Source organism: Semicossyphus pulcher, unplaced genomic scaffold (assembly GCF_022749685.1).
Source record: "Semicossyphus pulcher isolate SPU_LCO1_2020_fin unplaced genomic scaffold, fSemPul1.0.p SCAF_21, whole genome shotgun sequence".
Classification (NCBI taxonomy): Eukaryota; Metazoa; Chordata; class Actinopteri; order Labriformes; family Labridae; genus Semicossyphus; species Semicossyphus pulcher.
The window spans coordinates 240,529-384,707 of record NW_027211695.1 but is presented as its reverse complement, the minus strand read 5'-3'; the positions used below and the strand labels follow the sequence as shown (position 1 = coordinate 384,707).

Sequence of the window (144,179 nt, the reverse complement as noted above, 5' to 3'; positions counted from 1 at the left end):
GTTGACTCACTGTGGCGTCTCAGATCTTTAAATGAGCTTTGAGATCTTCTAAACGATCTCTGATTTCCACAGAGAATCAACCCTGGATTTCTCTGTGACTGTGTTAAAGTGCAGTTTAATATCACTTTGAGAACAAAAACAATCAGTGGCTGTGTTTGAGATTTCAATCATATCCCACAATCCTCAGCCGCAGATGGAGCTGTCAAGTTGTCAAGGAGACGTTTACATTTTTATTCCTTTGAGCACTTCAGGGACTTTTCATCCATGTTGGTTTGAAGTTTGACTTTGGAAGTTAAAAAAGAAGGAAAAACTATTTCAGATGGTAAAATTAAGAAAGAGTTCCAGCCTGTAACGTCTACGATCATATATGTGTTTCATCATGCAATGCATTGTGGGAGCTGTAACCTCTGGTGCAGAATCTGTAGGTGCAGGATTTGACTTGAGTACAGGAAGTGTTCTGGTTTCTGTTTGTAGTCTGTTTGTAGTCTGTTTGTAGTCCGAGTTATATTGACCAATCACGTATCAGCAGGCTGCAGTGTATGCAGGACAAACAGTCCGTGTGGAGAGCAGAGGCAGGAGGAACGTGATCCTCCGTCACGACATCCCGCCTCCATCAGCTTCATCTGACAACCATTCAGCTTCTTATTCATCTCTATAAACAGACTCTGCATGCTAACAGCTAACAGCTAACAATCTGTTCTAGAACAAACATTTAACTTCGGACACAAAAGCTGCTCAGCATTTAGATTTCCCGACTTCCCTGAATGCATCATAACTGATGGCTCCGCCCTCCGTCTCATGTCACAGTAGTGTTCTGCTCCTCGTGAGGACAGACCTGACAAAGCTTCATGTTGAATCTGTTTCTGTTTGGGCTTCATCCCGCTGCAGTCAGCCAGAGTGCAGCCTCTGTGTAACTTCCTGTTTACAGTGAGACTGAGACTCAGCACAGACAGATGAACGGGCGCTCCTCCGGGGGATGGGACGAACCGAGAGAGGACAGCGTTTATTTAGCAGACACATCTGCATTGCATTGATCCTCCGTCCTTGTGTGGGAAACACTGACGGATGGAAACTGTGATGTAATTCTACTTTGAAAACAGCAGCACTTCCTATTTGCATCAGCAAAGCATGATGGGAGCAGTGGTACCAGAGCCCGGTCTATCTTTATCACAAAAAGGAACTTAAATTAGAAAGTGGAGTTCTTTCATGGAATATAAAGACTCAGTAAAAATAATCCTTTTAGTTCGTTTGTCGGATGTGTGATGGGAGACGCTGCTCCTCCCTCAGGTGTTATCTCGGTCTCTGCAGCGTCCCCACTGCCTCATCACAGATGCTCTCTGCGTTGCGTTTGTGCGACAAAGCTGAACGGATGCTGAAAGTTTTCCTCAAATCGAGATGAAGTGTTTGCGCTCAATAAACCCGGAGGTTAAGTAAACCTTCTCTGGTTCAAGCAGCAGAGCAAATTGAAAACAGAGGAAGCAAATTGGTATCTGACAGGCGCGGCGTCGCTGACGGGCTGTTTGTTATGAACCGGCTCGGAGCCGAGCTGACAGCGGAGCTCAGGCTGCTGACAGCACACCTGTTCTTAGCAATGCAAATGAGACGAGCTGCACAATGCTGTTAATGCTGCAGCCTGGTGATTTCCTTCAGCACAGACAGAATGAAGCACATGAAACAGTATGACGGTAAAATACATGAAATCCTCTTTGTTCTTTCCAAGAAGGGAAGTAGAATCCTTTCAAAACAAGACCTTACAAGCTCTAATATTTGACATTAAAATGAGAGGGCTTTATTTTGAAATCTAATCAGAGGATGTACAGAAGCTGTGTGTGAGTCTTAGTGTTTCTGTCTTCGCTCCTTCCTGACAGAATAATTGGCTTTGACAGACGTTTGTTTGGAGCCAGGGTTCGGTGCCGGGCGTCGGAGATGTTGTCTTTGCTGCAGCTCTTGTGTCGTACCAAAGTCACTCCACTGGATTAGTTCTGTCCTCCGTCTGTTCAACGTCTGCTGAAGTCGTGATTTGTCATCGTTGTCAATCATCTGTCAGAGCTGCTCAGAAGCATCCGATGAGTGTGTGTCTCTGCGATGATGGGAACCAGTTTGTGTTTGTTTCCTGATGGTGTTTCGATGGTTTGTCTTTAAGACGTCTGTCGTCTGGATGCTGCAGGGCCGTCGGAGACATGGATTTGTTTACAACTTCATACTTGTAAATAAGGCTGCATGATGACGGCCAAAGTGCTGCTCATGATTATTTCTGATCAATATTAAGATCACGATTACTAATCATAATTGTTTATTAATTTTAGGGACATTTCTTATCGTACTTTCACATTTAAATCAACAGAGCAACACGTTCAGGCTCATGTGCAGATGTTGCATCAAACTAAGACTTAAAGTCAGGTTCTTTACCTGCATGTGGTGCATCATGGGTAATGTCAGTGTGTCTGTGGGAGCTGAGTGGATAGGGTGGAAGACAAAAGTCGTGATGGGGATAAATATGTGATTAATCGTGCAGCTCCAGCTCATGGTCACCTGGTTGTTTAAGCTCAGCACTAAGCAACATGTTACCTGGATGCTGACGTGTTGATGACATCTGACTGGAAATGGAGCGAGAGCTCTGAGGGGGGAATGAAAATGTTTTTGCTTGTGTGAGATCGGACTCAGCTCCACACAGTTGTTCCCCAGGTGGCCGTGTTGTAGAGCTCCCTTATACAATCATTAAAGCGAAGTATAAATGAGATGAAACTTTGCCGTTAAACTGTTTGTGAACGTGTGCAGATCTGTTGACAGACCTGCTGTTATAGAAACACAACGATCGCTGGCTTGTGCATCTAGCTCGCTAGCTTTAGCTATGGGCAGACTCCTCCCACGCTGAAATAGGTGCACAGACCGACTGTAGACAGGTCGGCAAGCAGTGGAGCACTGGGGAGGACTGCGACGCCCCTTGTGCACTGCTACGTCCCTAATTATGCAAATATGTAGAGAAGAAAGGAGAGATGAGCTTCAGAGTGAACGACATCTGGAATTCTCTGTTGACTCAGTGTGTGTGTGTGTTTGTGTGTTAACAGGAGTGCACCAACGACTGCTGCAATGCCAATAACTGCACGCTGAAGGAGGAGGCTCAGTGTGCACATGGAGTGTGCTGCGAGGGCTGCAAGGTGAGACACACACGCATACACACACGTGTCACAGGAGGGAGCTTAGTATCTGAGTATCATTAGCTGGCTGTCAGTCATCATGTCAGCGTGTTGACATACTGTACCCCCAGCGTGTGCCAGCCCCCGTCACAGCACGGCTCCTCGTCTTCACACCTCCGCTCTTCATCACCGCTCTCATCCCTCTGTTTATGCTCACGTCCTGACACCTCATTGTGATACCAACAACTGTTGACTCAAACTGTATGAAGCTTAAACCTGTAAGTAAGGTGTGCACAACCTGCAGAAGAAGAGCTCCTCTTCCTCTCTGTGTTCTTCTCCCTGCAGTTTTATGTCTCTGTTGACATTTCACGTTGTATGATACACTGAATAATGTATGGAATATCATATTTTATTGCACATGTTATATTTTTCATTCTTTGTTCATAACTTGCTCTATTATTATAACTCTTTTTTCATCTCTCACAGTCTGTTTTACATTCAAAGTGTCCCTTTAAGCTTCATTAAAGCCACTCTTATAAATAAAAAATAATGGATTCAATCACTGCAGCCGCTTTAAACAGCTTGTTCAAGGTCACATTGTTGTGCCTTTGTTCCACTCTGTATAAAAGCTACGAGCAAATAATGGGAAAGGTAATGTTTTTACACCTTTGAAATGGCAGCAGCAGGTGATGTTTGTGACCCAGCAGAAGTTTTTAAGTTTAGAAGAACAGGTTAGCAGCCAAGAAGGTGTAGGCTAAGAAGAAATTAGCAGCTAATTCGAAGACAAAGTAGTCAGCTAGTCTGACCTTTGACTCATTGAAGAAGAATAAGTCAACGGCTAATTTGAATGATTAGAAGAGCAAGGAGAAGTTAGCAGCTAAAGAAGAAGAAGAAGGTCTGCAGGTAAGTTAGAAGAAGAAGAAGAAGGAAGAAGTTGAAGCAACTAGTTCATAAAAGAATTAAGCAGCAAACTCGAGAAGTTATTAGCTAAGTCGAAGAAGAAGAAGAAGTTATTAGCTAAGTCAAAGAAGAAGTTATTAGCTAAGTCAAAGAAGAAGAAGAAGAAGTTATTAGCTAAGTCAAAGAAGAAGAAGTTATTAGCTAAGTCAAAGAAGAAGAAGTTATTAGCTAAGTCAAAGAAGAAGAAGAAGTTATTAGCTAAGTCAAAGAAGAAGAAGAAGTTATTAGCTAAGTCAAAGAAGAAGTTATTAGCTAAGTCAAAGAAGAAGAAGAAGTTATTAGCTAAGTCAAAGAAGAAGAAGAAGTTATTAGCTAAGTCAAAGAAGAAGAAGTTATTAGCTAAGTCAAAGAAGAAGTTATTAGCTAAGTCAAAGAAGAAGTTATTAGCTAAGTCAAAGAAGAAGAAGAAGTTATTAGCTAAGTCAAAGAAGAAGAAGAAGAAGAAGTTATTAGCTAAGTCAAAGAAGAAGAAGTTATTAGCTAAGTCAAAGAAGAAGTTATTAGCTAAGTCAAAGAAGAAGAAGAAGTTATTAGCTAAGTCAAAGAAGAAGTTATTAGCTAAGTCAAAGAAGAAGAAGTTATTAGCTAAGTCAAAGAAGAAGAAGAAGTTATTAGCTAAGTCAAAGAAGAAGTTATTAGCTAAGTCAAAGAAGAAGAAGAAGTTATTAGCTAAGTCAAAGAAGAAGTTATTAGCTGAGTCAAAGAAGAAGAAGAAGTTATTAGCTAAGTCAAAGAAGAAGTTATTAGCTAAGTCAAAGAAGAAGAAGTTATTAGCTAAGTCAAAGAAGAAGAAGTTATTAGCTAAGTCAAAGAAGAAGTTATTAGCTAAGTCGAAGAAGAAGAAGAAGTTATTAGCTAAGTCAAAGAAGAAGTTATTAGCTAAGTCGAAGAAGAAGAAGAAGTTATTAGCTAAGTCAAAGAAGAATTTATTAGCTAAGTCAAAGAAGAAGAAGAAGAAGTTATTAGCTAAGTCAAAGAAGAAGAAGTTATTAGCTAAGTCAAAGAAGAAGAAGAAGTTATTAGCTAAGTCAAAGAAGAAGAAGAAGTTATTAGCTAAGTCAAAGAAGAAGAAGAAGTTATTAGCTAAGTCAAAGAAGAAGTTATTAGCTAAGTCAAAGAAGAAGAAGAAGTTATTAGCTAAGTCAAAGAAGAAGAAGAAGTTATTAGCTAAGTCAAAGAAGAAGAAGTTATTAGCTAAGTCAAAGAAGAAGTTATTAGCTAAGTCAAAGAAGAAGTTATTAGCTAAGTCAAAGAAGAAGAAGAAGTTATTAGCTAAGTCAAAGAAGAAGTTATTAGCTAAGTCAAAGAAGAAGAAGAAGAAGTTATTAGCTAAGTCAAAGAAGAAGAAGAAGTTATTAGCTAAGTCAAAGAAGAAGAAGAAGTTATTAGCTAAGTCAAAGAAGAAGTTATTAGCTAAGTCAAAGAAGAAGAAGTTATTAGCTAAGTCAAAGAAGAAGAAGAAGTTATTAGCTAAGTCAAAGAAGAAGTTATTAGCTAAGTCAAAGAAGAAGAAGAAGTTATTAGCTAAGTCAAAGAAGAAGTTATTAGCTGAGTCAAAGAAGAAGTTATTAGCTGAGTCAAAGAAGAAGAAGAAGTTATTAGCTAAGTCAAAGAAGAAGTTATTAGCTAAGTCAAAGAAGAAGAAGAAGTTATTAGCTAAGTCAAAGAAGAAGTTATTAGCTAAGTCAAAGAAGAAGAAGAAGTTATTAGCTAAGTCAAAGAAGAAGTTATTAGCTAAGTCAAAGAAGAAGTTATTAGCTAAGTCAAAGAAGAAGAAGTTATTAGCTAAGTCGAAGAAGAAGAAGTTATTAGCTAAGTCAAAGAAGAAGTTATTAGCTAAGTCAAAGAAGAAGAAGAAGTTATTAGCTAAGTCAAAGAAGAAGTTATTAGCTAAGTCAAAGAAGAAGAAGAAGTTATTAGCTAAGTCAAAGAAGAAGTTATTAGCTAAGTCAAAGAAGAAGAAGAAGAAGTTATTAGCTAAGTCAAAGAAGAAGAAGAAGTTATTAGCTAAGTCAAAGAAGAAGAAGAAGTTATTAGCTAAGTCAAAGAAGAAGTTATTAGCTAAGTCAAAGAAGAAGAAGTTATTAGCTGAGTCAAAGAAGAAGAAGAAGTTATTAGCTAAGTCGAAGGAAATTAATTTTGCAGCTAACTTAAGGAGGAAAAAGAAGTAATAAGCCAACTTCAAAGGAAGTTGGCATCTAGCTGGAGGAAGAAAATAGCAGCTAACTCAGAGAAGAAGAAACAGAAAGTTAGCTAACTCAAGGAGAAATAAGAAGCTAGCAGCTAACTCAAATGAGGAAGAAGTTAGCAGCTCACTCATATGAGGAAGAAGCTAGCAGCTCGCTCATATGAGGAAGAAGCTAGCAGCTCGCTCATATGAGGAAGAAGCTAGCAGCTCGCTCATATGAGGAAGAAGCTAGCAGCTCACTCAAATGAGGAAGAAGCTAGCAGCTCACTCATATGAGGAAGAAGTTAGCAGCTCACTCATATGAGGAAGAAGTTAGCAGCTCACTCAAATGAGGAAGAAGCTAGCAGCTCACTCAAATGAGGAAGAAGCTAGCAGCTCACTCATATGAGGAAGAAGCTAGCAGCTCGCTCAAAGAAAAGTAGGTAACTTAAAGAAGAAGAGAAAAAGATGATGTTGGCAGCTTACTCAAAATAGAGGTAGAGGTGAACATCTCACTGAGGAAGAAGAATATTTTAGCTGCTAACTCGAAGAAGAGGTGGAAGAAGTAAGCAGCTAATTTAAAATAGGCAAAGAAGAAGTTAGCAGCGAGCCGTAAAAAAACAACCAGGTTTGGTAGCTGCTTAGCTTTGAAGCAGAGGCTCAGATCAGCTGCCGTATAACGGACTGTAAACGATCATTAAGAAAGCAACGTCTCTGCTTGGACTGTTACACACAAGACTCTGATGCTTTGTTGTCTCCGTCACACATCAAACCTGTTTTGCTCACAGAATACACAAATTGATCACACACTCAGGGAGCAATTTGCCACCATTGTTTTGTTCAAAGGAAAGCCAGCATAATGACAGGCATCTTTAGGGCATTATTACTGAACCTCTGTATGAAAGGGGCTCGTGTTTACTGTGGGAAGTGCAGCTAAGAGTGAAAATGAATCATCTATAAACAAGAGATGTAGGTGCTTCTACTTGAAGCATCCACTCTGAGATCTCCATGTAGTTTGGGATGTCCTCAGCTCCCCTCTCACTGCTTGTTTTCTGTCTCTGCCAGTTGAAGCAGGCGGGGACCATGTGTCGGGGCCCGGCGGGGGCATGTGACCTGCCAGAATACTGCACCGGGGCCTCTCCTTACTGTCCTGCCAACGTCTACCTGCTGGACGGCTCCTCCTGTCAGTACGGCCTGGCCTACTGCTACAACGGCATGTGCCTCACCCACGAGCAGCAGTGCCTGCAGCTCTGGGGCTACGGTGAGGCAGACAACCACCGCACAGTACAGAGCACTTTATATTCAGTCAATATCACAGGGATACACAGAGAGCAGCTTTAAGCCTTTCTTTAAAGACTCTAAAATGAGGGATTAACCAGTGCAGATTTTAAAGGTCAGTGCTTTTATGAAGGGATTTAAACACGGTTTGTGGTTTAAAACTGCTTTAAACTGCTCACAGATTCTCTGTTGTACGTCAGAGCTGATTGACACAATGAATAACACGAGTCTGTAACAATAGACATGAAAGCAGCATGTATTTGTTCGTTTTACCCTTCAGATGTGAAAGCTGCATTCAGAAGTGTGACAGTGTTTTCGCAGGTGCACAATAGATAATAGGTAATACACAATGCTTTCCTCTGACAGCTTTAGTGTTAGGAGAAAACAGAGTAGATCTCCTCCAATGTTCTGGGACTTTAAGAAAAATAATCAGATTAAATATTGTAAAATATTTCAGTTCTTCTCTTCAGACCTCAGATTTCGTTTCACCACAGTTTCCCTCACACCTAAGACGCTCATTTGGGACAGGCAGTGAGATGTGAATACCACAACGAGAGTCACACATATTTGCTTAATTAAGCAAATTAAATTATGAGCCAGGAATGTGTCCCCAAGTCTATCAGCGCTGAGAATCTCCTGACGTCCTTACTTGGAGAACTGGTCAAACCAAACTCCATTCAAAAAACAAGCGTTTTAAGAGTTGTTTCTTGTCGTCTTGCAGATACACCTGACAGAACATGAATTCAGACTTTTTACAAACCTGCATCATCATGTAGTTATTTCAGCATCCTTTTAAACATGTTTATTGCAATTTATTCTGCAGAACCTGTTTGTTGTGGCTTCATAGCGCTGTAGTGAGACAGATCTCAGCCCACCTGTGACTTGCTAGATACAGTAAAACTGCCACTCAGCGGAGACAGATGGACAGGCGCTCCACAGCTGAAACAGAGCGCCATCAGAGAAATCCTGGTACTGATCCGAGCTAACAGCTCAGCACACTGGGCACTGGTCAGCCTGAAGGAGCTGGAAGCAGCAGGAGAGTTCATCAGACACAGCTCAGGAGGAGGAGGGAGGTTAACCAGCTGTGTGCACATCAGGAGAATGTTATGAAGCCAGACAGGAAGGCGTTTCCTTTTCCGACATACCTGGACGTGCGGATGTTCTTTCATTAAGCTGTTGTAGAGAGATGGAGATTCAACGGTCTGGTCACTTTTAAGAGCTGTTGTCTGAATCTGCAACATTTTTAGCTAGGTTTAGCTCGACACTACAGATGACAATTAGCATTCTTGCTAACTCCAGCATGTTTACACCCTGTATTTTTGTTCTGATGTTAATTTATGGACTTAATAATGTTGATTACAAACATGCAGCTAGGAGTGAAGTATGTGTAAAGCCTTGCTTAGCAGAAATACTCCAGGTAGCATGCTGAAACTGACACAAGTCCGTCCTCCGACAGCTCCAAAACTATCTTATAAACATTTAGTGTGTATTTTTTTGTAACCTGTGGAGATATAAATCCTAAAGTGTGACTTTGTTGCTCTAGAAGAAGTTAGCTTTGGAGCTATACTTCAGAAACAGCGGGGTGCACTGACTCCACCCTGCATCTGAGCGCTCTGTCCTCATGGTGGGGTTGCCATGTTTCAGCTCTGTTGTGAATCCACTGTGAGCTGAACCCATCTGACTCCATGAAACTGATATTGATCTTTTCATCTGCTTTGACACCAAACGAGCACAAATCCCACACGGTCTGTCTGTTCTCAGAATCTCATATTGGAGACACGTTTCTGGTTGTAGCTGAAGGAGGGTTGCACTGTGTGTGTGTGTGTGTGTGTGTGTGTGTGTGTGTATGGTGCACTTTGATCTTCATCATCACGTCTGCTGTAGAGTCGCAGCTCTGTGAGTGAGTCAGCACTTAGTGGAGGAAAACATGTTGTAACTGCTGCATGAGTCCAGAGGGCTGATGGGATTGGATGTGTTTCCAGGAGCTCGACCGGCCCACGACGCCTGCTTTGAAGACGTGAACGCAGCGGGGAACGCTTTCGGGAACTGTGGGAAGGACGAACACGGAAACTACATGAAGTGTGAGAAAAGGTGAGAGATTCTTCTGATACATGTGTTATTTATTTAGTGGTCAGGCTGTTAAGGATTCTTAGCCAATGAGGGTGTGTCAAATACCCTGCAGTTCCTCTGGTGTCCACTAGAGGCTGCCTCCAGCAGTGAGTCAGTCCCCATAGAGCCCCATGTTAAACTTTACAGCAGAAATAAACATGTTTACAGCCTGGTACAAAAAACAGTTTGGGTCTCTATAGCTCATTTCTCTCTTCATGACAACTGTACGGGGAGAATCTTTATACAGCTCACCTGTTTACATTATATTAAGGCTTAAAGTGAAGAAGACGCATGTTGAGCGAGCAAGCGTTTAGGAAAAAAGCAGTCAGCCAACCATTTTGTTGTTTTTCCGTGGGCACTTCGACCTCTGGTGAGCTGCGACAAGGAAATAAATCTGGGCTCTGTTGAGCTAGCAGCGCACATCACCTCATCCTTGTTCTTCCTCCATCTGTCACGAGTTTGAGGATGAGCAAAAAAAAAGGGGAAAGGACCCAGATGCAGACAAACAGGAAACAAGGCAAAAACAGAAAGCTCACTTGTATAATCCAAAGAAAGAAAAGTCCAACCAAACGTCACAAAGAGTCCAGGTATCTCAGACAAAGACAAACGACATACGACGAACCGACAAAGAAACAGGCCAAGACAAAGACGATATACACTGAGGGGAACCAGGGACAGGTCAGCAGACATTTTTTACAGTGTAAATAAAATTAAATGTGTAAGTAGGCAACTTAAAACAACTTAAAACAACTTAAAACAACCTTAAACTTCGAATCTCTCAGATTTTTGTTTTGAGCTTGTGTCTCCCCCTAGTGGTCAAAAAAGAACAAGTGCAGCTTTAATGAAACAAAAATGAAGCCCCTGATTTCATTCTGTCACACTTGTCTTCTACAGTCATGCTGTCATCATATGAACACATAGATGAACACATAGTTTTCATGCTGTGCTGTTACACACACTCGCTCACCCTGCCCTCTGTAACTGTCAGCATGCGTCTGAGAGACAGCCGCCGTGGCGCAGTGCCAGACCTAATTAATGGAGCCAAATTAGCGACTAAGCTGTGTAAATGAGGCTCTGGATGAAGGTGGTTGACAGCTGCCTCGAATGATCCACCGCTGCCCAGATCCATTACGGCGTCCCAGAGGGGCCATTAAAGTGTTTCTGGCCGCAGCGAGTCACAGAGCTGATTAGAGGAGATGTAAATCTGTCGTTATGAAGACGTGTGAATAATGTTCACACAGCTGCTGTCTCTAAACCTCCTCATTTGTTTCGCTCCTGTTTGGCTGTCTGTGTGTTTGTTTACTTCTCTGGATCTCCGTATCCGTCAGGATGATGACGACAATAACAATAAGGGCTGTTTCCTTCCTCACAGAGTGATGAAGAGGACGATGAAGAGACTAAAAGCTTTACAGTTAAGGATGTAATGGTAACGACGTCTCTTCAGTAAAGATATATACATTTAGATTTCACTGAAGCTCTGCTGACGTTTATTGTTTTTATTTGTCAGTTCTGAGAAAAGATGTTCGACATCAATAAAAAAGAGTAATAAAGAGTGTTTGATGAACTTCATTAAATTTATAGTCTCATAGTTAATAAAAAAATGCTTCAATTAGAATATTACAAATTATACGACCCAGAGCTCAGGCGTCCTCCTCTGGTGTGTTCTGTTATAACACAGGTGTGTGCGTGGTCATGCAGGCCACCGTTCCTTCACATATACACACATGAACCAGTCCCTCCAGGATTTACAGCCTTGGCTGGGATTGTTGCGGCCTAAAATCTCGCTTTGTTAGTGGATTAAAAGTTTGTTTCGTGGCTTCTTTCTCTGTGGAACACATTCAAGAGATCCCTGATCGCCCTCACCAGGTCTGCGCTCCGTCCCGCCCGCTCCGCTCTGCCGATGAGAGGCGCCTGTTTTATTCTGTTATTTAGTTTGGTGCCAGGTTTCTCTCCTGGCATTTAAGGTCAGTCAGTCAGTTAGGTGTGTTTAAATGAAACCTCACAATGGATCAACACATGATGACAAAGCTCCATCCAGCAAGAACAACACAAACTCAAAATCCTCAGTTTCAAATCAGTTTATTAAAAATATTAAAGCACAAGACAACAAATCCCACAATCCACAGAGCATATAAACAGTCCAACTCAAAAGTCCACTTCGGGTTTTCTTTTTTTTTCTTTACTCTTCTGTTAAAGTCCAAAAATCTAAATATATAAAAATATATATTTATATATATAAAAATATATATTTCCAAACAAAAAATGAGTTCAGTCAAAAGAAAACAAGAAAATCCTTCAGCCAAAAAAAACGTGTGCTTCCTCCAGTCAGTCCGGCTCAGTCGATGGTAAATCAAGTTCCGGTTCCGGTTGTGACTTTGGCCGGTTCTGCTGAGCGACAGCGTGACAGAGTGATCCAGAGTTTTGTTGCAGACGGAGGATGTCCTCAAAGAAGTGTTTGTCAGGGACTATTTCCAGCAGCGGATGAATCCACATTTGTTGTTGGACAGAGTCACAATAAACTACATGTAATAAAGGAACAACGTGTGTGCTGGAGCTCGACAGCACAAAGAGGAGGACGATGTTTTCAGCCTCTGCACCTGAGATTTGTTGATAATTAGAAAAATATGAACCAGAAAGATAATTTATATTTTGGCTCTTTTCTACAAATCACATAAATATCAACATCATTAGTAGAGATAATGACCCCCCGCTGCTCCACTGGAGCCGCTAACAAGTGTTTCAAATTAACATGAAGGAAATCGTGTCTCTCTCCTCGCAGTGATGCAAAGTGTGGAAAGATCCAGTGCCACAGCGCCGCCAAGAAGCCCAAAGGCACCAACGCCGTGTCCATCGACACCACCATCAAGACGGGCGGCATCGAGGTGAAGTGTCGCGGCACCTACGTCTACAGCACCCAGGACGGCCAGGGAGACCTGCCCGACCCCGGCCTCGTCATGACCGGCACCAAATGTGGAGAGGGCAAGGTGGGTGCGCGTCTCCTGACTGAGTGTTGAAACAGTGTGTGTGTTCCTCTGACTCCACACAGACAACGAGCAGGACCCTCACCTGGGCCCGAACATGAGGTCAGGCCAGGGTGTCTGATCAATCGCAGCACTTGACTCAATGATTACTGTGACTGGCCCCCTGCTGGGAACATGAACACCTGCCTGCCGCTCTGACACGGCCTGTTATTGAAGAGGCTGCAGCTGGCAGCTCGTGGCTTCTCGCTCACAGAGGATTTAAAGCTGTGTTCTCCAGCCAGAAACAACACAACGGTTTCAGCCTCCTGGCCGAGGTCCTCTGTGCTGTTTGTTGGCTGCCACGGCTCCGGGCTGACAGAAGCAAACACACGAGACAGTGATGAAGTGATGGATGAAGTGTGTTTACATGTGTGGTTCTCACACAGTCTGAACGCTGCATAATGTTAAATGCAGCGAACACTAGGGTTGGAGTTAGAGCTGCCCCCGTAAACTCATCCATTCATGTGATCAGTGTAGAAGAAGAACAGGTCTCCCTTGCTAATATGGCGAATGTAAATGAGCATATTTGAAAGGACTTAAATCTCCTACTGTAGCCTGTGACAATAACAGTAGACCTTTCATACTTTATTGGAGCTACTTTAAAGATTAGCTCAGGCATGCTCGCAGGTTCCTTTCCTGTGCACGCTTCGTCCTTATCTCCTCTCCCTCAGCGGATTTACCTGAGAGTTCGTATTTATTCCACATAAATAGTTAAACGTGTTCTCATTGATAGTTCTCACTTGTACTCGTCTTCTGACAACTTTTGAATGTCACAGTGACCCGGGAGGTGTGTGCTGCGCTCCGTGTTTGTTTAAGGAACATTTGGTTGCATGTCAGAGGCTCAATGGAAGATTAACTTGCAGGTAAACCCGCCTACAAACCTGCACAGAACTCATAAAATCCGAGCTGAATTATGCATGTGAGATACATAAACATGAAAACACACTCTCTGTGTTTATCCTGCCTTCCCTCTGCAGCACATTCAGACACTTGAATTCCATTTCAGCCATTGTGCCGGCCGCGCTGAAAGCACTGAATGCTGCTGCATGAGTAATATATTATAAATAGGCAGCTGAGAATATTGTGTGCCATCCAGCGTGATGGATTTTGAGTCATCGTATTGAGCGGGCCATAAATGCACATATAGCACAAAGCTGCTGCTTCTAATCACACGGTCACACATTCACCAGCACTAAATTGATTCCCCCGCTAACAATAGCTCTGCCAACAACAGGCTGAGCAGCTGATACAGTACTAATGCAGATACTAATGTAAGTGCTAATACAGCTCAGTGATGGAGCGCTGCATAAAAATGTGATGAATTATGACCTTCAGTTTGCAAGAGAGGCCTCAGGCGAGCAACTGCAGCAGCTTCTTACATTATGTTAAAGGGAGCTCCACTTCTGTCTCATCCTGGGACACAGTTTAAATTACTTATAGGAACAACAAGCTTTGTGATTGAGCTGTAGATTCATCCTGCAGCAGTGAAACAGGCTGTAGTGGCTGCAACATAATCCTTAATGGGTCAAAGGTCGTCCACTAAAAGTTCTTGTTTTAACCACCGACAGGCTGCTTGAGAGGTCGGCGCTCATCACATGACCTGCCAGCTCCCCCAAAAGTGAAGCCCAGACCTCTCCATCGCCCCCTGGGGGAGGGGCTGTTAGTTTAGGGAGCGCTTGATTTGATCTGCAGCAGAGTTTTCTACGGGCGGAGCATTTTAAACGTCAACATCACCGTCAGTCATGTTTATTTAAAGGGCCTGCAGAGAAACGGTCGTATTTCACTCCAGCGTCTCTCGCTGGGCCGTTCCTTTCAGAGGGAGGGGCGCAATGCATGCTGGGTGTTGTAGGAAGTAGAATGGGCGAAACCACGAGCCGTTTGTACGACTTTCTCCACAGCTGTGGCGCCAATTTCAAATATTATTGCTTATATTGATCACAGAGAACACCAGCTTTAACTGACAGGAGCTTCTTCCAGGGGCGGACTGCTCCTTTAATAAGACAAAATTGTGATTAATATTCGATTCATTGTGCAGCCGTAGTGCCCCACCTGTAGCACCCACCTCTCCCTCCTTTTCACCTCCTTTTATTTGAAGGTTTTTTGTTGGTCTGGTTTTTCATTTTTATTTGGATGTTTAAGAGATTTTTTTATAGAAGTCTCTAATGTGTTTTAAACTGTTCCAGCTCCTCTTCAAAGGTGAAGCACAAGAACAAGGAGCTTCAGGCTGTTACAACCTTTCAGAGCCTCTGACCTCAGATCAGTTCGATTCATCTGTCTTCTTCTACCTGCTCTCCAACGTAACATAGACGTAACAAAGTCTTTAGCGGGAATGCAGCGTGAATGTAAGTGGTATTAAAATCAGTGTCAGAGCAGCGCTGGAGTCAGAATGTGTTCAGTGAAAGCAGCTCAGCATTTTAGAGAAGATATAAAACAGGATGCTGCTGCTGCTCCCCCAATCTCCTCCGGCAGTCAGGTTGCTCCAAAGCCCAAGGGCACTGGCATAAGGCCGATCAGAGCGTGTGTGTGTGTGTGTGTGTGTGTGTGTGCACTGTAAGCTCTAACACAGTGTGTGATCACTCTGCTTGTGTTACCACAGGTGTGCAGAGACCGTCGATGCCAAAATGCTTCTTTCACCGAGCTGGAGACCTGCCTCACACGCTGCCACAGCAACGGGGTACGCACACACACACACACACACACACACACACACACACACACATACAGAGACATGCAACTCACTGTGCTCCCGGGCACAGCTCCCTAATCTTATTGTCACACTGTGTCCTTGGGCAAAGGTAGTGTTTTGCAGCGCTGTCACCTGGTCTGTCGTAAAGGCGGGAAAATAGATGTCTGCAATGCAACAGCAAGTGAAGTGATGAACTATTTATCGGAGCGGTACAAGCAGGCCCGAGGCAGAGAAGGAGGAATCATACATAGTTTATGAGAAAGTAACTGAGCTCGGGGTCGGAGTGTTCGGGACTGAAACACTTGTTACTCTAAGAGAAGATGGAGACGGAGATAGGAGCTGTTTATCAGGGAGATGTGACCTCTGAAATCATCGTTACAAAGAAAAGTTTATTGAATATCTGTTGATTTTAAGAGCGAACAGTTCATGGAAACTCAAGAGAGCTGTGTGTACGAACCACTGGGCTCTATTTCTAAATGTTTTGGGTCCAAATGGATTGTCCAATCAAAGGTCGTCCACTAAAAGTTCTTGTTGTTTCCACTGACAGGCTCAGATTGTTCTTCTAAGTGTGTGACAACATGACAGAAAGGATCCCTGCAGAGATAGACCTTTGTGTTACAGAGGAAGATGATTGTTTTAACCACACACAGACGTTACATCGCTCTCTGCACACACACCAGACTCCATTCAGAAAAACAGCAATTTAAGCTCACAGAAAATAGGAGTTTCTGGTCTGCCGCAGCCGTTCGGTTAGTGTGTTTGTGTTACTGTGTGTTACATTGGGTCCAAATTTAACAATTCAAAACACCTATAACACAAACAAGCTAACCAGACCTGGCAGAGGTAGACCAGCAACTCCTGTACTAAGAAGTAAAATCAGTGTTTTTCTGAATGGAGTCTGGTGTGTGTGCAGAGAGCGATGTAACGTGTGTTTGTGGTTAAAACAATCATCTTCCTCTGTAACACAAAGGTCTATCTCTGCTCGTGTTGTTCTGTTAGTTCAAACGCTGTAGATTAAATTGCTGCCAGTCAAAAGGGTTGAAAGATTTGAGTTGCTTATTTGGAGTGATCTTTGTTTCTCAGCTCCCTCCTCACTGCAGAGCTTTCTATTCTGAGTCTGCTGTTGTCCTGGGGCTCCAAAACATGGCGAGGGAGAATATAAAGGTGTGGGAGGTTTACTCTGATAGTGTCAGCATCATTCGTTCGTCCCTCTCTGACCTCCCACTCACAAACAGTCATTAGTGTTTATTTAAGTTCACTTCCAAGCCGAGGGAACCGCTACAGGTCATTAAGATTTTCTACAGTTTCAGAAAACATGTATATTTATGTCTCATGGCTATGTGCACGAGAGAGTCTGCTTCCAGCGCCCTTTTCATCGAGAAAAAATACTGTTGAAAAAAAGAGCAGATAGAAATTCTGAACTAAAACAAATTGACTCGACAATCTTTAATATCAAGATGCCACTTACAGCTGTGCACGTTGACATCATTCATGTAAGCCACCACTTCTTTAATCAAAGCAGACAGTAATCTGTAATACAGTAATTAACCTGATACATTTTCTCTTATGTGCGGTGGCAGACAAGGGCAGTCCCAGTTTCCATTAGAGGGAACCGGCTGCAACTTTCAGACACGATGCAAAAGTCCAAAACAAATGCACTGATGGAAACTTGCTTCAAAAAGCCCAACAGATGCATTAACATCAGACACGCTGAAAACACAGAGACGATGCAAACACAGAGACGATGCAAACACAGAGACGATGCAGACACAGAGACGATGCAAACACAGAGACGATGCAGACACAGAGACGATGCAAACACAGAGACGATGCACACACAGAGACGATGCAAACACAGAGACGATGCAGACACAGAGACGATGCAGACACAGGGACGATGCAAACACAGAGACGATGCAAACACAGAGACGATGCAGACACAGAGACGATGCAGACACAGAGACGATGCAGACACAGAGACGATGCAAACACAGAGACGATGCAAACACAGAGACGATGCACACACAGGGACGATGCAAACACAGAGACGATGCAGACACAGGGACGATGCAAACACAGAGACGATGCAAACACAGAGACGATGCAAACACAGAGACGATGCAAACACAGAGACGATGCAAACACAGAGACGATGCACACACAGGGACGATGCAAACACAGAGACGATGCAGACACAGGGACGATGCAAACACAGAGACGATGCAAACACAGGGACGATGCAGAGTCAGAAACACACAAACCCAGAAAACACACGCAAAAGAAAAACACTGCAAATCCAGTCAACACAATGGAAGTGCTCCAGGCCTGTAGGGGGCGCTCAGTGTAAGGCTTATATGTATAAATGATCATGATATATGTATATATATAAATACAGCGTTAGAGGTCAAAGGTCAAATTCTGTCGTCCTCAGCGTCATGGAAATGCGACTGGTAGATAGAATATAGTCTAAGCTTTACAATGATATATGACACTCTGTGTATGTCAACCTCTGTTATACTGGCTCTATGTGTCCGGAGTGATAGCACATAGAAAGCTACCAGTGCTGCAATGCTATCGTACATTTTCCAACACCAGAGACAGACCTTTATAAAATGAGACATGGTCCCTCCAAATTGGCACGACGGCCAAGTTCTGCGGGTCTGGCTCACGGACTGTTGTCGGGAGAGAGAGGGAACTCCCGGGGGTCTGAAGCTCCTGCGAGGAGTGAACACTAACACACCTCAGTGCTCAGAGCCCGACACCAGGTAGAGTCAGCTACACAGCTAACTGAGATCTAACAGAAGCTACTTTAGCAAAGCTATCCGTCGACCAGGAGCAGTCAGAGGTACATGGACAACAGAGACAGCAGCGTCTAACGTCTAAAGTCTGATAATAAAGTCTCTGTCTCGTCTGTCTGTCCCGTCTATAATAAACCTGATACACTGAGCGCCCCCTGCAGGCCTGGAGCACTTCTGTTGTGTTGACTGGATTTGCAGCGTTTTTCTTTTGCATGTATTCTGGGTTCGCTTGATGTTTATGTATGTTTCGGTTCTTTGCAGTGTTTTGGACTTTTGCATGAATTCTGGATTTGCAGCCCGTTTCTTCTTATGTGAATCATTTTGGCCGTTGCAGCACGATTGCCCTTGTCGGCCTCCGTACTTATTTCTTTCAAACATAAAATAATAATGGCTGTCATGAAACCTTTGCAGGTTAGACACAAAGTTATATAGACTGAATTTGATGCTGTAAACTGTTTGGTCAATAGATCTGCACTCGTTAAACGTAATGATCTCAGCGATGCCACGGTGAAAAGACGAGCCAGATTCTTCACTAGATTGTTTTGTCAGTTTTCTGTCCGGGCTCCGCCGGGCTCAGGAAACAGCACAGCAGTGTAATGCAATATGGCAGCAGTACAGCTGCTGGTAGCTGAGGGCTTTCAGAGGAAAGCTGCTGACATGCTTTTGTCTGCGCTGTAATATTTGTAAAGCCAAAGGAAAATTAAATCTGTAGTGTTTGTTTTCCCTTCAGTCGCTCGTCGTGTTTTTCTGCCCTCCGTCTCTCCAGAGTAAACACGGCGAGCCGGGCCGAGACACTGATGGAAACGGTTGGATTTCAAGGTTGGACTTTTTATTACAAAGAACAAACTTCAGGACACAACTTTGTTATGTTGGCGAGAAGGTGAAATATACAGCTACAGTGTCTTTACTGAAAAGTCTGTCATCTTAACCTGTCAACAGCGCAGGCTGCTGATACGTGATTGGTCAATACTATTTGGACTACAAATGTACTACAAACAGAAACCAGGACAATTCCTGAACTAAAATCCAGTCCCACGCCTGCACATGTAGAATATGTGAATAAAGATATCCAAGATGGTGACCGGAAAGTTTCAACCCTGGAGGCTTCAGTGGGTGACGACGTCTGTGGGGCCCACGAGGCACGTCTCTGGTCCAGGGTTAACTGGACTCTCAGAGATGTGGACTTGAGACTTGGTGACTTGGAGTCGAGTCGACTCGAGTCACTGTTTTGATGACTTGGGACTCGACTTGGACTTGAGGCCTGATGACTCGGATGACTTGTGTGTTCATAAGTTTGAATGTTAGCTGTTAAATATAAAATGATCAAATTCAGTGTCGTCAAGTTTCTGTCTAACCATCAGGCCGTACGCAGCACAAACCGGGAGTCATGATTGGACGACTCAAAAAGCTCCCTGGTCTGTGGCTGTCATGATTGGATGGCTGGCTGTCAGTCAAACTCCTCGCTATGGCAACAGGCAACATCAAAGCCCCCAAAGAGAAGCCTCATCAGTCGTACTCGTTACTCCTCAGCACGCTCTCAGAGCAGACCGTCGTCATGGCTGCGTCTGAGATAACACAGATACAATCCACTGTCAGACTCTTTGAACAGGTTATAAACTGACCAATAACATCATTATTAGACGGGCTGCTAACACCTGGTGTTTTCTCTTTATAAAGACGGGATACACCATATACATATACACCATGAGACCAAAGATGTGTGTGGTGCTGGAGAGTGTCTGAGCTTTGTTCCATTTAAAAAGTGAAACATAAGGTCACCCCCCCCCGACCCGATTATACTTTCCAACAGTCTGTAAGAATCAAAACGACTGCGAGCCGTTCCACCACGACGCCCTCTGAATAATGACCTGTAATCACCTCTGAGTGTTGGATAAAGAGGGCAAATGTGGCGTGAACAGTAAAAAACTTCACTACATTTGGCAGTAAATTACCTCTAAAGTGTTTTTAATTAACTTGTTTTAAACTTGAGCAAAAGAAACTTTTTTATCTGGACATAAAACTTGATTAATATCTGCATACGTCTTGTGTAACTCACCGGCCCTAACTGAGGGAGAAAATACGGCTACGCTCCAATTACACCGAGATGTAATTATGCTATCGGTGATTAACATGCCTATTTAGCCCATTAGCATTCAGGCGACATGAAGGGCGGGCTGTTGTTAGCTGATTCTTATCAGACTCCAGAAACCTGCTGCACTTTCTCTGGGAATGTTTCAGCATCAGCATCAGTGTGCAGCGAAGCCACGACCTGGATTTAAACACTCCTCGGCTGATGTGTGAGATGTCCCTCAGCCCTCTGAGTCTGCAGGACTGTTAAGAAGCTCCTGTAATGAAAATGTCCTGTATGACTTCTTTAAAAGATGCAAAGCAGCCGTTCTCTCAGAGCGAGCTGCTCTTCCTCTGCTCATTATTCCTGTTTATTTGCATTAAAATCCAGCGCGCTCTAAAAGCCGCGGGATCACTGTGAATCAAATGATAATGTTGAATTAAAAAACACATCAGAGCCACCCTAAGCTGGGAGGAAGGCAGAGCTGTCGAGCTGTGTGGAATAATCCTGACTCTAAGCCACTTCCATTATCCATCCACTGTTACTGTGAGAGACGGGAACAAAGGAGGGACAAACGGCATAAAACAACAGAGAGAAGAAGAAGAAGGGGATTAAAGGAGGAGAGGATGTGTTGGCTGGGTTTCTCCTCACTCATAATACGTCACATCCTAATTAAATAACAGCCAGGCGAACGGGAGAGCCGCTGCCCGAACAGTCACCCGAAGCTGAGCTGTCAGGCTCATTTCTAACGTCAACAGGGAAGGTCGAAAGACACACCATGTCAACCCGGGTCGCTCGGGTAGATGTGTTCATCCTGCAGCAGTGAAACAGGCTGTAATGGCTGCAACATAATCCTTGATGGGTCAAAGGTCGTCCACTAACAGTTCTTGTTGTTTCCACTGACAGGCTCAGATTGTTCTTCTAAGTGTGTGACAACATGACAGAAAGGATCCCTACAGAGATAGACCTTTTTGTTACAGAGGAAGATGATTGTTTTAACCACACACAGACGTTACATCGCTCTCTGCACACACACCAGACTCCATTCAGAAAAACACTGATTTAAGCTCTCAGGAGCTGCTGCTCTGCTGCTGGCTCGATACATACAGATACATTTTTGAATGATAACTGAGTGTAAAGTCATCAATTAAAACGCCAAAGAAACACAATACTAACAATAAAATGATGGTTTTTAAGGCAGCAGCAGACAGCGACCCCGATGTACCACAAAGTAAAACAGCCTACAGAGTCTGGTGGCTTTAAACAGAGCGATGAAACAGCCACTGAAAACTACGGAGGCCCTAAGTTGACACACATCCGTACATTTTATTTACTCCGTTATTCGGAGCCTGCAGGTGGATGCTGGGTGGTGGTGGGGCTGAAAGTTAGAGCGCAGTACTGGTGCAGCGATGGCAATGACAGAGCAGACGGAGAGAGCGGACATCTTGCAGCTTAAATAGACGCCACATTGCGAGGAAGTGTTTGTCAGGTGATGTGGAAGTGACGTATATCAATTATTAAATCGCAGGCGTCGCCCCATTTGTAACTGAACCGTTACTAACTGACATGACGTACAGCCTGGCTTAAGGTAAACCTAACGTTACCTGATGCATCCAGTCCTGCGCTGATGCTCTGCCATGCTGAGGCCCTCCTGGTCATGTCCTGGTAACTGTTTACAAAGTGGCTCTAGAGTAACGATCAGTCTCTCATCCGTTGTTGTTTCGGTTACTTCAGTGCGTCGCGTAAAAAACAGTTCAACAACTTTAAACTCTGGCAGCAGACGGGCGTGTCTGTGAGACGAGCACGACCCGCTTGTCGCTCCGCCTGCCTGCCCGCTCACCTCTCATTGAAAGTGACCCCCCGTCTGAAAAGCCCTTTGGTGTGGGCGATGGCAGCATGGCGTGTCCTGCTCTGTGACAGCACAGCGACCAGCCTGTTGGACAGAAAATGATCCCGTTATCTCGAGAACACCAGCTCTGTTATCTCCAGACAAACAAGTCGAGATCTCCAGAAAATGACTGAACATGTATGGATGCACGTCCGCTCAGGGCTTCTGTGGTGAAGTATGCACCATGTACTCATCCTACTGACTCAAAATAATAATTACACTCTGGTGGAAACACTTTCATGTCCGTGTTCTGCACTAAAGATAGAGAGACGAGTGAATCTCTGCAGTAAACAACAAATGAGTGCTATAATGTGGCTGCTACTGTCCTCCTGCAGGCACACAGGTACAGGGTTACACTGAGACAGAGTGATAATCACATTGCGTGTGTGTGTGTGTGTGTGTGTGTGTGTGTGTGTGTGTGTGTCTGCAGGTGTGTAACAGTAATGGGAACTGCCACTGTAGTCGCGGCTGGGCTCCACCTTTCTGTGAGAAACCAGGACTGGGAGGCAGCGTGGACAGCGGACCTGTGCAGTACGACAGTGAGTTCACACACACACACGCGCACACACACACACACACACACACACACACACACACACACACACATTTAGAGTGTGTCATGCTTTAGTGCTAAGCTTCCATGTGCTAATAAGATCAATTATAAAACAGGTTACTGTGTCTCGTGCTGCAGCTTTCATCAGACTCAGACTCAGATTTTATTTCTGCGTTACAGGAAATGTTCTCGTCCCGATCCTGCTCGCAGTAAACAAAGAGAAAAACAAAGAAGTCAGGGCGCATGAATATAAACAAAAAGAATTCCCAGAACAGAGAATGAGCAACAGTCTCTCTCAGCTGTGCAGGAATGTGGAATAAATCTGATTGAGAGTGCAAAGGTTCAAGTGTGAAGTAAAGGGAACGTGTTCGCTGTCCAGGGAAACACACAGAAACGTACTCGTCTCTGACACGCTTTAAAAGCAGCGTCGTGTTTAAAGCTCATCTGTTGAGGATGCACAGGTCACCGGAGCCTGCAGCTTTTTACCTGTCCTCACAAACAGCAGCAACATTCAGCTGGATTCATCACATGCAGCTCTTTTCTTCTAAATCACCGTCCACATTAAAACAGTGGTTCTCCGAAGCACCACCTGCTGTCTCATTGGTTACAAACACCGTGTTGCTGAGTGCATCGTGGTTGTGTGTTTACTGTCACCCTGGGGCAAAGACGGCCGGGCCCAGCAGGACCCCCGGCCGCTGTGAGGGCAGCTGGAGCTGACAGGTCATAAAAAAAGAGAAAGTAAAAAGAGATGCAGTCGGCCCACTTCAGGACAGTCTCGCCCAGATTTGAGGGATTTACATCGTTCCACTTTTAAGGTGCTTCTCAGTTGGCCCACTTTAATTCTGAACCGGCGCCCACCACGCCACTAGAGACGTAAAAATAGCGGAGGGCTTTTATTTTGAAGGGCCCCTAGAAAGCCACTCGACACCCCAGCTGTGCGCTGATGACAGCCGTGGAGGAGGCAGAGGCGAACATGAGGAGGAGGAAGAGTCCAGCGTTTCTCTAAAATAAAGTCTGACAACTCAGAAAGTTGTGACACAGCTAACGAGCTAATAGATCATGTTACAGTTAGCTTGTAGCAGTGTTTGCTAACTAAAGCTAGCAGCAGACTTAGCTTAGAGTTAAGCATTAATTATGACTAAAGTAGTGTTACTTCAGTATTTCTTTATTGTTATCCTCTAACGCACGTCTCACAGGAACATGTCGACCTTTGACTCCACTACGTGACAGCTTGAACACAGCTACCTGTGTTACATGTACCTGAGTGCTGAACACACACGTAGGATATGTTTTGTTTTAATGAGCAGACATGTTGCTGAAACACGCGAGCCTGTAAAGTCCAGCCGTTAGTTATCACTGTTATCATTGATCTGTATCAGAGCCACATGTTTAAAGAGGTTTGTCCACAGATAAAGCTGCACAGAGAGTAAACATGTGTTTCAACATTTAATGAGAAAGTTGATCTACTGCAGAATAAATATCTGACAGCAGCTCGGACCAAAGCTGCCAGGTGTGACTGCACCCTCGGTTGTTTTACTGAAGTAAAGGTGTGAAAGCAGAATCATAATAACTTTATTTATACAGCAAGAGTTTACAAAGTGCAAAGACAAAAGAAGCAAGAACCCAAACAACATGGCTGACACGGCAAGACAATGCACAGCTGCATTAAATATGGAGTTAAACCAAGAGGACAAGAGAGAGAGAGAGGAGGCGGAGTCAAAGCACTGAAGAGAAATAAAAGGAAGAAGATGAATGAAAATAAATATGAATAAAAATGATTGCTGTCCTTGTTTTTAGCTTGTCCTTGTGTTAAGGCTGAGAGTCTGATATGTTAGAGTCAAAGGCACACCACACAGACTGTATGTATATGTAAACATGCTCTGTGTGTGTGTGTGTGTGTGTGTGTGTGTGTGTGTGTGTGCGTGTCCACAGGTCAGGTGGGGCTGGTGGTGGGGCTGCTGTTTGCCTTCCTGGTGCTGCTGCCTGCAGTGCTGCTGCTCTTCTACTGCTACAGGATCAAGACGTCCTACTTCCACAAGTGGCTTTCTCAGAGGGAGAAGAACAAGAACAACAAGTACAGTGGCCTGTCTGTCTGTCTGCCTGTCTGTCTGTCTGTCTGTCTGCCTGTCTGCCTGTCTGTCTGTCTGTCTGTCTGTCTGTCTGCCTGTCTGTCTGTCTGTCTGTCTGACTGATTGTCTGTCTGTCTGTCTGTCTGTCTGTCTGATTGTCTGTCTGTCTGTCTGTCTGCCTGCCTGTCTGTCTGTCTGTCTGTCTGTCTGTCTTTCTGCCTGTCTGTCTGTTAAACTCACTACACAAGCATAACTGGAACGTCATCCAGAACAGAGAGGAATCATAGACCTAGATTGACGGCACAAAGAGAATTATGGTTTATTGTTTCATTGTGTTCTTTTTGATATTTAATTAATCAGACAGTAATTCCTTTATTTCTTTACCTGACTATTTTGGGTAAGATATAAAAGTTTTGGAGTTTCTGCAGTGAATAGCTTCAGCCCGGAGGCAGGCTTTAATGGCTGCAACATAACACAACTTATCCACTAACAGTTCTTGTTGTTTCCACTGACAGGCTCAGATTGTTCTTCTAAGTGTGTGACAACATGACAGAAAGGATCCCTACAGAGATAGACCTTTTTGTTACAGAGGAAGATGATTGTTTTAACCACACACAGACGTTACATCGCTCTCTGCACACACACCAGACTCCATTCAGAAAAACAGCAATTTAACCTCACAGGACACAACAGCTGCTGATCTACCTCTGCCTCCTTTTCTTTTGTTTATTTGTGTTATTGTGTGACTTTGGTGTTTTAAATTGTTAGTTTGAATCCAACACAGTATTTTGGTAACACGTAACAAACTTCAGGCTGATGCAGAGGTAGATCAGCAGCTCCTGTGTTCTGTGAGGTAAAATCAGTGTTTTTATGAATGGAGTCTGGTGTGTGTGCAGAGAGCGATGTAACGTCTGTGTGTGGTTAAAACAATCATCTTCCTCTGTAACAAAAAGGTCTATCTCTGGAGGGATCCTTTCTGTCATGTTGTCACACACTTAGAATAACAATCTGAGCCTGTCAGTGGAAACAACAAGAACTTTTAGTGGACCACCTTTGATCGGGAGCCTTTTCCACAAAGCAATCTGCTGGAGCAATTCCAAAACTTTTTATACCTATTTGTCATTTAGACCCTAAAATATGTAAAAGGAGCGCCAAGGTATGAGAATAATGGAACCCCCCGTAAAGTAAAAAAGAAATCACAGAGATAAAGCAAGAAAAAATCCCATTTCTGCTGCCTGATCCTCCTCTCTGACTTCCTCTTTCTTGGAACGTATTTGTTTGCTGAAAAACAGCAGTGTATTACTATGCAGCACAGCCGTCACATATCACACTGTCTGCATGAGAAGGGAAAGAAACAAAATGTGAAAGGAGGAGGAAATGAATCATGCATGCAAAGAGGACGATACATCACGGATATGAAGGAAAGGTTGTAAAAGGAGGAGGTAGGGGAGAGGCTTCGTGGAGGGAGGACGAGGGTGCATCACCATGTCTGCCAGCACATCGATTCACACACCAGAACTTTCCGTCTCTACATCAGCATTAACGGCAGCTTTTTGTGCCGCAGCTCCTCTCCATCAAAACCAAACAAAATCCATGTCCTCATAAAGCCTGAAGCTTCCTTTATGAGCGCGGCCGTATACCTCAGCCAGCGAGACAGCCTCGTCATAACAGCGGCTGAGTCAGTGCCTCCGGTCCTCCTCGGTGATTTACAGAACAGAAATGTGTTTGGAGCTGCTCCAGCGTTACAGCAGCCTTTTAAAGAGCCTGACCTTCCAAATGAAGACAGAGGGAAAGGCTAAACGCTGCTGATGTTTGGCCTCAGCAGGATTTTACGCTAACTGCAGCAAAGACAACTGAATGAACGGCTAACGATACGGAAAATTGAGACACTACGATGATTAAAAAGAGTCTTTACAGAACCGGCAGCGATGCAAACGCTCTGCTTCTTTTGGTTTTGTTCCACGGCCAGAAGTTTGGGTTCATTCACAGTTCAACAGCAGGACAGCAGGCGGCTCCAACTGATTAAAGGCCTTTCTAAGCATATAGACATCCAGTGCCTGGAAAGCCTTCTAATCAGCTAAGAGCCTGCAGTGTGTACATACACAGACTTACCAGCTTTTTAAGCACAGTCTGATTCAACCCAACGTCACCGCCCTGCAGTGAATCCTCTCTCTGTGGAGCCGCTAATATTTAGTTAAGTTGATTTTCACTCAGCCGTGGCGTTGTGCTGGACTGCATGTGTCTGTAAACGTGTGGTGGGGTTATCACAAGATTAAACACAGGTTACAAAGTGCTTAACGTCAGACAGCAGGACACAAACACCAGAAACAGTCAGAGAGCATTAAAATACAGACTTACAAGATAAACAAACATGCAAACACAAAGAGCAGCCGACAGACCGAACAGTTTAGTTCCTGTCGCGTGGAGAGCAGCGATATGACCGGAGCAGCACACCGCACACGAGCTGTGCCTTCACACCGAACGCTCCGCGAACGTTCGCCTCGTGTCACTCGCACGAGTTTGACCGCCGGATCAAAACTTGCGTTTAGATATCAGGCGAGTGCTCGCCCTTCGCTTCCGGAATGGAGGAGAGGAAGCGGTGCTTATCTCCATGGTTACCAACAGCATCAGGAGAATCGCATCATTGCATTGACTTTATATGAAATCTCACCGCAGATTTGCGTCTATTCGCGTTCGGTGTGAACGCACACACACACATTCACTCACCAACAACCAGAGTCGGACTCTCACAGCTCTCTCAGTGGTCACACCTGCAGCTCTGTATACATGTTCCAGCACCACACACGTATCTAAAGCGATGGATGATCTCTCCAGAAGTTGGCAGAGACTAAAAGAAATTCTGCTCGTACATCCGTCACCTCTCACAAACATGAATCCAATTAAATGCTGACGTCGTCCTGTGTCTACAGCTGTAAGGAGATAATATGTCAGTGTTGTGTTCCCAGCTTCATCCTTGCCTCATTATCCCCTCTCTCATCACGCTGCATGAGAAACATCATGTCTCCTCCTCCGTCTCCTCTCCCACCTGGGGAACTCAGATCAATGCCAGGCTCAGTGCAGTGATGCAGCAGCTTGATTTTCTGCCTGTCCTCGTCTCTCTGCTCAGGTTGGAGGCCTCGCTGGAGAAAGGGAAGAACGGACATCTGAATCCTGCCTTTCACCTGAAGGTGGTCGGACCAATCAACAAGGCCGGCGGCCACAAGGGGGTGAGTGGAGGGAGTGGAGTGCTGTGTTTTAGTGAGTAATGGAGCGTCCATGAGGTTGACCTTCATATTAAACAGCCTCATTTTATAGCAGCTTGTTATTCTGTGTGACCACTTAGAGCCTGCCTCCTCCCACGTCCCCCACGCTCCTCTCCTCCAGCTCACACTGCCTTCAGCACAGTTTCATCATGTCATTACTTCCTTGTTTTTATAGCATTTATTTAATTGGATCGGTGAGGGGGCATTGGTCATTGGCGGGGAGGGAGAAAGGAGCGAGACAAAGACAGGAAAGAGGATCATTGAGTCTTAAACGGGGTTTTATTACCTGGGTTAATTTTTTTGTATGTTGGCGTCTAGACGAGTAATGGAACAAAACATTTATGAATTGCTCCTGTAGATAGTTTCAACCCGCCACCTAAAAACAGGCTGGAATGGCTGCAAAATAATCCTTATAATCCTTTCAGCCGGTCAAAGGTCGTCCACTAAAAGTTCTTGTTGTTTCCACTGACAGGCTCAGATTGTTTCTCTGACTGTGTGACAACATGACAGAAAGGATCCCGACAGAGATACATGTTTTACAGCTGTCCATCATCTATCCAAAGCCACCAGACTCCATCGACAAAATGGTCCTTTTTCCTGGTGAAACTCGAGAGTTACAGGTCTCCTGTTTCCTCGATCAGTTCGTTTCGTGTGTTTGCCAGAATGAGGCTTTTTAAATCCTTCGTCCTGATCTGACACGACATGTGTTCAACATACAATAACAATAATAAGAACGTATCAATAAAGATATAAGATACCGAGGGCGCCCGTTTAGCTCAGAGGCTAAATGTGCAGAGGCCACAGTCCTCGATGCGGCGTCCTCAGGTTCAGGTTCTGAGGGTTGCACGGTGGTGCAGTGGTTAGTAGTGCGCCCCACAGCTCCTTACAGCCTGTGTCACAGCTGCTGACTGAAGCAATCTTTTAGAGGGAATAAAGGTCACTGAAAGTCATCAGCATCAAACGCTATAAAGCTGTACAAGGTGTCACCTGTATAGAGACGACGATCAGTACTGCACCTTTTGATGACAACATCTAATGATAATGTGTGACAACTATAAAGTGGAGCAATAACAGCTGTTTCGGTCCCACATCTTGAAACCTGGACCTTTCACACTGACCGGTGTTTCCAGGATTCTGTGAAGGTTCCAAAGTGGTTTCAGGTTATTCTCTCTGTTATTGACTTGCTTCGTTGTCTTTGTTCTGCGTTCAGGTACCTCACACCAGCAAAGAGGTGCTGCCTCTCAGACCGGGCCCTGTTTCCAACGGCACCCAGCCGGTGAACATTGTGCGACCTCTGAGACCTGCCCCGTCTCCCCAGGGCGGTTCCAAGGGAATCAAGGTCGTTCGCCCGCCTCTGCCTGCTGGCAAGCCCCCATCGGCCCCGCCTAAATCTCCGGCGACCCAACAGAGACTCAGCCCGCCCAAGAAACCTCTGCCACTCAACCCGACAAGATCGCCACTGGTAACACATCGCCAAACTGAAAAGCTGTTTAGAATCAAAATATAAAACTGACTTGGTAAATGTGGAGCAACATTCAGGCAGGCAGCCACAAAGGCTCTGAGCTTTGTGAAAGCAGAAACACATAATTACATCTTTTCACATTAAGAGGGACAGCTGCCTTTGATAACGAGTCAGCGAGTCAGCTCCAGCTGTCGGCCAAAGAACTCTGAATTCATCCTCGTCTTAACCGCTCTTTGTAAAAGCTTCATAAAGAAGACGACATTGATCTTTCATGTTCCGCCACAAGCGCGACAAAAGAGAAAACATGGCCTCGCTCTTCAGACAGTCTCTCTGAAACTGATCAAGTAAGGTCCAGTCCCACCTGTCACTCAAACAGGTGAGCTGTATAAAGATTCTCCCCGTACAGTTGTCATGAAGAGAGAAATGAGCTACAGAGACCCAAAGTGTTTTTTGTACCAGGCTGTAAACATGTTTATTTCTGCTGTAAAGTTTAACATGGGGCTCTGTGGGGACTGACTCACTGCTGGAGACAGCCTCAAGTGGACACCAGAGGAACTGCAGTTCAGTGTTGGACTCTGACAGCACAGCTCTACGAGGACTTCTTGTTTGTCCTGACAGCAGCTGAATGCAGAGAACATATTGTGAGCTGTTTCCAAACACACGGAGCTAATGAGGAAAGTGTTGGACGCTGTCTGTGTGTACGAGGACTCCAGATCAGTTACAGTTAGAGATGTGTTTCTCATTGATCCATCCTCCAACATTTCGTTTTGAAGTGTAAAACACCTTCAGATTAGTTTGTAATGAGATGTAGCTTCTTCTTATTGGAGTCAAATATCCAAACGTTTCATGGGTTGATTATTTGATCTGATCTCAGGTCTGTTCTGTGGTGCTAACTTTAATCTGCTGCTTCTGTTTAACGGGACACCAGCTCCTCTTATCAGCCAGCTGAACTCATTCTGGAGACGACCTGGATCCAGTCCAGGACACAAACTGGAACTGGGTTCTGCTCCCTGCTGTGTACATGTGCCAGGGATTTAGTGGCGGTGGTCCCACTTGTTGATGACTGTCTGTTTGCACTGTTTGGTTTTTAAACATTTCTCTGCTTTCGTTCTTCTTTCCTTAAATCTAAAACTGAATCTAAATCAATAATCAATATTTTTGTTTGTTCTGTTTCAGTTAGTGTCCGAGCTGCAGCCCAGGCCGTCCCCGTTCCCTCCTCAGAGGCCACTCCCCCTCAGCCCGGCCCGAGGAGCCTCCCCCACAGTGAGTCCAGCCCGGACCACGGCCTCCAAACCCTCCTCGGGCCTGTTGGTGATGATGCCCCCGGCAACAGGACCCAAACCTGTGGGCAAAGTGTCAGCCATCCCCCCTCTCAGAGCTCTCAGGTGGGCTAACACGCAGACACAGTGTAATGCTTTTTAAACCTGGGCTCTACATTTACATGTTTTGCAGTCTGAACAAACACAGAATGTTTTTCTTTGCTCCAGTAGATTGCTTCAGTCTGCAGCAGTGACTCAGGCTGCAACGTAACTGCTGTGGGCAAGTGTCCTCACTCAAAGTCCTCTAAGTGCTTGTTTTTGTCACGGACATGTAAAGAAGTGTGTGACAACATGACAGAAAGGATCCCTACAGAGATAGACCTTTTTGTTACAGAGGAAGATGATTGTTTTAACCACACACAGACGTTACATCGCTCTCTGCACACACACCAGACTCCATTCAGAAAAACACTGATTTAACCTTACAGAACTAAAGACTTGCTATTTTACTGCTGGCTTGTTTGTTTGATTTGTTTGTGTTATTTTGTGTTGCACATAAATTGTGTAGGATCATAAATAACAATTTAAAACACCAAAGTCGGACATTAAAGCCGCAGCAGACTAAAGAAGGTCCTGTTTTCTGCAAAGTTAAATTAGTGTTTTTTCCAATGGAGTCTGGTGGCTTTAATGAGAAAGATGCATCAGATTTTTTTTTCGATAAAAATAGTTTTTTTTATTAACCAAAACTAGCTATTTAATCGCTTTCTTCAAAGCCACCAGACTCCTTTGCCAAAAACGTGAATTTAACTTCACAGAACGTCGAAGTGTTCGTTCTACTGCTGAATTTAAGTGTTGTGTGTTTTTGTGTTGTTGTGTGTCGTACAAATATCTTGTATTGTATCCCAACTTACAATTTAAAACACAAGTGTCACACAATAAGAAAACCAGACAGATTCAGGCAGCAGTCGACCAGCAGCTCCTTTGTTCTACGAGCTTAAATCAGTGTTTTTATGAATGGAGTCTGGTGTGTGTGCAGAGAGCGATGTAACGTCTGTGTGTGGTTAAAACAATCATCTTCCTCTGTAACAAAAAGGTCTATCTCTGTAGGGATCCTTTCTGTCATGTTGTCACACACTTAGAAGAACAATCTGAACCTGTCAGTGGAAACAACGAGAACTTTTAGTGGACGACCTTTGACCCATCAAGGATTATGTTGCAGCCATTACAGCCTGTTTTGTGGCTGTTGGCTGAAGTGATTCCAAAACATAATTTCCCCTTAAAGCAGCGTGTTGCTTGTTGTTTGTTCTGACTTTGAACCTTTTATGACCTATAAAAAGTTTAACCTGTGAGAGAAACTCCCACACATATTCCTAACTTTATATCGCATGCTGTCCTCTGTTAATGGAGGCCGTGAGCACATAAACACTCCAAGTTTACAAACCGAGCAGCCCTGAATCGTCTCCTCCTCCTCAGCAATCACTTCTCATAGTTTATACAGTGACAGAGCTGCGGTCTAAAGGCTGGTACTTAAACTGTGTTCAGATGCAGAGTCATGCTTTTAGCTCGGTGCAGTTTATCTGTACATGCTGTAAAAGTCAGGCAGGAAACCTCCAGGGGACTGTTCTCCAGGTTTTATGGATCCTCTCCTCCTGTAATCGAGCAGATGGATCAAAATGTCTCTGCAGTACATCTGTTTCTCTCTGCTAAGATCCCTCATCAGATTTCATGCTTAAAAGCCTGCTGCTGATGTAACTCAGGTGTAAATTCAGACACCTGATGAGGAGGGAGAAGCAACAGCAACTAGGCTTTAACTGTACATGGAAAGCAACAGAAGAGGTTCAAATGATATAAGAATATACCTACAATATAACTGGTAGAGAGAAAAGGTGGTACAGGTGTGTCTCCCCACTCCTACACAAACAGCATGGCCACTAAAACCCAGTGGAACACGATCAATGCTGGAGCTGGGGCGCTGGTCGCTCTGAGGTTAGACCGACGGCCCATCCACTGTCCTCTGTGTGAATGAAGGCACACAGTTGTTACAGCGTTGTGGTGTTGCAGAAGCAAAACGTGCGAGAGGTGTCAACAAACAGTTCATCTTTCACACACACACACACACACCGATGTTCTGCCCTGCCAGCTCCACCGTTTCACCTGGGTCTCACCTCCTCTGTCTGTGAAGGTCCTCTGTCATTCAGGTGTTAATCTAAGCTTAGTCCAAAAGGCAGCTGGGCTGAAGTTTTAGTTTTAAGTTCTTGAAACTTCAGCTGAGCCCAGCTGCCTTTTGGACTGAGCTTAGAATTTCGCCTCTGTTGCTACCTCCTCTGCCGGCTCAGAGGAGGAACGACTTCGGCCCACCTCTCAACCTCTGAGCGTTTTACATAGAAGACGGAACGTAACAGAAACAGGCCCAATGTGACACACTGGAGACATGGCAGAGGTTTCTTAGAAGGATGTTAGGAGGCATTTGCATAATTCTTTTTATTTATTCAACCTAAACTATCCACAGAGACTGACTGACTGACTGACTGACTGAGTGAGTGAGTGTTTTCTCAGTATGTCGTCCCTCTGCATCTAAAAGAGAGCCTGTCATCCGTCCAAAGACCCGAATACTTAAAGGATTGTTCTCTTGTAACTGAGTGTCCTCCTAACGTTTCACAGTTCAGAAGACATCAGGCTGATGCAGACAGAACACTTGTTAGGGAAACATGGACTCCTGGTTCTGGGCTGTGCTGACAGAACAGTACAGTATATTCAGCCTCATTGTTAACCCAGAATCTCGTCTTGTTTTTTCTGTCTCCTTGCAGACCGGTCCCAGGTGCCAAACCAAACACAGCCTCGCCTCCGCCACGAAAATGACCTTCTCCTCCCCCCTCCTCCCCCCTCCTCCCCCCTCCTCCCCCCGCCGAGGAGGCAGCCGCTGACAGCTTATTTGCACTAAAGAGACTTTGGCTGGAAAACCACAGAGCTGTCGCACCGACCAGAGGAGGACAAACACAAAGTTAAAACCAGAGACACAAAGTTCAGACTTCAAAATACAACGTCTCCCTCCTCCTCCTCCGCCTCCTCCTCCTCCACCTCCTCCTCCTCCGCCTCCTCCTCCTCCTCCCAGCGTGCTCACATTAACCACAACGACGCGGTTTTGCACGGAGGCCTTGCAGACTGAGACAAGTGTCATCGCTGGGGGGCGGTCACATTTGCCAAAAGAGTTTTTTTTAGGATTACTGTTTGTTTTTTTAACCTGTTAACTTTGTGTTTAAAAACTGCGTTTTGTAACGACTCGTCCTGTTTACAGTTTGTGTCGCGTCTCGTTTTATGATTTGTGTTACGTGCCAAAGAGGTCTCTTCACACCCGGGGTGTGTCCTGAACGCGTGAGTCCGTCACATCGAGTTTACCACAACTCCTCCATCTTTCTTTGGGTTTTATAATTTATTGTATTGTTTGAGTTTCAAAATACAAATGGAGTAACAGAGGCCTATCAGCAGGGAGGAGAGCCAATCACACAGCAGCTTCTTTTCTACACTGTTTACATGGTGGAGGACTTGCAGGACACACCCCGGCCGCTCATGTTGATTTGAATGTCTTTTGCTGAGTGTTATGACTTTTAAATTGTTACATAAAATATTTTTACAAAACTATCATCGACTTTCTTTAATTATGTCCTTTTTAATTCTAATTAGAACAATATTATAAGTATAATAAGTTCCTAATCAGAGTTCAGCCTGATGAAACAGTTCATTAAGTTTCATTTGTCACATGAAATCAGATAAAATACAACAACAGTGAAACTTAATCCTGTCACTTCCTTTGATTGATGCTCGGGGAAAAATGAATCATCCTTATGAGCGGCCTGTGAGCGGTCGACAAGGCAGGAAACTTCAGCAGATATGTAATGTGTATGGCACAAAATAAAATGGCTGCCACGACCACCACGAGCTGTTTTAGCCATTACTCTGTTTCTAAACACGTGTAACCTGACCGAGCCTTACTGTCCACACATGCCCCCGCTTCCTTCTTAAGGGGGGGTGCAGGTGTTGTTGCTTTAACATGTAGAGAACTCAACACAATTGTCAGTGTGAAAAAAGCAAGCCTGTTCTCTGCACCATCGGCAGGAGGTCTGAGTGTCCTGCTAAAGGTGAACAATAGAAAAGAAGGTTTGATCCCAGATCCTGTAGATGAAGAACAGCCTCTCCTTACCCCGGCCTAAACCTGCTCACAAGTTAAACAACTGTAGAATAAAATACGAAATAAGAAAGTGGGATTTAAAAGAAGATTGACGGCTCTTAAGTCAGTCCTCCTCATCATCTGAGAACCAGCATGCCTTTTAAAAACAAAGCCTCATTTGTTCTCACAGTGGAGTCCGGATGATCTTATAGTTCCTGTGTGATGAGCGAGGATGAAGGCTGTACATCACAGGGAGCCTCCTCTCTCACCTGCTCTTAATGGATTCCACTCTGTTGGAAATGAGATATCTGCGAGAGGCAGCTCTCTCCTCCCTGGAGACTAATGCTTTCAGAGAGTCCGCGGTTCGAGTGGAGAGCTAACGGACAGCGAGAAGGAATGGCCTCTTGGGGTGATATATTGATGTAGACGTTTTCCTAGCCCATTACCGGGACGCACGGAGCCCAAACAAACCTGTGGGGTGGACTCTGAGCCAGACGGCAGACGTGATCAAAATGAAAAAGAGCTTAATTTTTCCAAGATGGCTGTCTATAAATCACGTTGTGTGCAGCTGCAGGCCTCAAGGAGCTGAAAGAATAAGCTAATGTGCTCCTTGGGCTAGCATTCATTGTGCGAGCCATATAAATGAAGTGACGGGTTTTAAAAACAGCAGCATGTCAGATTATGCTGTCACCTAAGCTGCAGTATAACATCAATACGTTATGTTCCCATGACTGCCATTTTCCTCTGACGTAACACTGATTCAGGTTTGATGCTACAAGAATGTTATTTCACTGCTCCCAGACTGAAAAGACAATGCAAAGACAAAACAATAGAGAGTGAGTATTCATTGTACAAGTTTGATAGCTCATCAGGTAGCCTACTGACAGCTAAGTCACAATCACTAACCTTAGCTAGCTTACATGACCATTAGCTAGCTAACTTTATGTTTAGCTAGCAAACGTAATGCTTAGCTAGCTAACTTTATTGTTAGCTAAGTGCCTTTCCTAGAGTTGTATAACACAGCAAACAAACAGTTAGCTAGGAACTGGTACCATGCTAACATTAGCTTAGGCTTCCTAATGTACATTAGAAAATATATTGTTTTAACTTGAAGTACGGACCAATGGCCTTCCAGATTTTCACTATCAATTATTTTTTAATTACTTATCAATCAGGAAGTGATTTGATAACAAGTGTCAGACTGTCTACCTTTTATACCTCTACTATCAGGTTAGGTTGTAGAACAAATGTACCCAAAGGTCGTCCACTAAAAGTTGTTGTTTCCACTGACAGGCTCAGATTGTTATTCTAAGTGTGTGACAACATGACAGAAAGGATCCCTACAGAGATAGACCTTTTTGTTACAGAGGAAGATGATTGTTTTAACCACACACAGACGTTACATCGCTCTCTGCACACACACCAGACTCCATTCAGAAAAACACTGATTTTAACTAACAAGAACTGCTGGTCTGACGCTGCCTTGATTGGGTTGTTTGTTTGTGTTTGTGTGTCAGATATTGTGTTTGACTGTTTGTTTTGTGTTACACAGACACAGTTGAAAGTGAATGAAGTTTAAACTGTGGCTTTAAATTACAGCATGAGAATGCAATATCTTGCAAGTTGTATCTGTTGACCTGATGGTGACACTAGAGAGGTTTATAGAGAGTCCAAACTGAAAAGTTTCTTCCTTCCTCGTCTTCTTCCTCGGTAAATGTCAAGAAAAAGCAGAGCGACCTTTTGTCATCCACAGGCAGTCGAGTATGTTTTAAAGGAAGACCAGCTGCCTGTTTAAACTTGTGTTTCTCCACAGTAACTTTTACATTATTCTGTCTCTGCTCGAACTCACACAGCTGCAGCCTGCACTCAGAGAACAGCCAGCAAGTTAGCTAAACTAGCAGGACCTGCAAATGCTTTCTGGAAGCACAAGACAATATAAAGAATCATCACCTATAGAAACAGAAAATTATAATAACAATAATAATAATAATAAAAGTATATATGGGTAAGTCATAATACTGACAAGTCAGCTGAAAAAAGGGTAACAGGTGTTAGATGAAATATACCAAACTGAGGGAAAATCATGTGAGTGGATCAGAAGGGGAGCAAACATTTAATTAAATTAAACAAATCATTTTATGCTCAAAACCATCCTTAATGCTGTCAGTGAGTCCAAATATCTGCTGTCAAAAAGGATTATTAGTGAGGGGGAAAGTTCAAAGCAGAAAACGGTCAACATGAAAATGATATTGGCCTCTGATTAACTCAGATGTATTCAGATATCAGGCTGGTTATGAATACAGTTTTTTTTTTGTACGTTTAATCAAATTTAGTAAGGGAGGTGGGGCTGCAGGACTTTTCCTGATTCAGGTCTTAGAGTGAGAAGAGCTGTGTTAGAGCATCTACTGAGGCCCAATGGACTCAGAGGTCAGGCCTAGAGGTCAGGCCTAGAGGGATAGTGTTGGACAGGTTCTGGATGACCCCGTAACAGTATCAATTGTAAATCCTACGCTGGAGAAGATACGCACCGTTTGCTGCGTGGCCTTCGAGTTATCTGTTGTTGTGGACTGAGTGGCTCCATGCCCATATTTCCCCTCCCTACACTTATTCTTGTCTCTCTGCCTCTTGAGGCTGCCCGTCTTATTGGTCTATATGTAAGATTGCTCATTCTGTACTTCTGAGATTAAACTGTTAACTTTAGGGGAGAAAGTACGTAGAAGCCGAATCGTCTGAAAAGCTTAAACACTGAGCTCAAGGACGGTCTGTTAGAACTGACTCGGACTTACACTGATGCTCCGAGTGTTTTGCTCTGTCACTCTTCAGCTGAAGACATCTGAGTCTCCTGAGTCTTCTTCATCTTCTGGTTCACCGAGTTTCAGAATCTCTCTATTCTTTGCCATGACCATGTCTGAGTCTGACGAGATCAAAAGAAAACTGTGTGATTCGGCTGTAAGTCCTTCTAAAGCTGGATTAAAATAAGAACATTTGTTGTGATGCAGTTGTGCATCTATTAAGTTGCTATTTGAGTGGCTAGTTTGTATCCTGGCATGTGGATGCTGCTGTTGTGTCATTGTCTGTTGCTGAAATGGGTAACGAACAAACAAACAGTCCACAACAGGGGATGAGGTAGTTCATAAAAGTAATACTCACACACATGTTGACACACAGAGAGCTAAAGAGTACATCACTCAAACGCACCACATTCACCTCAACCCAAACCTGAGAGCAGTGCACCGTACGTACCGGTAACAATGATTCGTGCTCGTCAGATCCGATTGCACGGTATGAAGTAATGTTCCCTGCAGATACACCTGCTGCACCTGCTGGCACAGAAGGAAGAAAGAAAGGTTGGGGTGCTGTAGTCCCTTTTTCGTCACTCCTGAGTGAGTGGACAAAGAGAGAGTGGCCACTGGACGGATCGTTTGCAGCTGAAACGCTCCTGAGAGAGAGAAGCTGTTACTGAACACGACACCTCCAAGAACTAAGAAACGGCTCCTCTCGTTCCTGGGCACGACTAATTACTGTCGTCACTGGACTCTGAGAATGCTGCTATGGACTCTGTTTTACGTGCAGCTACAGTACAAACGGCCCTTCCCATTGTGCAATGTACACAGAGCATGCATGATGCTTTCAAGGCCTTGAAGAGCGCTCTTCTCTCTGCTCCAGCCTTGGGGCTGCTGGATTACTTCCAGACGTTTCATCTACACGTCTGTGAAAAGGATGGCTTTGCTTCAGGAATGCTGGTGCAGAAACACGGCTCTCACTGCCGTCCGGTTGCATCCTACTCCTCAAAACTGTCTCCAGTGGTGCTTGGTATGCCAGGTTGTCTCAGGGCTGTAGCCGCTGTTGCTATTTTGATTGAGAAATCTGCTCATGTTGTGCTGGCCAATGACTGTTTAGTGCATGTTCCACATTCAGTGTTACACATTCTCTGCAACCTACACAACCCACCGCATTGCTTTCCTTTAATGATGTCGCGGATTCGCAAAACCGTGCTGATGATAGGGAGAAAGGTGTGTGGTTCCGTGAAGGTTGTACTCAAATCCTGGAGCCTGGCTTGTGGCTCCCCCCCGATGGTCGTCCTGTCTGTCCTCGTTCTCTCCTCCATGTTTTGCCCCATGTTGCACACGGTCTGACACATGTAGGAAAAGCAGGGATAAATGAAGTGATTCGTTCCCAATGGTTTGCTCCAGGTATCACACAGGTCTCACAAACGTTGACAGACAGATGCCTAACATGTCAACAAACCAGAAAAAAGGACAGTTCCATAAAACATTCTTACAACCGCCATCGGGGCCTTTTGTAAATATGCAGATTAATTTTGTACATATGCCAAGCTGTCAAGGCTACAAGTCTGATCTGTTGGTGATTACAGATATGTTTTCCAAATGGGTTGAAGCGATATCCAACCAGAGAGAAAGATGCTAAAACTGAAAACTGAAATGTTTAATCAAAGAAATCATCCCACGATTCGGATTGCCTCTGGGGATCAACAGTGACCGAGGCCCGGCGTTTAACTTTATTTATTTTCTCTCTTACTTCTGTGTTGCAAGAGTCTTGCTGCGTTTCAGAAGCACCTGCATGTCCCCTACCACCCGCAGAGCTCAGGTCAGGCGGAGAGAATGAACTCCACTATCAAAGGAAAATTCTACCACAGTCCTGAATTCGGTTTACAGTAACTTAAATCAGTAGCTCCCCTAGCGGCCATGTAAAGCATTACCATAACGTAACCCTGACGTTTGCGGCAGACGGCATTACTGCGGGAAACGCAAACACTTCTACAAAACACCTGCGTGCAGAGAAGTAAGTACATTTCTGCTGTTCCTGTTAGTTTTTAAGGCAACACACGGTTAGGTGACATGCAGTCAATGGAGAGGTTAGCTAACTACTGACCAATCTGTAACCAAGCTAATTTCATCAGGTGTACCTCATTTGGGCACGAGCTGCAGTCACAGGAGAGTGCTATACCTCCTGTCGGTTACTACGGTGAGATTAATATGTTTATAACATCTGCTCTTTATGTGCATTGGAAAAAAACAACTAGTTATTGAATTCGGCTGACTTAAATAAAAAATGGTGCACTTATTTCGGAGTGATTTAAACAGCGGGTTCCGTTGTCCCGCCCATACGCTCTCAGTGTGTCTATTCCTCAATTTACATATTTTTGAACGGAGTTTGGCTGCTGTTGTCCATCACAAAAACGTCATGAAAATACCGTGTGTTTAAGTTGTAATCGAGTGGCATTAAGTCATGTAGGAGTACGCAAAGTTTATATTTTAAGTTCTTGTGCTAGCTAGCTAATAACGATCTCATGACGCCATGACGCAATACGTTTTTACGTTACTTTTAGTCGACAATTTTAACGTTTGGTGTCGCTCACAAACTCACAAAAACAGTAAGTTACTCTTGACAAGATTGAAAAAATGAGTGGCAGTTTAGCATTTCAAGAAGTTGATATTCCTTAATATATGTACTACTTGGTAAATTCTGAATTGTTTATAATTTGAATGTCCTTTTCGAACAATTAGCGTTCTGAGACGGACGTTAAATTACTCTGTTTGACAGTTGGTGTTACAAAATACTCCCTTGATTTGACCCACCTCAGCGAAAACATCGTTTATTAGCTGAACATTCAGATATGTATGAAAAGCAAAAATACAACCCCAACACATGGTATTCCAAGTACGGTAGTTAGCTAATTCTCTAAGTAGGAAACATCACTGAGAATAAAGTACTACTTCTATGATTGCTGTTATAAGTAGGGTAGCTCATTCTGTCAGGTTGGAAATATCTATCAGACTGTATTAATACTTTTATATATCTAGTTAAAAACAGGAAATATCGATCACAGTGGATAACTATAAATATGTTTAAAAACAGAGTAGCTCATACACACACACATTTATGTCTTATCTTTATTATTGTTTTTCTCACAAACGCACATAATTTAAAAAAGAATAAACTCAGAACAGGACACCAGAAGAATTTATTTACATTTTAACATGAATAAATGTTGCTTTTAGAGAGGCAGCAATCATGTTACGGCATCAAAGTGACTATTAACTCAATATCTCACTGGAAACAAATCTAAAATGTCAATAAAATATTCAGTTTAACTGACATTAAAGTGCAGAGTTTAGAAACAGTGAAGAACACAGGCATCAGTCAGAACCCTTTCCCCTCTGCTGATGTCCTTCACCACCTGCAGGTACGACTTGTGGAGAGGACATGCTGCATGATAATACATTACACCACAACACAAAACAGAACAGTTTAAAAGAACCTTTTTCTGTGAGAACAGTTAACGTACTTTAATGGGACAAATATTCACTTTAGATGGAAATCATCTGTAGACAAAGACTGACTCACAAAACGTATTTCTTATTTCCATGCACTTAATCGCTTGTTTGATTGTCATAAACTGCTTTACACCTTAGAAATAAAAAACACATTTTTTTCCTTGTTTGTTTTATAGATAACATCAGAGTGTAATGTAAAATCATATTATTTCCCTGTTTAAACTGCTCTGTGCATGAGGATACCTGTGCGTTTCCTCTGGTATATTTTTTAAGCCTCTTTATTAACTCACTGCACGTGCACAAACTATGTTGGAAGTTTGTTTTTGAGCAGTAGCTCTATGTTCCATGACACCGCTCTGATGCAGTGTGAACTTTTCACTGACTCGTAAACTTTAAAAAAGGTTGTAAAATGAGCTGCAGCGGGCAGTGTAGATCAGTGTCAGATTATCTAACAAACAGTCGGTCAACAACCGGTAACACCATGTCAGCCTCCTTTCTGCTGTCTTTAAATGGCATATTTTTGAATGGAGTTTGGTGCTAACTGTTGCCAGACACTATAGCCATAAGACCACATTTTTGCCACATTATTCATGTGAGATGAAACAAAACGAAAGAAGGGTTTGAAACTGTAAATTGTCTCCTTTCTCCTGAACAGCCTTCTTGTAAACAAACAGCTGTGCCGCCATGAGGACCCGAGTGATGCGGACTCAAGCCAGGCAGCTCCTGCACAACAAGTTTGTGGTGATTCTTGGTGACTCAGGTGAGAGAAAGAAACTTTGATTAAAGATGTTTTTGTGAGCATTTAAGGCTAACACATTGTAAACAGATTGATTTTTTTAAATCTGTAAAGCTGTTAATTATTCGAGTCTTTGCTTTTTAAAAAACCTACATCTTATTCTCGGTGCTAACGTGTCCCACGTCACCTCTCAGCAGCCATCAACACACTCAACATTCCCTCTGGCTCTGTTCCTTTTCAAGCTCTTATTTTTCTCCGTAATTGATTTACATATGTGAGATTTTTCTTCCTCTTGACGTGGGTTAACCCTGCTGCATTTGTTCTGTGATTTCAGTGCAGCGCACCATCTACAAAGACCTGGTTCTGCTGCTTCACAGGGATCAGTACTTGACTATTTCTCAGCTGAAGTCCAAGGTAACAGCTTTTCATTCACGTCAGACAACCACGACAAAACTGCCTACATGCAGGGCAAGTCTCTGATGACTTCGAGACCTTGGATCAGTCTGAATGACATTCCTCATTTCAATACATTGGCCTTTAAATCCATTAAAGTTAGCAGACCCGGCTCTGATAATGTTTGCCTTTAAAACTGCTAATATGTGTTTTCTACCCTTGAAATGCAGAATTAGTTCAGGTTGAATAGCAGCAGCGGTTGAGGGAGGCGGAGAGTCAACAGAGAGCTGGATTAGAGTTTGTGAGGAAAAAATCAATACATCTAAGAGACAAAACATTATGTGTGATCGTTTCAAGGCAGACACACAAATATACACGCCGGGCACGTGCCGCATTTTGTTAGAATCCACCTGAAGCATCAGCGCTGCTCAGGCCTGCCCTTGATCAAACATTTACACACCTTTAGGTTTGATGGTATCGAAAAATACTAAAGCATTAAAAAATCAGATATTCAACCCAAAGCTGCCGCGAGCAACACAGAGAGCAACGCAGAGAGCAACGCAGAGAGCAACGCAGAGAGCAACGCAGAGAGCAACACAGAGAGCAATGATGCTGGAGCAACTGCGAGAGGGAGTAAAGAGAGGCAGTGATGTTAACAAGAAAGCTGCGAATCACAGAAATCAAACAGTGTTCACAGCGGTTTGTTAAAAAGAACAAATAACTGCCCCATTATTTACGCCCATAAATGCCCTAAACAAAGCAACATAATGATGATGATGAATAGATGCCGGTTCGGACACCACCACAAACCTTCAGTGGGTCATCATTACAGATTGGTGTCTGAAACATCTTCAGGTCTGCAGTCGACATTTCAAACCCGACGATTGTGAACGAGACACGACATCGGAGGCGGCGTCCGAGATTGAGGAAGTGTAGTTCAGCGAGCTCCCTGGCCTCCGCCTGATGACACGTTTTACGTAGTCTGACGGAGGTTTTCCAGGGAGGTTTTTTTTCTACCCTAATGGCGTTAGCTCCTCATGATAGCATGATAGCACTGAGGTTGAAAATCTGTGAACTGGCCCTTTAACTATGTCCTCTTTCTATTTGCTCAGGATTTCTCTCCAGTGTTTTGTGACATGTTCTCTCGGGCGCTGTGTTTCAAACGTAGGGCTGTCACGGTAACCGCATGACCACAGTACCACCAGCCGCGGGGTGGACCCAGTGATGTTGCTAGGTGCACGTCCTGCATCTCTTAGGCATTAACATCTAAAGGGATGCTTAAAACTCACTACGCATGTGTCACCTGATCTTTAACAGAACGAAACATCACGAACAACAAAGTTTTAAAAATCACAGTAATCAGCTGAAGAAACTGGCTGTCAGAGCACCGCTGGTTCAACCCTCAGCGTATCTAATGGGCGCAGCCCGTGTGCGGTCTCGTGACATGCTGGTTTAGCCGCTGACACAACAACTCGCCCGTCACCATGGATTTCATTTCAACAAATAAGGACACAAACTTCGTGGTGGTTAATGAGCTCTCGCTGTGTTCACTCATGTCGAGGATGTTTCACCGTCTGGGGGACGCGCTGTAGTTAAATATACAAAACATACTCCGGCAGCAGTTAACCACCAAACCGCAAGGGGGCGCTAGTGTTTCACTGCGGTTAGAAAACTTCAGTACCGTGACAGCCCTTAAAAAGTCTAATGAGGAAACCCTAAACTAGGATCTTATATTGCCTTTCACTGGTTGGATCAGATCCTCTTGGGCCTCTAAAAATCACTGAAATGCATCTGAAAGTCAGGGAGCGATCAAAGTGCTTAAAATGAGACACTTATTTTAAGAGATCCGATCAGAACCACTGAGTTACTGTAGCTTTAAATATGCAAAGGAAGAAGAAACACTGATCTTTCCTACGCTCTAACAGTCCTTAAACGTCTCCCTGTTTGTGCTCCAGGGGGAGCATTCCTTCGAGCAGGACAGGCTGGTGGAGGGGGGTCGATTTGGTCCCATGAATAACGGCACCGAGTACAGAGAGGTCCGACAGTACCGCTCAGACCACCACCTGCTGCGCTTCTACTTCCTGACCCGGATCTTCTCCCCGTACGTGGAGAGCGTCCTGGAAGACTTCAGGCGAGGACCCAAGCCTGACGTCCTCATCGTCAGCTCCTGCGTCTGGGACATCAGCAGGTAAGGGAGCGGCAGTCCAGGCAGCTAAACACAGACAGGGGCATCATGGGTAAGGAGAAGTTTGGTTACATGTGAGCTGTTCTGATACTGAGACAGAACAAGCCTCAGATACCACCACAAATGCAAGATCAGGTATCAGCATGTACAGTGTTAGCCCAGATTAAAGGCCAATATTAGAGCGTGATGACACAAACAACCAATAAAACAGCTTCACGTTATAATTCAGTGTTTCTCCAACGCTCTTAAACAGACCTAGGTGAGAGAGATGTGAATATTTAAAGATGGCCGACACGTCTCCTCCTCCTCTCACTGAACACAAAGTGAATCCTAAACCCCCCGGAGCGAGCGCTGCCATCTCGCTCATCTGTATCCAGAGTGAGTGTAGAGATCAGCTGGTGGAGCCGCAGTATGGACGCCCCGCCCCTTCCTCTACCCGACACACACCTTTACCTTGTGTCCTTGGCGTGTTGGAGCCCTCAGGTGTCCTTGGCGTGTCGGAGCCCTCAGGTGTCCTTGGCGTGTAGGAGCCCTCAGGTGTCCTTGGCGTGTCGGAGCCCTCAGGTGTCCTTGGCGTGTCGGAGCCCTCAGGTGTCCTTGGCGTGTAGGAGCCCTCAGGTGTCCTTGGCGTTTGGCTTCACTTTTAGGGAGCTGTCATGTCGGCCATCTTTTTATACAGTCTTTAGGCTAAGCATTGATTGCTGCGTTCTAGTTGTGATCCCACCAGAAGACCAACTTAAAACGACGATAACATAAAAAGCTAAAAAAGCAGAAGAAGAATATTTGAACTAATTATTTCTTTAAAGAGAGACAAACATCTGTGCTCATGATTGTGCCCCATCACTCCACAAAGTGCTGTTTAATAACAGTTTCATGCAGCTTGTGTCACTCCCTCTGCTGTTAAAGGCTCTTCACAGAGGTCTCATTTGATTATTCATTATCTGTCTTCTCCGTTTCCTGACAGGCTCTTTAAAAACACCATGAGCTGTCACAGTCTGCCTTCCTCTGCCTCCACACACGCCTCACTCTGCAGAATGAGAATGATCACCTGAACAGTGTCTGCATTGAAATGACAGTGATCTCTTGAGAGGAATGTTTCATAAGTTACTGTGATGAAAGTCGATCTTTCCCCTCTCGCCCGTCTGTCTCTGCACACCCTGCTCCTCCACTCGTTTGTTTGGTTTGAATTTCATTAAAGCTGAGTCTTGTTCGGGCTCAGTCGGAGTGAGCGGGACACGAGTGTGTGATTAATTATGCACAGAGAACATGGAGCAGCCGCCACCAGAGAACATCAGAAAGCGGCTCATCCTGCTCTTCTCCTCTTCTGTCTCAGAGGAGGAAATATTGAACTCTGTCAGCCGTTAGAGCTGAGCTGTGATGATCGGCTGAAGATGAATGAATCTCAGCTCTCTCTCTTCATTCACTGCCTCATGTGATCTCTTTAATGCCTCATTGATTTCATTCTGGAGTTACTGTGAGTGCCTGATCGTTTGCGTTCATGTCAACACACAAGTTTTAATTCTTACCGGCAGAGTCTGTGAGATATGTGTCACAGATGAAAGAAATATTGATTCCTCCCATCAGCCACGGCTCACACTGCCATGTTGAACTTATGGCCCTGTGGTCGACACCAAGTAGTTTCTTATATTTTGAAACTGATCAAAAAATGTTTCTGCAAAATAAACATATCTATTAGCTTCTTTTGTAATCCTATCCAGATACATGGGTCACATGTTGAAAGTAACAATTAAATCAGGTGTAATTCATGTACTTTAATGTCGCCCACTAATCCAGCCTGGAAGTACGACCAGGTGTCGAGCCTTCAGGCTTTGCTTTGTGTTCTGCCCCAGCTTTGAAATCCGGTTTATGTAAATGATTTCTGCCACACGTCCTCAGACCGCTGTGTCTTTGTAAACTGCTAGTTGTGTAACGGATCGCAGTTCATCCGTACGGATCACCCCCCATGGTTCGGCATGCAGGACCGACGTGAAGTTTAACATCATGATGTGAAATACAGTTTTAATTGTGTTAAATCCCTTTGCAGAGTTACAACATGATGTGTTGTACTCTGATGTACAGAAGTGTGGACTTGGTGTAGCATGATGCAGAAGTTGATGATCATGTATCCGTGCAGTGAGAGAACATAAAGTATGGGGAGTTTAGCAGCGGCAGCAGCGCAAGCGGCAGCAGCGCAAGCGGCAGCAGCGCTAGCGGCAGCAGCGCTAGCGGCAGCAGCGCTAGCGGCAGCAGCGCTAGCATTGGCTGCCCTAGCATCAGCAGCACTAGCTGCAGCAGCGCTAGCATTGGCTGCCCTAGCATCAGCAGCACTAGCTGCAGCAGCGCTAGCATTGGCTGCCCTAGCATCAGCAGCACTAGCTGCAGCAGCGCGGTGCTTCACACAGACCGCAGAGATCCACTCTGTAACTGTAAAACATGCCTGGCTTGTTTTGATATTTCCACACCAGGTGTGCGTATTCCACTGCAGCGTCTGCTTTGTATCAAACAGCGCTTCCTGTGTTGGCTTTTATTTTGAAAGTACCAGCTGGTGGATGCTTGTGATAACAACCGGTCACTATTTGTTAGTAACTGCTGTGTGTGATTGCATTTGTTAACTCACTGGTAATACACAATCCCTGTTGATTACTCATCAAGTGTTTTAGCCTGATTCCAGCTCCTTCAGTGTGTGTGTTCATTTCTCAGCCAAACTGTATTTTGTAGTGACCTAAAACTACCACAAGGTGGCAGTAGCTACAATCAAAGGTCTGTTTAGGTGAGCTGTTTTAGCCTGAAATACACTTTGTTTCCCAAACCCCCTCCTGCTAATGTTTCTCAACCACAGCTTTGTTAAGAAATGAAAGCCTGCTCTGCACTGAAGCCTCAGAGGGCTTTTAATTTGAAAGCGCTACAGGATGTGTTCAGGTATGTTCGTTTGAAGTGATCTGTTTTTCCTCACTGTTCTCTGTCAGATACGGCAACAGGGGTCTTGAACAGTACAAGGAGAACCTGCACTTGTTCTTCAGCCAGATTAAATCCATCGTTCCTGATGACTGTCTCATGCTGTGGAATATGGCCATGCCGCTTGGCAGGAAGATAAAGGGCGGCTTCCTGGTGCCTGAAGTGAGTTTCCTCAGCATCCAGAAACACTACAGCAGCTGGTTTCACTTAGAAGCAGCTTCATCCAGAGAACACAGAAATGACATCACAGTTAGAAGAGCTGCAGAGAGGATGCAGAAGAAATGATTGGCCCCTCAAAGTATTTCTATCTGTCATCTTCTCTCAGTGAATTGGTCCTTTTGATCTCTTTTTTTAGAGACCATGGCAACGGTGTCAGAATGTTGTGGTAGATTTTGGGCGTCTAAATGATGCATGAAGTTTTGGAATAGCTCCAGTAGATAGATTTGGCCAGCAGCTGCAAAGCAGGCTGTAAAACACTGTCAAAAAGCTCCTCATTGAAAACAATGACAAAAGAGCCCCCAGCTGCTAAACCGCGTTGTGTCTGACCGGGCCTGAGGCTCCGAGGGTTGTTCTTAGTGTGTGACAGCGTTACAGAAAGGATCCCTACAGAGATAGACATTTATGTTACAGAGGGAGAGCCTTCTTTCCAAACAAACAGCCGTTACATCGCTCCTTAAAAGCACCAGACTCCATTGACAAAAATGGTCATTTTACCCAGTAGAACATGTGTTAGGACTGTAAGATCTGGAATATAAGACGCAGTCTGTTTTTGGGGGCATCCCAGAGGGAAAAAGGTTGACTATAGCTATTTAATACAAACGTGTATACAAGTTATTTCAACAGTATTTAATGTTATTTTCATTAAAACACATTCAAAACAACTTACAGCCTACCATGTGTTCTCACCATGTCGAGTTTACAATCCTGCTAGCCACCGTTGCTCCAGCTAATGGTAGCTGGCAGCCTACGTTAATGTTGATGGTTGTGAGGGTGGCAGCTGCCATGGCGATCATCTGTGACGACGCGTTAGCAACGATCAAGTGAGCTTAAAACAGCGAGGAAAACACAAAACAGCACTGCGGCACATTGTGAATAAGACGCGTTGGAGTGGCTCGGACCCGCTTTAATGCAGAGATGTGACATCACCATGACAACCAGATAGTGCCGTCGTCTGGGTACAGTACTGTAACATATTAAAACACCTCTCTGCATTTGATACTGGTTTATTGGTCACACCGGACGCACCCCTTTTTAGATTCAACATTTTCTGAATGGAGTCTGGTGTGTGTGCAGAGAGCGATGTAACGTCTGTGTGTGGTTAAAACAATCATCTTCCTCTGTAACAAAAAGGTCTATCTCTGTAGGGATCCTTTCTGTCATGTTGTCACACACTTAGAATAACAATCTGAGCCTGTCAGTGGAAACAACAAGAACTTTTAGTGGACGACCTTTGACCCATCAAGGATTATGTTGCAGCCATTACAGCCTGTTTCACTGCTGCAGGATGAACACATCCACTCGAGACATCCAAACATTTTTTAGTACCTATGAGGTCTTTACAATATGTACAAAATACGGCCCAGCTTTAAAAAACAGATGTACCCTTTAAATTGTATTGAAAAACATCATAGTCAGTGAGGTTATAATGTTTGCTTTGCTCCTCAGGAAACCAAAAGCAGGCTGAAGTCAGTGTTGTTGTCAGGGTCAGGGTCAGGGTCAGGGTCGGGGTCACTGCTTCTGCTGCTGAGTGAGAGTTTTATTCCAGGCGATCAAAGACCAACGAGTCACTCTCCACATCAGAACTGTGCCTGTCATATAGAGGGAGAATACATTCAAATATTGACCAGAGTAACTACCAGCCACTGTGATCAACAGTCATCATAAAGTCCTTCATGAAGGGGTCATAGGTTAATTTATGTTACACTCACTGAATCACAACAGGTGAGTCATTTGGGCCCTTCGCTGCGCCATGACGTCATTGAAGCCAACTTCTACAGCTGTCTGACTGCGGAGGCCTACGGCTTGGACGTCCTCGACCTGCACTTCCACTTCCGCCTCAGGCTGCAGCACCGCATGCCAGACGGCGTCCACTGGGACGCCCTGGCCCATCGAAGCATCAGCAGTCTGCTGCTGCAGCACGTCGCTGACGCCTGGGGAGTCGACCTGCATGACCCCTCCTCTCCTCCAGGACAAGGTCAGTGCTCACAAACGGCTGCTCGACTGATGTTCTGAGTGCTTACATGTTATTGACCAGTGAGTGCTTCATCTCGCTTATAGTTTATTGACTCCATATTCACTGCGCTACACAACTGATCAATACTACACTGGTCACCAGCTGGATATACAAGCATATACAAGCACACAGTAAGTGTTTAAACTAATATGGAAGGGATCCCTACAGAGCATGCTGTTTCGTCCCTCTCTTCAAGGCCACCAGACTCCACTGACAAAAACATTTAACTTTGCCGAACACAGGTTGTTGTTCCACCAGTGCCTCGGTTGGTTAGTTTGTGTGTGTGACAGTATGTTTGGATCCAAGACAATATTTGTGTAACACACAAGAACACACAAAAATAACTACACCAGCAGTTCCCGTGTTCTGCAAGACAAAACAAGCCTAGGTCTAATCCTCGTGTGTGGCTGACCGCGTCCGGTCAGTGTGCGCTTTAGTGGGCAACACTGGAAGTGTGGCGTGTGTGTGACGGCTGCGGGACGTCTTCATATTCATTTGAAATGCATGAAAACAGATGAGAGTCTTCACGCTGCTGGTGTGATGCACGTGAGAAGGAGGCTCGCCTCTTTTTACCGCGAGCCACGTGCGGTTCTCGACCAAAACATGCGGTGAAAATGAATTGTGATGAGTCCTGTTGATCTCTGACGGCAACATTAACATCTCTTCCTGTAGTGAAAGTGACAGGCATGGAGAGGAAAGTAGCAACACTTCCGGTATGCTTTTTCAAAGTAAAAGCCCGGTCTGGAAGTCTGACTCCCCTTGTTTGTACACAATGCTTTTATTTTGAAGTGTTTCCTGGGCCGTTGTTGTTTTTTTAACTCTATTTGGCTCTGAAAGTACCGTCACTCACTCACTCACTCGCTCACTCACTCACTCACTCACTCACTCGCTCACTGAGTCTCATACTACAGACCCATGAGTGGGGCTGACCCCGGCGATCAGCCAAAAATACTGTTTTTGTGAATGGAGTCTGGTGTCCTTGAAGAGAGCGATGTGACGTCTGTTTCTGTTATAAAAAGGGATGTCCTCTTTGACAACATTACAGAAAGGACCCCGGCAGAGACGGAGCTCTCCGTCAGACACAGAATAACAACCTGAGCCTGTTTTACGGCTTCCATCTGAAGCAGTCTACTGTAGAATATAAAAACCTTTTGTATCTCTAAATCATTGGGACCATAAAATATGTAAAAATAGTCCCTAGAATTACAAGCACAGGAAATCCCCTCTTACAGTAACACGTGGAGAAGCTTTTGAATCCATCAAACTGGGGAAACTTTGGTTTCTGCAAACTGCTCTGCTCTTTGTTTTTTGGTTCCTTTCATGTGACAGAACGGGTCAGGGTGTCCTCTAATCCTGAAACACATGAAAACTGTTTGACTGGCACGAGGAAATTTATTTTATAAAGAAGACAAACAGATCATCAGCACATCATGAACAACAAGCAGCCTTAAAGTGACAGTATAGCACATTCGGGTGTCCCGGGCACACCTGCTCAGCTCACTTACCTTTAAATATTTCATCTATATAAAGTAACACAACATCCTTTCTCAAGGTTGGAGTAGATCACAGTCTGAGACACCCTCACCTGTCTGCAGTACATCTTCTGTTCTGCTCATTAATATGTGTGCAAAGATTAACGCCATGACCGAAGGGTTAATCACGTCTGATGGTTCAGTGTTACAGTGTGACAGAGACTTCGGACGGGACAGAATCAGACATGAGAGACATCATCCGAGACCGCTGCTGGACTTGGGTTGGTAAACTCTAACTTTATATCACTCAGATGTGTTCAGGTCCAGTTTCAATAAGTGAAGAATAGAGTATAAAACCAGCAGGTAACGTCAGCGGGTAGAACTCGGGAAGCAGGACCGGTTACTCATCCCATCGCCTGAAGGATTACTCGAGTACTCGCTTCGGTCCAGTTTACTAAAGTTGTGTGATGTAATCAGTGCGGCATAGGGATGTTGATAATTAACCGTTTAGCCGCTAACTGACCATGAGAGTGTTGACTGATTAATACTGTCAGTTAAACAATTAAAAAAAAGCTTTGTTGCACATCTCTGCTCCTGGGACGTCGGGACGTCTGAGCTCTGCGGCGGGTCAACAGACTGACCCCACAGCACGTCCACATGTTGCTGTTCCTTCACCACAACCAGCAGACAAACTTACATGATAAGGACTGGTGTAGTTTAAGTTTCCACAGCCTGTTTATGAGCAATAACCAAACTTACACATGTCCACACGAGGCACTGCAGGTCACTCATTGATGATTTCAACTTCCAGACACGCCGTGGTCGGGATTGGACAGGATCTAATGTTTGTTAAAGTTACTGTCAAAGAACGGTGGGCTGTAAATGTTGATTTACTTCTTGTTGCTGCTGGATCACACGGCTGTGTTCTCCTGTGCGTGAGTGATGGACGAGTGATGGAGAGCTGTGTGTCTGGCTGTTTTTTCTAAACATGATCTTTAATTCTTTAAAGGTTAACGATTAATGATTGTTAGCGTCCCTGATGCAGATACAGTCTGCCTTCCCATTGCTTACCTGGTGGTGTGTGGCAACGTTGCCATGGGGATCATTGTGAAAACACAGGAAGCAACAAGCATGATCGCTTTTTAAATAACAATCATCGGCCTGCATGACACGGGGAACTTACTGGGATGAAATGTTGAGAAAATATAGGACAATACGATTATGGGTTCGATTTGTTTGTTTAGCGAGTACTTGTTTGCACCCCTGGTGGTAACTGTTTAGTGTTCACATGTAGGTATTCATATTTACATGTGGTTGTTGTGCTGTGTTTCTCTCAGGACCACGGCAGAGGTGTGACCCGGTCCAGTACCAGCACAATCACTTCAGATCAGACAGACTCCCGCCGCCTCCTCGACACCCAGGTACCAAACCTCCTCCGTCCTCCTGTTTGTCTCATCGTGTGTTTCACTGTGTAGATGATAAGAAGGAACGTCATCATTTAAAGCTCCACTGTGTGCATTCATTAGATATCAAGCTGTGGTGCTCTTGATCACTTTTAGAGATCTGTTGATCGATGTTTTAAAACTGCCAAGAAGGGCTGAGTCCGAGAGGAGCCCTGATGAATGAGGAAAATCGATGAGTTTAATTGTCGATAATTAGTCGGTTACGTCATCACGTTTTTCATGCTGTGCGCGGACATAACATCGTTTTCTGAGTCGCTGAGGGGTGAGCCGTCTCACATCCTTACTGTCTCTGCAGAGACTTGTTGCTGCAGAAGAAGGAGCGATACTTTATTAATCCCAGAGGAGAAATTCACTCTGATTTTACGAACGTGCTACACACAAAGGCCAGAAATACACACATACACAGACAGGACTCCATGGACATGAGAGACAGATGTCAGAGTGAGGAGGCTGCACATGGACGTGCTCCCCGAGCCCCCCGGTGCCTTGCTCAAGGACACCTTGACAGAGCCCAGGGGCTTGGGGCTTATCTCTTACGACTGATTTACACCGAGTGCACCAAGTCTGACCGACACCGGTCGTAGCTGCGCCCGGTCTCATGAAGCGCGTCCACGTGACCCTTCGTAAAGCAGTGACTGTTACCAAGCAACACACGTCTCCACTCGCTAACTCCCTCATCAAATGATCCACAGAAGATTTGGATAACAAGAGTAAAGAAAAAATAATTTTACGGATCGTGAAAATAACCAAGCATGCCATTTATCACGTCTGCCTCTGTGTCCTTCTGAGCTCCATCAGCACCTGCAGGGCGTGGACAGCTCCACCTTTCTGTCTGACACATGCTGCAGCTGAGGGGAGAGCTCTTTGATTCAAACTGGAACAAAATCAAACCTTTCGATCAATTTACTGTCCGATTACGGATGACTCTAAACTCACGCCAGCTCCACCCGGGTGCAACACAAACGGGGCGTAAGTCTACCTGGTGCACGGGGCGTAGTTTAAAGTCCGTTGTAACTATCAGCTCTAAATCGGACGTAAGGTTGCGACCAGGCGTGCGACCAGGCGTGCGACCAGGCGTGCGACCAGGCGTGCGACCAGCTGGTGCACTCGGCTCCAGGAAAGGAACTGGCACCTCTCCAGCTACCAGCCCCACGCTTGGTCCGGGACTTGGACCTACAGACTGAGCATTTCATCGGTTACCCTCCAACGTTCTGCTCATCACACAAAGGTGTCACCAGTTTCTCTGTTTGCTCCTCCTGGTTGTTCACGCCAGAGATGATCAAAGGTAAGACTAAAGCCGTTGTTTGTCTTTGCTCTCTGCAGCCGGTTGGTATTTGCTTTGATGCATTCAGTTCTAATGTCCACGGCCGAATGATCTCGTATCTCAGCTTTCAATAATCTCTCTTTGTCTTCTCCAGCAGTTTTCTTCTTCGTCTTCATGCACAGAGCCCTCCACTCTCACAGAACGCTGCTGTTTGAGGGTCTTTCAGTCTGTTAACTTGTTTGAGTGCAAGTCAAGGGTATAAAAATGTGACAGAGATAAATTACAGTTTTAATCTAACAACTTGAACTCCTACAAAACACATTTCCCTTTCACTAACCCTTCTCTAAGTGCTTATTCATTAGTTTATCTCTCGTAACATCTTAAATATGGAAAAAGAGATCAATCTTTTTGTCGTTTTTTGGACTAAAGCACCTCTCTCTCTTTTCCTGTTAAGTGTAAAAATATTTTTTCGGCTGATCTTGAACTTATTAAAATGTATTTTGGGGTGGCACGCTAAACAGGCCCTTCAAATAAAACAGCACTTCACCGTCAGCGTGTGTGTAGCTCGCAGCAGCATTTAAAAGGAGGATGTGTGTTTGGATTTCTCGTGCCAAAAACTTGAGAACGTCCTTTTGAGGTTTGATTTCTTATTTTCATCTTTATCCTCCTCCTGTGTGCGTGTGTGTGTATGTGCGTGTGTGTGTGTATTGTATCTCTCCATTGATCCATATTGCACTTTATTGGCCAAGCCCCCAAAATTCATTAGATTCTGTAGGATTTGATTTTGCTTCCTCTGATAATTGAACAGTTTTACTCTTAGATGTTGTCACATTGCTGAAGGTTAAGACTCCTCGGGCAGCCGTCTTCCTCCCACTAAAATCCCACAGGTAGGAAATGTCTTCGTCTCACAGGTGTATTCAGGTCAATGAAAAAGGTGCAAAGAAATCCCCCATAAACGCTTTAACTTGGTCTCAGAACAAACGTTAACGTGGTGTTTCTCTATCTTTGCTTCCGTCTGGTCCGTGTAGTCAGGAAGGTTGGGAACCCCTGCAGTTTAGTTCTTGACTATCTTACGCAGGACTATGGTGCATTGAATTCTGGGTAAATTTAAAAAAAAATTAAAAACAAAAAAAATGGCTGACCGCATCTAACCGCTTAAGTCCGTTAACCCCGGCAGAAAAAGTTTGTCTGTTGGAGGAACTCAACAGTTTGAAGGGCATTTCGTTTTGAAAATTCAGCCACTACTACTACTACTACTACTACAACAACTACAACTACAACTACAACAACAACAACAACAACAACAACAACAACAGCAACAACAACACAGTTGAAAGGACCATCAACAACGTTAAAAATCTGGTACTACTGGTCAGCAGGTGTCACTGATTGTTACCATGGTAACATGGCTCTTGGAGCTGAGTTAGCCTGGAGGTAATCTGTATGTACAGATTCTGCATAGAAATGTAGAGTCTGTACGCAGGCGCATGGATTTCTGGGAAGGCAAGTGTTCTGGTTTCCGTTTAAACTACGCTTGTAGTCCGAGTAACATTGACCAATCACGTATCAACAGGCTGATTTGGGCAAAGGGAGGCGTTAATAACAAGTACATCACGAGAGTAGGTTTCTGTAACGATGACAACAGACAACAGATAAACTGTACGAAGAGATAAACACTGTGGATGTGAAGTGAAGCAAAGAAACACAGTTTGTGTCGTTTTCTGTGAGATGATGATGATGGAGGTTTGATGGTCTGCTGTTTGGTGAGCAGGCTCAGTCTCTAAGTGTTCATAACAGAATCAAAGAGTTGTTTCTGAAGAGCTTTGTGGAACATTTGTTTTTGGACTTAATGAAGAAGCCTTTAAAGCCCACTGTTGATAGTCTGCTCATGAGACTGTTATTATGTGAATGTTATCAATGAAACAGTTTTATTATTTATGTAAAGTGAGCAGTGCTGCATTAGAGATGACTGGAGTGAAAAGGCTGATTTCTTTTGTCTGTTGTTAGTTTGTGCTGGTGTTTGTTCGTTTGCTTTCTCACCCCGTGTTTGTGTGTCGACCAGCTTCTGAATAATAGATGTGTTTTTAAAAGCTTGTCAATCAACCTGCTCAGTTTGCTGGTCACTGTGGAGGTAAAGCTGCTCACCTGCAGAGAGAGATTCTGCCTCTAATGAACACGTTTCACACCTTTTCTGTTGCTCAGTACATATTCGAGCTCTGCCTCCACAAACCTGCAGCTGCAGCTGAGGTGATGTGCTGACGTGTTTAAAAATGGTGCCACTGTGCAGAGTAAGCACAATAAAAGTTGAGGTGTGTTATTAACACCGGCACATAGAAATAAATACTTAACTTTCCAGGTGTCTCGTCTGTGTAAGCTGCCACAAGTTTACTATTAAATTGAGTATTTAAATGTATTTATTTGTTGTTGTTCTCTCCACGTTTCTCCTCCTTACAATATAAGATTTCATGTTTCTAACATTAAATTTGACTGATTGCTCTTTATGCCTCTCAATGATTTTTCCCTGATCCTGGTGTCGAGTTCATTCAGTTTGTGTTGCTCTTGAACGACAGGTAATAACTAAGCAGAGTGACACTTCACTTATTTTGCTTTGACAGAGTTTTTATTCTCTTGATGACCTGTCAGTAATTATCAGCACACTTCTTAACTCATGAAAACACTTGTCTTGTTGTCTGTCAGACCTTTTGTGAGCTCCTGCTTCTCTAGTAGATCTAGTGATCTGTTTTCAGCTCTGATGATCTCCTCCTTCTCCAAACTGTGAACTTCTCCCCCTGGGGGGAGTTCATGATGGTCTCTCAGCTCGGGCTGCGTATTTATTCATTTCCATCCATTATCTTCCGTTTATCTGGGGCCGGGTCGCGGTGGCAGCAGGCTCAGCAAGGTGACCCAGGCATCCCTCTCCCCTGCAACATGTTCCAGCTCCTCCTGGAGGTGTTCCCAGGCCAGACGGGATATATAATCCCTCCAGCGAGCTCTGGGTCTGCCCCGGGGTCTCCTCCCAGTTGGACATGCCCAGAAAACCTCCACAGGGAGGCGCCCAGGAGGCTCCTGATCAGGTGCCCGAACCACCTCAACTAGCTCCTTTCGATGGGAAGGAGTAGTGGCTCTACTCCGAGCTCCACCCAGATCTCCGAGCTCCTTACCCTCTCTCTCAAGCTGAGCCCAGACACCCTCTGAAGGAAACTCATTTCGGCCGCTTGTATCTGCGATCTCATTCTTTCAGTCACTACCCAGAGCTCGCGACCACAGGTGAGGGCTGGAGCATAGATCACAGATCAGGCTCAGTCACCATGTGTTACCTCGTTCAGAGAGAGAGAGAGACTTAGACATTTATCTACATGAACATCTTCATGATTAAATCTTTAACATCACTCGCCCTAAACCTGAAACTCCCCCAAACAAGTGCTGACGAGCCGTTTCAGGGGAGCAGACATTTGACTTTAGTTCCTCCGACCGTCTCTGTTGTTGACTCTAACGTGCCGCTGCGAGGTCGGCGCTCAGGATTATGATTGGTGGTATTTTTAGCCCATCCTGTTTGAACTCTCAACTCAGTGTCTCTTCACTCAGTCGAGGGGACACCACGTGGAAGATGGAGGTTCAGAGTCCACCTTTTTTTCTGTCCCTCAACTTTAGTTTTGTCGCTACTAAAAACAGACACATGATTTTGTTTACTGAGTGAGTCCAGAAGGCCTCACCAACGGGCTGACACCATGAGGACAGGTTCTGGACATGTTCATGATCTCCAAACATTCCTGAAACAGGAGGCATTTTTAACAACAACGACACCAATGAAAAATCCCACCGGCCGTGTTTCTGCTGTTTCCCCTCCAGCGTTTTATCGCTTTCATAGCTGCACTCGGCACCCAGACGTGTGTGCCCACTCTGCAGAGCCCATTGATTGCATCAGAGCAGTAATCAGGCCTCATTCACAGGAGAGCCTTCACCCAGTAGCTGGCTCACAATGGCTAATAAAGAGGTTTGAGGTTTTAAAAGCCCCCTGCCCACCTTCAATCAGCCAGAGAGAATAATCACAGAGTCAGCCTGAAGTTTGTCTGCTGCTGTTCCTGCTTCAGCTAACTCAACACTTTAACACGCAGAGGTTCATTTTACTGCTGTTTCTTCCAATTCATATAATGCACATACTGCTGTGGACACAGGTCACCTGATGACCCTTCCACCTCTGCACACGTTGTGTTTTGCTGGATACTGTTACTATTTTTGTGGTTTCCCCGCTGCAACAATAAAGTTCACGGCACATTCACAGCCTCACTCATGAAAAGCTTAATGAGCTTCAGTGAGATCGTTCTCTAACTGATCCTTCCAATATTAAAGAAGAAGAAGCTAAAGTTGAAAGCTGTGCTGGGCTGCGTTCATGTGCGACTAGCCTTACATGTCAGCTTGTTCCCTTGATTGATGGAGGACTTCAGTGCACGTATAATGCAGTGCATTTGAGGGTCATTCCCCATGAAAAAGAAAAGTATTTTTCACTATGAGGACATGCAGCTTTGGGGCGCTGGTTTAGCTCAGCAGTTAAAGTGTGCGGCCATGTTTAGAGGCACAGTGGTCCTGTGTCATCCCCACTCTCTTCCCGTATCTCTGACTCTAACCACTGTCCTGTCACACCTAAATTCATCTTGGGGGGGCGCTGGTGTAGCTCAGTTGGTCGAACAGGCGCCCAGTCCGGGACGCACTGATCGCAGTGGGTCATTTGGTGCATGCCCAACATTTCCTGTCTCTCTTCAGCTGTTTTATGTAATAAAGGCAAAAAGCCCCAAAAAATAACAATACATCTTGAGATGCACATGAACACATCTTCAGTGGTGTATGCTGGGGTCTTAGGCTGTCATGGGGTCTTTCGAACATCGGACGTGCTCACCCAGGCGACCTAGCTGTGGTTGATCAGGCCACGGCTTGTGTTCTTCTGGCGCTTGCTGACCCCCATGGGCCCGCTCTCCGATTCCAGTGCCACCTAGAGGTTTTTTCCGGCTGCTTCTGTGGTGCTCTTGATGTCTCTGCTCCTTGCGAGTTCTCTGATGCCCAGCTGGATTAAGGAGTCGTGGAGTGAGTACCCCACAAAACCTCTGCAGCCCACCTCGATGGACGTACATTTAGATTTCCAGCCCTGTGTGCAACGATTAGCGACCAGCTGATCAACTGGGTCGTCTTCCTTTCGTGGGCCTCCTCCATCGCCATCGGTCCTCCCACTGTCAGCTCTATGATGGTAATGTACTTGGCACTATGGGGGAACCTCAGCTGTTTCTCGAGGTCCACTGAAAGCTGCCAGTCCTGGGCGGTGTCTCTTCCGCCCCGCCCTGCCCCGTCTCTTCTGCCCCGCCCTGCCCCGTCTCTTCCGCCCCGCCCTGCCCCGTCTCTTCTGCCCCGCCCTGCCCCGTCTCTTCTGCCCCGTCTCTTCTGCCCCGCCCTGCCCCGTCTCTTCCGCCCCGCCCTGCCCCGTCTCTTCTGCCCCGTCTCTTCTGCCCCGCCCTGCCCCGTCTCTTCCGCCCCGCCCTGCCCCGTCTCTTCCGCCCCGCCCTGCCCCGTCTCTTCTGCCCCGCCCTGCCCCGTCTCTTCTGCCCCGCCCTCGGAGCATTCTTATGATTTCTGCCATATCTACGTTCCGACATAAAAAGGCTTCTGTAGAAGTCAACAATAAAAAGGAATATAAAAGGTAATGTAATAAATAAATCAAAGAACAGTGCTAGTGCTACAGGAGCAGCTAGCCAGATGTAGCGCTAACATTTGTCTCTTATGAATGAGTGAAAACCATTCCAGGTCGTTGTTGCATCCGTTAATGCCACCACAGGTTCAAGCTTTCTGTCTGTGTTTACATGTGCATGTATCAAAATCATTATCAGTAAATCTGATCAATGATTGTGTGACACATGAGCAGCAGGCTGGTAACTTTGCACTGCTGCAGAAACACAGTAGATAAAAACTGCGGCTCGGCTCAGAGCTGGATTTGAGTTTCAGTGTTATACTTGAGAAATGAGACGATGAGGGAGAAACGTGACGGAGATGTATTATATTATATTTATTATTATTAGCTGCTAGTGAAAAAGAAATAACCAGGAAGTGGTTGAATAAGGAATCTCCAACAGAACTCGATCTGGAACAAATGGATGAAAAACAAAAGGCGAAAATAATGTAAAAACGGGAAATGTTATTTAACCTGAGCTGATGCAGTTGTTATGTCTTCGTCCCTCATGGACGCTCTCACAGACGGAAGCACAGACTTTATACTGCTGTTAGCCAACTGCCTGTATCTTTAGTTTCCTCTGGAAGCTGTATATAATGTCATATATGTCTTTTATGTAAAGTGCCTTTGAGTACCTTTTTAAAGCGCTATATAAATAAAATGTATTATTATTATTATTATTATTATTATTATTATTATATAATGTCAAGCCTTTGACCTCACCCATGATGACCCCGTCTTGTTTTTTTTAAACAAACACAAAAGACAAAGTTCCACGGAGGAATCGAGCAGTTGACTTTCCTGTTGAACCTTCTCTTTTTAAGCTTTCTTCCCGTCTGATCACTCCGATCCTGAACTGGCTTTATTGTTGTTTTGAACTCTGACCTTTTTTTAACAAGCTCTGACCCTTTGAAATCAGGAACTACGTCATCTGCATCTGCGGCGTAACCAAAGAACCTACCCAACTGTTTTATGGTCCGTCAGGATGATTTCTTTAAGCCCCAACGTCAGACTGAAGACTGCTGTCTTTACACAGTACGACGTCATCGCTGCTCAGACATGGACGCCATGATGAGCACGACCTACGCCTGGATAGAGCAGCCAGTGAAGTTTGAGAAGTCTCATGCGTTAATATCAGCCTGGATACTGAGATCGTCCTAAAGTCTGACAGCAAAGAGGAGGAGGATACTCACATCGTTATCGTTGAGGGCTTTCTGCTTCACACCTACAGACCTTTGATCGACTTGCTTGTATGAAGAATGTAAAGAGAGGAGATGCTCGAGGAACTACACGGTGCCAGATCCCCGGGCCTGTTCGAGGTCCACGTCTGTCTTTCAAACACAAGAACATCGGGGACTCTTCTCGACCCGTGATTAAAATCCTCATCGTTTAGAGACCACCTTTTTGTGACGGAGCCCCCCCGACGTGAAACCAGTGAGAGGAGCTCAAAGACAAATGCTGGTGTCTCAATAGAAGACTCCATGGTTGGTAGTCAGGGACTTAACGAGGAAATAAACTTTCAGCACCTTAAATAACTTTGATGATCTGAACTTCCTGGTTCTGACAGTGGAGCTGAAAACATTTTGATGGCGTTTCATCTCTCAGTGAAAAAGGTCTTCCCTCAGTGTCCTCTTTAATGTCACAGTCATTAGTTAAATTGATTCTGACACCAGAAGAAGAAAGTGGAACGCCGCAGGACGATGACGGGAAACATTTGGCTGATTTAATGTTTCACCTCTCTGGAGGTTATTCCAAATGACCAGGATGGAGGAAATAACCGGGCACAAAAACAAACTGCACTGCTAATCTGTGTGCTATAAAATACGATACACTCGGGAACGGTTCATATTTTTCAAACTGAGTGTGCAGGTAAATTGTCTCCTCTGCTGCTGACAGATTATCGCCCTCTGGGCCCTGCTAACTGGTGGCTCGGGCCGAGAGGTCACCCCGAGTTCAGAGGCGCCTGCCCACCGATGGACCCGTGGTTCTCTGCAGGTACGAAGCTTCCTCTCTGTTATCGAAGGATGAAGCACTGCGGGTTATAGAAGGAGATCTTTGCATTATTCACAAAGACTTTTGACTGCACATTATATTTAATAAAATCACTTCACTGGAAACCTACAGAGTAACTTCACTTTGCAGCCACTTTACATTATGAACTAAACCAAGTTAAAGTGCTAATCTCAAAGATCTCAGTTTCCTTCTCTTTGGTGGCACCTGTGGTGATAAACGGTAACTGCACACGTCCCAGATATCCACACAGTGCTGCATGTGTGACGTCCACGGTCGGCTCCGGTTGTAACTCTTGATTTTCCTGGCCGACGGTCGCTTTCCTTTTCAGACTGTTTGCTTCATCTGAGCGTCGAGTTTGTTTCTTCTTCTTTGGATTTTCACTTCTTGTTGAAGTTGTATCTGTAGTCATCCATCTTTTCTTTGTTTGTTCAGCCATAGTAGATTACTGTTTACTCGCAACACTTGCAGAGAGCGGAAAAGCAGCCGCTTAGCTCCGCCTACCCTCTCTGGCAGACCAACCACTGCTGGCTGATGGAAAACGCGTCACTAACTGGGCGCCACCACAGACACACAGCCCATAATAATACTATATACTGCAGATGAAAGGCTTTCATCAGTGGGCCACAGGCTCAGTCATTGTGTTACCTCATTCAGAGAGAGAGAGAGACTTACAGACATTTATTTACATGAACATCTTTCAGATTAAATCTTTAAGGTGCAACAAACTCCCACTGGAAGGTAACTTCCCTTCAGCACAACATTTTAAAGAGTCCAGAAGTCCTCGGTGTTTGTTTTAGTTTGGTTTCACGGTGTGTCTGAGTTTGACGTCATATTTAGTAAATTTCAGGACTAACTTTCAGAAGTACCATCGATTGGCATTTCAGTGGGACCACACACGCCGTAGGACTTTGTCCTAACTGAACACAAAAGAAGCCAGCATCAGAAACAATATCAAGGCGACTGCGTAACTTTTCTGTTTGAATGTTCTGGTCAGAAGTGATGGAGCACTTGGAGCGCCCTGTTTCTGGTTGTTCTTGTTGCTTGTTTTGAACTTGTTAGCGTTTGGAAAGCTAAATGTGGCAGCTTGCTGCAGAAGGCTTGCAAGAGAGCTGGAGGTTTGAAGTTCTGGTCCTGGCAAGAGTGATTACTCGTGGCTGACTATAACCCACTTCCTGTTGGCTATCAGTACAACAGTGCCATAACAAAGCTCTGGCGTTTGATGCAGTCCGTGTGGACACAGAGCGTCTGATGTTTTGGGATGTGACGCGATAGTTTGACGCTCACTCTCTCATGAGTGGAGGAGCCACGGATCACAGTTGAGCTCTTATTTGTTCTGGACATGCTCTGACCCAGCCGTCCAGCCGTCACAAAGTGGTCCTCGTCAAAGTCGCTCACGTCCTGACGTTTGTCCATTTTGCATAAAGTTATTATAAAAATCCTTTTTTTTGCTGATCCTGAACAATCTGATCTGAAGCGTGAGTTTGGTGATCTGTTGGGCCCCTCCTCATGAGTCAAGGCCTGTGACTGTCTGAGGCGGTTTTTTGGTTTTGGTAGCCTCATTAGCTTGTGTGCTAATACTGTACAATCTTTGCCTGCATCCAACATTTCACTTTGTACGTTTCACGTCCGTCTCTTCTATTAAACTAAAGATAAAAGACTTCTCCCTTCATGTAAAAGTCTGACTCTCAACAGAACACGTCCAGCAGCTAACGGCATGTTCAGTAGTGGAGCTCTCCTGACGTGTGAGCTCTGTTAAGTGATCAGTCTAATAATAGCTGCATGATGTCAGCAGATTAGACGGTAGCTGTAGTGCTGGCTCAGCTACAAACGGCAGCCATGTGACCCTCGCTTCGCAGACTCCGTCGAGAGTCTCCTGGCTCAGCGAAAGTTTGAGCTCCTGCACATGAAAGAGGTTATTTTTCAACAAACAGCGACTGTAAGATTTGAATTATTGATCTCTGCTGGGAACAACACATGCATGGAAGCAGTAAGTCCTGACTCAGTTAGTGAGAGTTAGTCAAACTCAGCACAGCAGTTGAGCTGTGAAAACAGTGCAAACAGTGCAGCTCAGCAGCAACAAGTTCAGAGAAGAAGAATAAAAGCTTTTAAAAATAGATTTCATTAATATTTAATCACTTATTGACAATAATTTCCAGTGAAAATCGGAGAGACTTGTATCGACACCCATTCTTTGAGCCATTACTCAGAACAGCAGAGTTTATGGCCTTCCTCTGCCTCCATTGGTTAGTGTGTGTTATTGTGTGTTGTGTTGGATCAACACTTACCCTTTCAAAGGGGTCACGGCAATGGGACGAAGCAGCTCCTGTGCTCTGAGGTTAACAACAACTTTTAGTGGACGTATTGATTGGGCAGAGAATTGCCTGCAGCTGCAAAACAAATGCGCTCGATCAAAGTGTGTGTACTTTGAGAGTTTGTTGTTTCCACTGACAGGCTCAGGTTGTTCTTCTAAGTGTGTGACAACATGACAGAAAGGATCCCTACAGAGATAGACCTTTTTGTTACAGAGGAAGATGATTGTTTTAACCACACACAGACGTTACATCGCTCTCTGCACACACACCAGACTCCATTCAGAAAAACACTGATTTTAGCTCACAGAAAAGGGGAGTTTCTGGTGCACTGCAGCCTTGTTCGGTTAGTTTGTTTGTGTTACTGTGTGTTATACAAGTTTTGTGTTAAGTCCAAACTCACAATTGAAAACACCAAAGTCACACAACAACACAAACAGACCAACCAGTCCCTGCAGCAGTAGAGCAGCAGCTCCTGTGTCCTGAAGCCCAGTTCAGATCAATGAATCGCAACGAGACTGGATGCAACCGCCAAAAGAATCCCCTGACATGGGCCGTTCACTTCAAAGCAACGCAACGCAGCTGACCGTCTCCATAGCAACGACGCACTGACAGATCCCACTACTTCTGCGTTAATACTATAACGTTAGAGTGAGGCCCGGGGTGGGGGGGTGCTAATCAATTAATCGCAATTACTCGCATATGTCAAAGATTTCTGTGAGAAGCACATCACATGTAGACTTCCACTCTCCAGTTGTTCTCTTTTCTTCAGTGTTAAGTTTTAATTCACAACTTCTTTAATCTGATCACTTTGCTTTGCTTCAGTCCCCCAACACACCTGCACCTGTGCTCTCTGCAGCGCTGCTGGCCCCGCCCCCTCTGTCTCTCTGTCTGTCTGTCTGTCTGCTGTGTTGACTGTCCTCATCAGCCGTCTGTTTCATTAAGCTACAAAAGTTAAATATTTTCTCTCGCGATTCAAAACAGGACGTTATTAATGACCGCTCGATCGTTACCACGACATCGGCGAACGACTGTTTATTTGGAGCAGACATCTCGTTTAATTGCAACTTCAGGACACGTTCTAGAAATCTGAAGCAGCGACCGCCGCTGCAAAATGTGTGTAGCGGAAACACTGCACAGTGTTGGCTGTAACACTGATTAAAGGGTGAAGACAGAGAGTTTGGAAAGAGGGTATCTGGAGCCGTCTTTGGCTGCTGCAGCGCCAGAGACAGGGTGCCTACGCCTATGCTGTTTCCTGATTGGCTGAAGTGAAATAGTGACATCATTCAGTTCTTAAACTGCATTTGGAGATTTTGGAGAAGTCAAATCTTCTGCAACTCCAGGCAGCGGCTTCAGACGCTCTGCAACTAACCAGCTCACAGCGCTGCGAGTTTCTCTGCAACGTTCTGAAACTGTTTTGTTGCGTTGCCAATCGTTGATCTGAGCTGGGCTCAAAATACTGATCTTATCAATGGAGTCTGGTGTCTTTGAACAGAGCCATGTGACGTCTGTTTCTGGTTTAAAAAATCGCTTTTACCTGGTTGAACACAGGACCTGCTGGTCCACCGCTGTGTCAGTTGGTTTATCGATGTGCAAACATTGTGTCGGTCCCAAACCTGCCATTTAACGAGTTGTGTTGACAGAAGCAACCTGATGGACGTACCTTGGTTTACGTTGCAGCCTTACAGCCCGTTTACAGCTGAAGCAATCTATTGGAGCAATTCCAGAACCTTTTGTTGAACCTCAAGTTGTGTAGAAAAACCAGAATGTCCCCTTTAAGCTTGTTGCATTGCCCGTTAGTGACCAGAAAGTACAGCTTACAAATATCAGAGCTGTAGTGATCTGCTGTTTTAAACACGTTCAGGTGCATGAAATGATCCGCTCCAGATGCTTGGGACTCTGCCTCACAGCGAGAGGTGCATTTTTATACTTTATTCTATACGTTAGGATGTGTTTTTGAGTTTTTGGAGACCAGTGCAATAACAACAGAATAAACTGAGATCTGTCTGAGCTGGAGGTTTTTCTGTCCAGGTGGAGGTTACCCTGCAGACGATCTGTGCATGAGGAGGAGGAGGAGGCCTAACAGGACCTACCCGTACCCCCCGCTCCCTCCCTATGTGAGACCCAGACGCCCTGCGTACGGCTGGTGAGCTGCAGACACAGAAAGCCATTACAGCAGGAACACAGGGACTCCTGACTCCACATTAAAGCAGTGATTTACCAGGAAGCAATAATTCCCCGATGATGAGTCACTGTCGCTATCGAGGAAACTTGTTAGGAAATAAAGCGGACACGGGGGAAGGAGGTTAAGTGAATCTGAAGTCCCGGCTGTTCCTGGTGTGTGGATGAGATTAGTAATTAGTCTGCTGGGCGCACGCTGCTGCTTACGATGTCTGCATTATAATCCAGCGTTCAGTGTTTCAACATGTTCGACAATGTAATCACATTTAAACGATGTTTCCTGTTGATAATAAAGATGTTCTGCTTCCTGTCTGTGCTCCGTACGTACACTCGCCTCTGTTCTTCATCCCCCTCCACTTTGACTCCACTCTGAGGTTCATGTCTATCACATCTAATCCTCTGCTCGCCTCCTCTGATGCCTTGATCTGTAGCCTCAGGCAGCCGACCGCCCACAGGTACACGGTGTTCACACTGCGAGCAGCACAATCCGCCTGCCAGCATTTGACCCAGAAACGAGGACTATAACCTGATAGAGGTTTTCAAGAGAGCGGTCAGATCAGGCCTGTGTTAAAATATGACTTCTTTATGAGCAGAGGGGAGGAGTGTAAAACGTGTACAACCTGGAAAACAAGCTACAAGCTGCAGAAGAACCGTCTGACATGAGTTCCTCTTTAAAGTCTAAATGTAGGATTCAAGTTGCAGCTCGAGCCGTTATCCGTGATCTGCAGGATCGAGCCACGCGGTCCGGCTCGTGTGTAGCTAGCTATGAAACGGGCTGAAATGATTCCAGGTGCTTCTCTATGAGGTGGGTGCGGCCTTTCACACAGAAGTGTGTAAGAACAGTGTTCCCTTAGCAACAGCATCATGCTGGATGAACCTCCCAAAGTTTAGCCTGCTGAACAAACAGAGACTCAGATGCAGATGCAGATGAACAAGTGGACCTTGTTTGAACGGAAAATCAATTCCTTTTCCTGAAGGCATGTGAATCTTTTGTTCTATGAATGCTCTACAGTCTGAGCTACTGTTTCTAACTCGCTCTAGTTATCCAAACTAGTTTTGTCCCCGGGGTGTCTCCGCTGTGGTTCTCTGTCTTCCTCTGTGAAGTAATTGGAAGCTTGCAAAGCTCTGCCTTTAAAGTTTCCTCTCAAACACTGATTATTACTCGGCATCAAAGCAGAGAGCCGGTGTTAGCGGCAGACGTCCGATGGTTCATTCAGAGGAACGTTAAAACATTTGGACCACCGCACCAGGACCACCGCAGAGGTCACAGCTGTGGGGGAGACAGCACCAGTGAGACGGCACGAACCCTGGACCGGAGGCTGAAACCACACAGCATCCACTTGGGAGAGGTCAAAGGTCACCAACAAGAAGAAAGATCCAGATTCACTTCTTACACCACAGAGCGTCTTGGCTCCTTCCACACAGAAGTTCACACTGACCCTCCTGAGCTCCGGTCGAAAGCCGGGACAAAGCGAGACGTTCCGTTTTAGTTTTTAGGAGCCATTAAAAACAAAGTGAATCACCTGAACAGGTGGAGCCAACGGAACGATCAGTAGAGTTTCAATCATTAAAAAGAGAGCCCGGCCAAGTGTAAACCCCCCTGCCCTTCAGTTCAGCCTTCGTTCACTCCTTCTGTCCTGTTTGTAGTTAAACCTGCACGTTTAACGAACGGCCACAAGGCCATGATGAGCTCAGAGGGAACAGGCCATGAAGACACCGCCACCAGGTGTTCACTGATTTAACACAGATCTCAACCTGGGCAACCATTCATCACTTCGCACGCCTTTTTGTTTCTGGCTTTGAGAGATAGCGATTAACAAACGTAGATTGCCGATGGGCGCTCGAGTTGCTTCTTGGCCTGTTTTCCACGTCTTTAGTTCCCTACACAAACTCTCTCTGCGTCCGAGCAGTGCTCTGTCGTACATGATTGGTCAACACTATTAGTTGACAACATGAGCTGAAAGCCTTCAGACACCTGTCCCTGGCCGGCTCTGTGTTACCTGTGCATAGAGTTTACAGCAGACTGACTCACAGAGCAGCAGCACAGTGTAAAACCTGAGTCCCAGCTCGTTTCTGAGCTGCTGTTTTATCAGCCTCTCCCTCCTTTAACAGTCACCTTCTTCACCTCCTCTCCGGCTGATGAAGCAGGACGGCAGATCTGCTGCTCTCTGATATCCATCTACGTCTGAGCGTGGGGGTTCATACCCATCTTCAATTACCTCCCATAAATGTCAGGCTGCTGCAGACGCTGCCTCCGCGAGGCCTCACGGGAGCAACGCGCTCGGACGTGAGAGGAATCGTACAGACGTCGTTTCCATACACGAGCGTGAGCTTTCATTAGGCGCGTGTCTTATCGAGGAGAGCGGCGATAAGCTGGCAGCAGACGGTCCTCCAGGGCGGAGCGTGATAGAGCAATTAAGATGATAGTCAATTAGGCCGCGCTGCTAATTGACTCGTGATTAAAGCCCGCGCTGATTAATACAGTGAAGGCAGCGCTCCTCTGTGACAGGAGGAGGTGTGATGGAGGGGCTGCATGTGGTGATGCATGGAAATAAACAGATAAGCAGCGTCCTCGTGTCAAGCTGTTTGCCTCATAGCTTAGCATTTAGCTTAGCGTTCAAGTGCGGCTCTTCTTTGTCTCTGTGTTCAGCTTTCTGACTTTGAAGTTGAAGATGAATCGAGCTCGATCTTTCCTGTCAGCACAGAAGTGAACGTAGTTAATATTCAGCCTCTCAGCTGGATGAAAGATTCGCTGCCATTGAAAGATGTTGTGACTCTGTTTGCTTGAATCGTCGGCTGGTCTCCTGCAGGGTGAAAATAAAAACATGTTGTGTTTTTATGCAGAGGGTTTCGTGCCTCAGCTCGAACACGCCGGAGATCAGTGGAATTTAATTAGCATGTTAGGTCAAGTAATATTTAAAAAGCATTAACAGCTACATTTCTTAGTTTCTTACTCTCCAGCCCGGGGCAGAAATCTGAAGACGGAATTTTAAAAGGATTATTAAAAGTTTGAAGGTCAAAGCAGCTTTTGTGCAGAATACTTCCTCTTTGTTAGAAGAATAAAAACCAAGTTAAAACAAAGAGAGTGGGGGAGTTTGAAAAGCTTCGAAGTCACTGATCAGACTGACGCTTGGGAGTGAAGAAACTCGATGTTGATTTCTTCACAGTTTGCTCTAAAGGTGAGACCTGCTTGTCTTCAGACGTCATGAAACGTACTGTTCATGTGCTCATGTGTCCTCACTTTTACATCCTGGATAAAGTTTTATTTTCTCTGGGAGGAAAAATTATAAAATTATTGCAAACATGTGAACAATCTCTGCTTTAAAACTCAGAGGGACCGCGGGCCTGGTCGGCACGAACAGATGAAGGCCGGGACGAGGAGTCACATCAAATCATTTCTAAAAGTATTCTGTTCGTTTTATTTACAAATACGAGCCGATAATCTTTCAGTCATGTTACTTTTAACAACACTGTGTTAGTGTTGGTGCCGGAGCGGCGATGAGCGACGTCGAGACTTCCTGTTCCGCGTGCTGCGTTGTTACAGAACAAGAACCCGTTTGTTCTCGTGATCGACTTTAATTAACGGCTCTTCAGTTTGAAAGAACAACATCATGATGTACACCACTGTAACATGAGACGGAGGGCGGAGCCATCATTTATGATGCATTCAAGGAAGTCGGGAAATCTAACCTCTGAATGGCTTTCGGGACACAGCGTCAGGGAATTTATCTCAAGTTGATTTTTAGATCTACCTCAGAGCTTCAACATTGTAAAGAATCAGGGACAAACACAGAACAATGAGGCTTCATGCTGATATATGAGCACATGTACAGAGGGAGTTAGAAAGAACAGCCTGTCTCCAACATGAGCCTGCTTCATACAGTAAATGTGTTTTTTCACCAGATTTATGTCCCTGCATATTTTAAACTGATGTCATGTTTTAATAATTTAATCTCTAGTCTGAGTAGCATTGGTCGTTGTCACGTACCAGCAGGCTGCGGCGTATGCAGGACAAACGGTCAGTGAGCAGAGGCAGACGTAATCCTTCATGACGACATCTCGGCTCCATCAGCTTCATCTGATGACGAGTTATCTTCTTTTAATCTCTATAAACAGACATCTGCATGCTAACAGCTAACAGCTAACAATCTGTTCTGACTCCACGCTGTGTCGTGAAAGCCGTTCAGCGTTTAGATTTCCCGACTTCCCTGAATGCATCATGATGTTGTTCTTTCAGCAAACTGAAGAGCCGTTAATTAAAGTCGATCACAAGAAACTCTGTTTCTGTTTGGGCTTCATCCCGCTGCAGTCAGCCAGAGTGCAGCCTCTGTGTAACTTCCTGTTTACAGTGAGACTGAGACTCAGCACAGACAGATGAACGGGCGCTCATCCGGGGGATGGGACGAACCGAGAGATGACAGCGTTTACTTAGCAGACACATCTGGAGGGAGAGTTAACCTTTGACCTGAACACACGGTCGCTGCTCGAGCTGCTGACTGGACTGTAAACGACGCAGCGCACGGAGAAGCTAAACCGGACACGCCCGAAATACTTTGCTGTCACTCTCGGAGGATATACGATCGTCAGCTGATCGCTGATTGTACTAATTTATAGTCAATAATAATGATGATAATAATTTATACGCACATTATGTTGGACACAACATAAAGATGGAGGGTCTTCAGAGCCGTAGCGGCTCGCTCTACATTATTGTGCTTCTTACTAAAGGAAATTCATAACTGCCAAAAACATTTGATTTAAAATGATTTTATAGATTTTAAAATATATTTTAATGTTTTATTTTAATTTATGGTGGAAGGAGACAGACTGGGTCAGTTCTCTCACATAATCCAACAATAAATACAATAAATTAAAAAGGGAGACACATGAAACTGTCTATAGGTGCATCAAAAAAATACGTTGATGAATTCAGAAATAAATGTGACTGTTCTTAGAAATCTAGATGTAATTCAGGCATTCACAGGGAGCTGTCCTTTCCCTTCTGCATTTCCAAACTGCTCTGTATGCGCTCAGAAGAATCAGATTTGCTTTAAATTATGAACTAATAAATAAAAGTGTCCAAACCCAGTCAGACTGTACCGAATCTGCACAGCTGGAGAACATTAGTGGTGAAATATATTCTGTATTTCCGGTGAACTCACCGTTGGAGACACGTTGAAAGGCTTCATTGTGTTTGACAAGACTTGGGCGTATAAAGAGACTCGGGAGCGGGAGTCTCCTGGTTCACAGCATGCTTCCTGTGCTGCGTTCAGACGTGTAAAGAATGAAACAGAAATGTTTGCAGCTCGAGCCGTACGTCTCCCCGTCGAACACTGTGTAACACTTTGCTACAGCCTCGTAACACCAATGACTCATGGGTGCAGAAAGTGTTTCTCACAGACACCAGTGCACCTTCTCCCGGATCGGAGCGTTTGGAAACATGAATTTAACCTTCACTTTCAGTGTTGTGCTAAACGTGGTGACTCACAGAGGTATCCATTCAGGGCTGAAGCAGCATGTTGCTGTAGACTCTGGATGTGTTTGCTCCATCAGCTCTGAACAGGAAGCTGACATGTTTGTACGTCCACAATGATTGCAGCCTCTCGTTTGCCTTTCTCCGCTGCTGATAGCTGCTCTTATTTTACATGCTGTTAAAGTAGAGTACACTTATTTCTTCTCTTTCCATTGATAGTCCAGGTGATGTGTTCAGCTTCTCATAAAAGCAGGGAAATTGGGACACTTTTACAGTTTGGTGCCCTGAACGATTTTAGAAATTGAGCCATGTCTGAAACACTTTCTGCCCTCCATGGTGGAGTTAGGGTTAGCTTAGCAGCTCAAACCCTCTCTGTCGCCCCCTGCTGGCTGGCTGCAGTATAGCTCATAAAGCTCCTCCATGTTAACAGATGGGACATGAGTCAAACTATAAAATCAAAATACACTTCAAATACATTTTTCTCAAACATGGTTTCTGTCATTATAGTTAGTTCTTATCCTGCTGATTTATGTCACAGTGTTCATTTTTCTGACAAGTTTACTTTTAATTAGTTTTTTGATGCTGTGAAAAGGGGGCGTGGCCTCATGATTGACAGCTCTGTGGACAAATGGGGCTCCTGCAGCATTCTGTTCCCGAGTAGCAGAGTAGAGGAGGAACGGCGAGAGGAGACGTAACTAACACTAACACTACAGTCATTGAACTTTCCATCAGCGTGAATATCTGCTTCAGACCGACACAAGAAGCTGTTCTGCTGCAGACTGAGCCCACCTGAGGGCTCCGACACGCCAAGGACACCTGAGGGCTCCGACACGCCAAGGGCACCTGAGGGCTCCAACACGCCAAGGACACTAGGTAAAGGTGGAAGAAGGAGGGGCAGGACGTCGATAGCGCGGCTCCACCAGCTGATCTCTGCTGCACACACTCTGGATACAGGTGAGCAGGACAGCGCTCGCTCCGGGGGGGTTTAGGTTTCACCTTGTGTTCAATGAGAGGAGGAGACGCGTCATTCATCTTTATATACAGTCGTTGTATAAAGTCGCCCCCTGCTGGCCGTTACAGAACGGCAGGTTTACGTCACTTCTGCGCGACCTGAAGGCTGCGTCCACTTCTTCTCTACAGTCTGTGATCATAATTGATGTAACATCTTTTTATCCCACATATTGCTTTCTTGTCAAAACGTTTCACCCTCATTACCCACGATGCAACACCAACAGCCTGTTGATGTGTAGTTGTCACAGTGAGCATGCCCAGTCGGAGCCGTTGTCCTGGAAACAAGACCAAACCTAAAACCTGGGTCCAAGTGTTCCGTGCAGTGTCTGCGGTTATACCGAGTCAGGCTAGCAGTTTCCCCCCACTTCCAGTCTTTATGCTAAGCTAGGCTAACTACATCCTGACTCCAGCATTAAACTCCGATTTCATCTCGACTCCCGGATGTGAAAAAGAAAGAGCAGGACTTTGAGGTGATTTGCACAAGAGTTTTTATTGTTCCATGTTTGTGAAGTTTCGAGGTCACATGTGATGTTAAAAACAAAGAGTGGTCCGGAGAGCGCTCAGTGTGACGCTGGTAAATCTCTACAGTTACTAACATTGTGTTGAGCCAGCAGCCCCTGACGTCTCCTGTTTGGCGCCCCGCTGGGAGCTGTCGCTCAGGTCGACCAGCACCTGGACGGTGTTAGCGAGTCGGCACAGCCCCTCGTCCTCCGCGATGAGCTGAGGAGAACACAGGGAATCCTGGAGAGGGAGGAAGGATGGAGTGAGCAGATGTAGGTCATGTCTTTGCAGTAATAAGACACTGGGCTGACGTCAACGTGAAACAGGTTTGTTTATATGTAGGACAGATGTACTCCTGAGCCGTCAGCTTAGCTTAGCTTAGCTTCTGTGTTGGAACTCCTGCCAGCTTCTCCTAACAGAGGCCGTGCTGACTCTTACCTCATACAACAGTTCAAAGCGAACCATCCCTTTAAGCAACAATCTGTCTGTGAAACTTTATACGTGTTGTCTTATGTGTGACTATAAAGGCCAACCTGGTGCTGAAAGAGTTAACACATTTATAAGACAAGCTCGACGGCATTCTGTAGCAAATTTCAGTCTCATATAAAGTGGATATCAGTGACATCCACACTCGGTGCCAAATGTTGGAGTGTTTATTGCCTCGGGGCCTGAAATGAAAAGCCATTATGTCAGACCGACTTCCTCTTCCAGGAAAGCAGACGCTTGAGAATAAAAACAAGTACATACTTAAGTAGTAAAATATAAAGATGGGATGTTTAATGGAGACGACTGAATTATAGTGAAGTGTTTCTGTCACTCACATCATGATCGCCCTGTGTTCTGTCTCTCTATAAGATCGTTTCTTTGGGGAAAATGCAGCAAACAGAACGAACTGTTGAATTTAAACTTGGGCCCAAAACAGGCTGTAATGGCTGCAATCCTTAGTGCTAGGTCAAAGTGCGTCCACTAACCCAGAAACAGCCGTTACATCGCTCTCTTTGAAGCCACCAGACTCCATCGACAAATACGGTCATTTAAACTGGCAGAGTTTCTGGTCTTCTGCTGCCTCCATCGGTTACTTTGTGTGCAGCACAAATGTTGTGTTTGCTCTGAGCTCGGCATTTATCACCTGAAAGTCAGACGACATACAAAGTAACAGATCAAGGCAGAGGAAGACCAGCAGCTCCTGTTCTGTGAGGTAAAATCACTGTTTTTCTGAATGGAGTCTGGTGTGTTTGCAGAGAGCGATGTAACGTCTGTGTGTGGTTAAAACAATCATCTTCCTCTGTAACAAAAAGGTCTATCTCTGTAGGGATCCTTTCTGTCATGTTGTCACACACTTAGAAGAACAATCTGAGCCTGTCAGTGGAAACAACAAGAAGTTCTTGTTTCCACTGACAGTGGACAGTCCTGACAGTCCTCTCAAAGTTCTTGTCAAGAACGCACTTTGAAAGCGTACAATTTATGGTGGCCATCAAGGGTAATCCTGCTCGCTCCTGTTTCCATCAGAAGAAACAGGCTGCTAATTCAAAACCACTTGCAAAACTGCAAAATGACAGAGAAGCGCTGCGAATGAAGAAACAGGCTGCAAATAGCCGAAGCTTCAAACGTGCTGCAAAGTCAAAAACACACGCAAAAGAAAAACGCTGCAAATCCAGTCAACACTACAGAAGTGCTCCAGGCCTGTAGGGGGCGCCCAGAGCTAAGTGTTGCTTCCGCATGGATCTCAGTTAGCCATGCAGCTAGAGGTACTATCAGCTGATTCTGCCTGGTGTCGAGCTCTGAGCGCAGGGGTGTGTTAGTGTTCACTCCTCAAACTCCCAAAGCCGAGGAGTGAGAGAGGAGTGAACACCAACACTTCACCGGGCTCAGAGCCCGACTCCAGGCAGAGTCATCTCAAAGTACTGCTAGCTGCATGGCTAGGTGAGGTCTGTAGCTAACAGAAGCTACACTTAGCAGTGCTAACTTAGCTGTGATTTGTTAGCTCATGTTATAAAGTTGTTTTTGCAGCAGTCAGAGGGACATGAACAACAGACACGCGGCTCCAGAGGCGTCTAACGTCACAAAGTATGATCATTAATAACTTCAGTCTCTCAGTCTCTCAGTCTCTCAGTCTCTCTCTCTCTCTCTCTCTCTCTCTCTCTCTCTCTCTCTCTCTCTCTCTCTCTCTCTCTCTCTCTCTCTCTCTCTCTCTCTCTCTCTCTCTCTCTCTCTCTCTCTCTCTCTCTCTCTCATATATCAATAATAAAGCTGTTTCACTGAGCGCCCCCTACAGGCCTGGAGCACTAACGTTGTGTTTTCTGGGTTTGCAGCATGTTTCTGTTTTTGTTGTTGAATTTGTTTTGAACAGTTATTTGTGTTTATGAATTTGCTTCCTGTTTCTTCTCATGGAAACCATTTGGGCCGCTGCGGCGCGATTGCCCTCGTCGGCCACCGGTGCAATTTCCGCCAGCCCGTTTCGCAGCCTCGGGGTGAATCAGTCTACGGGTGCAATACAGCCCAAAATATGTAAACAGGGACCCGGTTTCAAAGAACCAGAATCCTCTTTCATGATTTTTACTGAATAAATATGATGTGAGTGAGAACAGCAGCATCTTCTCAGTTCGAGCATCTAAAAGCTGATCGCTGTGTGCCAGCTCGCTGACCACTTTAGTGTTTTCATTGTCTGAACTCTGAGAAGGAAACGAGCCGACCTCGGAGCTCAAGCAGATTCGTTCGTCTGTCTGAGATGATGATTTGTTCTACTCGTTTGAAAGACGATGCTCTGTGTGTTTCTCCTGCCAGAAAATCTCACTTTTAACTGAATCTGGATCGTTTGTGCTCCTTTCTGCACAGATGACTTCTGCTGCTGTGATTTTACCGCCTTTTCATCCCAGATGACCCTCCAGATCGTCCTCAGTGACCCCTCAAATCTCCCACAGGAACTCAATCACCCACAAAAAGTGACATTTCCTGGTACGTCTGAGAAATGATCTGCATAATCTGTGCTGCAGACTGTAGTGATTACTTTATTAACTGCTGGACCTTAAAGTCTGACGATTTGAAGCTTTACAGATCTGTGTGCGTGCGTGCATGCGTGCGTCTGTGTGTGTGTGTGTGTGTGTGTGTGTGTACATGTCTGTGTGCGTGTGCGTGCGTGTGTCTGTGTGTGTGCGTGTCTGTCTGTGCGTGCGTGCGTGCGTGTCTGTCTGTGTGCGTGCGAGTGTGTGTGTGTGTGTGTGCGTGTGTGACTGCAGGCTGAAGTGATGCAGAGACGGAGAATCAGAGAGCCGACCGTCTGTTTATCGAGTCTCCTCCTGGTGAACGGTGCCGCACAAACCTCATGAACGATTTCTGCCTTTCTCTCTGACCTTGACTGAACACACTCACCTGCTCCCACACGGGCCGGCTGGAATTTATGAAGGTAAACCTGCTGTTTGGAGAGCACACACAGGCTGTTGGACAGGTTAAAGCACAGAGCACAAAAGATTCATATCAGGGTATCTGCACGCCTGCAAACACGTTTCTGAGCGTGGACGTGCATCATTTTCTGTCTTCTTTCCCGAGCCGAGAAATGCTGCAGGAGAAGTCTGATGGTATTCTATATTTTCCTTATTGTCAGCAAAACATCTTTTAATACTGTGAGCTCTCTGAACACAGACGTGTAACCCACTGGAGAATAGAACAGTTACATATTTGCCAAGAAAACCCCGCAGGCCTCGTCCTTGTTCTCTTTTCGGTTTTATAAGTGACGCATACTTTTTTAAAAAACACGTTCCCAAACAGTCGCATCCTTTGCATGACTTTTCAGTACAAACGAAAGGAACCGAGTTGTACTTGAAGCATCTGCTGCCCAAATCTGACAGCCTGCCCTTAAACAAGTCTCCTTCATGCCACTCCAGTCCTAGAAACCTTGTGCAAGCTACACAAAGAGGACTTTAACGTCCGTTTAAACAGTTTTTATTAAGACAAAAGGCTGAATTGAAGAGATCCTGGAGTTTGCTTTGACAGATGATTGACAGGTTACAATCAAAAGAACTAAAAAAACGCCTCATAAATAAAACATTTGTTGTTGGTTTGTCTGCACAAACCGATAACTTGATTTGTTGAGCAGAAGAAAAGCAGAATATCACCAGACTTCTCCTTTGATTCTAATGAAATCAAAGTGATAAACTCAATTTTAAAGACTTAAATGTTGACGGATAATTTCCTTTTTATGTCACATAATAACTCCATCCTCTGATGACCATGGACGCTGCTGAAGGGCCCGTACAAACCAGTCGGTGGACCTTGAGTGTGCAGATACCCTGATTACACACAGTACTGGCTTATTAAGCAGAAGCTCGACAGGTAAGCAGACAAACATGTTCAAAGTTCCTTTTTAATAATTTCTTTACAGCAGGCGGAAAAAAACTTTACATATAGCTTTATATAAACTCAAAGAGATTCTTAATAATACAAGGGTATCATATAAATATAAAGTACAAACGGTCTGTCTGTCCGCTAACATATAAAGAATATAGCTCGGTCTAAGCCAGTGAGTGAGTTACTGTGTGCTGCTCCTCCAGTTTCACTTATAAAATATACATTTGAATTGAAACAGTATAAATCCATCTTAACAGCAGGCGAATACAAAACTTCAGACACGGGAGGGAACTTTGTACAGTGGACAGTCTGACCCGGAGACAGCAGAGGGGTGGACGGTAAATAAAGTGTGCTGTACAACGTGTGAGAAAAGTAAATTATAGAACAATATTCAAAGTGGCTGCTTTGATACGGGGCCCAGAAGAGATCAATATTAAACAAACAAGACATTAAATAATCCTGAATACGTTCTGTGAGACGAAACGGTTTCACTGGAGTTCATTTCTGTTGTCTTTAATTATTCAGCATCTTTCTCAGTCATACTATTCATGACACTATTTAATGTCCCTTTAGCTAGCTTTGGTTAGCTATTAGCAACAGCTAACGCTAACATAAACAATAGCCAACATCTAGCCAGCTAGCTAGAGCAGTAACGTATGCTTCGCTCAACAACTGCTCCCATGTTTAGCTAGTTAGCTTCCTTTAGCTGCAGCAACAAAGGATGCTAAACTCAACAACTGCACTCCTGCCAGTTAGCGTCTGTTAGCTGGAGCCATCATATGCTTAGATCAACAACTGTTCCATCATTTTGCCAGCTAGCTTCTGTAAGCTAATGCAACAACAAATGCTCTCACATTAAGCTAGTTTCTTCTGTTACAGCTGCGTTTAGCCAGTTAGCTTCTAACAGCTAGGGTAACTACAATGTAAAGTAATTATGAATCAACCACTTACAGGCTAGGCTACAACCTGTCGCAAAGTTAGCTAACTAGTAAGCTTGGGATAATCTGGGCATCAAAGTAAATGTCATGTCCCTTTAGCTAGCTTTTGTTAGCTATTATCAACAGCGTAGGCTAATAAAAACTTTCACCAACATCTAGCCAGCAAGCTATTGTTGGCTAAAGCAACATGTAATGCTAAACTTAGCAACTGCTCTCATATTAAACCAGTTGTATGGTAGAACAGCATTTAGCCAGTTAGCTTCTAATAACTATGGTAATAAGAAATCATCCAACTACAAGCTAGGCTACACCTGCCACTAACTTAGCCAGCTAACCAGCCAGCGTGGGTTATGAAAATGACATCACAGTGAAGACCTGTTGCGGATGAAAGGCTCAGCTACCTCAGCAGTATTTAGTTTGAGGTCAGTTAGCTCTTAGCTAATCACTGTCACAGAGAAGACAAACCATGCTAATTCTCTCGCCTCACTTTGATGCTGAGAATTTATCCAAACGTACCAGGACGCTAGTTAGCATGTTTAGCTTTGCTTTGCTAATTAAAAGGAGGTGTTAGCCTCTGTGACTAAGTGTAGCAGCTTGATGGTTGATTTAGAATCACTTTGACATTGTTGTTGCTCAAGCTAACAGGAGCTAACTGGCTAAATTCAGCTACTGAAAATTGTTTATGAACTCCAATGAAAGAATCTTGAAAAGTAGAATGAAAAACTTAATTTTTATGACTTTATGGGTTCATTTTACCAAAAGTCTTCATGACATTATTGTCTTCATATTGACCACTTTGGGACTTTATAGTTGTAAAGACTCAGTCCTGCTAAAAGGTGACACCTGTACAGTTTGCTGATACGGGGAAACATCAGCCATGTTAAAGGAACAAAGTCCTAAAAATGTTACTGTCCTCGACATTTAGAAGCTGACGTTATGTTGTCTCTGTTTGTAGTTGATTAGTGTTATTCGATAGTTTAGAGTCATGAAGGGTTAAACGTAGTTTCAGAGGCCTCCATAAGAGCAGAAACAGGAAATGATGTTTAACGCTTCAGCAGCAGAACCTCAGGTTTGATGTTCAGCTCCAGCATCAGTCAAATAATCAGTTTGTAATCTGTGTTTCGTCGCAGACGTTGACCTTCTGTGAGCAACGAGCCCGACGCAGCGTGTGGTCCAAACAGCAGAGGCCGCTTGACGTGTAGCCTCCAGGAAATCAATTATTAACCAATCAAATGAAAGGGGAACGTTTTACACAATCAATGTTATTTTAACTCTGAATAATTGAGTATTGATTTCATCTAATTCACCTGCGAGTGTGATTTCAAACACTGATCCCACAGACTAACTGAGGGAGTGAAGCCTCTGCTGTTTCACCTCAAACAGAAATATGTAAATAAATAAGAAGAATAATTTAATAACCTGTTTACATTTATACAAACATGGAGTCAGCAGGTCAGAGCGACCAGTGACACGACAAACACACACACGACCTCCTGGAGGAGTTTGTACCGTCAGTTTGGAGCCTGCAGGGGCATTAATGCAGCGACGTCGCCCCCTGCTGCTCACAGCTAGCATAGCAGACATTAAAATAAGAGCTCAGTGAGAGGAGGCACTGTATCATTGTCTCACTGAAGGGAAATCACATCCACTTTTACCCAAGCTGCATCCGTCTCAAGGCTAAAAATCACATTCACAGTTCAGTGGAACAGCGTCGCTCTCAAACACAAACCCTGGAGTCTGGATGTGTCTGAGGTCGAGCCGCTCCGAGCGCAGAAACAATCTCAGGGCGGGGCAAAGAACCACAGTCTGTGAGGCTCAGTGATGCTCGGACACGGGCAGGAGGAATGACTCCATGCTACAAAATAAAAGTGTAGTATGGGTCATCACTGTGTGCTTTCTGTTCTCTTCCAGACGTTTGACTAACTCTGAGTGATGTTGCCACCTTCCAGGATTTCAGCCATTTACAAGGTGAGTGTTCAGCGTTACTGTAACCACAGCTTGTGTGTGTGTGCTTTTTAGTAACAGCAGGACAGTCTGGGTTAAAGGTGTGATGTGCCTGCAGTCTGAACAAATCCTTTAATGCGGTTAAAAACAGCATGTTTATGTTCTCCTGACAGATATCTAAGTATCCTGCCCACAGTCAAATAGAAGCGTCTAATGACCTTAAACTAGTGCTCATTATTCTTATTGATATCAACAGGACTAGATTCAGGTGAAGGTGAAGTGCTGAGCGTCTGACGAGCCACATGTGGGGACGATCGAGAGAAGAAGATGACATTGTGGACTTAAACTCATCAGCTGGACCAAACACAAGCGCAGCTGCTTCAGACTGACTGCAGAGTGTACGGGGAGGTCAGAGGGTGCCAAACTGAACCCCTTCAGGACGAGTGAGGAACCGTTTCGTTTTCCTTTACTCGACATGACTCGATTTATTGGCCCGCTTAAAGGCAACGTTCAAGAAGGATTTAGGACTGAGGGTGTGGTTCCTTTGCTCCGCCCATTCATGTCTCAACCAATGAGATTGTTTGTGCTTGTTGAGCAGCTCTCCGTCAAACGAAGTCCATGTGCTCCAAAGCTGCTGTGTGTTAGAGTGAAGGCTGAACTAGGCTAAGGCATGTGTCTGTCCTCTCCTCAGTGCTTCTGTCCCTCTGAGTGTGTGAGTGAACAGCTGCTCTGTGCTGTAGTGTTTCCTCTCTGTTTCTTAAAGGTGCTTTACAGCCATGAAACACACACTGCAGAGTCTGTGTGTGTGTGTAAGTGTGTATTTATACGAGTGCTGTGGTCGTGTGTGTCCTCTAGGTGAGCAGGTAGCAGTAGAGGACGTAGAGCAGGGCCATGGCGGCGCAGTAGAAGAACAGGAAATCTGTGGACAGCAGCGCAGAGGAGGACGATGAAGGTGAGGGGTGGCGGGGGGACCGGTCCTCCGCCGTCTCCCCCCCCTCCACGGCCAGCAGGGCGGCCACACAGCGCGACACAGCGGGCAGCTTACACAGAAGCACATCAGAGCACACACACACGTCCGTCTGGACACACAGGAGGAAAATACACAGTTATGTTAAAAGTCAGACAGACAGCAGAGGACTGAAGCAGAGGGAGGGTTGGACCGATTGGAGACGTTCTCTTCAGGGCGCCTTGAATCAGTCCAAGCCTGACAGGAACAAAGTGGCAACACAACTGAGCTAAAAGCAGGAAACTCTTCAGCTACTTGTGTTTCAGGGAAACGAGTCATTGAAATGTGGATGTGAATCAGAAGTGTGAACGTGTGACTGACAGGAGAGTGAGAGTCATACAGACTTACCTCGGGGACGCCCAGCTTACGACAGGCAGTGATGAAGTTCTCCACGTTGAGTCGGCACTTTGCTGAGCTCAGCTTTGGCTGAAAGAACATTTAGGGAACGTAAAGTTAGAGTGAAATCACGGTTTGACTTTCTGTCAGCAAGAGGAAGAGAACACTGAGTTGTTCCGCACCGCGGCCTTCAGAGTCCTTTTATCTAACTAGTCGTTTATGTGAAGTCAAACTGTGACCTCAGCAGACAGTCTGTCTGTAGACACACAGTGTGACAGCTGTCGCTGCTAACACAGGTGCTTGTGGTGGGCTGTAAATGTGAAAGGTGTCTTGTGAAGGGCTGCAAAGAACTGTGACTGTATTGGTTGGAATGTAAGACGACCATCATGTGAAGGCTAATTGTAAATTATAATTATAACTAACTAACAAACAAACAAACAAACAAACATGCTAACTTGTTGCATCTAACACCTGATGAAATCAAACCTGTTTACGATGGATTGTAGGATAAATGTTCACATTCAATTAAATGAAAGGTGATCTTAATGTGGAAGATCTCAGTGTCGTTGTGTTTGGCGACACCTGTGGTGATCAATGGTAACTGCGGGAGCACACAGATATGCAGAGCTGTGCGGCTGTCAGCGAAGAATGTGAATGTGAATATGTCAGCGAATGATATGAGAAAATTAGTCTGTGATTGTAAAAATATCTGATGTGATAATAATGTGCACTACTGCTGCTAATGTCTGGTATGTCCTCACGTGCACGCTCCTGATATGTTGATAGTTAACTTTAGTCACAACCAGTATTAGCACAGCTGAGGTGTGTGTGTGTGTGTGTGTGTGTGTGTGTGTGAGTGAATGATGGTGGAGTCAGCCCGGCTGGCCTGAGAGGGATCGCCTCCCGCAGAGTAACAGACAGGTGTACGGATGTGCAGGTGTAGCTGTAGTGTATTAGAAGGCATGTCTATGTTTAAACAGATGTACCTGTGTGCAGCACAGCTCCCTCAGAGCGCTGAAGGTGTGTTTAACTGTAACCTAAGTATTTTATGTGTTCATTATGCAGGCTGTAGGAAGCCTGTGTTGATCTGTCAAAGGAATCTTTATGCTTACATGAATGTGTTGTTTGTGTGTGTCATTGTGTTGGTCTGAGCTTTGTGGAGTAAAGAAAGATGTAGTAATAGTTGTAACCTCTGTGTCTCTTTAGAGGGAATGATCAGACGACCACGCTGCGATGTTCTCTGTTAGCTCACAGCGTTGGCAATGGTAAGACCCTGTGTTTGGGCTGGCTGTCCTCAGACATGACCCTCTGTGACACCGTGTGTGTTGGCTGCTCGACAGATGTGTAATGACTGTGCTGCACTGATAACCATTGTCTTCTAATCATCATCATCATAGCTCCGCCTCAGCTGCTGTTTGACGTGGATGACCACCGTGTCTCTCCCCCCCCTCGTCACCCCCTGGCTCTGTAGCTGTGAGTGACGGCTGGTGTCAGCCATGAGGGGTACACTGGCCTTACAGGTAAGTGGTGCTGTTTACTGCTGTGGACATGTATTGGCTTTTAAAGGTGTAGAGTCTGAGTATAAGAAGTTGACAAACCAGAAACAAGAGGTACGAATGTAGTTTATTGTTGTGAACGACCCAAAGGCACTTGTTATTGTTGTATAAGTTTGTGTGACTCACCACTGCTGGGGAGGGAATGTGGATGATCGACACGGAGCGCGGTCGGATGTGGTTGACCAGCTGGCAGAGGATGGTGCCGTTGGCCAGCGCCTCGCCCAGATCGTCCGACAGAGTGATCTTCAGCCGCGCCTCCAGAGTCTGAGGAGGTGATACAACGTCAGGTGTGTGTTGCCGTCAGCATGAAAGAGCTTCTTACAGTTTGCTCCACAGGACGCTCAGTGTTCACAGCACGGATTAGCATGAGAGCGGAGAAGTCACAGACATGTAAGTTGTAAGCATCTTATATCTTCAGTGAAGTAGGCAGAGCAGTGCTCTTCAGGACTGCAGTCAGCACAGGTAAGAGTGTCACTGTGTGAGCATCATTAGGTGAGGTCAGCTGACGCGCGTGACACCCTGTCCTGCAATCAGGCAGGATTGGGTTCAGCTGTGGTGTGTCACAGGTATTTGAGCGCACAAGGTGTGCTGGAGCGTCAGCGGAAGCGTCAGCCTCGAGTTCAGCCTCATCGGGTGAAGACTGAATTGGTAAAGACCAGCGAGTCTACCTGCGCGAGTCCACCGAGCAGGGACACCGGTGTCACCCTCTAACTCCGTCCTTCATTTCTCCTGCAGCCCTGAACAACACTTCCTGCCCTTCCTGTCAAACACCTGAGCACACGTCTGTGCAGGTTGGCCGCCATCCAGGCCATGGTCACTCTGCGCTTCATCCAGAAGGCAGCTGCACCTGGTTGAACTACCTGAACAGTGAGTCGTGAAGGTGGTGACCCAGTATCAGGGACAGTCCTGCGTACCCACTGCTGTTGGTGGGTCGTCACGCTCACGTGATCCTCAGTGTCGATGTGAACACCTTCAGCCAAGTCCAGTTGCCTCTTGGATTAAGCTTAGACTCACCTGAGCACACAGTTTGTAATCAAGTCTCTGACTTCCTGTCCAACAACAATGTGTTGGACCCAAATCAGTCCAGCTTTCAGCGGGGCCACTCTACAGGAAGAGCACTACTGTGGGTAAGAGAACCACTGCATGTGGCTGAAGCTCACACCTTGACACAGTGAACCTGCTCGTCACGCTCTCTGAGCTCGGTGTTGTTCTCAGGGAGATCTTTCACAGCAGGGCTGGCCACCAAAGCTGCTGCTGGAGAGCCTTCCTGCATGTTTTACGTTTACTCCAACACGCCATTTGACTGTTTGCTGCCTTACCAATCCCCCGAGAAGCTTCAGCTGGTTGATCACGAGCAGATCATTTAGATCAGGTGTGTCACAGTACGGACACACCTCAAACATGCAGGTTGGTCGCTCTCCAGGAGCACGGCTGGAGACCTCAGTTAGTATTGGAAGACAGAAGTGTTCAAACTACAGCTGACCCGAATGTTTGAAAGCTTCGAGCGTTGCCATGGTGATCAACAGGAACAATGACGTTCTGATCCTTTACAACTTTCCACAATAACAATTACCTTATTGAAATAAGAACCCAACTCTAATCATTGTAGTGACTTGTACACACATGTTCTGGGATGACAATAAATCAATGTCCATGCTCACCTGTCGACTCTGTGACTCATTTATTCACCTCTCTCTGTCAGCACGCAAACAAAGGATCAAGGCACATTTCACTGTCCACTTTATTGTACCGACGTTTCCATTCATCAAACACAGAGCAGGCTGAACCACACAGGCACCACACACTGGCTGCTTCACAAGTCTCTTACATTGCATCCATGTTTCCTTCACTTGCGTCTTAGTCCCTCCCACCAGAGGTGCATGGTGAGACACGAGGAGACCAAGAGAGGAGAGAGGAAACGAGGGAATGTTTTTAAGACACATGAGACGTCCTTTCCGATGAAGCGTCAGCTGATCACCGCTGGATCAGCTGTCAGTCTGCTTTAACAGCTGTTTGTGTCTGCACACATGTGCTCTGTATTCATTCTAATGAAACACACAGTAACAGTGTTTCCTCTCTGTAACCTGTTACCTGTGTAACAAACACCTGCGCATGAAGAACAGGCTGCAGTCTGTGTTCCTGCTGCAGAGCCAGACGGACATTTCTTACAGCACTGTGTCTTTATATTATTTGTTCATTATTTACATTTTTGATCACTGATCATCTGATCTGAATTAATTATTTAATCAGCCCAAATACTGTCTGCTCATGAACTATGAACATTATTGATTAGGCTCAAAGTTTCAGGATAAATAGAAATCACGTCACGCTGATCAAACCCGACCTCACTGATGATCACGCTCACACGTAGTGTTACCTGCTGACAGAGAGACTCTCCTGCTCCCTCTGAATTCATTCATTCATCTGTAATAAAAGTTAGCAGGGGAATAACTGATCATGACGAGAGGTATTTCTTTAGATTACATTTAATAGAAATTAATCTGTTTTTGCTGCTTTTGATTTTTAGATGATTTTTACTCAGATGTTGACTCAGAAAACAAATCAAATCTGCAGTTATTCACTGCATTTTATATATTTTACGACAAGTTATGATCAATATTTCGTTCTAAACGATCTCAGCTTGTCAGATACCAACTCATAATACCGACGTTGTTTATAGTCGGTTTCAAGGCGCCCTGTAAAGTCTGTTTTAAGGTCCGCTTCTTCCTCTCTGCGATATGAAACTCCGGTGATGTTGTGAAGTTTCACATCAGTCCGATCTGCTGCAGCGTCCAATCACTAACTGATCTGTAATAAGGGGGCGTGTCGGCCAGTAAAAGACTTCCGTGGAGGCTACTCTCGTGTATCCTCGCTCATCACTCCTCGCTCCTCCCTCCTCCCTCCTCTCTCCTCGCTCCTCCGAGCAGCGATAAGAGCTTTGAGACGGTCCTCAATATGGCGGCTCCGGAACTACTTCCGGTTCGGGCGAGGAGCTATCAAATAACAGACTTGGGAAGCAGCCACTGACAGTAACACAAGACAGCCTCCACATACACTCACCTGCTCCTCATCACCGGCTTTTACCTATATGCACTTCTAGACATGACGCTCCCCCTGGTGCTTCATATCAGAACAGCATGATAATACGCAGTCTCCAACAAAGAGCGAGAGCAACACATGGAGCTGCTCCTGTCCATGGATGATGATGATGATGATGATGATGGAGAAGCATCCAGCAGAGAAACGACCGTCTCTACAAAGAAGGAAGTGGAGGACTTCTGAGGAGACAAGTCAAGAACGCTTTCTGGTCCTCTTCAGTGGTGGACACAAAATGCAGACCATCTTCCACAGCTGCCGACGAGCAAAGCTTTGAACACTACTGACCTATTGCTGCCAAAGCTTCGACGCCCACACAAAGACAGAGGACAGCCCTAAGCCAATCCACACGGCTTATCCACAGGGGTGCCTCAGGCCCCTTCTCTTTTTTATATACCACCTCACTTGGTGCAATCGTCCGCTCCCATGGACGATACCCAGCTCTTCCTGTCACTACCACCAGAGGACACTACAGTCTCAGCACACGTCGCATCATGCCTTGCCGATATCTCTAAATGGATGAAAGAACGTCGCCTTCAAGTTAAACCTATCCAACACTGAGCTCCTCGTCATCCCAGCCAGTCCCCCTGTGCAGCCACAGATCAACATCCAGCTCGGACAAACTGAACTCAGACCCACTGAGTCTGCCCGGGACCTGGGCATCATGATGACGACCAGCTAACCTTAAAGGTTCACGTGGCCTCGATTGCTCGGTCAATTTGCACATCAGGAGCATGCAGCACACCTGCTGGTGCAGGCTCTCGTGATATCACACATCGACTACTGCAGCTCCCTGCAGGCAGGCCTTCCTGCATGCACATTCACACCTCTGCAGAGGGTCCAGATGTACGTCCCTTAGACAAACACGTCTGCTAAATGACATTGTGACATTGTAGATATCAACATGCATTGAAGGTGTGTGTTGTGTTTACCTTGCGTAGCTGTGTGATGTCCACTCTCTCCTCTTTAGGAGAACGCAGCGTCGTGCGTGACTCGCTCCTGCCAGACTCTCCGAGGGTAAACACTGAACGACACAGGAAATCTAATTAGAGTTGGAACTCATCTGGATCATGGTGTACAGTGTGTACGTCGTGTTGTGCGTTTTGTGTACCTGCAGGTTTGACGGTGCTGCGGGACGAGGTGCGGAACAGGAAGCTGTTTGGTTTCTGCGCCTGGCCGGGTGGAGGAGACGTCTTCGGGGAGGACGGGAAGTCTGACACAAACATTTTGTTAAGGCTTCATTACTGCATGCTGTTTGTTCAGAGCAGTGAGCGATGCTTTCATGACTGTAGGAGGTCATTCTTTAACGCTTTTATAGGTGTAATAATAAAGTTGAAATGAGCCTTTCTGATATTAGAACACATTCTCATGCAGTTCTTTGGAGGGGAGGATTATTATCTTCTGGGTTCCCGTTCCAAAAACTAATCAGGGAAGTTAAGGTCCTTGCAATCATTTTGCTGTAGCTATTACATTTCCAGATGGTGCGTTTAAGGCTCATGGGAAAAATTGCCTGCACATTACTACAAACAAGAGGATAGATGCAATCTCAGTTGTTTGACTGTCTCAGACACTCGGCAACCTTTACGTGTCATGTCGTGTTGGCTAGCTATAAACGGTGACGTCTGCCTGCGTGACATCGTGTAATTGTCGTCTGTCGTGATTTGTGGCTAAAACACAAAGTGTCATTTATGCCGAAAGACATTCTGAAGTCTTTGCTGCGACCCCCGAGGAGCAGAAACGATGACTGCGTCTCATGGGGAGACTCCGTGTAACTTCAGAGACGATCTAAACCTCCCGACACGTCGGCCAGGTTCTACTGTCAGTAATGTTCTGTGTTGTTCCACACGTCCAACACTTCAACTAACTAAACTAATTCTTTCAGAGGGAAAAAAAAAATCTGAAAAAGCTTTGAATTTGATTTAAAAATGGAGCGTGAACCTTGTTCTGGTTCATCACTGAAAAATCGACTACATTCAGAATAATGGAGGTTTATTAGGGTTCTCTTACATCTGGAGAACGTGATTTCTTTCACCCTCTGCAGCACGGCTAAAACATCTCGGCCTCAGGACAGTATTTCATAATCGTGCAGCCCTTTAAAGACTTATCACTGCCTAATAAGATGCACAGAGCCACTTAAAGGACCTTCAGAAAAGATGTTGATCTGTGGTTTACACGCTCACAATAACATGCCTGATTTCACAGCAGATTTTTGAGAAAGCTGTGAAATTTAAAAGACTTTGTTGTGTGCAACACATGACACATCCTGTGAGCTCCACACGCGCCAATAAAGCCATCACTTGTGATGTTCACGACATGCACACCTATGAAGGGTGCAGGACGGGCTCAATCACAACTTCCTGGGGGACTGATTATCTTAGTCAACAAAAAAACCTGTAACTCGCATCCAACTACTGATTGACACAATGAAAAGCTCCACAACATCGACAGCTTTGTGCTGACACTTGTGTCTACACGATGTGGAGGACGAACATGTAATAAAGTGCGTGTGTGTGTGTGCGTGTGTGCGTGTGTGCGTGTGTGCGTGTGTGCGTGCGTGCGTGCGTGTGTGTGTGCGTGTGTGTGTGTGGTACCTGTTTTGCTGACGGAGCGCTGGAGAAGGACTGCAGGATGCACTGACGTCATGTGGTCTGCGCTCTGATGAAAACAAGACACACATTCAGACAGTGAAAACAGCTCGGCTCTGATTAGTGAAGGTGTTAAACTCACCGCACATCTCTGCCGCAGGCCCAACTGCAAGCTGTTGTTCTCTGGAGAGCCGCCACTAGAGGGAGACACACACCAACGAGTCACATGAATAAAGACACCAACACACACACTTCCTCCTGATTCTAGTTCAGATGAGCTGAAGACACAGAATGAACGGAGCCCGTCTGACTCTGACAGTCACTTAAAGCCGTGTGTGTGTTTGTGCTTCTGCTCTGCTGTGTTTCATCTGATCGACAGGCCGTACTCACGCTGAGCTACTTCCTGACTGTGGTGCTGAGGCCACATGACTTCCTGTTTTGGTCGATGACTTCAGCGTACTGCAAAATGAGAGTTCAGACATGGAGAGAGTCAAATTAGACACGAGAGAGACAGAAGGGAAGAACAGGACATTTTCATAGCCGCATTTTAAAGTCAAATTCATGTCATGACCCCGACATCAAATCCTTCTTCCTCTCTAAAATCTGGAGCTTTAAACGTTTGCTTTTCAAAATAAAATGCACATCTTTATTAAGACTCAAACATGTGCACTGACCTGCTCTTTTCTCGCTGCTGCTGCTGCAGACGCTCTCTCTCCTGCCAGATGAAGAGGGTGCCCGGCCTCTTCCTCTCCTCCAGGGAGGGGCTGGAGGGGGAGAGGGGCGAGGAGGAGGCTGAGGAGGAGGACGGGGGGCCCACCTCCACACGGAGGCTCGACCTGGAACAGTCAAAGAGAGAGAAAGAGAGAGAGAGAGAGAGAGAGAGAGAGAGAGAGTTAAACACTGTAAATAAAGCAAGAATGTATTTGATAAGCCACTTTGTTTCCCTGAGCTGAAAGACGTGAACTTTCTGAACCTTTTCCTGCGACTGATTTGCTCCTTTTTTCTGAAGGCTTGTATAGGCTCCATAATTTACAGTTTGAATGTTCAAATCTGTTTATAAACCACGTGTTCACTTTCCTATTTAAGTCCCTGAAGTCTATTTTTAGGAGTCCCACAGGAAGTGGAGTAAACAAGGATCAGGAACATCCGCTGAAGCTGCAGCGTGGTCTTACAGTGTGTGTAAAGGGGATACAGTTTAGTGTGTTACTGTGTGTTACACAAGTGTTGTGTTGGGTCCGAACTAACAATGCAAAACATCTATAACACAAACAAACTAACCAGTCCTGGCAGCAGCAGAGCAGCAGCTCCTGTGTCCTAAGAGCTTAAAGAACTGTTTTTCTGAATGGAGTCTGGTGTGTGTGCAGAGAGCGATGTAACGTCTGTGTGTGGTTAAAACAATCATCTTCCTCTGTAACAAAAAGGTCTATCTCTGTAGGGATCCTTTCTGTCATGTTGTCACACACTTAGAATAACAATCTGAGCCTGTCAGTGGAAACAACAAGAACTTTTGGTGGACGACCTTTGACCCATCAAGGATTATGTTGCAGCCATTACAGCCTGTGTCACGGCTGAAGGTGGAAGCAATCTACTGCAGCAAAAATAGGTTCGTCAGCTTTCAAAAGATGCATATAAAGAGACATAATGATGTCATGTTTCCACTCTGTAATAAAGTTAAGAACTGGGCGAGTGAGGGAGTGTTAACGTTCCAAGATAAGAGCCCTGACGAGCACTCAGAGTTTGAGGGGCAGCGAGTGACTGACACTGTGAGTAATGTGAACTACAGTCTGTTGACTTTTCCCAGCTCTTCAAATAAGTCAGAGAGGTGACCTTCTGCAACCAGGAAGGAAAGAGAGAGTGAAAAAACCTCGTCTGTCTTTGTCACTGAGAGACTGTACACACTGTTTCCAACCAGAGACACACACAGACGCACGCACGCACGCACGCACGCACGCACGCACGCACGCACGCACGCACGCACGCACACACACACACACAGTCCCAGAATCAGACCCGCTGAGGGATCTTTACAGGACTGACCTGCTCGTTGAGGAGTCCTGTGTTTGGGCCGACAGAGAGCTCTCCTTCTGCTCCTGGAAATCAATGACACAATCAATAACTTCCTGTTTTAAGGCGACACAAAAGGCCTGATGTTGAGCAACAAGAGGATCTGACACAACATTTCAGTACCAGAGGAGGTGCTGTGAGAGGAGGCGTGGGTGCATCCATCCTCATCTCCTCCTCTTCCTCCGTCACGCTGCTGTCGATGAAGTCCACGTGCTCGGCCTCTCCGTTCACTGGAAACAAATCAAATGTTTCAGACACACTTTAGATGAAAACCAGAGATGAAAGCACTTCCTGTGTCCGTCCTCACCTTTGTTTGTTTCCAGAGGAGATACGTCCTCCTCTTCCTCCTCCTCCAGGTTCCTCTGGTCTCTGCTGACCTCAGCCAGGCGGAGGGAGCGCTCGGAGAAGTCATCTGCAGACTGAACACAGACAGGAAGTCACTGAGTCATTGATCTGTAGTCGATCCTGATGAATGGTAGGCTGAATTTATGGGCTGATCCTGCTTCTTTACGAATCAGTTGATCTCAACCAGCTTCTAAATAAAGAACTGAGAAAGAGGCCGATGCCGTCTCCATGTTTGGTGTTTCTGACAGTTGGAGGACTCGGCCTGGTTGGCAAAGATCGCAGTTCTTAAAACTCTGTTCAGAGGAATGTTGTTCTTTTCTGGTCCCTGCTTCAGATCAGGTATCAGGAGATCAAAGCATGCCGAAGCAAGAGCGTATGAAAAACTGGCAGCTGTGATGAGACAGCAGAGTTTACCAAGCAGTAAAAGGAAACAGAACAGGTGAAGTAATCCTTCAAGACTAACAGATGATGATGTCACAGTTTTATGCAGCAGGCGCTTGTGTCCAAAGTGACGTACATCTGAGAGTTAATACGACACAAGCAACGATCGAGACAGGAGGGGGCGGAGTCAGTCAGAGCCAACCAACAGTATCACCATCATCAATATCATTAAGGTCAAAGGTCATAAAGAGCTGGGTCTTTAGCTTCTTCTGAAAGGTGAAAGGGACTCTGCGGACCGAATAGAGTTTGGTAGCTCGTTCCACCACCGGGGGGCGACAGAGGAGAAGAGTCTGGTTAGAGACTTAGGGCCCTGTTGTACCAGGTGCCTTTCATTGGGGGAGGGAGTGTAGACCTGGATGAGGGCGTTCAGGTAGGCAGGAGACGTTTCTGTTGCTGTTTAGTAGGCGAGCGACAGGGTTTGAATTTGATGCGAGAAGCGACTGGGAGCCAGTGGAGGGATATGAGCCGTATTGGGTTGGTTGAAGAGCCGTCGCGCAGATCACGTGGGTGTTCAGATACAACAGAGGTTTTTTTTGTTTTTGGCTGACCACTGGGGTCAGCCCCACATGGGTCTGAATGTGACTGAGCGAGTGAGTGAGTGAGTGACGGTGCTTTCAGAGCCACATAAAGTTTAAAAAAAAATCACAACAACGGCCCAGGAAACACTTCAAAATAAAAGCATTGTGTACAAACGAGGGGAGTCAGACTTCCAGACCGGGCTTTTACTTTGAAAAGGCATACAGGAAGTGTTGACCTACTTTCCTCTCCATGCCTGTCACTTTCACTACAGGAAGAGACGTTAATGTTGCTGTTATATATTTCAGTAAATATAAAACCATATTACATTAATATTGTTGGTTTGAAACATCTCCCCGTCCAGCTCCAACAGCTTTGGACATCAGACCTTAAACGCAGCATGAGTACTTAAACACACAGGAGACATGTTTGTGCAGCAGTGTGTGTGTGTGTGTGTGTGTGTGTGTGTGTGTGTGTGTGTGTGTGTGTGCAGTGGTTGTACCTCGTTCCCAGACCAGCGTTTGCTGCCGCTGTCCACGCTGTTGAATCCAGAGTCCAGACCTCCAAACTGACCTGAGAACAGCTCGTGGTCCGACAGACTGCAGGCAGACATGCAGAGAGCAGGTCAGAGGTTAAACACACTGTGGGTCATCGGCCTAAAGGACAGTGACTCTGCCCTTTCTGTTTCAGGGAGCTGAAGAACAATAAACATTTCATGTTTCCTCTCACTCTCCCAGCTAGTGTTCTCATGGTGCTTATTGATGGCAGAAATGATCACCTGTCTCCTACAGGATGATACCTGGCTGCAGCTGTCAGGAAACGGTACTTATGTGCAACTGCCACTTAAATATGACGTCAATGCAACAACTACTAACAACACTCAACTGTTTCTGAAATGTGTTCATGTTGAACATGCACGCTGACGTGCAACACCTCTGTCACAGGTGACCACCGGGGCCCCGCTCTGCTGTCTGGTGTTGTAAAAATCACAGATTGGACAAGAAGCACGACTGTCTTTGGATTTCACTGTCAACCTTTCAGAGCATGTCATGGTTAGCCTAGCTTAGCATAAAGACTGGAAGCAGGGGGAAGCATATCGCTCGACTCTGCCAAAGTTGAAAGCAACATCCAACCTGGGAAGCAGATACATGTACAAGCTCATGTTGTATTTGCTCCGCCTCCTCCATCTCCCTGATTCAGGTCCAGACAATCAGAACGGTTTATCGAATACGTGACGGGTTTAAGTAACACTGAGATATTTTCTAAACATCCAAGATGGCCGCCGCTGATGGAGCATTCTAAATCTGCTGGACAGTAGTTCACTTTAAGAGTTAGCTTCTGCATCATGTCATGCCAAAAATCTGCGTATGAAGTTGGGCTGGAAGCAATTCAGGCGGCACGGTGGAGCAGTGGTGAGCACTGCCGCAACACAGCTAGAAGGTTCCTGGTTCGAATCCCGGTTCAGACGTAGTGGGGCTTTCTGTGTGGAGTCTGCATGTTCTCCCCGTGCATGCGTGGGTTCCCTCCAGGTGCTCCAGCTTCCTCCCACAGTCCAAACACATGCTCGCTAGCTTCACTGGTGACTCTAAATTGCCCGTAGGTGTGAATGTGAGCGTGAAAGGTTGTCTGTCTCTATGTTACAGCCCTGTGATTGACAGGTGACCTGTTCAGGTGTAACCCCGCCTCTCGCCCATTGACAGCTGGGATAGACTCCTTCTTTTTTTTAACTATAGACAGAGCCAGGCTAGCAGTTTCCCCCTGCTTCCAGTCTTTATGCTAGGCTACGCTAACCATGTCCATCAAAGGGTTCACGTGATCTTAGGAAGAAAGCAATCAAGTGTTTCAACCCAAGATGCTGCACTGTCCCTTTAACAACCCAGTAGAGGCGTGCTTTTTGCACAGTAAAAGTTCAGTTAGATCTCCAGCTGAGCTGAAAAACAAGCAACTCATTTAAGCTGTAAAATTACACATCCAACATCTTTAACTGTCCCTGATTTTGGTCCCTAAATAAACTTGTTTTACTTTGTGTTCGTTGCCTGAAATATATCCAAAATCGCCTAAATATTCTCGGAAATTTGACCAGTGGAAACTTTTTTGGTCCCTCCTCCTTTCAGATACTTCTCTCTCTGCCTTCAGTAACTTCCTCCCTCCCTCCCTCCCTCCCTCCCTCCCTCCGCTCGTCCTCACCAGCTGTTGAACCCGGTGGGCCTCAGGTGTCTCTCCAGCTCCTCCTGGCTCCTCTTGCACGCCTCCATGTTGAGGAACTTGAAGATGTGGTATTTGCCCTTGGAGCAGATCTGTGCGGGGGGCATCTGCAGGGGGTTGTTGTCCAGTAAGATGCTCTGGAGGTGCCGGAGGTGGCGGTAGCACAAGGGCACGTGGGAAATGCGGTTGCAGGACACATCAAGCCGGACGAGAGGGAGCTCGGATATTTCTGGATGGTGCAAAAGGAGAGGAAATTATTAGTTATAGGGTCACATAAGGTCAACTTGTTGGTACTTAAAGGCTTAATTCCACAGTTTTAAACCTGAGGCACTTTTTTCCTTGCTTCAGCCGGCAGCAGTGACACAGACTTTAATGGCTGCAACATAATCCTTGATGGGTCAAAGGTCGTCCAGTAAAAGTTGTTGTTGTTTCCACTGACAGGCTCAGATTGTTATTCTAAGTGTGTGACAACATGACAGAAAGGATCCCTACAGAGATAGACCTTTTTGTTACAGAGGAAGATGATTGTTTTAACCACACACAGACGTTACATCGCTCTCTGCACACACACCAGACTCCATTCAGAAAAACAGCGTCAGTGTCAGCTCAGATAGGTCGACTTTATTCCATTATACCTCAACGCTCTTCACTTTAACATCTATAAGCTAGTTGTAATTTAAAGACACTTAAATCTCCTCTTGGTTGATTTATATCTATCCACATTTAAATCAAGTAAGCGATGTACACACCGGTCGTTTGTTAACTCTTGTTTTTAGTGTATTCATTATAATTTCCTTCTAATGAGCTTCACAATGAGGCACTAATGGTTTGAGATCCATCAGACTCTCAGAGAGACGTAAACAGCTCAATACTTCTGCATATAGCTCACAGTAATGATGCATTCTCCTCGAACACGTGGAGATAAATCTTCTATAGTTACAGAAGCAGTGATGAGAGCAGATAAGCTGCAGCATCATTCATCACTGCTGATGTTTCTGGGGTTCTCTGGGGTCTGTCTGTTTCTTGTCGCTGCGCTCTCTGCTGAAAACAGCTCAACTTTTGGGACAGCGCCGCGCTCGTCATGTCATGTCATGTTTTCTTAACTGTCCTCGAATAAAGGCAAATATGAAGCAGACAGGGCGATTTAAAACAGACCTAGGTCCCGATCAGACAGCTGGCTGCGTTTTGTTTTTTTTTGTTAAAGATACAATCTCAAAGGTTTCAATTTCATGCTCTTGAGCGCCACCCACTGGTGATAAACGGTAACTGTAGGAGCACACTTCCCAGATATCCACACAGTGCTGCATGTGTGACGTCCACGGTTGGCTCCGGTTGTAACTCTTGATTTTCCTGGCTGACGGTCGCTTTCCTTTTCAGACTGTTTGCTTCATCTGAGCGTCGAGTTTGTTTCTTCTTCTTTGGATTTTCACTTCTTGTTGAAGTTGTATCTGTAGTCATCCATCTTTTCTTTGTTTGTTCAGCCATAGTAGATTACTGTTTACTCGCAACACTTGCAGAGAGCGGAAAAGCAGCCGCTTAGCTCCGCCTACCCTCTCTGGCAGACCAACCACTGCTGGCTGATGGAAAACGCGTCACTAACTGGGCGCCACCACAGACACCCAGCCCATAATAATACTATATACTGCAGATGAAAGGCTTTCATCAGTGGGCCATAGGCTCAGTCACCATGTGTTACCTCATTCAGAGAGAGAGAGAGACTTACAGACATTTATTTACATGAAAAGTTTGAGATTATGACTTTAAGGAAACCACCGAATCATCAGCTGTCATTAACCTAACTGTTACCGTCTCCCCCACAGAAGGCCCGCCTCTACATTCATCTGATTGGACAATGAGAAAAACGCCAGGCGCTCTGCAACGCACAAGCAGCGTGCAAAAAGCGTCCCTCTCGTTGAAACAAGTACAAAGACGCAGCCAGCTGCTAAAACGCGCTCTGCTCTTTGCATGTAGAGAAGGTTTGCGTCACCAGACGAGGTCGACTGTGTCTGTACCTTCAGGCAAAGTGGTGAGCTGGTTCCTCCGCAGGTTCAAGTCCCTCAGACACTCGAGCTGCCCGAGCTCTGCAGGCAAACACTGCAGCTCGTTACAGCTCACATCCTGAGACACAGACACAAACAGATAAAGTTAAAAGATCAAATAGTGTAAACTGAGAGCGCAGAAGGACAGCGTGGGTGTGTGTGTGTGGGAGTGTAGATATGGTACCAGCTGTCGGAGGTGTGTGAGGGAGAAGATGGAGGCGGGCAGTGAGCACAGCTTGTTGTTGCTGATGATGAGCACTCGCAGGAGGGGGAGCTGAAACACCGACGGGGGCAGGCTGGACAGAAGATTCCGACTGTGGACACACAAACAAAGTAATGACAGACATTTTCATTCTGCAGCGAGCCAACAGAATGTGCAGTTAATTTTAGTGATGCAGGATATTTGCTCCGAGCCCTCTCTGCCTGTGTTAGCAGCCACCTGGAGGGCTGCTCGGGTCTCCTAGCAGCAGTAAAGCTGCAGTGTGGATGAGGGGGGAGTGTCGGGGGGCTTCTGTTGTTGCAACAAGGTTTGAAAAGATTTGGAGCAACAACAAACACAAGAGTTCAGATGCAGTTCTCAAACAACAGCTGAGCTTCAGAGGCGTCATGATGCAAACTGTAACGTGTGATGTTGATGCAAAGACGCAGGCTGATCTCAGATTTGGTTTCTTTCTGCGATTTCATTCTGGCCTTGCATCCTTCTGTGCTGCAGTGTTGTTGTAGATGGTGACCTTTATTTGTTGCAAGACCTGTGTGAGCTGTTTTTTATTGTTCAAGGTGTTCAAGGTGTGTGTTACTCTGTAGTAAAAAGAGCCAGAGAGTCCATGCAGCAAACATCTGTGTGAATCAATGAGGTTCTAATCTTTTAACACAAGTAGGATGTTTTCGTAAATCTAACCAAGTAGTTCTAGTGCCCGAACAAAACTGTCTTAAAGTTAAACTGCACAACATGTTACTTTAACAGAGACAGAGTTTGGGCAGGTTCAGACGCTGAAAGGAGCTGGTTAGATTTACCACAGATCCTGGTGTTCTTGGCTGTAATGTGTTTCTGTGTGTGTCTCATCAGAGGCAGCACTCTGTGCACCCTCTCCTCCTCTGTAGTCTCCTCTCTGAGCATTAAGCTGATTTGTGTGTTTGCAGTGAAGACGGGTGATAAATAGCTTTTATAAATCAACCAGCCTTATTTTGAAAATGAAGGTCACATAGTTCTGAAAGGGGAGTGTGTGTAGAGGGTTGACTTACCTGAGGTTGAGGTAGGTGAGGGCCTGTAGGTTGCCCAGGCTGGAGGACAGTGAACGCATCCCATTGTGGTACAGGCTCAGGGTCTCCAGAGAGATGAACTGACAGAGCTCCTCCGGCAGCTCACACAGACGGTTCTTAGACAGATCTGAAAACACACAGAGAGCGAACAAGCGTCAGACCGATCCATCACAGTGATCACACTGCGAACACACAGAGGAAAGGACGACTTCAGAAGAGCCAACTGAAGTCGGAGACAGTCAGCAGGGACGGAGCTCCAGGAAATGATAATTAAACATCTTGCATTTATTTTTTTTAACTAATTATTAGACATATAGAATGTATAGAAAGATTTGTTTCTTTTTTATGTATGATTAATCCTGTCGGTATGTTGTGAATATTTTGGGGTTGAAATGACGAATTAGTACAAAAAGGTTTGGACACCGAACGTCTCAGATTGTTATTAAAAGTGTCTAACAAATATGAGGACAGGATCCCCCCAGAGAGACCTTTTTGTTCAGGTGAGATGCTCTGTGTTACATCGCTCTCTTCAAAGCCACCAGACTCCATTGACAAAAGCAGTGATTTTACCTCTACGGTTACAGGAGTTGCTGATCTACTGCTGCCTTGATCTGTTAGTTTGTTTGTGTAATTGTGGTTATAAATGGTTAGTTCAGGTACAACACGATACTTTTATGACTCATAATGACACAGAAACAGAAATCGATGGACTCAGTGGTAGACCAGCAACTCCCTGTGAGGTAGAATTGCTGCTTTTGTGAATAGAGTCTGGTGGCTTTGAAGAGAGCGATGTAACGTCTGTTTCTGGTTACAAAAATCATCTTCCTCGTTAATATCTCTGTAGGGATCCTCTTTGTAATGGAGTCAGACACATTATTATATATATTATAGCATTTTTAAGACACAGGATCATAAATACCAGAGTTAGTTTTGGAGCACCCTTGTGGTCTAGAAAGATCTCCATGTTCAGCATCTGCAACATGAACCCAGCTGTAAACTTCTGCTTCATGTCATTCACCTCTCACTCCCTTCTTGTTTCCTGTCAACCGTCAAGTCATGGCCATATGCCATAAAAAGTAACACGAGAGCTTACAGGCATCGAAATCGAAGCAGCAAAGGAAGAGACATCCTGACGTTTCATCCTACATTTCCCATGATGCCCCCTGATAGCGTCTCTTTCTTACAGTTGCCCTCAGCTTATAATGTAAGCTCTCTGTAGTTTTTTTTAGTCTCTGAGCCCAAATAAAGATCCTAACCCCTCCGCCATCCATCAAACTCATACTCTGCTTTTATACTGTATGATTTATCGTATGACAGAATCCACGCTGCGTTCAAGAACCACCAGCCTAACATTAACAAACCACACTGCTGTGACAGAATCTGGGCAAGGACGGCTCGTCCACTTCTGACCAAACTGGGGGAGCTGCTGAAAATAGCTGCTGCTTCCTGCCTTCTGTTTCCAGAGTTACTGTATGTAGGCCATCCTCATCCACCTTCACAGAGTCATGGAGACCAGTTCATTCTTATTCTAACGAAGACTTAGGATGGTTTCAAAGCAGATTACAGCTCCGAGGAACAACTCACAGCTTTATTTACTACTTACTCCAAATAAGTCCCATTTGGAGTATTTTTTACGTTTTCTTTCCACAGTTTGTCTTGTTTTAAGTTTGTATGAAGACGTATTCTGGAGCTGGAGGAGAAGAGCAATATTCTGAGAACAAACTGGCATATTTATGACATAATAAAGTCATAAATGAGCAAGAAACAAACACTAGAACAATTGTGTTTATAGGAACCTTTACGAGCCGTGACCCCCCCAATAAGCAGGTTGTGGTAAAAACTTTTTTGTGACTTTTTAATCTTGTAAATGTGAAAGTTACTTTCTCACAAATTTGCCTTTTTTTTCTGGCAAATTTACGACTTTAATCTTGGAATTTTCTTCCTCTCGGCTCTGTGTGTTTTTATACAATGGCTCTAATACGCCGTCGTAAATCTGACATTTAAAAAATTATTAGTATTAGTATTAGTTGTTGTACTTGTGAAGTTTTCAATCTGTAACAAGGACATTGTTCCAGTTTAGGTAAAAGAGGGTTATTCATGAATGGCAGCAACCTATGTCTTTGATAAACGAGTGCACGTCCTAATGTTCACTGCAAAGAAAAGGTATAAAGTACAATAATATATTACGTAAATAATGTTAAACAATGCGAGTGTTTTTCTGCTGTTTATCACAGTAACTTTAATATTTTGTGTTTTGGACTTTTAGTTTGACCCATTTTTAAAGAGGCGGTATTATTCTTATTACAAGCTTCATATTTCACTCTGTGATACCTGGGGAGTAGCTTAGCATAGACAGTAGCTGCTCTGTCCCTTTAAGAAACCCCGCCCCTACAAGCCTGCTTTCTTCTGATTGGCCAGCTCTCTGAAGCCTGCTGAGGCACGTAGAAAAAACCGTGTGAAAGCTGGCGTTCACAGCAGCCTGGAGTACTGCGACATACTTTAACCTACTGATGTGAAGCTTCACCCACGTTTAGTCTGAACACTAACATCGTATACCTGTGTTACCATGTGAGGCAGCATCATAGCCCCTCTTTAAGACAAACGCTGGGCTCTAGGAAGCGGCTGCTGTCCGTTTATCTTCTGACATTTTTATGGGTTAAAAAAATAATCAAGTGAACGACAGATTCATGCAAACAAAATGACTGCTTCTTGTTGTCCGCCGCCTACTGATCCAACAACACTCCATCTGCTGTGAAGACGCCATGTTGCTTTTGAGCCATTTGCACGTTTTAATCAAAGCCCCCGTGAAAATTAAACCTCCAGAATACATCACACATAACGACACATTTTATTGAGGATAAAAATTAAAGGCACCAAAATGTTGAGAGTCTACTTGATTAGAAATATCATCCTTTCTTTCCTTTTACTTTTCAAATATTTCTCCTCCTTCCCATTTTTGGAATGCCCTTCTTACTGAGCATGCTCAGTACTGACCCTCTCATCAACTCTTCTCCACACTGTCTGTGTCACTTCAATCTCGGGGTAAAGGAATGCGAGTGCAGCCGACACAATAAAGCATCGATGCATTGTCTACAGAGCTGTGGTGGTTTAAGCGGCACCATGAGCACCACGAGCGCTCTCTGGCAGCAGCGTGAGACAGACGTCTGTCAATGGCAGACAGCCCGATGGCTCTTTATTGATTGTGTTGGAAGCAGCAGGGCCGGAGGAGGAGCAGGCACTTCCTCTCTTTGTTCGGGCTTCAATGGGGGCTTTTATTTTGAAGGCTTGAACTGAAGAATTCAAGGGGGGGGCATTTTAATTTGACTTTCTGCTGGGTTAGGGACTCGGCAGTCAGAAGGCTTTATGACAAGTGGACACTGATTAAACTTTGGTTATGCATCTTCATTGCTTAGATATTGATCTTCTTCTTTCTGTTTACTCTCCTGGATGTAGGGCACCGTTTCAGCTTCATTTTGCATTAAAGGCGCTCTTTGTTTCTGTTTATTTCCTGTTCCTGTTTCCTCATTTCACCTCCCAAAAAACTTCCTGCTATGGAGATAGCACTTCCCAGAAGTACATGTGTAATGCAGCATTTAATATATTTGTTATTGTTTTGTAGTCATGCACAAAGATGACAAAATAATTCTGCTTTTCCACACTTCAAAGCTGAAAAGTTAAAGTATAATTCTTGAGTTTCTAACATTTAAAAGGCAGAGAAAGCATGATATTACAGTTTTTGCCGATATGCCAATATTTTCCAACACGGTTTGCCGATTTCGATACCGACACATAGGCACATGTTTTTTCCCCTCATGCCTGCTCTTATTGTCGTGGCCAAAAACTGCCATACCGCAGACATGTTGACAGAAGAGGCGTTGTACAAAAGGTCACGTGTCTGATCACTCACGTTTCTGAGCGCACCTGAATGCAGCATCCCTCTGAGACACGGCAGTGAGAGAGACATGCCCGGACTTGTTCACTGCACCGACTACGGAGACATCAGTAATCGCTGACGGACTCTTTTCATCGTGTGTGTGTCCATGAAGATGTGAGTTGGTTTGCTCTGATGTTTATGTTTCTCTCTGTTAGCGTCGGCTTTGGCTGTGAGTGTATGTTCGGCGTGTTTGATGTTTGATGAGCTAACTGTTAGCTAGTTAAGAGCTGTGAAAGTTGTTTAACTTTCACAGCTCTTAACTCGAGTTTCTGAGACTGTTCAGTCTTGACTAAATGATGACTTTGTGCAGGCAGTGCGCACACTCGCGCTGAGTTAATGTCGTAGCATTATTAGGTTTTTACGGAATCATCGAGCATTTAGGCAGAATTAAAGCGTTGTTTTATCGGCGGAAAAGATCGGCAGGAAAATGACGATGCTGATAACGTGCCGATAATATCGTGCATCTCTGCTTTACGTCATGCCCCAAATTGGAAATACTCATGAGTTTCTGCCCTGATCAAGCTACAGATATTCACCCATTTAACAACCAATAAAAAGAGAACACTTTGTATCTAATTGCTAAAAACAGTAAGAAATAGGACGGCACCAGATGAATGTAGACGAGGTCTAACTGTGTGTCTAACAAAGCAGAAAGGACACGCACCTCACTGCTGAGCCGTGTTCTACATTAATGAAAGAGTGAACAAAGAAACCAGACCAGGACCATTTCACACGGCCTTAATAAACACCACAGTGTGGTTCAGTGTGTGTGTGTGTGTGTGTGTGTGTACGCTCTGTGTATACAGTACATGAGAGAGTGGCTGGATCCTGTACAGTAGCTCTAAAAAGCCCGATCTCTCCCCGTCTTCACTGTCCCATAGCTGCAGGGGAGCTGGGTGAACAATAGGTGGGGGTGGAAATAGTAGTGTGTGTGTGTGTGTGTGTGTGTGTGTGTGTGTGTGTGTGTGTGCTCTGGGGGATGGAGAGGTTGTCTAGTCTCTGTATCCATGCCTACAAAATACAACCACATTGATATCTGCATGCTCTAGTTGGATTTGAAAAAGGAAGTCACGGTTTGGAACTTATTTTACTACAAAATAAAAGAATCTTCTGTACAATGCAAACACACACGTTGCTGCTTTGAATGCAACTCAATATGTTGTGTAACAAACAATGACACAAAAAACCTAATCGGTTGCAGCAGTGTGAGCCAGGTACTCACATGTGTACTCTGTGAGCTTAAATCAGTGTTTTTCTGAATGGAGTCTGGTGTGTGTGCAGAGAGCGATGTAACGTCTGTGTGTGGTTAAAACAATCATCTTCCTCTGTAACAAAAAGGTCTATCTCTGTAGGGATCCTTTCTGTCATGTTGTCACACACTTAGAATAACAATCTGAGCCTGTCAGTGGAAACAACAAGAACTTTTAGTGGACGACCTTTGACCCATCAAGGATTACATTGCAGACATTACAGCCTGTTTAACAGGCTGAAGAAATGTAATGGAGCAAATAGAAAACAACCTAACAGTCATTTAGACCCCAAAACATATAAAATAAATAAGTAAGGGCCAGGTTAATAAAAACTCCTTTAAGTACCAAAAGAATAAGAATAAACACATTTATATCCTGACAGCTGAAAACTCCATGGCAGCCTTTCTCTGCTCTCTTTCTTTCCCATAACACATTTCTGCCCAAATGCCCTGCGAGCTGCTGAAACAAAGCCCAGACTGACTCACTGGAGCATCATGGGAAAAGCATGTGCTGTGGAATGGGGCAGAGAAAATGCCCAGTCTCACACTGGTTCAGACAGCAGGACGCTGGCTTTAAACAGGCTTGATCTGTGGTCCAGAGCCAACTCTGCCAGCTACACAGAGCTGCACGGAGAGGAGGAGGAGGAGGAGGAGGAGGAGGAGGAGGAGGAGGAGGAGGAGGAGGAGGAGGGAGAGCATGTCATCATGACATAAAGTGAGAGATCCTTCCGGTTAGCTGACTCACAGCTGGCCTTTTAGCATCAGACAGTTACCAGCTGGCCCCATAGTGACTTCATGATTTGGCTTCCCCGCTCTGTGCAGACACTTCAAAGGCCTGCTCTGATTGGTCAGAGTCAAACTAACCGTGGTTAAAGGTTCGTCAGCGCACCAGGAAATACAAATACGTACGCTGTTACAGTGTGAATCTGTGACTGCTAACCAAATGAAGTGTTTCATTGAACAATGAAACATTTCCAGGAAAGAAAAGAATTGTTTCATTCTTATCCTTGGAAATAGCTCGACAAAAGGAACCCTAAAGCAACGTCCACCGTTAGCTCACGAGAGACACGGTGATAAAAACAGAAAGATGTTCATTCAAGTTCTGGAAAAATCCTGTAACTTGACCTTGAGTTAAGAAATGTTGGTCAATGAGGAAATAAAAACAGTATAAAATAAATTAATATTGATTTTTAAAACGCTCCGCCTGTAGAAAACTCTGCTGCACATCAAATCAAGCGCTCCCTAAACTAACAGCCCCTCCTCCAGGGGGCGATGGAGAGGTTTGGGCTTCACTTGTGGGGGAGCTGGCAGGTCATGTGATGAGCGCCGACCTCTCAGCAGCAGGTTAGCGAGGAAGAGTGAACAACAGAGACGGTCGGAGAAACTAAAGTCAAACGTCTGAACAGAAGACGAAGAGCTGGTCCCCTGAAGCGGCTCGTCAGCGCTGGTTTGGAGGTGTTTCAGGTTTAAGTCATGTGAAGAAGAAACAATAATCAGCAGAGAGGTCATGACCCCTGCGTCTGCACCGCAAAGCAACACGACTACAGAGTTACAAAGTGCAGCATGATGAGTGTGTGAAGGCCGAGAGGAAGAACGAGCTGCTCCCCGTGCGTCACGTCAGACATCCAGAACAGAGACGCTGCACAGAGACACCCTATCACCCAGCTCCCACAGACACACTGACATTACCCATGATGCACCAAATGCAGGTAAACAACCTGATTTGAAGTCTCAGTTTGATGCTAACTTTGAGTCAGTGTCTGATGTTGGTAAAGTTGAAGGGCTGAATGTTTAACTTTGTCAGACTGCTGGTGACATGTGGCTGCTGGTAGTTGTAGTTTATTAAAGATGTCAGCAAAGCCACAAAGTACACAAAACAAACAAAACAAAGTTCACAAAGGTCAAACCTCTGTTATCAAAACTGAAATAAAGTTTGCAGACTTGTCGTCTCCATGGACTGAACATTTATCTCCACCTGGTACCTTCTCAGAGGCGACTGCTGGGCCGCATGTCCCACTGAGTCAGTCTGTTGGTTCTTTGTAGACGGTTAATGACAGTGAGCTCCTCTTCCTGTGTGGATACAGTAACTGCTCTCCTTATGAAAAATAGTGTCAGTAATAAAAACAGTGGATTGTTCTGAAGTCGTTGAAAGTTATCGAGATCAAAAACTCAGACTGGCTCCAACAGTTCACATCGCCTGCTGCCAGAGCGTCTAACTCAAATGAATGTGACGTAGGTGTAACCTGTAACACTATCAAACACTTTGAATAAGACTGTTATTAAATTAGAATAATAATAAGAGACGAGCATGACGTCAGGCTGGAAGTGAAACAGCTCAGTGTGATTATAAAACCGTCTCCATCCAGAGTTTGCTGCACGTATCTGTGAGCTGCATCTCGGTCCTCAGAGCGACGCGTTCGTGTTGACGGAGGTTAAATACACAAACTGAGCTCAGAACGACACTAAACTAGCTCGATGGAAAATGCACACTTTCAGCTCTGCTGCCGACGACATCAAAGTAACTGGTGCAACCCCCGTCACTACATGTTCGATATTATCGGGAGTTTTTAACACTTGGATCATGCAAATGTCATAAACCACTGGGAGCGCTCTCTCCAGCAGCAAACAGGAAGCAGCAAACGAGTGGATCGTAAACATGGAGACGGCACACAGTGTGAGCGCGGCGGCAGTTAGCTCCGATGAACCAGTGAAAGTTTGAAGAATGGAGGAAGTACTAAATCTCCACCAGGAGCATGATGGGAAATAATCTCGTCTTGTGAAAAGTGACCCTGTTAGACAGTCGAGAGGATGTCACACTTTGAAAAGTCTTCTAGTGTCTTGTGGGAGTTTGACGGTTTTTCAGCACTAAATGTTCAGCTCACGCAGGTTAGATCTCCACATGAGCTCACGCTGACAGCTAACAGAAAACACCTGCGATGAAATCACTGATTGTGGTGAAGCCAACAAACTCAACAGGCTTTAAAAGTTTTAACCCACGCAGCAGTGGAGCTGACGTCTCCTGCTGTCTGTGGACGCTCGTGCCTCATTGGTGGAGCTGCTGCATCTTTTTCATCATGAAGAGCTGACGGTGCTCCGACAGCATCGACACAGATCAAGCTCACGGCGAACTCTGCCTCTTCTAAATATAACTACGTCAAAACACCTGAGCCATTATGTGAGTTAAGCATCAACATGCAGTCTCTGCAGGTTTGACCACCTGTGTCATCCATCCTTAAACATCATCACACGCTCTTCATCGGTGACTCATCGGACCGCGGCGCGTGCTGCGGAATCACGACCAGAATGGGCGCGATCGACTCCGGAGGTCGCGGCGCACACGGAGACGTGTTTTTAGCTTAGGATTACTTCAGCGTCCGGATGCACGATGTTTTATACCAATATTTTCCAACCCTTTCTGCCGATTTCGATACCGATATGTTCGCTACATGGTTTTTTCAACATCAAGAATCAAGAACATCGAGTCTCCACTATCATAGCGGCCCACTGGCAGATCCTCGAGATGGGCAATTCAATTTGTAGTGTTGAATGAATGACATGTGGCCCCTCCTCGCATGACCGATGCTGAGCACAACCTCGCTATCTGCCGATATATCATTTTGAAGCCATACTCTGCAGATACCGATAACGTGCCGATAATATCGTGCATCCCTACTTCAGTGTTTTGTTGCTGTAGAGGTTTTTCTACTGCGGAGGTCTCCTCTCTCATAAACACACAGCCATTGAATGACATGGTAAAGAATCTTCAGTAGACTCCGAGGGCTGCGAGAGACTTCGGATGACCAGATTTAATTGTTCAGTTACAGGATGTGTTTAAACATGACCAGCATCTAAAACGTGATGACTGACTTAAAACAGTAACAGGAAGTTGGATGGAAATATTTTAAGTCCAGCACGCAGGCTAAAACATGCAGACTAACCGGCTGTTGTCGTGTTTATTTCCTCTGTGTGACTGATCATCAGACACAAACGTTTCCTCACCATCTCACAGCGAGATCATTTCAGCTCCAATCAGAATCAGTGGTTCTGTGGTTCTCCAGGCTCGTAACTGAGAGCACCGCCTGAAACACTGACGCAGGATGTCCGAGGATCAGCAGAGCGAGGAGGATTGGCATGTCAGCGCGCAGCACTGTGTCTAATTACAGGTCAGGATGTGATGGATCCACTTCAGACACTTACATCACTGCTGACCCAATGACCTCCAGGACCTCAGCAGGACTTTTCTAAAGTCTCTAAGCACACGAGGAAAAGCCCCAACATTCGCAGCAGTGGTAGATTTAGTGAGAGAAACTCATGCTGCACGTCGAGTTGCATAACCTGCTCAGAACAATGACATAATCAGCCGTTACTCTGCTGCTCCAAAGTCTCACGTCATGTCACAACTGAGGAGCACAGAGTTCAAACAGCTTCAAAGGTTTGTGGATTAAAGAGCTCTAAAAACATGGTGTCACAGTCTTCATCATCAGGCTTCATGCAGGTTTGCAGGAGCTGTCAGAGGCAATGAACACACTAATCTGTTTGCAAATCTGATTACCTTTTCACGACGGCTCCACTAAACCGTCAGCGCTGTTAGAAGCTGCAGACGTCCGTGCTTTCTGTCCGACTGAAGCCTAACAACCAACATTTAAATCATCCGACTCGTTGCTATGGTTAAACAAGTTGTGGTTTGTGATTGGGTGTGGTTTGGTGCATCAACTGCAAAAACACTGCATCACTGACTGAATGTGGTGCAAGTTTAAACATGAAAATAATCCAGATTTGAGCTGAGAAATCTGTGCGGCTCAGACGTCTGAATCCACCTGTCGCTCCTCCGTGCTGCTCTCGCTGAGCATGCCTTTAGCCCTGATCTGAGTCACTGAATATTGTGTGTCTGCTGTGAGGACAGCAGCTTTGCAGCAGCAGGCCGAGCCGCAGAACACAGAACAGTTCACTTAAGATCTGCATGTGATCTGATGCATGTTTTGCAGGTAACGACCCGTTACCATCAGCCTGGATCAGTCCTGATGTGGATCTTTAAGGTCCTTCTGAAACGCACCATGCATAACCTGATAGCAACTCACGATCTGTAAGCTCAAAGAGCAGAGCAAGGCAGAGGCAGAGGTCTAACAGGGCTGTGAGTACACACTAAGTGAGCAGTGGAGACTCCCTGCTACCTGGCACTGATCAGGTGTACATGCTTTCACAGTGACAACCAAAACCCTAATGGACCCCAGAACAGAGAACCAATCAGCACGATGCATTACAGACTCTATCAAGTGCATGTCGAAGAAGTGAGAGAGCCGACACTTGGGACAGGTTCGATCCATGAAATACACCTGACACACTGGCTGATTATTAATGCCACGGCGTGAGGTCGTGTGTGCCGACAGGAAGTAAGAGACGTGAGCTTTTGTGTCTAAAGTTAACGTCACCGAGCTGATCACGCTGGTTACACACACATGTGAACACTGTAGAAATGATGGCACACTAAGTGTGTTTGATTTATTATACAAAGGCTGAACTCTCTGAGTCTGAGCCAAGCGTGCTAAAGGACAGACGTTTGGTTTTGTTACAACTTAAAAGTCACAAATGATAAAAAATGATTGTTAATTATACATTTACATAAAACACTGTTTATCTGGTAGGCTATAATGTCCTGTTGTAAATAAATAGAAATCACAATGTTACTTTTTTCATACATCGAGCAGCCTGAAACATCCTGACTCTCTGACCGAGACCAACTGACCCACACGTGGGAAGGAAGATGACACGTGGGGCCAGGTTGTGTCCCAGATCCTGTGTGACTCTGGATAGACCATCAGGAATCATTCATAGAGCTGGTTTGTTAAATGCAAGTAACAACTTAGATTACTGCTTCACAAACAGTCGACTGGGCTGCTTTAGTTCAGGCGCCCCGTACACAGAGGCTACAGTCCTCGGCGCTCTGATCGCAGGTTCGACTCCCGGTCTGCCCACATTTCCCGTCTCTCTTCAGCTGTCCAATAAGTCCACAGAAATCATCTTACATAAATGAAACCAGCTGACACTATAGTGAGGCTGGTGGGCTAAAACAGGGACGTAAGCAGTGTCTGAAAACACTTTCAGGGCACCTAAACTAAATGTTTCCAGACTTTGGAAGCCTTGAGCATCACATCATTCTGAAATGCTTCCAAACGTTTTAGACTTTGTGTGAAAGCTGTTCCCGTCACTTCATGGACTGTTTTAACACGTCTCTCCTCAGAAACAGCCTCACAGGTGAGAGGATATCAGGTTTATGTCGGCCTCACCTGCTTTAGGGCTGTGGCTGAGATCTAAGGAGCACGATGATGGCAGTAAGAGTCGGTACTGTTCCACAAAATATAAGAAAGGAAAGAAGGAAAGAAAAATAAAGAGCAGCTGATGAAAGACAAACGGTAAAAAGTGAATCTTTGCTGCTTTTCTCTTCAAATCTGATGTGCAAAGAAATGTTTAAAAGAGGCGTGACAGAGGAAGGATAAACTTTACTTCCACGTCATCTCACACGCTTTGTGATGTTCCTGAAGCAATGATGATGTGGATTACACACGCACACGGACACGCACACAAACACACACACTCACACACACACTCTCAGTGAGACTCTGAAACAGAAGAAAACAGGGACTCTGGGCCTCCCTGTGTGCAGAGAGGCGTGTTTGAGCTCACAGAATGAGTCTCTACTCGTATCACGTTCTGGTGACGGGAGGTGAGGATTATAAAACAGGTACAGGAGGAGGGGAGGAGCGGGTGAGTAACAGGAAGATAATACCCGGGACAAAGGAGGTGAGGAGCAGCCAGAGAGGATAAAAACATGACGGCCAGAAAACAAAGAGCCAGAGAGGAGTGACTCAACAGAAAGAGGACAGATCTTCACTGGGTTTAATCCTCGAGCTGCCTGTGCTAAACACAAATGACTGAGTCACAGGCAGAGGGCTGAGGGGAGCCGGGACAGAGCTTTCTGTAAGCAGGAGTTCTGTCGTGCTCTCCAGAGGATGTCTCATTGTTTTTATGAGGTTTCAACTAAAAACAAAACACTAAAAACGTCAGAAATATTCATTAAAGTGTGTTTTTATCCAAATAAATACGCTGCTGATGAACATGGAGTACAAAGTGCTTCTGTATTTTGCATGATATATTTTTAAAGCTTTAGCAACAAAAGGCATCGAAGCTCAAAGTCAATACACGAAAGGTTTCCATCTGACGTGACCAGAAGCTTCTGGATCCACTCTCCTCACTCCATCTCTGCCCGACTGCTGGAACAGCTGCTGGAATCGATTCTGATGAGCGTGCTACGACTTCACCAGACAGTAAAATTAGGTTGTAAAATCAAAAGTAGAAAACTGGAAGAACTAGAAAAGTGCCGTCAGTCAAAGCCAGATCTCTGCAGCAGTCGGAGGGTGGAGAAGAGCACCTTTCCTGCCTCCTGCTTCCTTCCTAAACAAGGAAGAGATGAACCCTCCTCTACAGCCCCTCCTCTACAGCCCCTCCTCTCACCAGTACAGTCAAGATGGCAGCAAATAAAGGATCAATAAATGGAGATTTATTCATCTTTATGTTGCTTAAATAGACGAGGCCTGCAGGATGTAAGGAAACTCTATGTTGTTCAATATTGTGATATATGAACACACATTAAAGAGTGCATGTGAGTTATAACTCTTAGTTTCTATGTGTACCTGCGGTTCTGCATGTTTTACACACCTGTCTGTGCAACATGTCCATCCTGAATCCAACAGGTTTCTTTCACCACAAAGCTAACAGCAGGTCATCTGAGGGGAGCGGAGAGCTGCTGGTCTTCACCTGAGCAAGCACGGCCTTCATACAGACTCCTCACACACACATGCTCTGTGAGCAAGCACGGCCTTCATACAGACTCCTCACACACACATGCTCTGTGAGCAAGCACGGCTCGTTTACATCAAATCATGATTCTATTCATAGCGATCAATTCAGATTTCTGCGATGTGTTTGTTGCAAATGCTCATGTGAGCGACTCACTGTGCAGCCCTAACATCGCCTGTATGCAAAGAGTCATTGCAACAACAAGAGGCTGTTGATCCTACAGAAACCTACAGCACAAGAACTACAGCAGGTAGGGATCATTCAACACATCAATATTGTTCTGGAGCCAATCTCTGAACCAGAAGCATGAAGTCATCAGGCAGCGTTTAGCCATAAACCACCTTCAGTGCAGACGTCCTCCTCCGTGCGCTGCATCGTTCACAGTCCAGTCAGCAGCTCGAGCAGCGACCGTGTGTTCAGGTCAAAGGTTAACTCTCCCTCCAGATGTGTCTGCTAAATAAACGCTGTCCTCTCTCGGTTCGTCCCATCCCCCGGATGAGCGCCCGTTCATCTGTCTGTGCTGAGTCTCAGTCTCACTGTAAACAGGAAGTTACACAGAGGCTGCACTCTGGCTGACTGCAGCGGGATGAAGCCCAAACAGAAACAGATTCAACATGAAGCTTTGTCAGGTCTGTCCTCAAGAGGAGCAGAACACTACTGTGACATGAGACGAAGGGCGGAGCCATCGTTTATGATGCATTCAAGGAAGTCGGGAAATCTAAATGCTCAACGGCTTTACCACTCTGTGGGACCTGGGATGTTGTTCCTCCTGCTGTTTTTCCTGCATACACTGCTGATATACGATTGGTCAATACTGCTGGGACTACAAACAGAAACCAGATCGCTTCCCGTACTAAGATCCAGTCGTGCGCCTGCAGATTCTTCTCTTTTATGCAGAAATCTGAACATGAACGCTTGCATACACAAAGGGCCGAACACATTATCCACTCCAGGCGTAAAGAACGTGATATCGAGCTTTGACGACCTGAGAAAGGAAAGTGTAACAAATGTAAAGCTGCAGGTAAAAGACGTGGAGCATGTCCTGTCGTCAGTGTGTTGTATTCAGCAGCCACACCTTACCTTTACTTTTATGGTTCTAAAAGCTACATGAGGTTTCAAGCTGATGCTGTTTGGGTTTATTTCACAACGTTACCAATGGCAACACACCTCTGTGTGTGCTGTAAGACAGGATGTGGCGGCGTTGATTCCTATTACAGTGTTAGTTATATCGAGAGGAGGACTGAAGCTGAACACCACAGCTCTGTTAGCATGTTTGTGTTTATGTACTGTTTTGTGCAGCATCTCAGGAGCCTCGTATGGTTGCCAGGCCTCCACAGACTGTTATGACTAACCAAAACTCAGGTGACTAAGCTGGATAACAAGATATAACCTGTAAATAAAGTTGTTGTCTTCTAATCTTTCCAGACTTTGTGCTCAGCTTAGCAAACCACGTCTAAGCCCTGTTATCTGTGGATGTGACGGCAAATACAACTGATTTCCAGAGATGCCAGGGTGTTCCTTTAAAGGGGAGTTCTTGTATTTCTAAACCTGGGCGTTTAAATATATATATAATATACATATATTTGGGTCTAGGTGCAAAACGTTTTGGAGTCGCTCCAGTAGACGTGTTCATCCTGCAGCAGTGAGACAGGCTGTAATGGCTGCAACATAATCCTTGATGGGTCAAAGGTCGTCCACTAAAAGTTCTTGTTGTTTCCACTGACAGGCTCAGATTGTTATTCTAAGTGTGTGACAACATGACAGAAAGGATCCCTACAGAGATAGACCTTTTTGTTACAGAGGAAGATGATACACCCGACTGCAGCAGGCTGAAGAGAGTCCAAAACACTTTGCACCAATTAGACATTTAGACCCCCCAGTATGTATCAATAGGGCCCATTTACAAATACCAGAATCCCCATTTAATGCATCACGCAAAGTATCGTCCAGTGTATCATGTATGTTATTATTATTATGTCTTTGATGACACCTATGTTCGCAACGTCTCTGACGTATCTAAGGTAACAGGCTACAGAGGCGGATGTGTTTTCTTCTCCTGGCAGGTGAGCTGAGTAAAGAAGGGGGTGTTCCACATTTCATCACAAATAACAAGAAATAACTCGCCTTTTCTGCAATATTACGCTCGGCAAAATCAAGTCAGACCAGATTTACTTGCACTCCCCTCAGTGTGCCTCCTTCCTCCTACACCAACTCCTCTCCTCTAGCCTTCCATCTTTCACCCTTCCTCTTCCTCTCACTCGTTTCCCTCCCACACAGTGCAGGGTTCTTGCTTTAGCTCTCATATGCAAAGCTCAGTGTGGTCATGCAAAAAAAAAAGGGAACTACACTACGAGCACACTCGCATCTCCCGTCGACAACAAGTTCACAGGAAACGAGGCCTTCAAGGAGAGAGATTTAACAGGAATGTCTCCTCCTTCACGCAGTGTAAAAAATAATAGCACAAGCTAAATATAACTGAGCTGTCGGGAATAATTGCATCTTAATTTTGCCTATATGTGAAACTTCTCCAACTCTAATTGCAACAGACGAAGCAAACAGCAGAAGTGTCAAAGCAGTCGTCATCGCAACGGCATGCACGCTGCAGGAGTGTCAAACCGTTACAGAGAAACACAAAGTATTCATGCAGCTCCAGCAGCATCATCAAACCTGGAGGCTGTAATTAGACTTCAGATTAGATTAAGGATAATTACACTTTGGTCAGAGCCACAGATGATCTGTGAGGTTAGCAAAGGTTGTTTGAAGGTTAGAGAACAAACACTCAGATGTACATCATGTCTTTGGTGTTAATTAGCCGTCCAGATGTCCCTCTGATGAAGAACAGACGTCAGCACACATCTCACAAACACATGTGTCCACACACACCGCACACGCACACGCACAGGCACACGCACAGGCACAGGCACACACACAGGCACAGGCACAGGCACACACACACACACGCACACACGCACACACGGCAGCTATTAAAATAATTATTTTAATTAAGTAGAGGTCAAGGCGAGGCGAGGTTATTATTGTACAGAATTACTGGAGCAGAAATGAGAACTTTATGATCACTCAGAGAGAATTAAGTTTTATTCTCTTGTTTGGATAAACTGAAGAAAGTACAGGTAAAGGATAACACTGAGTGGAATGGGCCAATCAAAACACTGTGTGACCAAAGGAAAAACTATTAAAAAAAAACATTACACAAGAGTAAAAGAAAAGTAGTTTTTGATGGGTGGCAGAGGAAACCCACGACCCAACAACTACAGCAAGTTCCAAATCCTAATGTAAGATAATAACGTGCTTTCATCTCTCATTGAACCCTTTAAGCCAGACTGCTGTCATGGGTAAATAAAACTTCGCCTTGTGTACGTGACTCTTTCAGTTCATTAAAATGATCTCTGGACTTCCTTAATGTGGTATTCTCATGAAATCACATCCTGCAACATGTGATGTAGAAATCCTGCAGTACTTCTACAGTAATCATGAATATGCATACAGAGCTACACAGAACTACCCTCACCCCTCCTCGGCCCCATGCCTTCCACATCGTGTACAGACTTTCCTCACTGAATCAGCCATCTGGACACCAAACACTGTGGGAGTTAATGGATCTGCTGGGTTACATAAGGCAACCAGGGCCTCTGCCTTCATTATTCACCAAGCAGTCCCCTCCACGCCATTAGATTATTTACACACACTCTTATAGAGTTACATTGTGTTGCAGGACAAACACAGAGCCAGGAGGACTCAGCACTGAGGACCATTAACTAATGGCTGCCTGCTGCGCCTGCAGGAGACGGCAGCTACGACAGATAAAGGAAGTACGGACGGTAGAGACCCAGTGTCTGATATAACTTCTGCATCGCCTCGAATGCTGTCAAAAAGCCAATGAAGCAAATAAACGAGCCACGCTAAAAATAAATATTCACATTGTTGTTTTTACCTGCTACGAACCGCAACTTCTTTAGAAAATGATTTTGTATAAATAAAACTACAAATTTCTGTTTTAATTAGGAACCCTTTTTTTTAACCAGAAACATCCATTACATCACTCTTTTGAAGGCCACCAAACTCCATTTAAAAAACAGTAACTTTACCTTGCAGAAAAGAGGAGTTGCTGGTCTACCGCTGCCTCAATCTGTTAGTTTATCTGCGTTATTTTGTGACTTACAGGTTTTAGATGGTTGGTTTAGATCCAACAGAATATTTGTGTAAGTCACAAACAAACTAACCGATCAAGGCAGTGGTCGACTTGCAAATCATGTGTTCTTTGAGGTACAATCACTGTTTTTGCCAATGGAGTCTGGTAGCTTTAAGAGAATGATGTTACAGCTGTTTCTGGTCTGTAAAAAAGCCTCTTCCTCTGTAACAAAAAGGTCTATCTCTGTAGGGATCCTTTCTGTAAGCTTGTCAGACACTTCTGAGCCTGTCAGTGGAAAAACAAGCACATTAAGTGGACGTATTTTGCCCCACAGAACCGTGCTGCAGCCATTACAACCTGCTTTGTGTCTGCTGAACGAAGCAATCTAATGGAGCAACTCCAAAACTCTTTGGCTACGAAGACCCCAAAATATGTAGAAGAAAAATGGCCCAGGTTTAAAGAGAAAGGAATTGCTCTGTAATGCAGTTAAATAAAGAACAATACCATTAAGGCTCGAAACATTTACTTCCTTATTTAGAAGAGTGCCCGAGAATGCAATCTCACTCTGCGTCACATGTGATGCAATTTCAGCAAGTTTGCAACATACAGCTCATTTGTATGTTTGGCTGTCTCACTCGACTATCCAACCTCCAGACTCCACAGTGGGCCACGTATGGCACAGTACATGTGGGCAGGCAGACTGTCGTGTTGTCCTACAGCCTCTCTGTCTGTGCCGTCTCTCTGGTTACCTCCCCTGGGACTGAGCAGGGAATCCCCCTCCCCACCAGCTGCTGTGCTCTGAGAGAGAACACACAGCAGCAGCTTTCAGACAGACACTCAGAGACAAACATTCAGTCATGACACTAAAGATACTGGAAATAAAAGCATCACAAATAGATTGAGCCACCATATCCGACTTCTGGTTGCTGTTAATGCAAACATGCATGAAGAGAAGCTTGTGCAGCGTTTATCAGATCATGAAAGGGTCCCTGGTTTCGTTTGAATCTCTTCTTTGAGGCCGTGTCTGGTGTTTTACTTCCGATGACATTTAAACAAAAAGTCGTTAAAAAACGTCCTGCTGGTGGTACGGAAACACGCTGGCTGACAGAAAGAGCGGGGCCGTCAAAGAGGCGAAGAGTTAGAGACGAAGACAGACAAAGCAGAAGTGAACAGGCAGCCCACATCCGCTGCACAGAGGACATAAAACACGGGGGGGTGAACTCACTCACTCAGTCAGTCACACACCAACACACACACTGCACCGACATGCATGCACACGGTCTCATTTAATGACACAGAACAGATGTAAACAACTGACGGAGAAGGCCGCAGCCATATGTTGAACTGTCTCTCACACACACACACACACACACACACACACACACACACACACACACACACACACACACACACACACACACACACACACACACACACACACACACACACACACACACACACACACACACACACACACACACACCTAGCAGCTTAGTCGGAGAGCTTTTCAGTAACACAGTTAAAACGAGGCCACTGGTTAAAGAGGGCAGGCTGTTTATTTACTGTCTCACTCTTTACACCTGCAGACACGACACTGACGTTACTCACCGCCTCCTCATTTAGGATAACATCACTTTAAAAGTTTTTCATGGAGCTGATGTTTGTGTGACCCTGCAGATTAAAGCTCCAGACGAGCTCAGCCTGACTGTAACTTCACACAGAGATGAGTTTGTGTTTGTTCATCATCAACCATTTATGAAGAGACTCTCCGATTGTCACTGCTGCCGTGGCTGCAACCACCACAAGAATTCCTGCAGGTTTTCAGATTAAAGTTATCTGACTGCTGATCAGTTCTCACACTGACCATCAGAACGTTACACTGCAAAATATGGACGACAAATAGAGCTGAAAATGTGACCTTTATATAAACTTATGTCCAACAACTAAATGTACTGATGGCCTGTGATACAGAAGGATCTGTCATCATCAGACTCCCAGCTGAGCTAGGTTACAGACAGACTATCAATTGTTCATGTACAGACGTACATACTGTTCACACTTATACTCGACATGCATCAGATAAACTGATTTCATATTGAATGCATGTAACGTTCACTGCCACACAAGCTCGGGAAATGAAACTAGGATCATTCTTTTTTGTCAGGCAGGTTATTAAATAAAGTAGCCTGCAATCAAACCAAGAGCACGGGCTGATAAGCTTCAATGGTAACCTCTGAACCCAGCGTCTGTAGTGCAAGAGTGAGGATGGGTCTCTGTGCCAAATCTCATAACAATCAATCAAATGTCTGCCACACGTCTGGACTAGATATGCCGATATTTTCCAACCCTTTGTGCCGATTTCGATACCGATATATTAGGCACGTTTTTTTCCACCAGAGAGCATCACGTCTCCCCTGTAGTGGAGTTGATATCATGCCTGCTCTTATTGTCGGGGCCCACTGGCAGAAGTAGAAATAACATGATACAGTGCTTTTTAAAATGTGCACATTCACTGAGCAACATAAGAAAACTACTTAAACTGAGGTGATGTACAAAATGTCGTTTTTATTTGTATGTAACATTTTCTTTCAAATAAAACTATAACATTCATACAACTTAGACGGCTTGGATGATGCTCTCCCCGAGAGCATCCTGACAGCAGCCACAACTAGGGCACATTTCACCTGTTGCACAAAATGAAATCAACCATGCTGTCCGTTTCAGAAACTTTGAAAGACTCTTGCGTCCTTCTTCACGTTTGACAGAGGAGGCGTGGTGCATGCAGTGCAAGCACACACTCGCGCCGAGTTAATGTCGTGGCACTACGTCGAGCTGTTTAGGAAATCATCGAGCATTTAGGCAGACTTAAAGTGTTTGAATATCGGCATGTCATTTTCAAGCCATCATCTGCAGATACCAATAACATGCCGATAATCTCCTGCATCCCTCGTCTGGACCAAAAACAGATCTTTCTCTCCATCCCTAGTGTCAGAGAGCTAGCTAGCATGGATAAATATCTCATTATTGCACGTGATAAAGTCACACAAAAGTCACTCCAACTGCAACAACATGCCAAGAAAAGCTAAAGTCTACCATCCCAGTTTCAGCAAACAAGTTGCCCTAACACAGATGGAAGGTAAGTCAACTTAGCCTCAAAACAGCAACATCAAATTGCGAGCATAATAACCGCCATCGCCTGCACAAACCTGATTGAGTCACGAGCTATTCGTTAGCATCTGTTGCAGGTGCTCTGGTAATAAGGATCTGAGACGATAGCACGTCCCTTGGTGGTATGCATCTATTCTAAGAGATGTCACATCTGTCCGTTAGCCGTGTTCTGCAGCACATTTTGGTTTCTTTGCACCTGATTAAACTCTTACAGCCACAACACACAGAGCTGGAGGCAGGGCTGTTTATGCTAGGATGCTGATCTACAAATTAAACCGTATTAAACTGGTGAAACAACGCTAACCACAGTCGTCATCCTTTACAAAACAGTAAGCTACCAAGTTTTCAAAGGGCCGGTTTGCTGATTTTCAGCCTCAGTGCTATCATGCTATCATGAGGAGCTAATGTCAGTATGGTAGGAAAAAATGCACTTTGGCTCTGTGCCTTTGGAGGGCGCTATCTGCTTCTTCAACAGGCCCTGGAACACCTCCGCCAGATGACGCGGCCAGGGAGCTCGCTGAACTACACTTCCTCAATCTCGGACGCCGCCTCCGATGTCGTCTCGTTCAGAATCGTCGGGTTTGAAATGTCGACTGCAGAGCTGAAGATCCACCGGTATATTCTCATCGTGTTTCAGACTCTGTCCCGCTCTGAGCCGTCGCCTGCAGAGAAATGGTAGTATTTCACTTCAGCGTCTCTCGCTGGGCCGTTCCTTTCAGAGGGAGGGGCGCAATGTATGCTGGGTGTTGTAGGAATGTTGAATGGGCGAAACCACGAGCTGTTTGTACAACTTTCTCCACAGCTATGGCGCCAATTTCAGATATTATTGCTTCTATCGATTACAGAGAACACCAGCTGTGACTGACAGTTTTTCCCTTTTTCCGGGGGCGGACTGCTCCTTTAAGAGCCCCTTTTGGTTGAGTCTCTTTGCTGCAACGATTAGTTGATTAGGCTGATCAAAAGTAAAATATTGCCAACTATTTTGAGGAAAGATTTAACATTGTCCACGCAAAAATGTCAGTAAATAAAGAATATCCAATTTTCACTTTTTGGGACATTTAAAAGGAGCAAAAATTACTTAATTATTGATTAGAATAATTGGCAGATTAATCTGTAGCTAAGCAGAAGCAGTCCTCAACAACAGCTCGTCTTTTTCTATGTATTTGTGCCTTAAAAGCAAGAAGAGGAAATGAATGAGAAAGTAGGGTTTGACTGCAAACACAGGGTCACTCTGTTTTTCAAACTGTCTGGATAATGACAATTGCAGAGCTGCTGTCACGGCCTTTACAATCAGACCAAAGGTTAAAGTGACTTTAAATCACCACAGACAATGACACATGCTTTTCTGTGGGTTTGTAGATTAGTGGGAAATAATGAAGCCAATCCACAAACACCCAATGGTGTCCAACATCAGGTCCTTAACCCTCCTTATAATCCACTTTACAGGAGCATGGCGTGTCTCACACACACACACACACACACACACACACACACACACACACACACACACACACACACACACACACACACACACACACACACACACACACACACACACACACACACACACACACACACACACACACACACACACACACCCTTTCCTCATTCAGTATTTCTCCAGTCAGCTGCTCAGCTGTGGTATGGAGAGTGTGTGCGTGTGCATATGTGTGTGTCCTTCCTGTTCCCAACAACAAGCTCTTGTCTCACATCCCCAGAGGTCATATGAGCCTGCAGGTCAATTTATTAACTCTGTGCCCATGCAACGTTTTCATTGCTGCTGCTACCAAACAAACTCAAACTGTTACGTGAGCTTCTGTTGTTCCAAATATCCTTTTTAATAAACTCAGTATCTAGTTTATTGCTTGGAGGGACATCAGATCCCAAACTGAGTCCTTTAATATGACTTTCTATTTAAAAAGTGATTCTCGATTAACTCCAGGTGCGCCTAAATTAAAAACAGAAGAATAATTAAAATCCACAGAGAGGAGGCGCAGCATGGACGCCATGCTAAAAGAGAAACGCAGCAAATAAAAGCAAAGTGATTCTTCTTTTATTGCTTGTAACCCTCAGCGTCTGTGCTTGTATTCCCCCCCGCTGCTCCTTGTTGACATGTCGTTAGCTGAGACCGCTGGCTGTTGTCTGTTCATTTGGAGTGCTTCACTCTCTGATTGGCTTCTTCATGTGGTCGCAGTGTTTTAATGAGAGCAATGGGGCGTTTTCACAGACGTTTCCCAGGCATAAAAAATAAAGGATCAGACATGGACTGAACTTTATATGAGAGACAACGAGACAAGGTCCTTAAAGGCCTCAGCATGCAGACTAGACTGTAAAATATGTCATCACATCTAAAGGCAAAGAGATCAGATGATCTTGACATTATAGTAAAATTAATGTTGACAAACTTTGGACATTTTTACTGATGATGGATCGAAAAGCCTGAATTTAAAAGTTTTGAGCAAACCCAAAACAAGGGGAACTAAGGGGCACGAAACATCGCAGGGTGAGCGATTGTTCACTGAAACAGGTCAAGCTGCTACTTTATTGTTGCTTTGTGCTAAAGGAGGACTCGCTATTGTTTTCATTTTCATCACTAATCTACAACAAACGTCCTTCTGATATCACATAAATGCTGCTCACTGTGAGTGCTCACTGCGAGTGCACACAGTGAACGGACTCTGAGCTGCAGAGTCTGCGCGTCACCTGTAAACTGTAAACAAGCACGAGACGCCGCTGACATCACACTTCATTTTACTGACTGCTACTGATGCGTGGCAGCTTTCACTGCATGTATTACTGTTATCAGCGGCACCTCGTCCCGGTGCTTGTTAGCGCTGTGGCTACATACGGCTACAGAAGTGCCGCAGAGTGTTGACTTTAGCAGCTACACCTGCAGCGCACACACGCCGTGAGGTTGTGTGCCGACAGGATGAAGGCGACGGTGAGCATTCGTTACCATAAGTTACCGTCACCGGGCTGATCGCGCTAAATAAACATACATTTGAACGTTAGAGTCGGTACATGACATACCGTATATCTCACGCAGCTCACAGGTCTGTATTTATTCTATAAAGAAACGTGTCGCTCCACCTGAACTCTCTCTACTTTTTCATGCAGGTGTCTTTTCTCCAATGTCGTGCAGCCCTAACGTCACCTTTATGAAGGTGGTTTGTGTATCTCAAAAGTGAAGAGACGCTAATCAAGATGGTCTACACGATATGCCGTCGTTTGGTGCCAATCAAGACAGGAAACTTTGATCACCTGATGCGGTTTCATCCCTTTGAAGTCATGTCAACTAACATTTCAGACCCTGGACATTTTTTAATCCATCTTTTAACCAGGATTTTTGTCATCAGACTTTTGAATCTTAAATTGAGCTAAGCTAATGGTAGCGGCAAGCCAAACGAAGATGTGCCTGGCTTCATAACATTCTTCAAAAGCTCACACAGCTGGTTAACCTCCCTCCTCCTCCTGAGCTGTGTCTGATGAACTCTCCTGCTGCTTCCAGCTCCTTGAGGCTGACCAGTGCCCAGTATGACGAGCTGTTAGCTCGGATCAGTACCAGGATTTCTCTCATGGACACCAACTACCGGCGTTCTGTTTCAGCTGTGGAGCACCTGTCCATCTGTCTGTGGGCTGAGATCTGTCTCACTACAGCGCTATGAAGCCACAACAAACAGATGTTACTGAGATTGAATGACAATAAACAGGCTGAGAGGATGCTGAGAGAACTACATCAGGAGGCAGGTTTGTAAACAGGCTGAGGTCATGCTTTGTCAGGTCTGTCTGCTAAACGACAAGAAAGTACTGTTAAAATGCTCGTTTTTTGAATGGAGTTTGGTTTAAACATTTCTGATTCATTGTCAGAACGTCAGGACAATCTCAACAGGCTTCAGCGTACAGCATAATTTACACAATACAATACAAATGTTAAAACAAACACCATCTTTATGAAGATAATGATTTTCTATTCTGGAACATACATGTATGTAGCACTGTCACCAATGACAAACAAATCTTATGGCATACTAGTGATTTCTTCAGATTTAGATGCTGAATATTGGCCAGAAATCTCTTTTATAACAGCTTCAATCCAGTATGCAAATATTAAAAACCTGTACTTGGAAAGCCTAATTAGAAACGCACTTGCCTGAGGGAGATCTGTGTGTGTTCACGCTGAAAAACCACAGAGATTTGTGAGTCCACAAGGTGCACACACATACAATGACTGGGCTTTGTTCCCTCCAACCGCTCGGAGCTACCGGGAAACACTCTGGGGGAGGCAGGCCAAGTCTCCTTCTTTGTGTGTGTGTGTGTGTGTGTGTGTGTGTGTGTGTGAACCTTTGACCTTCCTGAGGGAAGCTGCTCCAGTAGGGAAGAAGAAGGGGGGCGGATGTTATCATAAACAGTGTCGGGCCTCTGCAGCCCAGACTTATCCCAGTTCAACCACCATATTTATCTGTATAGTGACAACACACAGCTACAGTATTACCCTGCACACCACAGCTCAGTCTGTATGACTTGAATGCATCTTCACTGGAGCAAATGTGTGGATTCAATTCTAATATGCATCAGAAGTTTTGACCGTATGTCCTGTTACGTTGGTTGGATCCACTTCTGGTTGCTGACATTGTCGTAGCTACTCTCAGATTAATTATAAGGGGGTTCTTTAGAAAAAAGCCACATGATAAATAAATTGATCATTTATTAAATTGTTTTATTCCTATTGTCAATTGCCCAAATAATAACCTGCCAAAGCTTGCAAGAATCACAGGTCATTATTTTAGTTCTCCAGGTGATGCATGCTACCTGACCTGCAGCAGAGAGGCAATGTAAGCGAGTAACTGCTGCAAACTGTGGAAGCAAGTAGATATAGATGCAGATATTCTTCTCAGAAGACGGTCTAGAGGTTATTTAGATAAGCAAGCAACGGATATTTGGGCCAAGACTTCCTCGTCTGTGAGCTGGTCATCGCTTACAGTTTACAGAATGAAGTCATAGTTAAGACATCTACGACCACATTCTCCCTCCACCCATATAATAACAGCTTCAAGTGCAAGTTTCTATCACAGTAAACAACGACATATTGGTAGTGAAGCATAAGGACTGAAGCATTGTTCAAAAGAACAGGGTTTCATGAGAAGCATTTATAAATACAGATATTATACTTTTGATCCTTTTTTGAAATGTAAGAGAATTTGATTTTGAAAATATGATTATGAAGATGATTAAAAGTGAAACATAGTTTTCACTTTAACTTGGCTGATTACAGGAGTACGCTGCCACCACTCGCCTGAGCTCCTGTAGTTCATAGTTACACCAGAGTTCTTTCCAGTCACAGGTAAAGTTTGTTCCCAAAAATGGCTCCTATATCGTCCGGAGGTGGTTCTTGACAGGCTCAGATTGTTATTCTAAGTGTGTGACAACATGACAGAAAGGATCCTACAGAGATAGACCTTTTTGTTACAGAGGAAGATGATTGTTTTAACCACACACAGACGTTACATCGCTCTCTGCACACACACCAGACTCCATTCACAAAAACAGTCATTTAAGGACACAGAAGTTGCTGGACTACCGCTGCCTTGATCTGTTAGTTTGTTTGTATAATTGAGTGTAACAAACTATTGAGTTGTGTTTGCACTAAACACCAAAACACCAAAACATTATCCAACACAATCCATCCAAGACAGCAGTAGATCAGCAACTCCTGTGTTCTGCGACGTAAAATGACTGTTTTCTCAGTGGAGTCTGGTGGCTTTGAAGAGAGCGATATCTCTGATTTAAAAAAGCATTTTACTCTTTAAATAAAGGTTTATTTCTGTAATGCTGTCCATCCCTTTCAAAAACAATCTGTCAAACATTAACATTTCGTTAGCGGCATCAAATCTGTAACAACATAGATTGGGTTTTTGTTCAGCCCTAGATGTAGCAGGTTTATGTTCTTTTCAGTGGTCTGGTCAAAGGCATGCTACGACCCAAACTTATCGGATTCATTACAAAGATGGTGTATCCTTTCTGAGCTTTGGCCTTACAATGGATTCAAACGACGGAAAAACAAACATCCAGTTTGTTTCTTTTTATTAAACTTTAATCTGAGCCTGGTCGCTAACACTGCTTAAGTAAAACGACTGTAAATGCAAGTCCTCATGTTATTTCAACAATGGTATACTGTTTGTTGTATCAGGTTAACTAACAAAAGATTATAAGCAATGAGCTGGATGTATCGATCTTTGTAAGCTGCACAACAGGAACGATCAAAACACCAGTAACAGGTAACTATTTTTATTATTAATTACCAAACTGAATTACGATTTTACAAAATTTGGTCTCGTTAGAAAAGTTCTGAAAGAGCTGACAGCGTTCTTTTTAAGGCGTCAAACCCCACTCCTTATCTTAAAATGAGGATTAGCTGAGCTCTAAGGCGAGACAGTACCTGACAACCATGATGACAGCTTGGTGAATCAGTGAGGACTGTCATCACCTGCACACACACACACACACACACACAGACGCACAGGAGGTGCACAGGCAGGACTCCATATAGCTCATATAATGACAGTGTGAGTGGATATAACTACCAGGTATCTCAGTGAAACTCAGACCACTTCATTACTCGACCTCAAAGACGGGCTAGGTGCTGCAAAAACATGTATTAAAAGCTAAATCACTACAATTGGGCCTATGGAAGGGAGCTGCCTGTGAATTAGAGCTGACTGAATAACAATGAGTCACCATGAGGGAACTGATTCTGGTTGCAGATCTTTCTTATGGTAGACATTTTAAAAAATATTGAAGAATAGTGATAGCAGGAAAAGAACAGGTGTATCTAAGTGCATTAATGATGGCTGCATTTCATTTAAGAGTCCCAGCATGCACCCATTGACCACAGCAGGGTCCTGAAACTGGGAATGCAGCTATAATTAAAGTCATTAAAACGCAAGACATGTCAAAAGGTAATGCAAAACACCTCTTCCAGCCTAAAGAAAAATTGCAGGTGATACCACTAATGTTAATGACGGCTTTGTTCCATTAAAGTAGAACGATACTCTAACACTGGCACACCTGAATGGAATGCATGCAGCGATAATTAATTTATGTTATTAGTGTCACCTGCATCTGGCAAACCAAATGTGCCAACGGTCTATTAAAGCTTAACAATGTAGGGCGGTAATCTATCACCTGCTGTAAGGTGGATTTCTGGCTTCGAAACAGATGTTATATCACTCTCTTCAAGGCCACCAGACTCCATTGACAAAAACAGTAATTTAAGGACACAGAAGTTGCTGGTCTACTGCTGCCTTTACCTGTTAGTTTGTTTGTGTAGTTGTGTGTAACAAACTATTGTGTCTGGTTTGTGCTCGCCATTAAAAACGCCAAAGTCAGACATTATCACAAAGAAATCATCCAATCAACACAGTAGTAGGTGAGTAACTTTTGTGTTCTGCAAGGTAAAATTACTGGTTTTCTCAATGGAGTCTGGTGGCTCCATAGAGAGCCATATTTTTGGTTTAAAAAGCATTTACTCTTTAAATAAAATCTGAGCCTGTCAAACACTGACATTTCAGCTCCAAAAACACTTAATCCTACACTTCAAGTTGATAGCATCCTCTGTGCTATATATAGATACACAGTGGTATCATTTACTGACATGCTGAGCTGGATGTAATGTGTTTATCCAAGAACCTGCACTTGAATAAACACATCCTAATCTAGAGGCATTACTGCAGGTATGAGACATATTCATCATCACTTCCATGGTCATTAGGGCAGGGCTGCCCCAGTAGCAGGTGCCTGTGTGTGTGTGTTTATTTGCGTTCAAGGCCTTGTCATCCCACAGGGCCTAGACCTGGGTTGTTATGAGCAGATGGTCATAATTAGCAAAGCACAGAGCAGCAGCAGAGGAAGGATAGGGGGTGTTGCTTAAAGCCGCTGCAGATTGATTTCAGCAACCTGGATGGGGTAATCCTCTTTTCAAGAAGGCGAGGCCAAGGTAGTTCCCTTTAATCTGCAGTGTCACACACCTACTTTAATGCTAAGTTTGACTCCCTGCTGTTGTTTCAGCGTCCTTTGCAACTTAGTTCAATGAGATAAAGTAAGTGACACACATTAAGAAAGAGGCCTGAAAGCTGCCATGTTACCAAAACCACTCAAAAACCACTGTTACTGTACAGCTATGACTCAAAGGCGAGCATGTAGAGAGTTTGAATCTTGTAAGAGGGTGTGAGGAGGAAGAGGAACTACCATTTCTGACATTTCTGTCCCGTTCTTTGAAGATAATTTTAAGAGAACAACACGAACAGCTTCTTTTTTTTAAAGCTTGAACTTCATATGGCTTTGCTTAGAAGGAGAAGCTAGTAAACATCCCATAAAACACGCCTCAACTTTGAAAGTCCACCAAGCAAGAACTTCCGTTTGAAAAATCCTTAATTCTGGTGCGTATAGCATGCTAACGGTAACACTTGGGCAGAAAGACGACACTTATGGGGGTGTTTTAAAAAATGAAGGAAACAACACTTTACAAGATTGTATATATGCCGAATTAAGAGGCGTGTTGTGATGATTACAATGAAGTCTAAATTCCTAATGATGAGTGGTGACTGTCAAAATCTGGGGGTGTTTTTGAAAAGTCTTGAGAAACGTGTCGGGGTTGAGAAAAGATGCCGTCCCCGTTAGAAGAAAGGGGCAGGTGGCAATAAAACAATAGGCGGTTCTCGTGATAATAGCACGCTCGCTCGCGCTGCTTTGTAAGTAAGAAAAGAGTATAAAAAGAAAAACCAACCTGCATGTGTAATGTCGGACAGGTCGTAGTTTTTGGCGCTGCGGGGAAACTCCTTCAGTTTTCGGTTGGACAAGTTGAGAGCCCCGCTCGCGGCAGCCTCCTCGAGCGCCTTCTCCACGCTCCGGCTGGCCGCTACGGTGGCCGGCAGCTGGGCTCCATCCCCAGCAGCCATCAAACGTACAGGTCTACCTCCTCCTTTTTTACTTTGTTTGAGGCGTCCGCTCCACTTTCATTCCCCGTAGATCCTTATAAACTCCAAACTGAGCGCGCTTCCTGCCAAACTTCTTTCAAAGTACAAAATTAGATCCGAGAAAAATCAGTCGGCGATGTGAGTTGTGACTGCGTTCCTCACAACGGGAGCTCTAGCTTCTTCCACTACTAAACGAGAGCGGTGCAAGCTGTCAATCTTTCAGGAAGTTACGTCAAGCGGCCAATTTTCACAACACGACTAAAGGAAGTGTGAATATGTTCTTCAAAATAAGTTGCCACTTCATATAACACTTAAATCATCTTTTGTTTTGCTCTATATAAAAGAGCACAACGGTAAATGTTGCATTTTGATAAATAATTATGTTTACTATAAAATTCTGATCCATACGGTGAGAAATTAAAAGAGAGAGAGAGAGAGAGAGAGAGAGTGACATAAGGTTTGAGTGCAGTATCTTAAAGGTAAAAAAATCAAGTTATTGTCATAATCTAGTGTCTTTATTTTTTACTTTATTTGGTTTGCTTTGCTTTGTATTTGTTTAGTCTTTGTTTGTTTTTGTTTACTTGAAAAAATATAACTACATTGCTAACTCGATAGAAAATAGATACAAATCCTAATTTTCTCCTCTTAATCAAGACATGTTGGGGTGTTGGGCGAGTTTTACACCTCTGACATATCTATTAGTAAAATCCTAGCATATAGTCCATGTTTTGTTTTGTTTTTTATTAAAATGCTTGACAATAATTCTTACTTGTACTTTTAAGACTGCAGCTTTAAAAGAAGCCTGACTGGTTTATCTAACTGAGAGTACTGAAGCCTAAAAAGGTGGTTCTGAGTTGTGGGGTAGGATGCATTTTGCTCAGAGCAAGAACTTCCCCAGCTCTCTGCTGCCAGTATTGTACTGGACGAAGAATTATTAAAAACAGATTTTAGTTATCACGCTATGATTTTGAGTTTTAGGGCAGATCATAAAAAAAGAGGACATTTTCCCAATATGGAATAAAAAATGCAAAACTAAGTATATGATCCCTTTTTTTATAAAGAAAATTGAGAAAAGTAGCCATGAAACTCATCTCTTTTTGCGTTTAGAAAAGATGGTCACGGAATAAATATTTTATTTTGGTAGTTAGAACCGGAAGCAGAGCGAAACAGTTTTCATTTCTACCTGGCTTTCACGAGGGGGTTTCGGAAGGGTGCAGCCAGCAAGCGCGAGGAGGCGAGGCGAGGAATGGGCGTGGTCAGAACGCGAGTATTTTTGACAGACACCCTTGTGGGCGGGGTTTTTCGTACACATTGAATGTTTGACCAATCAGAATAAGATTAATAAACAAGAGTATTCGTGACAAAATAAAAACACTGACCAATCATAGAGCTGTGTGCATGATGACGTAGCAGCCAGGTGATCTAATGATTGTAGCAGTCATCATGAATGAAAGCTCCTGTTGGGTTTATTTCATTTGTTCAGTTGATCTTTATTTTGAAACTACAGTAATAAAAAAGACAAACTATTGGAATTAAAATATATAGGGTGAAACAATAGTGTGTGTGTGTGTGTGTGTGTGTGTGTGTGTGTGTGCGCAGTGTGTTCATGTGTGTCTCAATACACACACACACGTGTCTAATCATCCATATATGTGCAAATGCAGCATCAGCAGAACTACAAAGCCCCCCGAGAGGTTTATAGCCCTTATTCTTATTCTTCCATTCTTTCAGGGACAGACGACTCCCCTGCTACACACACACACACACACACTTCTGCATGCATTAGCATTGTCCCCTCCTCTCCATCCTCTCTCCATCCTTTTCTTTAGCCCTCGTCTCCTCCCTCCCTCCCTCTCCAGTGTCCCATTGGACCATCTGTCAAAGTCCTGTCGGAGTAGTCGCCCAGCTGCGTCCAGTGTGTGTGTGTGTGTGTGTGTGTGTGTGTGTGTGTGTGTGTGTGTGTGTGTGTGTGTGTGTGTGTGTGTGTGTGTGTGTGTGTGCGTGTGTGTGTGTGTGTGTGTCCGTGAGGGGGGTTAACTTTCACTACATGCACTTGTAAAATCCATTAACAGGCCCTGGTTAACCCCTTCTACCCACTATATTTCTATGAGCTTATAATGTAAGTCTCATACCTCCCCCACCCCTGGGATGTTGTGATATTTCTTAGTCTGCTTTTTTCCATTGTATGGACGGAGGAGAAATATCACAGTCATGTGAACTGATGATGCATATTTATCACATGAATAATTTAATTAGAAAATACAAGTTTGATGTAATTGTTGTTTCTGTCACTGTTACTTAATTGTGCAGGATCTGGCAAACTTGCTTCTTAAAGCAGAGATATCGAGCTTTAAAGTCAGTGACGTTAGCAACAATGCTAACCAGTCGTCACACACTATAATCAGGTTATTTAAGCTAGTTCTGAGCACAAGTAGAGACAAGTGTGCAGTCTCATATTCAGCACTGTTTGCTATAAACTCCATGCTTCCTGTCTTTATAAGGAAATAGGTAAGTTAGCTGAATCAAATAGCACCATGCTAGTTGTTTTTAGGGAACTTTAATAGTATTAATTGGTCTTCATTTCCTCCTTCCTTTTCCACTTGAACGGAAACATGTTAATAAGCCAAAACTAATAGAAGAAAGAGCTAGAGTCAAGATGTGGTTAGCCTAGCTTAGCAAAAAGACTGGAAGCAGGGGGAAACAGCTAGCCTGGCTCTAAAAAACACCTACCCACACCTCTTTAGCTTGCTGATTAACACATTACATTTCTTTATATAAAACCGTACACAAATAGAAAAGTAAAAATATCTTGTGTGTAGCATCTGGTTTTCTCTAACACTTTCATACACAGATAAAATGACCATAGCAGCTTCAGAGAGTTAGCTTTCCTCGGTGATGACTCATGTAGCATGTGCAGCACCAGTGACCTAACTCCCATTGTGGATGATCCCATTTCAATACAAACACACAAGAGGAGACCTAAAACACACACACACATGCTTGGTCACCCTGAGTGACAATAAAGTGAAGCCTCCTGCTAATGAGTGTGAATATTCATGCTCCTCGCTGACCCACATGCCTCTGCCATGATGTCATCAGTTTAGACCATCAGTAGAGCTGGATGTCCCCTGAGGGTTGGTGTTTATTTGGATTAGATAAGCTAACTGGTTCACTGTCGACATCGTCTCACTAAAAACCTTGAAATTGTCATTAAAATGTATTGATTGATCATTTACTGATGAAAGAACCGGTGTCTCACAGAGCACTGACCTCCTCTCTGGAGACTTTTCCCACCAAACTTTTCTGTTTTCTTTTTGTTTATTTCTTTTCCCAGCAGGAGGAGTGACATCACAGTTTCTCACGCTCTTTGTCCATCCCTTCTTCCTCTGAGCGCTCCCTCTCTTCCTCTCCCATCCTCCTGTTTTTCCCCCAGTGGGTTTCAGAGACATTGTTGGTTTCCTGTTTCCTTCTGCAGAGAGACATATTCACCAATCCTCAGTCACCTTCATAAACCAATGCAACAACGGCATTAAATTTACACACAATCCCTGCACATGTGTGATTATCTGTTGGGCCTACATCTCAGTTAACTCAGTTAAACGCCTCAGAACATCAACTACAAAAGTTAACATCATCTGAGGCAGAAACCTGGTGGACGAACATTAAAGTTGGGTTGCATTCACACTGCAGGCCTTCATGCTCAGTTCAATTTGAGATCATATCCATAGAATGTGATCCAAGTAAGATATCAATTGGAACAGGAAATGATTTAATGAAGACACACGTGCACAAACAACAATAATTCAATATTATTAAACAAAACTTCCTTGCAAACAAAAAAACAAATTTGAGACAAAACTGAAAAAAAGTAAAACTTAAACTTTACAAACAAATGATCAGTGTGACTGTAAACACCTAAACTTTACAAACAAACGATCAGTGAGACTGTAAACACTTAAACTTTACAAACAAATGATCAGTGTGACTGTAAACACTTAAACTTTACAAACAAACGATCAGTGAGTCTGTAAACACCTAAACTTTACAAACAAATGATCAGTGTGACTGTAAACACTTAAACTTTACAAACAAATGATCAGTGAGTCTGTAAACACCTAAACTTTACAAACAAATGATCAGTGTGACTGTAAACACTTAAACTTTACAAACAAATGATCAGTGAGTCTGTAAACACCTAAACTTTACAAACAAATGATCAGTGAGACTGTAAACACTTAAACTTTACAAACAAATGATCAGTGTGACTGTAAACACTTAAACTTTACAAACAAATGATCACTGAGACTGTAAACACCTAAACTTTATAAACACATGATCAGTGAGACTGTAAACACCTAAACTTTACAAACAAATGATCAGTGAGACTGTAAACACTTAAACTTTACAAACAAATGATCAGTGAGACTGTAAACATTTAAACTTTACAAACAAATGATCAGTGAGACTGTAAACACTTAAACTTTACAAACAAATGATCAGTGAGTCTGTAAACACCTAAACTTTACAAACAAATGATCAGTGAGACTGTAAACACCTAAACTTTACAAACAAATGATCAATGTGACTGTAAACACTTAAACTTTACAAACAAATGATCAGTGAGTCTGTAAACACCTCAACTTTACAAACAAATGATCAGTGAGTCTGTAAACACCTAAACTTTACAAACAAATGATCAGTGAGACTGTAAACACTTAAACTTTACAAACAAATGATCAGTGAGACTGTAAACACCTAAACTTTACAAACAAATGATCAGTGAGTCTGTAAACACCTAAACTTTACAAACAAATGATCAGTGTGACTGTAAACACTTAAACTTTACAAACAAATGATCAGTGAGTCTGTAAACACCTAAACTTTACAAACAAATGATCAGTGAGACTGTAAACATTTAAACTTTACAAACAAATGATCAGTGTGACTGTAAACACCTAAACTTTACAAACAAATGATCAGTGAGACTGTAAACACCTAAACTTTACAAACAAATGATCAGTGAGACTGTAAACACCTAAACTTTACAAACAAATGATCAGTGAGACTGTAAACACTTAAACTTTACAAACAAATGATCAGTGAGACTGTAAACACTTAAACTTTACAAACAAATGATCAGTGAGACTGTAAACACTTAAACTTTACAAACAAATGATCAGTGAGTCTGTAAACACCTAAACTTTACAAACAAATGATCAGTGAGACTGTAAACACCTAAACTTTACAAACAAATGATCAGTGTGACTGTAAACACTTAAACTTTACAAACAAATGATCAGTGAGTCTGTAAACACCTAAACTTTACAAACAAATGATCAGTGAGTCTGTAAACACTTAAACTTTACAAACAAATGATCAGTGAGACTGTAAACACCTAAACTTTACAAACAAATGATCAGTGAGACTGTAAACATTTAAACTTTACAAACAAATGATCAGTGAGACTGTAAACTGTTGGTGTTTTTCATTCTTGTTACTATGTTCTTGTGGTGACAGTTCCCTCTGCTTCCCTCTCACTGATCAGACTTTGGCTCTCACTGGTTACGCTGCCAGCTCACTCGTTTGCACTGCCTGACTTTTTTGTTTGCAATTTTGACCCAAACGTCTCTGTGGACCAAGGGAGTGACCTAAAGGAAGAAAGGAAAGTGGACAAGTGGAGGAACTTAGGGTGAAATCTGGGACAGATGGAGGGATGGTGAAGGACACGTGGAGATCAAAACTTTCAGAAAAAGACCGTTCAGGAAAGCTCAGTGAGAGAGGAAGAGAGAGAGGAGTGTGTGTGTTTGTGCTTGTGTGACTGACAGTGACTGAGGAAGCGAGAGAGAGAGAGAGAGAGAGAGAGAGAGAGAGAGAGAGAGAGAGAGGAGAATGGGCGAGCGATGTGAGGTCAGGGGAGAGAGTGACTGACTGACTGCTGAAAGGACAGCATGCCTGAGAATGAATGGTATGAGATTTAAACGTGACCAGCCCACCACCAGCTGTGCATGTTGTCACAGACACACACACACGCACACACACACACACACACACACACACACACACACAGATTGTCTTATCACGTCCCGACACACACACACGCCCTGAATGGAGCTGGCTACACATTAACACAGCAGTAAAACAGGATGAAGAGGGGACTGAAATCTCTCTGGTGTCATGACTCTATTCATGTTAAAAACTGCTGCTAAAAACAGGCTGAAGTGAAACCTCTTGTATGAGATTATTATGGTCTGTTCGCCCAATAAAGCGCACACACAGATTATCTGTCTGATATTTACATGAACAAATCTCCAAAGGGTCCAACAGCACAAACACGGCCCAGAGGTTACGTTCAGTGACTGAGTTAGCTGAGGGGACACCTAGCAGACAGCTAGCAGCTCCCAGCTGTCACTCAAAGAGGCCACGCCCCTAATGCTGCATCACTTTAAGCCTTAATATAATGTAAACAGGTGAGCTGTATAAAGATTCTCCCCGTACAGTTGCCATGAAGAGAGAAATGAGCTATAGAGACCCAAACTGTTTTTTGTACCAGGCTGTAAACATGTTTATTTCTGCTGTAAAGTTTAACATGGGGCTCTATGGGGACTGACTCACTGCTGGAGGCAGCCTCAAGTGGACACCAGAGGAACTGCAGCTTTTCTTCTCAACAACTTTGGTCAATATTAGTGCAGGGGGAAAGAAAAAGGACTGAAAGCAAAACAGAGGGATATTTAACAAACAAAGCAACTCTTTCGGCTTTGAACCCCGAAACATATTCTGCTTTGTGTCCCCAATACAGCTTTGAAACTCTAGATATTAGTATATAATACTATTTTACAAAAACAGCATAAAAGATAACCCTTTATTATCCACACCTCTTAACACACCACATTAAATATAACTAGATTATTTTGACAACACTTATAATTGCATATAAAACATGGCATAACATCTATTTCTACGTGTTGTGGTTATAGGTAAAAGGAAGTCGAGATTTTGGCTGTTCTGGATGCATTTTAAACATGACTGTGTGAAATCCTGAGCATGCACTGCCTCCATATGGCCACAGTAAGGAACTGCAACATTAGACTAAACTGATAAAGAATTTGAAACAACATAAATAACTGCTTATTTAATTCAGGTCTTTGCTTTAGAGAATAAAAGGATGGATCATGGCTGTAATCATGTTCAAGTTTAAAAAAGATACAACAGCAGGTCAAATTGTCACTTTTAGGAGTAAATATATTTTTAAATACAATTCATTACCATAAAACCGATAAGCAGCAACTACCTGGAATCAAATTAAAGACAAAGTTATTACTTTACAGTAAAACAACAGGTTTTTCTAAAGGACATTACAGGCATAAACAAGGCTACTTTTGCAGACAGGTTGTTGCTGCTGAGTCAGGGGAGTTCCTGTTTTCTCCTTGTTCTAGTTTCAATTCATGTGTTTTCCTTATTGGACAGTATGCTGTTCATAAAGTAGACCACATTTAAGGGTTTACTGTTTCATTTTGATATTATCAGTGAGCATCCTGTAATGATAAACCGTTGCTTGACCAAACAAACAAATGCTAGCCATATATATACTTAATTATTAATTATAATTTTGTTCTTAATTAATTCATTTCAAGAATAAATGATTTTATCTGTGGAAAAAAACTGAACTAATACTAACTTGTGTTTTTATTATAAAAAGATGGGGAAAGACTATCTGAATGTCGGAACTACATTACCCATAATTACTTTGAACGGAAATGTACCACTTTTCCCGCAAACTGAGGTCTTTTCCCTTTTCATTGGCTGAGCGCCCTGGCAGGAAACATATGACGTGTTATGATTGGCTGGCGCTCTTCCTGCAGTTACCCGGATAAAGACTTGGTATATAATAAGGACAATTGCAGGCAGGGGTTGTAGTTCAAACTAACACACCGTACTCGGCAACAAGATATTCAATTTTGTGCCGCAGCGACAGAAATTATTAGTGGATTTTAAACATGGTAAGATTTGAGTGTTGTTTAACGAAATATTAGAGCTATACTCTGAGTATGGGAGTGATTTATAGGCCATAAATGATGAATAATAGCCACTGTGTTTCAATTTTGTAGCTAACTGTTAGCCGCTAATGTTAGCTTTTTTTTTTTTAGTAGCCTAGCATGCTAGGTTCCGCTACAGGCGGTAAAATTGACCAACCTAAGTAAATGTTTTTCTACGGTAATATTTCGGAATGAACTACCTGTATTTGTGTTTTCAGGCTGGTGGCAAGGCGGGCAAAGACTCCGGAAAGACCAAGACGAAAGCTATTTCGCGCTCGCAGAGAGCCGGGCTTCAGGTTTGTCCATTCAAAGCCATTCATTCTCTCCGATATGTTAACATAAGCTAATGCTAACAACCAGACGGCGCAGTGGTTACCCATCTGGCGGCCGTCGATATCCCACCGTCAGGCCACTGAACCCTTTGTTTGCCTGCACTTATTTTCGCTCTCTCCCTTATTATCGCTGCAGTTCCCCGTGGGTCGTATCCACAGACACCTCAAATCCAGAACCACGAGCCACGGCAGAGTGGGAGCCACTGCAGCGGTGTACAGCGCGGCTATTCTGGAATACCTCACCGCCGAGGTATCGTCGCCTTATTTACCTTCTAGGTGTTCACCCTGTAGGTGCATTGCTGAGGCCCGTGTAAATATCTAACGCCTGGCTTTGTTTCAGGTTCTGGAGTTGGCAGGAAATGCATCAAAGGATCTTAAAGTGAAGCGTATTACCCCCCGCCACTTGCAGCTGGCTATCAGAGGAGATGAAGAGCTGGATTCGCTCATCAAGGCCACTATCGCTGGAGGAGGTATGTAATAAGAAACTGGTTTTATTACGAAGTAGGTTTAAATATGAAAACAATTTTGGTCCAAACAATGTATATAAAGTTGGACTATAAACACTGGAAGCAAAGTAAAAAGCAGTGGTCTTACTGTGAAGCAATTTAAATGGAATAAAACTTATAAAATATAATTCCTTTAGGTGGTAAATCAATGACATTTAAAGAGGACGTTTTTTTTATTGCTACAGAGGAAAATTATCTTTTGTATGATGATAAAATATTGTGCATCTTCATAAATAAACGAATGTATTATTTACATCTAATAAATTAAAATATGTATATTTACATTGCAGGGTTTTACGGATTTAAGACTCTTAAACTTATTTTGTTCTTAAAAAGGCAACAAAATATTAAAGAAGAGCTGCAGTTTTTCTTGACAAATTCTTTTTTCAGTTGATCAATTAATTTGACAATTCAAATATCCAATAGAGATTAATGTGTGCCTGACTTCCAACCTATTTTGCAGAACAAAGTCAGAGTAAAATGGTCAACACAATCATCTTTGTCAAAACAAATATGAAGAACTAAAAGCAATAGAAATGAACTCTTAACTCACTAATTCATGATTAATGTGTAATCAAACGGCTGCCTCCTTTCTGTTGCTCCGATTTCCGACTAATGGAAAGTGTTTTTGTGTCTGTTTGACGTCACCCCTGTTAATGTCTCATCCATTGTTCTTCCCTCCCCAGGTGTGATCCCCCACATCCACAAGTCTCTGATTGGAAAGAAGGGCCAGCAGAAGACCGTATAACCTGAAGTGCTCTGAAGTCTGCATCAAGCGATTCAATGTCTTAGAGTAGAACACCTTTTTAGGAATTGTTTGTATGGTTGAGCTTGCATTTACTCACCTGGGGTATTTTTTAAAAGTGGCTTCAGAGAAGCTCATTTCTTGTGTTTTGGGTTTGTTTTGATTTCTGGTGCTGCAGTTTTTGTGTTGAAACTTGCTTCTGTGGCGTTCCCATGTTTAAAGTGGTGTTTTAATAAAGCTCTTACTGGGCATTTGCAGTTTGTTCTTTCAGTTGTTTTGCATTTCCATGTTTTGTTTCTCAGTTTTACACAGATGTTCAGTTGGTTACTCCAGTGAGGAAGCTGGTGTACATGATGTTTAGCTTTAACCATCCCAGTCTGTCAAAATGCAGTTAACATGACACAAGACAACAGCTGCCACAGCTTGCATGTTTAAAGAGTCTTTGCTATGAGTTTGTTACCGTCAATTCAGCTGCATGGTTTGCAAAAGCATGTTTTCTATGGGTTAACTAGACTGTCATTTTTGGCTCCCTGAATAAAGACTGGACTGGCACAGTCTGAACACTTTGCATATTGTGGTGTATGGATGCCTAATAACATAAAGGCATCAAGACATTAAACTGTTACACATGTTTGAAGTGTTAATGAAAACGCCTGTAACACGGCTGGTATGTCTGCAGGATAAAAGTCCAAAGAGGTAACGTTTTTTTTACTTCAAGTGAAAGTTTAAAACTTTGACCCATATGTCCTTGAGCTATAGCCGTATGAAAAAAGAAAAACTTAAATTGTATAATCCTATTAAAACAGAAAAATAAAGATGTAGAAATGCTGAGTGAAGTGTCTGATATAACCCAGGACACCCAGTGATCTTTGTTTCATTTCTTTTTGTCTCATTTGTGAGTTTTCAGAAAAGTATGTCTTTATTTCTAGTTTGTTTTTACGTGCCAAAATGTTTAATATGTTCCGTGTCAGACCATGATTTTAGCTGCTGTAACAAAAGAACTGCCTGTAAAGGATTAATTGTCTATGTAGATATAACTGAAATCACCTATATATAAAATTTGAATCACTTTGAACTTATTTGCAGGACCAAAATTCATTACTAGTGAACCTAAATTTAAAGCATCTCTGGGTCTAAACAAAAATGTTTCTGAAGAAAATCAGAAATAAAACTTCTTGTCCCCATTCTTTTTTTAAATGATGTGTCTAAACTGCCACTAGAGGGCACTAGAGCACCGCCACAAGCCTCTGCACTCTATCTGAAGTTCCCATTATGGCCTCAGTTATGATTCAAGTGGCCTTGGAAACAAAAGTCAGGGATTCAGACTCTTTGAAAGGAAGATCTCCTCTGGGAATAAAAACATTAGTGTCAGTAACATTCAGAAGCTGTTAAGGGAATTATGTGGATTAAAAAAAATAGAGAATAGTATTTTTACATCCAATAATTTAAACTAATCACAAATTATTACTGGTTTTCTTCAAATTTATAGTTAAATTTTGTCATTACCCAGAAATATTTCACAAAATCAGTCAGTTAGCCTTTTTGTGTGTCTATTGGACATAGATTAAATATGAAATCCCCTCCTTTCTACGTTGACCCATTCAAAAAGAAGCAAAGTTAATATGAACAGAAGGATATCACAGATGTCGACACAAAGAATAAAGTAGGAAAAAAGGTTAAAAGGTTTATATTTCCATTATTCTATATTATTTTATATTATATATTTAGATTTTTGAGCTCCTATGAACCAAGAGCTAGTAGTCAAGGAAGGCTTTTATTTTGGCAAACAGGAAATTAGCAGATCCATGGTCTTTTAGCTAATTGAGCAGATTCATTGTCAATGTTATAGTTTAAACCACAGACTGTATAAAAAGATGGCCGACATGACAGCTCCCTAAAAGTGAAGCCAAACCCTCTCTGTCGCCCCCTGCTGACTGGCTGCAGTATAGCTCATAAAGCCCGCCTCCTCCATGTTCACAGATGGGACATGAGTCAAACTATAAAATCAAAATACACGTCAAATACATTTTTCTCAAACATGGTTTCTGTCATTATAGTTAGTTCTTATCATGCTGATTTATGTCCAAGTGTTAATTTTTCTGACAAGTTTACTTTTAATTAATTATTTGATGCTGTAAAAAGGGGGTGTGGCCTCATGATTGACAGCTCTGTGGACGAATGGGGCTCCTGCAGCGTTCTGTTCCCGAGTAGCAGAGTAGAGGAGGAACGGCGAGAGGAGACGTAACTAACACGAACACTACAGTCATTGAACTTTCCATCAGCGTGAATAAGAAGCTGTTCTGCTGTTAAATAAACCAACATGCGGGTTTCTCCGGTAAGTTAAATGTGTGTTTTGGTTAGCGGAAGGGGCGGGACATCGCCTCCACCCGCCGATCTCTACTGCACAGCCTCTGGCGTCAAATCACGTCACAAGCCCAAGATGGCAGTGTCTGCCTCTGGGGGGTATTTTGGTTTAAAATAGGTACAATGAGAGGTGGTGGAGATCCTCCTGAAACCACTAGCTGTCATTTTCATTTCTGTTGAAGTACATGTTAAACAAATGTGATGCTACTATGTGAACTTTAAGCTAGGCTAACCAGGTCAACCTCAGTAATCAAAATACAGTTCATCTTCTCATCTCACTCTCATTAAGAACGCTTACTTCCTAAGATGTTGAACTGTTTCTTCATTATTCCCGAAGTTTCATAAGTCCTTTTTTTTTTACTCATGACGACGTCGGGGACAGAAATCACAAATTCCTGGTTAATGAAGGAGTGTCGCTGCACCGGCTTATAGACTTTGCAAAACAAAATTGTTTTCTTCTCACCCTTTGTGGAAGAAAAATCAGACGTGACATTTTAAAATAATTAAGAAAACTTTTCGGTGACACAGACTTGGCGTGCACGCAGCTCCGGAGCTGGCTACGCTGGCTTGTCCAAACTAATCAAACCTGCAGCAGAGGCCGGGGTCCCTAACTGGACAAATGAGCCCAAACAGTACCTGGGTGCCCTGCTCACTGGGCCTCATTTATGGGGAAATAATGAGAGCAATAATTAGCAAACTGATCCCATATGTGACAGCAGCACGACTCACAATGGTGGAAGTCGCTTGTACTTAATCATGAGAGGGTCAGCTCGGTTTTCCCGTCACACTGAGGCAGACGTTGTCCCCAGTTTTAAGAAGTTTAATTTCTTTATATTATTCAGGGTTACATGAGGCTAGAGCCCTTCCCAGCATGCATTAGTTCCTTTCTTTACACAAAAAGACCAATCAGGCCTTCTTTTCAAAGTTAAATATGGTGTCTAAAGGAATCAAGTACAAAGCTGTGCGTGGTTAGTTAACATGAAGCAGAACAAGCAGCTAGCCTAGCTGAGTCAAAGGTTAAAAAATACACCTACAGACAGTTCTAAAGCTTCCTCAGTAACACGTGTATTCTTTGTTTTATGTGTACTTAAATACAAATGTAAAGTGTGTAAAATAGGAGGAGTTATTTTTATCAAATATTTTGAGACATGTTAGCAGAGCTAGCTGTGGCGATAGCATTATCAGTCATAAAGATTGAAGTCTTAAAATTGGTGGCTGCTAATAAATTTCTTAATGAGACTACATGTGCAGGTTGTCTGGTGCATTCGACACAATCACGTCAAACATGGTCATGTCGGAAGCACAGTGTGATGATATTAAAGTCGAGCTGAAACAGCATTTCAAGAGTATCTAGCTTCCGTATCGTGACGTATTTCCGAGTGAAACAGGACGTGCAGGCGGGACATGTCATTAGAGGGATTTGATTTGATCGTTGAGAAGTGGGCGTAGACAGACGTTCTCCACAGCGCAGTAGCTAGCTAACTGACCGAGCGTTCTTGGTGCTCTGCGGCTAAATGTTGCAGATTGATTGGTTGAAATTGTTTGGTGCTAACTTACATAAGCACGCGTGAAATTTAGTTTTACTGGAAGAAAAAATGATCTGATTTTGATATAAGAATCAAAGAAATGGATTTTCTGTCTTGGCCTATATTTGAAATGGATGCACAATATTACCGGGGATGTGATCTAAAAGGATTAAAATGACATTTTTCATTTCACCTCGACTTTAAAGTCTTCTGACAGTGGTGTTGTTTGTTTATCGGCTAACATTAGCCGTTTACTTCTGGTGACTGCATTAAGACTCCATGAATCATAAAATAAATGTTCGTGTAAGAAGATTACCTTGAATAACAAACCATGTAAGTATCATAAACTTTTGTTTCTGAAATAAATACGAACTGCAACGGCAAAGTCCCGTATGCTAGGTTGATGCTAACACCTGAATTGGCCCACACAAATCTGTACTCCTTGCTCTGTGTTCCTTTCAGTCTCAGCTGTACTTTGTGTTTCATGCTAACTAACAAATGTGAGCATGCTAACATGCTAAAGTATAATAGTGAACATGCTAAACAGTGTAGCTGTGAAACATGAGAAGGGGAGATCAGTCTTTAGGAGCATGGTGACGTTAGCTTTGGCTCAAAACACTCTTGAGCCTTAGTAGCTAGCATCTCACAGAAGTGTTAGCACAGCTAGCTTCTCAGGACTATTACATCTCTGTTTGTTGGTAGGTTTAAATAATAAGACACAAAATTTTAAGAGTTTTAGAGGTGTTATGTTTTAAGGCATATTTTTTAAAATGTGACAGAGCCAGGCTAGCTTTTCCAGAGGATGCCCGTCTTTATGCTAAGCTAGGCTAACTACTCTCAGACCTCATCTCTCACCGTTAAAAAAAGTTGAGTGATGGCGGCTGGTGCAACCAAAGATATAACCTGATTTACCAAAATGAAGCATGTCTGTAAAGATCTACGTTTTTCTTCGAGTAACAGATTTAAAACAGTCCACAGTTGAGCTTTTGTGTGTGTGGGCACGAGAACAAATCAGGGATTGTATCTTAATAAATCAGATCATTTCTCAGTTTTGTTGTATTGTTTTTTTCCTCCTCCTTGTTCCTGTTGGATTTATGAATGTTGGCAAAAAGCTCCAAATTTGCAGCAGATTTTTCCACTTGAACTGCCGTGAACTGAGTATCAAATGTCTAACGAGGATCAGAAGCCTCTCCTAAAGCCTCAATGGGTGTAATGAACTTCTAAATGTGGTCGGCTGATCCATAATTAACCTTTAGAGTCTTTAACAACGTCGGCCCGCTCGGCCATTGATGATTTGTTTTGTAGGCCCGGTGAAAAGCGGCGTGCTAATGAGGCTTTCCCTCCAGCTCCAGCCAGGCAGGGCACCACTCAACCATTAAGTCAATTAAGAGCAGACGGAGGAGGGGTGGGGGTGGGGGTGCGTTTTAATTTGGTTGTAATTAAAGAGCAGGAAGTGAAACAGCAGCACTCACCTGCGCGGCTGTAGGCCGGACGACTCTCCGCTGCTCTCTGGAAGCCATTAGCACATCTGGACTCACTGGATGGATTTAGAAATGCAGTGAGTTTTACAGACTTCATAACAGCACGTCATCACAGGTTACAGGAAGGATTTACTGTCTGTGGAGAAGCTGCTCGCTTCATAGCAAGTCCATAAATAAAGACTATACAGGGCTTACTTTGCTCATGTTTACAGCCACATTACTGGCTGCTATGTAATAAAACAGACGTTGCATATTGTACTGGAAATGAGTGTGCTGATGGATGCAAACTTTTGAGGACCAAATCACTGGTTTGTGCAAGTCCTTGACTTCAAATTAGCTACAGACATATTTTCTCACATGATGGTGGAGACCAAAACCGAGCTAATAGGAGAATTCGACTTCCAAGCCATCAGGCGACGAAAATGGCTCCAAATGAAAGCTAATGTTGCTCTGTGTTTGCTAGCAGTGTAACCAGGTTGCAATAGCACGCCTCAAAAAGATCACAGACAGCTTGTGTTGTTGTTCTGCCCTCAAAATAGAGTTGTGTGGCATCTCTTTGTCATCAGTAATAATGTTTAATTTACCTGACGCTGTATGAAGAGGATGGAGCCGCTGTAACATCACCAACTGGTTTGTTGAATACTGTGTTGGAGCACTGAGCTCAGCGTTTAAGCTGCAACATCGCCCTCTTTTTTGAAGCCAGAAGTGACCTTATTTGGACGAGTGGGTGGAGCTTGAGAGGAGGGAGGGGCCAGCAAACACTAACTTACCTGCTAGCGCAAGTGCTAGATTGGTTAGCATAATTTCTCAGTAACTGTGACATTAATTTGAATGTTTATTTTGGCTAGCAAAAATCAGGCATTATCCATCCATTATCTATATCGCTCATCCTGTTCAGGGCCGCGGGGGGCTGGAGCCTATCCCAGCTGTCATTGGGCGAGAGGCGGGGTTACACCTCGACAGGTCACCTGTCAATCACAGGGCTGATACACAGAGACAGACAACCTTTCACGTGATTCAGACCCGGGTCTGAATGCTGATTGTAACCTTTCCACGAAGGAAAAAAGCCGGGTGTTAGCGGGTGTTAGCGGTTGTTAGCGGGTGTTAGCGGGTCTTTCACCAGTGGGAACATGGCTTCAGAGACAGACAACCTTTCACGCTCACATTCACACCTACGGGTAATTTAGAGTCACCAGTGAACCTAAGGAGCATGTCTTTGGACTGTGGGAGGAAGCTGGAGTACTCATGCATGCACGGGGAGAGCATGCAGACTCCACACAGAAAGGCCCACTATGTTTGAACCGGGACTCGAACCAGGAACCGTCTAGTTGAGGGGCGACAGCGCTAACCACTGCACCACCGTGCAGCAAAAGTAAACATTATGCAAATCGCTATTAAAAAAAATTAACTGCCTCAGAGTCTTTTAGTACAACCAGAAGTTGAACAAAGAAGTTTTCAGGTTGTAATAGCAGCTTGTCAATCACAGGTAGCCCCGCCCCAACTCCTCTCCTCTTCCTGGTCTGTGTGACTCTCAATGGGAGCATCAGTGACTAAATGAACATCATGCCGTGTTGAAGAAGACTTGAGACTAGAGACTGAGACCATCAACTCATTAGGAACATGTTTACTGAGGGAATACATCAGGAGAGGAGGAGTCTCAAACTTTCAACCTGTGGCGCCGCCCCCTGCTGGACATTAGAAAGAATGCAGGTTTAATGCACATAAGCTTTGGCTACTTCCACTTCTTAAGTACAGTCTATTATATAAGCATAATCACACAGGTTTAAGAAGTAGACGTGAACGCATCGAAAGATATCTCAGTGATTTCCTGTAACTTCCTGACGAGCAGCAGTTTTGTTTTTGGCGTCAGTGCACGAAGACTTTCCAGATTGACATTCTGCAGCGAGTGGCTGTAGCAGCTCGTCCAGCCGCACGACGAAGCAGAAAACAGTCTGTGTTTGATATCACAGTTAGAGAGAACATGAGGCGGCTGCAGGGCGGGCTGGGAGCTCAAGTGTTTTTTTCCTCTCTCTCTCTTCCTTGTTCAAGTTCAGCCTCGGGTCCATCTGGTGGCAGGTGGTTCAGAGCAGCTGAATAGGCGGCGGTC

At 44.3% G+C, this 144,179-nt stretch overlaps 4 protein-coding genes across 6 annotated transcripts in view; 3 read left to right on the top strand and 1 right to left on the bottom strand.

The window, feature by feature from the left end:
- Positions 1-34,360, top strand: part of adam19a (ADAM metallopeptidase domain 19a) — a 171,399-nt gene extending 137,039 nt beyond the window's left edge. For both annotated transcript variants that reach the window (XM_069671980.1, XM_069671981.1), the window contains exons 13-23: positions 3,069-3,158; positions 7,330-7,525; positions 9,525-9,633; positions 12,431-12,635; positions 15,268-15,345; positions 22,542-22,650; positions 24,597-24,738; positions 27,861-27,960; positions 29,207-29,458; positions 30,635-30,843; positions 33,525-34,360. In XM_069671980.1, the coding sequence (XP_069528081.1) occupies positions 3,069-3,158; positions 7,330-7,525; positions 9,525-9,633; positions 12,431-12,635; positions 15,268-15,345; positions 22,542-22,650; positions 24,597-24,738; positions 27,861-27,960; positions 29,207-29,458; positions 30,635-30,843; positions 33,525-33,576 (1,542 nt within the window). In that variant the 3' untranslated portion in view covers positions 33,577-34,360. The remainder of the gene's footprint in view (positions 1-3,068; positions 3,159-7,329; positions 7,526-9,524; positions 9,634-12,430; positions 12,636-15,267; positions 15,346-22,541; positions 22,651-24,596; positions 24,739-27,860; positions 27,961-29,206; positions 29,459-30,634; positions 30,844-33,524) is intronic.
- Positions 34,361-41,880: 7,520 nt separating this feature from the next.
- fam113 (family with sequence similarity 113) lies at positions 41,881-57,001 on the top strand. The gene is made up of 9 exons (XM_069672691.1): positions 41,881-41,941; positions 42,252-42,331; positions 44,266-44,498; positions 47,462-47,612; positions 49,392-49,644; positions 52,493-52,576; positions 53,658-53,903; positions 54,040-54,099; positions 56,820-57,001. The coding sequence occupies exons 1-9, from the start codon at positions 41,881-41,883 to the stop codon at positions 56,999-57,001; spliced, it is 1,350 nt and encodes a 449-aa protein (XP_069528792.1).
- A 16,061-nt stretch (positions 57,002-73,062) lies between these two features.
- Positions 73,063-127,261, bottom strand: lrch4 (leucine-rich repeats and calponin homology (CH) domain containing 4). Of its 2 annotated transcripts, none has more exons than XM_069672079.1 (18): positions 126,896-127,261; positions 97,741-97,885; positions 96,683-96,812; positions 96,472-96,577; positions 94,442-94,688; positions 92,757-92,853; positions 91,260-91,371; positions 91,076-91,182; positions 90,926-90,978; positions 89,563-89,724; positions 89,279-89,347; positions 89,031-89,085; positions 88,895-88,958; positions 87,415-87,516; positions 87,236-87,327; positions 83,334-83,471; positions 81,664-81,741; positions 73,063-73,323 (listed from the first exon to the last, which is right to left on the bottom strand). In XM_069672079.1, exons 1-18 carry the CDS (start codon positions 127,065-127,067, stop codon positions 73,174-73,176), a joined length of 2,079 nt encoding a protein of 692 aa, XP_069528180.1. In that variant the 5' UTR covers positions 127,068-127,261; the 3' UTR covers positions 73,063-73,173. The 2 variants fall into 2 exon arrangements, with proteins under 2 accessions (XP_069528180.1, XP_069528179.1); XM_069672078.1 differs by lacking the exon at positions 73,063-73,323 and adding an exon at positions 80,407-81,388.
- Positions 127,262-134,996: 7,735 nt separating this feature from the next.
- LOC138600728 (histone H2A.Z) lies at positions 134,997-137,567 on the top strand. Its single transcript, XM_069672204.1, has 5 exons — positions 134,997-135,082; positions 135,337-135,414; positions 135,587-135,700; positions 135,791-135,920; positions 136,643-137,567. Exons 1-5 carry the CDS (start codon positions 135,080-135,082, stop codon positions 136,702-136,704), a joined length of 387 nt encoding a protein of 128 aa, XP_069528305.1. The 5' UTR covers positions 134,997-135,079; the 3' UTR covers positions 136,705-137,567.
- The last annotated feature ends 6,612 nt before the right edge of the window (positions 137,568-144,179 follow it).

Bases quoted from the DNA above. Each gene is read 5' to 3' on its own strand.
- LOC138600728 (XM_069672204.1), top strand. The intron at 135,701-135,790 runs GTATCGTCGCCT...GCTTTGTTTCAG, and splicing joins TGGAATACCTCACCGCCGAG to GTTCTGGAGTTGGCAGGAAA. The intron at 135,921-136,642 runs GTATGTAATAAG...TTCCCTCCCCAG, and splicing joins GGCCACTATCGCTGGAGGAG to GTGTGATCCCCCACATCCAC.
- fam113 (XM_069672691.1), top strand. From the start codon at position 41,881: ATGCGGACTCAAGCCAGGCAGCTCCTGCACAACAAGTTTGTGGTGATT. The intron at 49,645-52,492 runs GTCAGTGCTCAC...TGTTTCTCTCAG, and splicing joins CTCCTCTCCTCCAGGACAAG to GACCACGGCAGAGGTGTGAC. The intron at 52,577-53,657 runs GTACCAAACCTC...ATCGGACGTAAG, and splicing joins GCCGCCTCCTCGACACCCAG to GTTGCGACCAGGCGTGCGAC.
- lrch4 (XM_069672078.1), bottom strand. From the start codon at position 127,067: ATGGCTGCTGGGGATGGAGCCCAGCTGCCGGCCACCGTAGCGGCCAGC. The intron at 92,854-94,441 runs GTGAGGACGAGC...GTCTGCCTGCAG, and splicing joins CCCACCGGGTTCAACAGCTG to TCTGTCGGACCACGAGCTGT. The intron at 91,372-92,756 runs GTACAACCACTG...GTCTGTGTTCAG, and splicing joins AACGCTGGTCTGGGAACGAG to TCTGCAGATGACTTCTCCGA.